At 29.9% G+C, this 144,179-nt stretch overlaps 9 protein-coding genes and 1 long non-coding RNA gene across 27 annotated transcripts in view; 3 read left to right on the top strand and 7 right to left on the bottom strand.

Moving 5' to 3' along the window:
* Nucleotides 1-27,478: 27,478 nt before the first annotated feature.
* Nucleotides 27,479-34,208, bottom strand: LOC127239348 (protein argonaute 5-like). Its single transcript, XM_051257447.1, has 22 exons — nucleotides 33,334-34,208; nucleotides 32,667-32,848; nucleotides 32,118-32,273; nucleotides 31,909-32,042; nucleotides 31,645-31,751; nucleotides 31,397-31,500; nucleotides 31,068-31,206; nucleotides 30,866-30,982; nucleotides 30,652-30,762; nucleotides 30,483-30,557; nucleotides 30,153-30,269; nucleotides 29,935-30,076; nucleotides 29,720-29,841; nucleotides 29,503-29,640; nucleotides 29,280-29,422; nucleotides 29,138-29,200; nucleotides 28,987-29,050; nucleotides 28,744-28,879; nucleotides 28,579-28,652; nucleotides 28,392-28,486; nucleotides 28,263-28,294; nucleotides 27,479-27,869 (listed from the first exon to the last, which is right to left on the bottom strand). The coding sequence occupies exons 1-22, from the start codon at nucleotides 34,153-34,155 to the stop codon at nucleotides 27,703-27,705; spliced, it is 3,240 nt and encodes a 1,079-aa protein (XP_051113404.1). The 5' UTR covers nucleotides 34,156-34,208; the 3' UTR covers nucleotides 27,479-27,702.
* A 4,768-nt stretch (nucleotides 34,209-38,976) lies between these two features.
* On the bottom strand, nucleotides 38,977-41,190 carry LOC127239349 (40S ribosomal protein S18). 2 transcript variants are annotated; one of them, XM_051257449.1, is made up of 5 exons: nucleotides 41,068-41,190; nucleotides 40,801-40,961; nucleotides 39,694-39,882; nucleotides 39,495-39,615; nucleotides 38,977-39,348 (listed from the first exon to the last, which is right to left on the bottom strand). In XM_051257449.1, the coding sequence occupies exons 1-4, from the start codon at nucleotides 41,068-41,070 to the stop codon at nucleotides 39,510-39,512; spliced, it is 459 nt and encodes a 152-aa protein (XP_051113406.1). In that variant the 5' UTR covers nucleotides 41,071-41,190; the 3' UTR covers nucleotides 38,977-39,348; nucleotides 39,495-39,509. The 2 variants fall into 2 exon arrangements, with proteins under 2 accessions (XP_051113406.1, XP_051113405.1); XM_051257448.1 differs by lacking the exon at nucleotides 38,977-39,348 and having other exon boundaries at nucleotides 39,350-39,615.
* Nucleotides 41,191-45,327: 4,137 nt separating this feature from the next.
* Nucleotides 45,328-52,230, bottom strand: LOC127239391 (nibrin homolog). 5 transcript variants are annotated; one of them, XM_051257505.1, is made up of 13 exons: nucleotides 52,014-52,230; nucleotides 50,986-51,039; nucleotides 50,554-50,818; nucleotides 50,365-50,441; nucleotides 49,522-49,652; nucleotides 48,812-48,858; nucleotides 48,612-48,720; nucleotides 48,345-48,434; nucleotides 47,339-47,486; nucleotides 46,284-46,783; nucleotides 45,942-46,003; nucleotides 45,715-45,860; nucleotides 45,328-45,633 (listed from the first exon to the last, which is right to left on the bottom strand). In XM_051257505.1, exons 1-13 carry the CDS (start codon nucleotides 52,048-52,050, stop codon nucleotides 45,518-45,520), a joined length of 1,782 nt encoding a protein of 593 aa, XP_051113462.1. In that variant the 5' UTR covers nucleotides 52,051-52,230; the 3' UTR covers nucleotides 45,328-45,517. The 5 variants fall into 5 exon arrangements, with proteins under 5 accessions (XP_051113462.1, XP_051113465.1, XP_051113463.1 ...); XM_051257508.1 differs by having other exon boundaries at nucleotides 45,758-45,860; XM_051257506.1 differs by having other exon boundaries at nucleotides 48,354-48,434.
* Nucleotides 52,231-53,424: 1,194 nt separating this feature from the next.
* Nucleotides 53,425-68,512, top strand: LOC127239236 (uncharacterized). 3 transcript variants are annotated; one of them, XM_051257300.1, is made up of 25 exons: nucleotides 53,425-53,782; nucleotides 54,576-54,713; nucleotides 55,716-55,790; nucleotides 56,044-56,122; nucleotides 56,902-56,966; nucleotides 57,844-57,933; nucleotides 59,089-59,178; nucleotides 59,329-59,415; nucleotides 59,775-59,858; nucleotides 60,378-60,497; nucleotides 61,157-61,188; nucleotides 61,300-61,432; nucleotides 61,830-62,384; nucleotides 63,064-63,599; nucleotides 63,683-63,746; nucleotides 63,875-63,977; nucleotides 64,089-64,264; nucleotides 65,360-65,485; nucleotides 65,825-65,895; nucleotides 66,363-66,425; nucleotides 67,244-67,316; nucleotides 67,617-67,736; nucleotides 67,814-67,891; nucleotides 67,989-68,039; nucleotides 68,131-68,512. In XM_051257300.1, the coding sequence occupies exons 1-25, from the start codon at nucleotides 53,525-53,527 to the stop codon at nucleotides 68,230-68,232; spliced, it is 3,369 nt and encodes a 1,122-aa protein (XP_051113257.1). In that variant the 5' UTR covers nucleotides 53,425-53,524; the 3' UTR covers nucleotides 68,233-68,512. The 3 variants fall into 3 exon arrangements, with proteins under 3 accessions (XP_051113257.1, XP_051113259.1, XP_051113258.1); XM_051257301.1 differs by lacking the exons at nucleotides 53,425-53,782; nucleotides 54,576-54,713 and having other exon boundaries at nucleotides 56,044-56,126; XM_051257302.1 differs by lacking the exons at nucleotides 65,825-65,895; nucleotides 66,363-66,425; nucleotides 67,244-67,316; ... (2 more) ...; nucleotides 67,989-68,039; nucleotides 68,131-68,512 and adding an exon at nucleotides 64,810-64,879.
* Nucleotides 68,513-75,917: 7,405 nt separating this feature from the next.
* Nucleotides 75,918-80,582, bottom strand: LOC127266694 (uncharacterized calcium-binding protein At1g02270-like). Of its 2 annotated transcripts, none has more exons than XM_051297046.1 (10): nucleotides 80,147-80,582; nucleotides 79,857-79,961; nucleotides 79,680-79,785; nucleotides 79,364-79,587; nucleotides 79,202-79,278; nucleotides 78,975-79,083; nucleotides 78,730-78,855; nucleotides 77,535-77,645; nucleotides 77,345-77,452; nucleotides 75,918-76,295 (listed from the first exon to the last, which is right to left on the bottom strand). In XM_051297046.1, exons 1-10 carry the CDS (start codon nucleotides 80,300-80,302, stop codon nucleotides 76,005-76,007), a joined length of 1,413 nt encoding a protein of 470 aa, XP_051153003.1. In that variant the 5' UTR covers nucleotides 80,303-80,582; the 3' UTR covers nucleotides 75,918-76,004. The 2 variants fall into 2 exon arrangements, with proteins under 2 accessions (XP_051153003.1, XP_051153002.1); XM_051297045.1 differs by having other exon boundaries at nucleotides 75,920-76,298; nucleotides 80,147-80,581.
* A 3,165-nt stretch (nucleotides 80,583-83,747) lies between these two features.
* On the bottom strand, nucleotides 83,748-107,272 carry LOC127239433 (polycomb group protein EMBRYONIC FLOWER 2-like). Of its 5 annotated transcripts, none has more exons than XM_051257582.1 (22): nucleotides 107,190-107,272; nucleotides 106,538-106,666; nucleotides 104,540-104,708; nucleotides 104,236-104,291; nucleotides 103,502-103,616; nucleotides 103,254-103,413; nucleotides 102,852-102,893; nucleotides 100,474-100,613; nucleotides 95,158-95,223; nucleotides 94,921-95,042; nucleotides 92,664-92,728; nucleotides 88,390-88,442; nucleotides 88,250-88,303; nucleotides 88,112-88,171; nucleotides 87,434-87,480; nucleotides 87,208-87,329; nucleotides 86,497-86,665; nucleotides 85,941-85,989; nucleotides 85,472-85,555; nucleotides 84,558-84,637; nucleotides 84,335-84,424; nucleotides 83,748-84,122 (listed from the first exon to the last, which is right to left on the bottom strand). In XM_051257582.1, the coding sequence occupies exons 2-22, from the start codon at nucleotides 106,570-106,572 to the stop codon at nucleotides 83,984-83,986; spliced, it is 1,917 nt and encodes a 638-aa protein (XP_051113539.1). In that variant the 5' UTR covers nucleotides 106,573-106,666; nucleotides 107,190-107,272; the 3' UTR covers nucleotides 83,748-83,983. The 5 variants fall into 5 exon arrangements, with proteins under 5 accessions (XP_051113539.1, XP_051113537.1, XP_051113536.1 ...); XM_051257580.1 differs by lacking the exon at nucleotides 107,190-107,272 and adding an exon at nucleotides 107,077-107,185; XM_051257579.1 differs by lacking the exon at nucleotides 107,190-107,272 and adding an exon at nucleotides 107,061-107,177.
* A 2,201-nt stretch (nucleotides 107,273-109,473) lies between these two features.
* LOC127239374 (uncharacterized) lies at nucleotides 109,474-117,988 on the bottom strand. The gene is made up of 13 exons (XM_051257486.1): nucleotides 117,463-117,988; nucleotides 117,274-117,342; nucleotides 117,033-117,140; nucleotides 116,318-116,386; nucleotides 116,039-116,197; nucleotides 115,257-115,292; nucleotides 114,555-114,661; nucleotides 114,390-114,461; nucleotides 113,358-113,409; nucleotides 112,200-112,807; nucleotides 110,617-110,820; nucleotides 110,422-110,542; nucleotides 109,474-109,665 (listed from the first exon to the last, which is right to left on the bottom strand). Exons 1-13 carry the CDS (start codon nucleotides 117,835-117,837, stop codon nucleotides 109,597-109,599), a joined length of 2,049 nt encoding a protein of 682 aa, XP_051113443.1. The 5' UTR covers nucleotides 117,838-117,988; the 3' UTR covers nucleotides 109,474-109,596.
* Nucleotides 117,989-127,023: 9,035 nt separating this feature from the next.
* On the top strand, nucleotides 127,024-128,350 carry LOC127266724 (uncharacterized). The gene is made up of 3 exons (XR_007842218.1): nucleotides 127,024-127,111; nucleotides 127,700-127,926; nucleotides 128,082-128,350. It is a non-coding gene; the product is annotated as an uncharacterized LOC127266724 (long non-coding RNA).
* Nucleotides 128,351-137,975: 9,625 nt separating this feature from the next.
* Nucleotides 137,976-142,781, top strand: LOC127239207 (DNA repair protein RAD51 homolog 4). 6 transcript variants are annotated; one of them, XM_051257246.1, is made up of 10 exons: nucleotides 137,984-138,133; nucleotides 139,180-139,253; nucleotides 139,414-139,528; nucleotides 139,604-139,685; nucleotides 139,846-139,983; nucleotides 140,708-140,818; nucleotides 140,904-140,985; nucleotides 141,407-141,477; nucleotides 142,076-142,225; nucleotides 142,547-142,781. In XM_051257246.1, the coding sequence occupies exons 2-10, from the start codon at nucleotides 139,214-139,216 to the stop codon at nucleotides 142,568-142,570; spliced, it is 813 nt and encodes a 270-aa protein (XP_051113203.1). In that variant the 5' UTR covers nucleotides 137,984-138,133; nucleotides 139,180-139,213; the 3' UTR covers nucleotides 142,571-142,781. The 6 variants fall into 6 exon arrangements, with proteins under 6 accessions (XP_051113205.1, XP_051113202.1, XP_051113203.1 ...); XM_051257247.1 differs by having other exon boundaries at nucleotides 137,989-138,133; nucleotides 140,708-140,728; nucleotides 142,542-142,781; XM_051257249.1 differs by having other exon boundaries at nucleotides 137,991-138,133; nucleotides 139,624-139,685; nucleotides 142,542-142,781.
* Nucleotides 142,782-143,326: 545 nt separating this feature from the next.
* LOC127239206 (ruBisCO large subunit-binding protein subunit alpha) overlaps nucleotides 143,327-144,179 on the bottom strand; it is a 4,342-nt gene continuing 3,489 nt past the window's right edge. Inside the window, exon 8 of the mRNA XM_051257243.1 lies at nucleotides 143,327-143,889. Coding sequence (XP_051113200.1) covers nucleotides 143,584-143,889 — 306 coding nt within the window. The 3' untranslated portion in view covers nucleotides 143,327-143,583. The remainder of the gene's footprint in view (nucleotides 143,890-144,179) is intronic.

Genomic DNA, 144,179 nt, shown 5'->3' with positions numbered 1-144,179 from the left:
TAAGGGCTTTGTCTACTCGGAGTCCAACAGAGGCTATGGACTTTCGAAGTCTCTATTTCGGTGACGAGACGGCTCCGGTGGAGGATCTGCTCTTGAAGATCCTTTGAACTTCATTTTTCGAAGACGGTCTATAATAGAGGACAGACGAACAAAGTCAAGGCCTTTCTCTTTCTCGTCGCCTTCATCAGCTTGAACTTCGGCCTCATCTTGATGCTTTGCATGAACAACATTCACAACCTCACGTTCATCAACACCATCACCAGTCTCATTTGGATCACCTTCCGCATCAATGGGTTGAGACTCTTCTGGGTCATCATTTCCAGTTGCACCACCAGCAACATTTTCAAAAATCTGTTCACCTCGTTCCGTAAGGGATGACCTGGTGGTGTAGGGGTTGGACGTGTGACCGTGATGTCATGGGTTCAAAGCCCGACGCTTCAGGTCACTTGCCACACATGGTTCGCCTAATGCCTGTTGCCTGTCAGGCCTAGTTTGCAGGGTATTAGGTTCGGCCGGGAGTTTACCCAGTGCGTATTTTTGGATAGCGACTGCGGGTTCCCACATAATAATTCAAAGGGTAAACTGTTTTTTTAGTACCGTAACTGGACCCCTTTATCATTTTAGTCCTGTAAATGGAGTCTGTCGCAAACTAGTCCCATAAGTGAAATTTTCGCCGTTTTAGTCCTCCGGCGCCGGAGACGCCCGCGTGGCTCGCCGGAGGTGACGTGTCCGCCAGGTGTCCCGCCAGGTCAGCAAAACTTGGCGGACACGTGGATTTATTTTATTTATTTTTATTTTTTTTATTTTTTTAATTTTTTTAATTGGACCAAATAAATAAAATAAAAAAATATAAATAAAATTTGAAATAAATTAAAAATAAGTTTTAAAAAAAATTAAAAAAATGAAAAAAAATCCACGTGTCCGCCAGGTCAGCGACACCTGGCGGACACGTCACCTCCGGCGAGCCACGCGAGTATCTCAGGCATCGGAGGACTAAAACAACGAAAAATTTTCACTTATGAGACTAGTTTGCGACAGACTCCACTTACGGAACAAAAATGATAAGAGGGTCCAGTTACGGCACTAAAAAAACAGTTTCCCTGATTCAAAAATACTGAATCCGTCGCGTTGTGGCACAGTTGTTAATAAATTACATGCAAGTATTGTTATTGGTTTTGGAATATTAAAAATTTAAATTGAAATAAAATTTAATGTAATGTAAATAGATTACAATGTAATGTTTTAAACAAAAATCTATTATTATTATTTTTTGAAGTAATTAAAATTAATGATAATTGCTTTTTATATAATTACATAATTAAAAATAATTTTAATATAACTATTCAAATTCAAATTTTATATTATTCAAAATTCAAACTCAAAATACAAATCCACAACGAAACACACTTAGAAACACCAATAATGATAATTACCTTATGTATCTCATATGACAACTAAGAAGACAATTTATAATTTTAAGTTTGATTTCTATAGAACATTTATATAGAAATAAAAATAATGATAATGACCTTATAGGCTTATATACCTCATATAAAAGCTTATAGTACAATTTTATCATTTTAAATTAGTTTTCTATAAAAGCATATTACTCATTCCGTCCCATAACTAAATAGTCATTTATTTTTTACATTTAGTTTTCCGTCCCATAACTAAATAGTCATTTGCTTTTTACATGTAGTTTTAGAAATATTAATATTATATTTAGATGTAATAGAAATAAAATAGAAATGACTAAATTAATCTTATTAATATATGTGATATAAAGGTAATGACATTTGTGTAATATATTGTAAGTTGTAAGGGTATTTGTAATGTTAGGTAGATTTACTTTGTTATGAGACAGAATAAAATGAAAAAATAGATACTTTATTATAGGACGGAAAGAGTATTATTTAAAAATATATTTCAATTACCGTATTGATTTGATTTAATCAACACATATTTAATGAAAATATAGCACATATTAAAAATTATTATGTGACACGTTGGTACCGGGTCATATATGACCACTTTAGTTAGGATACGATATTTTAGATAGTGTAATTTAATAAGTTAATTGTAGTAGTTATAATATTATTGGGTAAACTGTTTTTTTTAGTCCCGTAACTGGATCTCTTTATCATTTTAGTCTCGTACGTGGAGCATGTCGCAAACTAGTCCCATAAGTGAAAAATTTTCGTTGTTTTAGTCCTCCGGCGCTGGAGATGCCCGCATGGCTCGCCGGAGGTGACGTGTCCGCCGGGTGTCGCTGACCTGGCGAACACGTGGATTTTTTTTTTTCATTTTTTTAAAATTTTTTTAAAACTCATTTTAATTTATTTTTAATTTTATTTGTATTTTTTTAATTTTTTTATTTGGTCCAATTTAAAAAAAAATTAAAAATTAAAAATTAAAAAAATAAATATACGTGTCCGCCAGGTGTCGCTGACCTAGCGGGACACCTGGCGGACACGTCACCTCCGGCGAGCCACGCGGGCATCTCCGGCGACGAAGGACTAAAACAGCGAAAATTTTTCACTTACGAGACTAGTTTGCGACAAGCTCCACTTAAGGGACTAAAATGATAAAGGGGTCAGTTACGGGACTAAAAAACAGTTTACCCAATATTATTTTCACTACAAGAAAAAATCATTTTTGTAATAAAACTTTTTTGTCTCTAAATTTACTTTTTCCGTTACTAATGACATTAGAGACGGAATTATGAATGAAATTACGTTAGCTACGTGAACTTTAGGGACGGAATTCCGTTACAAATATATTATTTTTTTGTAGTGTTTATTATATTTTATATAAGTGGTGTTGTTATTATTTTTAAAATAAAAATTAATATATATGATTAAAAAAAATTATTACGTATATTTATGATTGTTAAATTTACCAAAAATATAAAGGGATAATCTCTGGTGGGACGGAAATAATATTTTAATAGCATATTATATAATTAAATACAACACAAATATATTCTGATTTCAGTAAAATAAAACATATAATATTGCATAAGATAATATATAATCCACACAATATATATTAATATAATATGCTCAATTAATGTTAATAATAATTCTCTAAACCTAATTAGGTATGGAGAATTATTATTAATATTAGGTATAAAGAATTATTATTAACATTAATTGAGTATACTTACTAAAACGGAGTAGTAATATGTACTTGCCAAAAATTTAAATCAATCAAGTTAATTATTCTATAATATTTCAATATAAATAACAACTAAGTTTCGTCATATTAATACTACATAAACAACATAAAACACACACATATATATATATATTTTCTAAATATTTATCATGAAGAAAGATCTTTCTTCTGCAATTATTTATACAATAGTTTTATCGATGTTTGTCGTCGATGTGACTGAAGCTAAAAGTCCTCTTTCGTGTCAGTTCATATGCGCTGCTAAGTGCATGTTTATATGGGGGCGTAAGAAAAGTAGCAATTGTTTCGTCAAGTGCTACGCGCATTGTAGAGGTAGAGCAAAGGTCCAAAAGTTACCCAAAACAATAAATATTCGGACTGGAGAAGGAGTTCAGAATTCCTTGTAAGTATGAATGAATACTGCTGTGAAGTTATATCTCCGATTGTTGAATTTTATTAAACAAATCTCATAAACATAATACGATTTAATTATAAGTAAATTTCAAATTTTTCAACAAATTTTGTTTTTTGTTTTCAATTTTCTGTAAATATCTTGTCTATGAGTTGTAACAAATTAAATTTAATGTGTTGGCAGGTAGAAGAATAAATGAAACAAATGCTGGTTCAAATATGGAGCTGAAGATATAAATTGTAGTAATTGATGTTGGATGAATACCAAATATGAGATTATGATTTTGTTCTTTATGTGTTTTTAAGTACAATTTTTTTCTATTTAATATTTTATTAGCTAAAGTTATTCTTATTTTCCTTATTTTTTATTAATTAAATTATACTTATTAGTTTTGAAAAAATAAAAATAATTCAATATTTTATTATTATCTTCTGTCGAACATTTGTTTATTTTAATTGTCATTGTACGTCTTTATTACATAATTTTTTTATTTAATTAAAAATTAAATTTTTAAAGATACACTCAACTATTTTTTTTTTTATTTATTTTTACTTTCAACAAAAAAAAGTTTTTTTTTTTTTTTTTAAATCCCCATGGATCAAATAGAGGGAGTATTTTATTTTTATATGAAATATTGTATTAAACAATTATTTTAACTAAAAAACAAAATAACTGTCAAAAAAAAAAAAAAAAGAAAAGAAACACTATATATGCACATTGAAGAAAAATGTTGTATTTACTATTTATATGGGCTCGTCTTATTAAATATATAAAAGTTTATATTAAATTCAAAATTAAATAAATATGATTATTTCTAGAAGAAAAAATATTATGCCAAACCGTGAAAGCTGATATTTAACAATAAAATAAAAAACAAAATATACAATCTTACTGTAAGAAGCAGATTATTTATATTAATATAATTTAAGAAGTAAAAACACAATAATCTACAAGTATAGAAAAGAATCTATATGGGTCTGTTTGGTACACACAAATGACGCTACATAAATGGAAATAATTTACTTTTTTTTATTTATTTGAATGACAGAAATGAAATTCGAGAAATAAGTCATTTTATTTTTTTTGTTTCATTTCTCTCATATATACAGAGAAATGGTATTTTTTTTAATCTTTTTTTTACTATTTAATTTGTATAATTTTTTTAAATTATATTATTTCAATTTTACAAAAATCAAATTTAATTTATTGTTAAAAATATTTAATTTTTACGTTTTTTTTAAAAATTGTACTAAAATATCATTTTAAAAAATATCGTATATAATTTATATTTTTTTAAAAAAAATAAGTCACCAAAAATATTTTTCATGAATTCTCATTCGTTAAAACTCTTTTTTTTTTTTATATGATTAATTATTTATTATTGTTTGATCCATTCATATATCTATATTTTTTTACATTTGTCAACTGAATTCTCTGTCTCACCAAATATGAGAATTACTATTTCTCTCCAATTCCATTATCTACTCTCGTTTCTTTGCAATTTCAGTCTCTACTCATTTCTTTGCAATTCTCTGCACCAAACAAGAGATATGTTTTCATATCTAGTTAGAGAAATTGAAGTTGAGAAATGAATGTTTCATATAATTATTATTATTTTTAATTTTTTTTACTATTTAATTTTTATAATTTTTTTAAAATTATATTATTTTAATTTTACAAAAATTAAATTTATTATTCAAGAATTTAATTTTTACTATTTTTGAAAAAAAATGTATTTATATATAATCTTACAAAACATCGTATATAATTTATAATCCTTTTTAAAAAATTATCAAAAATATTTTTTCATGAATTCTCACTCGTTAAAACTCTATATTATCCAATTAATCATTTACTCTTAATAGAAAACACAATCTCTTGCAAAAATATGAAAAATAATAATGAATTATATTGCAAATAAAATATAACAAATATGGAAAAATTTTAACATAAAAAATCTTTTAAGATATGATAAAAATCACAGGTCAACCAAATTAAAGAAAAAAATCTACTATGATCAAACTGTGTATAAGGATCATTTCAAGAATACGTGTAAACATACCCCAATCATCACTGTATTAATTGTAGAAAATCATAAACTTACGAAACATCACGATCAAAATTACGAACAAAAAACTATGTCACATTATGTACAATTTTGGTGAAACTAGAAATATCCAATCACCAATCTTACTGTTGGATTGAAAATCTACGAATCACTCCCCGAAAATTTCAGCTTGATCAGATGGTTAACAAAACATCGATATTTTTCTGTATCAAATAATCAAAGAAAATATATTAGTATAAATAAAATAAATACAATTTTTAAAAACAAAAGCAAAAATTTTAAAATCGAACAATTTATAGAATTAAAAGTAAGTACATATATGGATATACGAAACCCTAATTTTATCCATATTTCTGTTATTTATTATCTCAATAAATCTGAATTTTGTTAGATTATTTATTATTCTAATAAATTTTAATTAATTATCCAAACTTATATTTAAAAAATAAAATAAAACTTCAAAACTAGGCACGAATTAAAATGCCTTGTCAAATATATATGATCTATGATATAATATAAGATATGAGATATTCCAATATTTTCATTATAAAAAATTATAGATATGTTTAAGGGAAAATTTCAAAAAATGCATTGTATGTAGGTCCAATTATGATTTTCGAATATTCTTTTTTTTTTTTCACTTTCTCAATTTAGGACATTATGTTTAGTCCGGATATTATTTTTGTCCTCTGACGCCGGAAAAACACACGTGTACGTCATGTGCGCCTTCGTGGCATGGCCATACGTGGATGCCGCTGTTGCTGTGTTGTCGTCCGCGTACTCGTTGGACATGTGACGTGGAATTATATTTTTTTTTTATTTTCGCAATTTAGGATATTATGTGTAGTATTACTTTTGCCTTGTGGTTCCAAAAAAATAATTTGTTTAAGATCATCAGATATGTGACGTAGAATTATTATTATTTTTTTATAGAAAAATGTATATTTTTTTTAAAATTTTAATTTGGCCAAATTGGACCAAATTGCGGATAACATATATGCATCATATATTTGGTTTGTTATTTGGTCCAAACCGACCAAATTGAAAAAAAAAAAAAAAAAACCTAGAACAAATTGTTATTCCGGCGCTGAAGAACAAAAATAATACTCGGAGTACACATAATGTCCTAAATTGTGAAGATAAAAAAAATAGTTCAACGTCACTTGTCCGACGACCACGCGGATGACAACACAACAACGACGAAGTTCACGTATACGCCGGCCATGCCATGAAGGCGCACTTGACGGTCACGTGTGTTTTTCCGACGCCGGAGGGCAAATATAATGTCTGAAGTGCACATAATATTCTAAATTATGAAAGTTGAAAAGAAGTATTCGAAAATGATAATTGGACCTACATACGGAACATTTCTTGCCATTTTCCCTACGTTTAATTAAAATACAAAAGCACATTAATATCATACATGTATACTTGCATCTTTATTCATCATAAACTAAAAATTATTATTTCTCCTATATTTATAAATATAACATCATATATTAAATTAAATTATATTTATTTTATGTTGTTTTGTGGCAACATAATCCGTACTTGCTATTTTTATTTTGAAATGCAACAAAGTTATTCCTACTATTTTTTTATTGTATATATTAAAATAAATATTTTATATTTTTAGTTTAAATAAATATATTATTTTTATATACATAATCATAAAATTATTTATTTGAATATGAATTTTATATATTAAATAATAGATTAAATTAAAAAGACATTTTTTAGTAATTATATAAAAACAAATATATTTTAAACATATATTAAAATTTATTTTGAATTAATATACTTAAAAAATACAAAAATATTTAAACATAATAACAATAATAATAATAATAAAACATTATACTCCATCTGTCTCCGTAAAAAGAGTTACTTGTATTTTTTTTTTGTTTTAATCTTTAAATATTAATTATTTTATCAAAATATGATACAATTTAAGAAAAAAACTGACAAAAATACTTTATTAGTATTTTATAATACTAATATAATAATATTTATATATAAAAAATTATATATTACTTAATTAATATATGTATATTTAAGGAATTATTCCTAACAAATATATATATATCAAAAAATTATACAATATTTAATTTTAATAATTATTTTTATTGATGATTCGATGGAATGATTTAATTAATATATTTAAATATTTTAAAATTAATTTTATTATTGATTAAAATTCATTTTTATATATAATTCCAATTTTCAAGCTGTACTAATTTTTGCCGGCTCTACTTCAACCAATTACTTTTACTATTTTATAAAATCCATTCTAAAAGTAAAAATAATTTGAAAAGTAGTTTGACTATAGATAAATTGTTTTCATTAAATTCTTTTTTTTTTCCAAAATTTGTTTCCGTTGTACTCTCGTACCATTAAATTCTTATTTCCCAAAGTAAATTGAGAAAAAAAATAAAAATAAAAATAAAATAATTTTGAATGGATCCAAATATCATACTAATTTTTAATTATATTTTACTCTTTTCGTTTCAACTTAAAGTACATTTTTATTGTTTTGGTCGGTATATTTTTATGTGGAACGGAGGGAGTACTAACAAAACTAAGGCTATATCCAATCCATTACTCATTTTTGCAACAACTACAGTAAATATAATTTATCTCTAGTAATTCTAGTTAAATCATAAATTTCAATTTTTACTCTAAAAAGTATATTTCATATATATTTCATTTTTATATTATTTTATATAATTTTTCATTTTATAAATCACAACCCAATTTTAATTTATTTTTACATTATAACCCAGACATATATAATCTATAATTTAGTTAAAAAGTTACGTATATGAAAATTACCATTTATAATTAATAACTATTACAAATAAAATAATTTTTAATAAATATCACTTTTCGAAAAAAATAAATAAATTATTTTTTAAAAAATAAATTTATATATTAATTTTTTAAAAAAAGTTATATATCATTTTCCTAAAAAATAAAATTATTTATCACTTTTAAAAAATAAAATTATATATTATTTTTTTAAAAAATAAAATTATACAATATACTCTAAAAAATAACAAAAATACACAAAATACTAAAAAATCCACAAAAACTCTACTCCAAAAATAGAATATGAACTACTGTATTAGTCCATAAAATAAAACAAAGTAACACTGTAGATGATTGCAAAAACAAAGGAAATTTTTGTCCAATCCATAGAATTGTATAATCCCTAATACATACATTTCATATAAAGCCACGAATAAACAAATTAATATATATATATATATATATATATAAAAGAATAAAAAAATTAAATTAATTAAAAGGCAGGTAACTATGAATCGGTTAAAAATAATTCTACAGCAAAATAATAGAAGGAATGGTAAATGCATGCACGGTTGGCATAAGAAGTAATTAAGCAAATACTATTAATATTTTACTTTTTTTATCCAACAACTATTATTCTTTTTTTTTAAAAAAAAAAAATTATATTTTTACCCTCCATTCATTTAATACTTTTAATCTCTACCATACAATTAAGAACAAATTTATCAATTTATAACAAAAAGACAATCACCTCAAAAATTGTATAAATATATTTTAGGACAATAAAAATTAGACGAATGAAGTATTTATTATTATTATTATTATTGTGAATAAAAAGTAAGGAACATGCTTTCATATATATATATATATAATTCTGTGTATTCATTTGATTTAATTTAATAATACAGACAGATTGACTTTGAACTATTTAAAAAATTATTTTCTTTCGTATTTATATAATTTGTTTTTTCTTTTAATTTCACATATATTATTATTTTTTTAAAAAAAATAATTATATACTTTAATCATATTTTATATTTTTTTAAATTTTAATATATAATTATTTCTACTAATATATTTTCTAGTTACTTATTAATTATATTTTAGTTATCTATTTTAACGACAGAGAGAGTAATATATTAATATATATATATATATGTGTTCAGTCTCCTCTTTATTTTAAAAAATATATTACTTGTATTTGCAATAAATTAAATTAATATATATTAATTATATAAAATAAAAATGTAACCATAAATAATATATTTTTTTATAAAAATAAATATAAAATTAAGATATTATTAATATTTCGGTAGTTATATCATAATTTTAAATAATCATGAATAGTTAAAATAAATTATTCAATTATAATAGAAATAAAAAATATATATATTTAAAAATAATTTTATTATCTTGTTATTACTTTAAATAGCTACGAACGATAATAATAAAACAAAATTATGGTTGTTTTCGTTATTTATGTCGTGACATTTGTTTTTAAAAAGTCACAAAAGTTATACTATAACAATATTTGTAATAATTTAAAATATTGCAAGTATTTTGGTTATTTTTGCAGCAACTTAAAATAGTCGCGAAAAAATTTCGTGACAATTTTTGTGACAAAATACTCAAGACACGGAATGGAAATATTTTGAACTTTTTCGTTACATAAGCCGTTATTTTAACAGTCACGGAAAATTATTTCTAACTTTTTCTGCAAATATTACACACGAAACACTAAAGGCAACACGAAATTACCCTCCATAACTTTTAATTGTCGCGAATTAAAATTTGCGATAAATTTTTGCAATTATGCAACTTTTTTCTTGTAGTGAATATTTTAATATCTTGATATTATTATTATTATTATTATTATTATGGTATGACTACAATCCCCCAAATGCATGCTTACTATATAATTAATAACAATTTCTATATATATATATATAAATATAAATGGCTGCAACTTAAAAAGGAAAAAATATTGTTATGTTGTTGGAGTCGTTTTGAAAACGATCTAAAAATGTTTGTGAGAGTAAATGTTTTTTTTTAATAATTATAAATTATATTAATTATAATTATAATTGTATTTTATTTTTTTAATTAATAATATTTATATTATAAATTACTATCAATATTTATTTTAATATTATATATTATATTATAACTTAATTATATTTTTCAAAATAAAATTTATGCGAGTGTGTTTTTTTATCAAATTTTTACAATTTATTAATTATTTTTTTAAAAAAAATAATAATAAAATCAACCACTAATTTTTCCCACTTCTAATTTATATTATATTTTGATATAATAATTAATACTAAAAATCAACACATAAAAAATAAATATGACATTTAGAGTCAGACGAAAAAAGTATAATACAAATATTAATTTGTAAAAAATAAAATTTTATACCATACAAATAAATTAAAATTATATTTACTCATTTATTTTATCATATAGTAATTTTATAAAAATATCATAATGTTTTCATATAGTATTTATATTTAGTTTTATAAAATAATTTTATTATACTTAATTCGTTCCAAATAATCATACTGTTATACTACCTATCTAATAGAAGTATTAAAAATATTCTTATAACTAATAAAGGTATTTTTATTTTGATTTTTTATATAAAAATATAATGTTCTCTCATTGGGTAACAAGAGTAATATTTACTTGTTGCACACAAATTTTTTAATATTAAGTATTATATTGGTTTATAGTAAAAACTATAAAAATATTCTTATTAGTGTTGTATAATATAAAAATAGTTACATTTAAAATATTGTAAATTGTAAGAGTTTTTACTATGATAATATTCTTTCCGTCCCTTATCTATGTATTCATTTGTTTTTTTCACGGAATTTTAGGAATATTAGTATTATATTAGAAATATTATATAAATAAAGTAGAAAAAGACTAAAATAACCTTATTAGTATTGTATGATATAAAGGTAATGACATTTGTGTAATATATTGTAAATTGTAAGGATATTTTTAATGTTGGTAGAAAATACAGTTATCGGAAAAAAGAAAATTGATACTTTATTACGAGACAGATCAAAATAAAAAAAATAAATAAATTATTAAAGGACGTAGGGAGTATATTGTTAAAAAAAAATAATTCTAATCGAACTTCATCACATGTTTTTTTAATTTCTACAGAATTTTTTATTAATTAAGACATAGATATATTTTTATAGTAGTTAAATATCAAATCAAATGTTCTTTAAATAAAAAATTCAAATATTTTATTCTTGTCATTGAACACACGCTAGGAGCCCCAAATTATATATATATACTTTTATATACTTAATATATAAATATATTATTATTATTATTATTATTATTATTATTGTTAAATATTTTAAAGAATAAATAAAAATAATTTTTAAATAAAAAGTTTATTTCATATTATTTTTTAAATAAATTATATTTATTTTAATTTTTTTAATTATGTATTTATATATTTTAGTGTGTTTATTTAATTGTATAATTTTTATATATTTTTGTTGTAAATTATGTAAAATTATGAAGATATGATAGAGAATAATATTTTGTATGTTATATATTTATATTTTTATGATTATATATTTAAATTTGTATATTCTATTATATTTTTTGGTGATATTTTTTAAAAATTGTGTATTATATAATAAGTTTATTTTTTTACCAAAAATGTTTCAGTCATTTTTTCAAAAAAACTAATATATTACTTTAAAAGTTTTGATTTTGAATAGTAAAATTTGGAATTGATGTGATATAAATATGTATTGATGTAATCTGAATGTAAAATTAGATTTTAGAATAATAGAATAAATGAAAATTGAGTGTTTGATTTGATATTTTGGAAGAGAATATAAAGTTGGAATAGTAAAAGCAGAAATAAAATTTTAAAGTAAACATAGCCAATTATTTTTTTACTATTTATGTAATTTGTTATACATTATATCAAAAACATTTGTTCAAACCAAAAATAATACTTTTGTTTGAAAATTTCTTTTAAAGATTTTGACTATTTATAAAAAATTTCTTTAAAAAATATTAAATAATATATTTTTTTTGAATTTTTTATATTATACTAAAAACTGTCGTATTAATTTTATTTATATTTTGATTTTCAGTATATAAAAATTAATTTTATTTTAACATTTACATTAAAAATGTGTAAAATTATTTTTATTATTATACTAATATAAAAATATATATTTAGAGGCCCACTATTTCAATTTCGCTGTGGCCTCAACAAAGCCGGGAAGGGGCCTGCCTAATTGTATCTATAAATACCGATCTTAACTCAAGAAAAACCACCAATCGTTTTATCTCCACTCTTTCTTTGCTTAAATTCTCTTCAAAAGCATGGGATCATCTTCCTTCACAATCAGTGACGATGCATTCAACTTACAAAAAAAAACAGTACTTTTAATGGTCTTCGGCGTCATTTGTGCTTTTTTTATAATCGCCGTAGTCGTTAGCTTCTACAGGCGTTGCAGACGCCGTTCAAGGACCCAAAATCCGTCGGCACCTGCCGTCAATTTTCAGCCGGAGCCGCAAAGAGGACTCCAACTCATAGAGATTGAGGGCATTCCGACAATTTTGTACGGAAACCTCAATTCTGACGGGAGCCGACTTCGTGAAGCTGAATGCTGCATTTGTCTTGAAGAATTTTCAGCAACTGATAGAGTGAAAGTACTTCCGCATTGCGGACACTGCTTTCATTCGCAATGTATTGACATATGGCTGTCGACTAGGTCGATTTGTCCACTATGTCGTACAACGCTTCAAGTTGACAATACTAGCTGAACATATATTTTTTATTATTATTTATTTCAACAATACGACATGTATTTGTTTGTAATAGTAATTAACAATTGTAAATACAATTATAGTTGGTTTGCTTTTGATTTAATTTTTGTTTTAGTTTAGAAAATATTTTATGTAAAATTCTGGAAGAGAAAATATTGTAATTTTATTAACAAAGACTTGAGCTGATTCAAATTTAAAGATGCAAAATGCAAAGTGGAATTCAAAATCCTTATTACTTGGATCGATGGAATTATTAGAACAAAACCTCGTATGCAAAAATATGATTTAAAATTACCGGAAGCAAAATTTGAATAAAATCAAATTATTATAAACCGAAATAAAATTGAAATTTCACAATTAAACTAAGGCTAAAATCAATATTTCACCGGCGAAGATGCCAGCGGTTTTCAGCTTAGCCTATGATGAAATCACTCCTCAAGGTAGAGGCCAGAGACTACATTCTAAACCTCAACGACCCACTGGAATCGGCAAAAAGAAAAGAGCTTTGATTCTCACCGGAATCCTGGCCGGAATTCTCACCGGAACCCTCGCCGGAATTCTCACTGGAAAGCTCTCTCCCTTTCCCTTCTCTCAATTGGTTTCTCTCGTATGAAACTTATTGATTGCCCAACAACTTACCAATTTCTCTATCTTTGTACATTTCCAAAAAAAAAACTCTCTTACAAACTAAACTAATTGATTTTTATCTATATTTAAAACTACACATTTTTTATAAAATTGATTTATGTTAATTATAAATAAACAAAAATATTTTTTTATTTACTTGTATTATAAAAAATTTTAATATAGATATTGCATATATTTTTAAATATTTAAATATATATTTTAATTTTTTTAATTATATATATTAAATTTACTTTAAAACTATAAATATTATTAATTATACAAAAAATAATATCATAATATCATAATTAATTATTATTAATTAATTAAACACCCTTACCTTAAATACCCTGTCTCTAATCAAATGGTTCAATTCCGGTGGAATTGACGGAGTACACGTTAGGCTATTGAGTTTTAGCTTAGGAATAGGAATTTGGATTGGTATATAGTTTGGGCTTTTGGATAAAAGGGTTAGGGCCGATTCGGTGGGCCGGGCTATGGAGTGGACTAACTAATTATTTCGAGGGATTTGTTGAGTTAGCTTCGAATGCCCAAAATTCCCAACAAAGCCCTATGCAATTAACGTCACAATCACTGTCGTCTTAAACATAACATATAAATTTAAAATTAAAATACTATTCTCATTTTAAACATCATTCTTTTTATATATACAACTTGTGAATGCGCAGCCGTTATTTCAAAATGTATTGGGTAAATATTTCTTATTAAAAGTCAATGCATATGAGATAAATATATTTTTGCAAATAAAAGCTAAAAAAAAAAAAAAAAAAACTTCCATAAACTCATCCAAACAACGATTTAGGTGTGTTACTTTTGATTATTATTATTTTTAAAATTTTTATTTTTGTAACAAATACTTTACCACATTAGTTTTGCAAATTATTACACACTAATTATGGGTATTTTAGCCTAATAATAATTTACAATATTTGTAACGATTAATTATCCACTTTCTTAGAAATAAACAATAGTGCTTATGATGAATTCCAATAAACTTTCTTTTATTTATTTATTTTTTTTTGTGTAACATACTCGTACAAATTTGGTGGTGTCATATTCCTTATAAATATATATATATATGTATTTATCTATCTCCCGTATGATGAGTTATTTTGTAATGTGTGAAATAATAAATATACAAAAGGAAAGAAATTAATTTCTCCATTCTGTTTTCTTGCTGCAAGGTGGAAAAATATCGAAAAAAAAATATATCGCACATATTGTACCGAAAAAATATTAATATTTTTAGTATACATTAATTTTGGCACGATAACGATAGATAAATTGAAATTTTTTGGTATATACTGAAAATATTGTATATCATTTTTGATATTTTGATATTCGATATATTGGTAAATATGGAAAATTTTAGTATACTGAATTATCGATATGGTACGATATTTATATTTATCATATCGAATTTTTGGCATTATCTATATGGAAAACTACCATACAAATCAAGAGTTACTTTTAGTAACCAGAGTTATTTTTATTTTTTGCGTAGTAGTATTAAATATTATGTCAAAATGTAGAAAAAATCATGAAGAAAAAAAAAAAAGACAAATACTTCTATAAGTATTTTATACAAAATTTTGAATTAAAATAATTATTTGATGTAATATAAATATATTTAAATGCAGTATTTTGAATGTAAAATTAAATTTTAATATAATATAATAGATGAAAATTATGTGTTTGATGTAAAACTTATTCTAACCCCATCTATAAACACACCCATACTTTTTTCTTTTTTTATTTCGAGAAACTTTTTTATTTGTGAGAAATTTATTTATTTATTTTTTCCTCAAGTTTGTAATGATTTTATCTTTTTTTTTCCCAAGACTTAAATTATTTTTTCTTGGAAAAATAGTAAATTTATTTTTCTTGTCTCGTAAAGTTATTATTGATGCAAACTTGGGCTTTTTTCAAAATAATTTGATAAATTATGTTTTCTTGGCAAAATAGTAAATTTTATTTTCTTGTCTTGTGAACTTATTATTGATGCAAACTTTTGGGCTTTTTCAAATAATTTGGACGCCTAATCCATAAATAATTTGATTTCTTAATTATTCACAATAACATGTTTTTAAGTAATAGTTGATGTGTATAGTTGTGAGATTTTGGTTTTTTATTTTAATTTTAAATAGTAAAATTTTAAAATGAAATAGTTGTTTGATGTGTATAAATATCTATTGACGTGATGTTTTGAATATAAAATTTAATTTTAGTATAATATAATAAATAATAAATAAGTGTTTGATTTGATGTTTTTTGAGAGAAAAAAAATTGAAATAATAAAACGAAAAAACAAATCTACTAGTAATCACATTATCTCAAAATTAGTTTGGAGAATTATTTGAGTTCAAAGGTAGTTAATTATTTGGTCCAAATTGCAATAGCCCAATCGAAAGCGTGAACCATGATAGATGATATTCAGATATATTATTTTTGAATATAATAGATTATGAATAAATTAATATCTTAACTCATTTAAATTTACATTAGTGATACTTACTTTTTATATACCTAATATATAATTAAGAATACAATATTGCCGGGAGTAAACTTGTGATTGTGAGGTCAAGGGTTCAAATTCCGACGCCTCCAAGTCCACCTGTCAGACATGACTCGCCTAGGGTGGTTTGCCTTGTCGGGGGTTTACCTAGTCTGCACTGTAGCGGCCGTGGATTATCACATTATCGAAGAAAAAGAAAATAATATTGTGATAATGTAAATTCTTATAAAAATACATTGCTTATGTTGGAAGATTTCTCCTAAGATTTAAATGTTATAATAAAAATTAATTTTACATTTAAAACATCACTTCAACAATGGTTCATATCAAATTATATAACTATTCAAATTTAAAATTTATAATATTTAAAACTCAAACCCACGACCAAACATACTTAGAAACACCAATCATTACAATTACCTTATATATCTCATGTAACAACTAAAACACTACAAAAAAATAATATATTTGTAACGGAATTCCGTTCATAAAGTTCACGTATCTAACGTAATTCTATTCCTAATTCTGTCTCTAATGTCATTAGTAACGGAAAAAATAGATTTAGAGACAAAAAAATTTTGTTACAAAAATAATTTTTTCTTGTAGTGAAAGTACAATTTATAATTTTATGTTTGATTCCTATAGAACATTTATATAGAAATAAAAATAATTAGGTAGCGGCTGCGGATTTCTACGTCATAAAAAAAAAAAAAAAATAGTGATAATGACTTTGTATACCTCATATAACAACTAATAGTACATTTTTATTATTTTAAATTACCTTTCGATAAAAATATAATATATTCATTCAGTCCGCCTCTAAAGATCACATTTACTTTTTGTGTTATTCTATTTCACATTAAAAATATCCTTATATTTGTATAATTTTTCGTACAAATGTCTTTATTATAAGACATTAATTGAAGTATTTTTGCAAATTTTTCTTAATTTGTATTATGTTTTGATATAATAATTAATATTAAAATATCAACAAACAAAAAGTAAATGAAACTCTTAGAACCGGACCAAGGTAGTAGTTTTATTTAAAAATATATTTTGATTACCATATTGATTTGATTTGATTTAATCGGCACATATTTAATGAAAATATAACACATATTAATATAATATATGACACATACTACCCCGTACCGGGTCAAATGACCCCTGAAGTTAAAAATATAGTATTTTAGATAGTGTAATTTAATAAGTTAATTATAGTAGTTATAATATTGTTTATTATATTTGGTATAAGTGGTGTTGTTATTGTTTTAAAATAAAAGTTAATATTATGATTAAAAGAAATTTAAAATAATTATTTGAATATTTTAAACACTATATTTTTGTAAAAATATATATAATATGTATATCAGTATATCAGGTTTTTAGAATAAAATTTATATAATACAAATAAATAAAAATACGTTAATGGATGAAATACATTAATAGCATATTATATAATTACTTGCAACACAATATATTTCAATTTTAGTACAATAAGCACATTATACTACATAAGATGATATATAATCCACAAAATAAATATGGATATTAATATTAATATAATATACTTAATTAATGTTAATAATAATTTTTTATACCTAATTTATTATTAACATTAATTGAAAATTAATAATTTTTTATACCAACACATTTAAAATTTTAATATTAGGTATAGAAAATTATTACTTACAGTAATTGATTATAGTTACTAAAAATGAGTAGTAAGATGTACTTGCCAAAAACTTGCAAATCAATTCAACTAATTATATTCTAATATTTCAGTATAAATAACACCTAAATTTTGGCATATTAACACTATATAAACAACATAAAATACACACTCACATATATATATCTTTGCAAAATATCTATCATGAAGAAATTTCTTTCTTCTTCAATTATTTGTATGATAATTTTATCGATGTTCGTTGTTAATGTAACTGAAGCTAAAAGCATTACTGCATGTAGGTTCAAATGCGCTTACAAGTGCTTGTTTACATGGGGGTTTAGGAGAAGTCAAATATGTTTCATCAAGTGCTACGTGCATTGCAGAGATAAAGAAAAAATCCAAAATTTATCCAAAACAATAAATATTCGGACTGGAGAAGGAGTTTAGAATTCTTTGTAAGTATGGATGGATATTATTGTAAATTTATATCTCCGATCATTGGGCTTTATTGAACAATCTAATAAACATAAATACGATTTAATTATAACCGTCATTCTAATTTCCAACAAATACTATAGTTTTTTTTTTTTTTTTTTTTTTTTGGTTTTGTGTAAATATGTTCGTCTATGAGTTGTAACAAATTAAATTTAATGTGTTGACAGGTAGAAGAACGCATGAAGCAATTGTTGGTTCAAATATGGGGCTGAAGATATAAATTGTAATAATAAAAATTCGTTTCAATAAATACACAGACACAATTGATGTTGGATGAACCAAATATGAGATTATGAATTTGTTATTTATGTGTTTTCAAGTACCATTCATCAGCTAAATTTATTCTTATTTTTTATTTTTTAATTATATTTAACTTATTAGTTTTGGAAAAAAAAAAAGAAAAAAAAATCAAATTTTAGTTATTATCTTCTATTTAATATTTATTTATTATAATTGCTACCGTTTTTATTACATTATTATTTTTATTTAATTATAAATTAAATTTAAAAACATACACTCAACTTATTATTATTATTATTAATTTTTACTTTCCTTACTTTTTTTTTTTTTAATTTTTGAATTGGATCTAATAGAGTGAGTATTTTATTTTATTTTTATATAAAATATTGTATTAAAAAATTACTTTAGCTAAAAAAAAAGAAATAAATGTAAAAAAAAAAAAAAACACTATTATATGCAAATTGAAAAAAATGTTGTATTTACTGTTTATATAGGCTTGTCTTAATAAACAAAAGTTTATATTAAATTCAAAATAATAAATGGAGTATTATTTCAAAACCATGAAAGCTGGTATTTAATAATAAAATTAAAAAAAAAAAACAAACAAACAAAGAAACGATCTTATTATAAGAAGTACATTATTTATATTAATGTAATTTAAAAATTAAAAACCCAATAATCTACAAAGTGTAGAAAAGAATCTAGTAGAAATAGCTAAGAAAAAATGAAGACTTCTTTCCCAAACCCCTACCAGAAACGAAGGATAATTCTATGCGTCTGAAAGAGTTTTTTTTTTTTTTTTTTTTTTTTTTTCTTTTATGGTTACTTTTGTTTTTTTAGGATAAAATTGTAATTATCTTAGAGTAATTTTAGTCATGTAACTATAATTAACAGTGGAGATGGAAAAATACAAAAATTACTCAGAGGGATAATAGACTTTGGTGGAAAGCGATTTGGTTACTACGTTGATTGGGTGTTATTTGACTCAATCAACAAATATTTATAAATGAAGTAGAATATATTAACATAATGTATAATAAATATTTGGATAAACTATTTTTTAGTCATGTATTTGACCATATTTATGTCCTAAAATGGACTTTGTTTTAAAATAGTTTTGTTTAAGTATATATATATATATATATTTTTTTTTTCTAAAATGATCCTCTGCTGGACTTGTCACGCTGGCCCGCCATTGCTGACATGACACTGACGTGGCTAACATGTCATTGTTATGTAGATGTTACATGAGCGAGACGTGGAATTTTTTTAAATGGATTCTACCTTAAAATAGTTCTGCAAATAAATTTTTTTCGTTAAAATGGTCCTCTGATATGTCACTAACGTGGCGATGACATGTCAGCCACGTCAGCAACGGAGGACCAACGTGATGAATCCAACTGCTATCACATAACTGGCTGATACTGCTATCACCTAATTGGCTGCTCCAAGAGCGAGTTAGTAACTGACTACTGATAGTTAGTGAATTATATGACATTCTTGTGTGGCAATTGTGTGGCTTTTGTGTTGATACTTGGGCATTAGGACAACCGTATCTATTGCACATTTTGATGGTAAATTTGATTTTTCAATTTGACAACAAAAGATGAAAAATATTCTAGTAACAAAAAAAGTTTCCAAAACTATTGATGGTGATTTTAATCGTTTATTGACTGAAGATGGAAAATTTGAGTTAGATCAACATACATATTTGTTGATAATATTGAATTTATCTGACTATGCAATTAGAAAAGTAGGAAAGCATAATTCTGCAAAAGAACTTTGCGAAAATTGGAAGAAATCTATATGGAAAAGTCTTTTCTGTATAAATTATTTCTACTTGAAAAGTTCTTTAGATTTAAACTTGATTTAATTGTATCAATAGACAAGAATCTTTATATTTTTACTAAATTTGTTCAAGATATTAAACAAACATGAGATAAGAATATTGATTAATACACCCCTATTGTGCTTTTGAATGTCATTCATGGTTCTTTTTCTGATGTCAAATATGTTATTAAGTATGATAAAGATAGTATAAATCTTGAAACGGTTATGAATAAATTAAATAGTAAGGAATTAGACTTTCAGGTTAATGTGAAAGAAAAACAAGCAGTTGATCAGGTCTTTTTAACCAGAGATAAGTCACAAAATTCAGAAAGATTTGAAAATTAAAATAATAAGTGCAAGTGAAAAGGTATGAATATAAAATGCTATAATTGTGGGAATAAGAATCATTATAAAATCAATGTCCACATCCTAAAATTTTTTTAAAAACTACTTGACGAAGCAAATGTGACTATAAAATGAGGTCTTAGATAACATGTTTATGCGATACTCTTTCTACTATTGATCCAGATTGGGAAAATGAATGGTTACCAAATATTGTCATTGAGGAATTTATTTTCGATTTGTAGTACTATGTCGCATGCTTTTGTTGGTAAGTGTATGACATATACTCCCTCTGTCTCGGGTTAGATGACCCGTTTAGTTGTATTTTAGATAATGTAATTTAATATATTAATTATAATAGTTATAATATTGTTTTATTATATTTTATATAAGTGGTCTTGGTATTATTTTTAATAAAAATTAATATATATATATGTGATTTTTAATAAAATTGAAATGAGTATTTATATATTTTAAATATTATATCCTTGTAAGATATGTATAATATGTATATCATTTTTTTACAATAAAATTTTACATAATATAAATAAATAAAAATATATATAAAAAATAGAAAGTTTTAAATATAGATAAAAATATTTGTTTATTAAGAATAGAGATAGAAATAGAGGAGTTTTGAATAGAATTATATGTAAGAAGTTTAAATTTTAATTAAATTAATTTATATTTATTAAATATATTTAAAATTATTATATTTACCAAAATTTAATTAAAGGATCTCCTGTGGCGGAGGAAATATTTTAATAGCATATTACATAATTATATGCAATACAATATATTTCGATTTCAGTACAATAAATATATTATACTACACAAGATAATATATAATCTACACTACAGGATAAGTTTATTAATTATTTTTTTATTAATTTACTTTCGTAAACTTTAAGAAAAGAAAGAAAAAAACATTTTGGGGGATGAGGGCTATAGTCCCATATGATTCATATATGACATTCACTCAAGGAAGCTTCGGCTATGTTTTTCCTATAATTTTTTTTTCATATATTTTCAAAAAAAAATAATATATTATATATATTTATTATTTTTATATTCTCTATACAATTTCATATACCTCATATAATTTTTTTCTTTTTTTTTTCAACAGTTTCACAGAACATACACACCCGAAAAACATACAAAAATACTAAACCCGCCCGATTGTGACACGGTTGTTAATAAGTTACATGCAAGTATTATTATTTATAAATTTATATATCATTGTTTTGGATTTGTATTTGAAGTTTTGGAATATTAAAAATTTAAATTGAAATAATATTTAATGTAATGTAAATAGGTATATAGTTACGATGTTTTGAGCATAAAATTCATTTTTTCTTATGAAATCAATTAACATTTGTGATACTTACTTTTTATATACCTAATATAATAATTAAGAATAAAATATTGTGATTTTAATTTAAATACTTATAAAAATATAGTATTACTTTTGTTGGGAGATTTCTCCTAAGATTTAACTATTCATTCATTTTTTTTCTTTTAAGAATATCAAATATTTATTTTTTATATTATAATAAAAAAGTATATATTTAAAACATCACTTCAATATTTATTCATATAAAATTATATAACTATTCAAATTTAAATTTTATAGCAAACCCAAAATTCAAATCCATAATCAGATACACTTAGAAACACAAATAATGATAATTACCTTATATCTCATATAACAACAACTTAAGAGTACAATGTATAATTTTAAATTTGATTCCTATATAGCATTTATATAGAAATAAAAATAGTGATAATGTCCTTATCTATACAACAACTAATACTACAATTTAATCATTTTAATTAGCTTTCCACAAAATATAGTATTATTTAAAAATATATTTTGATTACCATATTGATTATAGCACATATTAATTTAATATAGGGTAAATTATTTTTTTTAGTTCCGTAACTGGACCCCCTTATCATTTTAATCCTATAAGTGGAGCCTGTCGCAAACTAATCCCATAAGTGAAAAATTTTCGTTGTTTTAGTCCTCCGGCGCCGGAGACGCCCGCGTGGCTCGCCGGAGGTGACGTGTCCGCCAGGTCAGCGACACATAGCGGACACGTGGATTTTTTATTTTTTTTGTTCATTTTTTTAATTTTTTAAAACTTATTTTTAATTTTATTTAGATATTTTTTTATTTTTTTATTTGGTCCAATTAAAAAAATTAAAAAAATTAAAAAACGAAAAAAAAAATAAATCCACGTGTCCGCCAGGTGTCGCTGACCTGGCGGGACACCCGGCGGACACGTTACCTCCGGCGAGCCACGCAGACGTCCCCGGCGCCGGAGGACTAAAACAACGAAAAATTTTCACTTATGAGACTAGTTTGCGATAGGCTCTACTTACGGGACTAAAATGATAAGGGGGTCCAGTTACGAAACTAAAAAAACAGTTTACCCTTTAATATATGACACATAAGCTCGCCACATATTTATAGAAAATATAGCATATATTACTAAAATATATGACACATACTCCATCCGTTTCGGGTCAGATGACCCCTTTAGTTAGAGATACAGTATTTTAGTTATTGTAATTTAATAGGTTAATTATAGTAGTTATGCTATTATAGTATTATTTTTTATACATGTGGTGTTTTTATTATTTTTTATATACGTGGTGTTTTTATTATTTTTAAAATAAAAATTAATATATATGATTAAAAAAAATTTAAAATAGGTATTTAAATATTTTAAACACTATATCTTTGTAATATATATATAATATGTATATCATTTTTTTATAAAAAAATTTTGGGTAAACTATTTTTTAGTCCTTTAATTGGACTTTTTTATCATTTTAGTCCCGTAACTGAAGGTTGTTTTAAAATTACCCTGTAAGTGAAATTTTTTTGCAATTTATATCTCAATATCTATGTGGCACCCGCATAACATGCTGACGGACACTTGTCGGCTAGGTCAGCACCATGTGACTGGCACGTGTCTGTCACATGGATTTATTTTTATTATTAGTCTTTTTAAATATAAAATTACAAATATAAAAAAATAAAATACAAAAGTATAAAAGTTAAAAAATAAAATTAAAATTAAAAAATTAAAAATAAATAAAATAAAAAATAAAAATTATTCATATGTCCATCAAGTCACCTCCACGTGAACTTTAATAATTTATATATAAGTATATTTTTTAAATTATATTTTTTATGTTTAATATAAAAACATATGAATTATCCACGTAGTGGCCACATGGCGTTAACCTGATGGACATATGGATATTTTTCAGGTGTTAGCTTTATTTTTAATTTTTAATTTTTTATATATTTTTTATTATATTTTTTATTTTTTATATTTTTAAATTTTATATTATATTTTTTTAAAAAAAAGAAACTTAAAAAAATAAAATTATCCGCATTGGACACATGTCATCCACGTGACGCTGATCTCGCCGACACGTGTCCAGCATGCCACACAAATGCCACATAGGCATTGAGGACTAAATTGAGAAAAAATTTCTCTTACGAGACTATTTTAAGACAACCTCTAGTTATAAGACTAAAATGATAAAGAGGTCAGTTACGGGACTAAAAAACAGTTTACCCTCAAATTTTATATAATACAAATAAATAAAAAATAATTTATTTATCTATAATAAACATAAACTAATTTTAAAAAAATAAAGACTATTAAATATAGATAAAAATATTTGTTTATTAAGGACAGTGATAGAAATAGAGAGATTTTGTATGAGTCTTATGTGTAAGATGTTTGGAATTTAATTAAATTGATTTATATTTGATAAATATGTTTCAAATATTATTAAATTTAATATAAATAGAAATGAATTATCTTATGTGATATGGACTAAAAAAGAAAAATGGATCATCCGTGGTGAGATGGAGAAAATATTTTAATACCACATTATATAATTACATGCAATACAATATATTATGATATCAGTAAATAAACGTATTATACTACACAAGATAATATATAATGCACACAATAAATATTAATATAATATAGTAATGTTAATAATAATTTTCTATATCTAGCACATTTAAGATTTTAATATTAGGAATATAAAATTATTATTATCATTAATTGAGTATACTTACTAAAAATGAGCAGTAATATGTACTTGCCAAAATTTGTTAATTAATCAAATTAATTATATTGTAATTTTTTAGTATAAATAACCCCTAAATTTTGGTTTATTAACACTACATAAACAACATAAAAAACACATATATATTTGCCAAATATCTATCATGAAAAAGTTTTTTTCTTTTGCAATTATTTATATGATTGTTTTATCGATGTTGGTCGTTGATGTGACTGAAGCTAAAAGTATCAATGCATGTGGGTTAATATGCGCTGCCAAGTGCATGTTTATATGGGGGCGTAGGAAAAGTCAACTATGTTTCATCAAGTGCTACGTGCATTGCAGAGATAAAGAAAAGGTCCAAAAGTTACCCAAAACAGTAAATATTCGGATTGGAGAAGGAATTTAGAATTCTTTGTAAGTATGGATGGATATTTGTGAATTTATATCTACGATCATTAGGCTTTATTGAATAAATCTCATAAATAAAAATACTATTTAATTCTGAGCGAAATTCAATTTTTCAATAGATACTGTAGTTTTTTTTTTTTATTTTCTTTTTGTATTAATATCTTCGTTCATGAGTTGTAACAAATTAAAGTTAATCTGTTGACAAGCAGAAGAATGCGTGGAGCAATTGCTGGTTCAAATATAAGGCTGAAGATATGAATTTAGTAATAGAAATTCGTTGCAATAAGTACACAAGCATAATTGATGTTAGATTAATACCAAATATGAGATTATGGATTTGTTCTTTATGTGTTTTCAAGTAGATTTTTTCGCTATTTAATATTTCATTCGCTAAATTTATTCTTTTTTTTTGTTAATTAAATTTAATTTATTATTAATTTTGGCAAAGTAAAAAAATTCAATGCTTAATTATTATTCTCTATTTAACATTTATTTATTATAATTGTAACTTTTTTATTACATTAATTTTTATTTAATTACACATCAAAATTTTAAAAGTACACTCAACAATTTTTTTATTTTCTTATATTTTCATTCATATTTTTTAATTTTCGCACTAGATGCAATAAGACTATTTTTTTTAACCGACAGAGATAGTATTTATTCTATTTTATTTATATATATATATTAAACATTTATTTTAACAAAAAGAAAATAACAAAATAAATATCAAGAAGAAAAAAGAAACACTATTATATGCAAATTGGAAAAAAAATTGTTATTTTTACTAAGGATATGTTTTATTAAGCAAAAGTTTATATTAAATTCAAAATAAATAAATGTAATGATTTTTAGAAAAAAAAAATTAAATAGAATTTTTATATATTAAGAATTAAAAACACTATAATTTACAAGTAAAAAAAAAAACCTAAATAGAAATAACTAAGAAGAAGATAGAGACTTCTTTCTCAAAAACTCTAGCGGAAACGAAAAATAATTTTATGTGTGTGTGTGTTATTTTTATTTTTTTTGGCTAGTTTGTATTTTAGGATAAAATTGTAATTATTTAGAGTAATTTTAGTCTTTCAACAATAATTGAGAGTGAGAGTGAAAATGAAAAAATAAATAAAAAATTAAAGATATAGATAATAGACTTTGATAAAAAGTTAGCGTGCTGATTATATGCATCATTATACAATATATAATGATGCTCAAATCAAAACACTAACCAAACAAACTCCATCTTGAAACAAAATTGCCGAGTCAATTTCAAATCACAATAAACCAAAATAAGTTTTGTTTTGTTTAATTGTAACTCAATAAAGGATTATTTTTGCCCTCTCTATAATCTGTATTACTTATGTCTCTCAACTTTTTTTATATATTTATTTATTTACTCATTATAATATTCTCTTTATCCCACCTTAACACACACGTACTTTTAGAAATTATAATTTAATATTTTATATATATATATATTTTTGCTTTATCATAACAAAAATGAAATTATCTTTACATTCCTTCTTCAAATATAAATTCTATTAAAATGTCTTAATTAGATTTAATCGCATGGCAACCATACCACATGAAAAAGCACAGATAGCAGAAAAAAAAAAAAAAATAAAAAAAAAATGCTCATTACGTCCGTCAATTTTACACTCGTTTTTTTTTTAAAAAAAATTACAAATAAAATGAGTATAAAATTGATAGACGAAAAACAGACATTCCATAAAATTATGTTATCATAAAAATATTACTCCATCCTAAATATAATATCACAATTCACAAGAATTTAGAAAAATTGTAATTAATTAATAATTTAAAATATATTAGTAAAAGTAATTATAATACTATAATATAAATAATTACAATATTCCTATAATCAAAACAACACATGTATATCTCCTGCATGAATTCATTCAACATTTTCAAATCAAAATAAGCATAGCATATCATTATTATCATATCATACCATGTAAAAGCCAGCACAGTTGATAAAAGAAAAAACAGCACATGTTGTTTCAAAAACAGCTCAAATCGCCATGGACAGCGTAAAAAAAGCGAACCACAGCCTCACACTCAAAATAAAAGAAAGAACCGACGCAGCAATCGATTCGAATCGCAAAATATAAAGTGGAATTTACGACTTATTACCTTGGTAGGGATCGAATCTGTTAACAGTAAAACATCACCTCCTTCACCCTGTCGTTAATCTTGGGCAATGCCACAACCTCCCTGTTTTGTTCCCCCTCTGTCCCGGATCCATTGTCCGAGACTACGTTGCCTTCGATGTAGTATCGCGCACGGAATGCAGCCAGGTGGGCATAGTATGCCGGAGGAACTGAAAAAAAATAATGTTAATGATAGAGCTGTAAACGAGCTGAACAAAATCAAGTTTTTCATATTTGAACTCGGCTCCTTAAGGACCCGAGCTCGGCTTGTGTTTGTTAAAAGATAGGAACTAAAAATTTTGTTTGAAATCGACTCGTTAGCAGAAATTTTATTTTATTTATTTAATTTTTTTAAAAAAATAAATTTAGTTAATAAGAATTATAATTTTTATTAATAAATTTAAATAAAAAATCAAATAAAATATAAATATTTTATAAGTCAAAATTTATGTTCATGTTCGGTTCGTTTAGCTTCACAAACGAGTTGAACCGAACCAAGCTCGCGAATTGTTTATTTGTTTTACTGTATAATGGTATGCGTGAGAGTATGTGATGAGACTAACCGATCGAGACGGAGCGAGTGCATCGAGCATACCTGAAAAGAAAGAAAAATGCTTCGTGAAAAAAAGAACCTATTTGATCTTAGTCAATGAACTAAGAGATGAATGGATAGGAAAGGATAGGATAGTTACGTGTAGCACAAGCTGTTGGTAAGACTTTGCAAGTTGTCTGCAGTGAAGCCATTTTCGTCATGCAGCACGTGGTAATGGGCCGGACGGCTTGTTCCCTAAAAGTAAAGGGATGTCGGAAAATATTATATACTTAAGAGAAGCTTGTATACGACTAATGAGTTAAGTGAACCGAGGATAACAAATGTACCTGGATGCCGGCATGGCTACAGAGATAGAAATCAAACTCAGTTCGGTGGCATATGTTACTATCTACCACAGTACCTGATCGGAAAATACAAAAACATCGATCATGAGTAACATTCTTAATGTATAAGCATTTGTAAACTACTTATATATATATATATATTCATACCTGGCAAAATATTGCCACTATTATCTGTTGTCTGGTGGTTCTTTTGTATAACAGGGAAGAAGCGAGTGTTATGTCGCTTCTGCACGATGATGAACGTAATTGTTGGCTTATATTCCACATCAAGGGAAGAACAGGCCTGAATAATGTAGGACACCAATTCAATCATGTAATGATTTTTGTAGACAGTAACAAACATCTTACTAATACTCGAAAATTAAATAAAAACGATATAAAAGCCAGGACCTTCGTAATTGCATCAACTTCGTAATGAAGAACCTGCTGGAATTGCCCCTCACTGACTCCATCCCTGACAGATTATATCGAAACTAGTTACTATTTAGGAGTATCGGCGAGCTTAGATAAGACAAAATTGCATATAGTTGAGATAACAAACCTGTAAAATATAATCCTTTTAGGTTTGAGCTTGGTCGAGTTATAGTAGGCCGTCAGCAGCTCCCTGCCCAGAAAATTTATAAATCGAAATGAGATGATGTCGAGAATTAATACATATATATATCAAGAGAAACAAGTGCTACCTGATCATTCCAGTGTCAGTCGGAACCATTTGAGGATCTTGCTTCAGATTGTAGAGATCCTGAATGATCTCTTGTCGGCGTGTCTGTGTAGAAACAAGTCCTTTGTACTTTGTCACCTCCGGCCAATCAATTGATGCAACAACCTGTACAAATGGGTCGAGTCGTCATTCTCCGAATTCTTTCCAGAGAAGGTGGGGAGCGTGCAAATGCAATTTTCGCTTACTGCAGCGATGGAGGGAGACGAATAATCTCCGGGTTGAGGATGTGTAACATCAGCTCCAAAGATTATGGTGGGGACCCCGGTAAAGAATGGCATTCCGCCATTCACCACATCCGCCAGAACAGTATTTCTTCCTCCAACCTAAGCAAGAATGTAGAAACGAAACATGAAACAAAGTTCGGCCAAGTAGGTAACAATGTAAATTAAATGTCAAAAGAACCTTCACGTTTATCTTCAGGGCAACATTTTCCATGTATTTTCTGTTGAATTTTTTTGCCTGGCTAGCCTGACAGCATTGAGATATCAATCCCAATTTTGTTTCACAAACTCGTTTGATTTCTCCTGTAAAATGTTAGGAAATATTATTAACCGTAGTATGCATTATCTTGATTCTTGAAACATTAAAATTGCAGACTTCAGTTGAGTGTAGCTAACCATACGAGCCACGGGCATCAGGCAAAATGACAAAGAGCAACTCAAGACTCTTCCCGGTGGCTCTATCGAACTCTGTTAACTCATCTTCGATTCGACGAGGGTCAGCTGAATGAAAAGGACGTATAGGTAGCGGATTAAACTCCTGCATACAAACAAATGATTAATTAGTCGAACGCTCTCCAGATGAATCAATAGCAGATAAATAAGCCATTACATACCATGCCTTTACTGCGGCATATCCAAATCAACTCACGTAAGAATCTGTTAACATCAAACTGTTCTCGGGAAAAGTTTATGCACGCCCAGGATTTCACTTTGCCGCCATCGACCATTTTCTGAAGGACAGGGATGGTTAGTTGTTACGTATCTAAATACGATTAACACAATTATTCTTTAACACATGAAAATGAAGATTTGCCACAGAGAGACATTCGTAATAACACAAAGCGCAAGAAACATCAAAGAGAAACAATTGAGAAATCACACCTATGTAAGTGTAACAATACCATTTTGTTTAGTTATTTTTGCTTCGAGAAAAGAAAGCTCACCTTATCAATCATGTTCCATTGTCCTACCCTCGGATCGACTGTGGTGACCACCCCTCGGGAATCATGATATATCAACTAGCCATTCACCGTAGAATGTAATTTAGAAGAACAAAAGGAAGCGAAGGAAATGCTGAAATTGTAAAATGAAGAAAGGCTGAATAGTTTATACCTTAGGTGGAGGCAACACGCGGGCCTCTACAACAGTAAGATCTGTCCCAACTGTCATACCAAACACGTTACTGACCAGTTCGTCACCATTGTAACCGTTTCTACGAACCCTCTGCGCAGATTAATCAATTTTCACAGTAAGGTACACTAGAAAATATTAGTTGCTATAGATTGATTGGGAACAAGATAATTGAAAGTTATTTATGCATTCATGCCTGGAAAACACCATTTTCTCGTTCAGAGGGACGCTGACAGTTAGCTTTCAACAAAGCTATAACTTGTCCTTCATTCAATTTCTTCGTATATCTTTGACCCTCTGCAATTGTGCATATCTGAAAGGAAAAGGAAGCTAATATTACAGGAAAAGCAACCAAAGATAAAAGCAGAAAGAAAACCATGAGACACGAAATTAGATACCTCCATCGGAAGATAAACAGGTCTTGCGTCGCTACCGGTTTGAACAGCTTGCAGAAATGGATAATCTATAGGTTCTTTATACTTCCGTCGAAAATACTCAGCAACAGAGATCGTTCCTCCATTTTCATCATAGTTAAACCTGGTTCATTGGAAGAGTGGAGTGAGCCAAACAGATATTTAATCTTTCGAAACTACTTCATTAAATTAGAGCCAAATACTAATTTCTGATCTGAGACATACAATAAACTAAAGAGCATCAAGAAATCTTCCATGAAGAAGACAAATAATATCTAAAACCCAAACACTCCAGAAGTATCAGGTTAACTTACATCAAATTCTCTATTGGGTCAGTCGAAAATCCAGTAATCCGGTTCTGTTTCAAGAAACCCCGATGATTGGTCTCAACCTTGACATTCCTTAATGCTTTTTTCAACTAATAAACAAACATACATAGTCCGATTATCCAACTAAACTTGAGATCTGAATTCTCAATCACTGATTAAACAGGAATGAAATCCAGGAAGGCAAGAACGAATAACTGTTAATTCAAAAAGTAAGCCCAAAATACCCTGGATACCTTAATTCGATCCTGATCAGACAAAGCCTCAGTCAGGTTTTTGTTCAGGAATTCAGCTGCAAAGTCAGTAACTTTAATAGCTTTGAAAAACCCACGGGCTGATATATCTGCAACATGGAAAGCAAGAAATTGAGGCAGCTTCAACACATAACAGAAGATACTCTTTCATGAATGAATACTGTATCAAAAATAAGCTCTAAGGCCAAGCTGCAAAGAAAACCTGCTGCACCGTAGAAACCAAAATATAAAATAGGCATTACATACTAATGTTCAGAGATAAGCCCATCTGTGTAGGACGTAGACTCTGATAAAAGCCTTTCCAATATTCAACGCCATTTCCAAGATCTCCTTTATCGTTCTGCAACCGAGAGAAAAATGATCTTCCAACTGCTTCATAGCTGCAATTAGAGGATGAAGTAAGAACGAAGGATGAAAGCACACAAACATAATCGACACTGAGTGAGAACACAAACAGGACGTCGTTGGAGAGCTTATCACGCAGAACCACATCAAGAAACTGCAATGTTTCTTGAGGAACATCAAGTTGCTGACCCAGTAAAAATTGGTTAAGGTGGTAAAGATTAGCTTTGGATGCAAATTTGATAGTGACCTTGAACTCCCTCCCAGACCTGCTTCACCATCACAAACACTCTGGTTCAGTGCAGAAAAGAGGATGCACTAAAAATCCCTCAATCACAATAATTTTTTCTCACATCATTCTCCACGCAGTCTCTTTTTCTATTTCCGCGCCAAATAAAGATTTCTCAAATGAACCAGTTTATGACATTGAAGTTAACTTCATCCATATAGGGTAAAACATCCACTAGGCATGGTGTATAATCACATACATAAATTGCATAATTATGTCATAACAAACTTTAGAGCTTTTAAAATAAAAATACAAGAAAAGTTTTAAATGTCGTGGTCTTATAATTATAAAATATATACATATATATATACAAAAGATTAATAAATGTAACAGTCTAAGAAATAAAAGAACACTTCCAGAAAGGACAATGCACCTTTCGAGCTTAACTACGAAGTCTTTAGATGTGAAGGGAAACTGTCGGGCGGTGTAGCAGCTTTTCCTTCCATCATAAGCTAACCTATCTATCCCAAGATCAGATTCGCCATATAACTTGACTAACTCCTTCATAACTTCCCTAGATACCTTCTTTGATGTTATCTCAGGTGTGATTGTAACCTAATGACACAAAACAGAGTCAACCAAGAGCCACAGTTACAATTAAAATTCATAAAAAAACATTTCACTGTATAACAACAAACAGAATGTGAAATAATGATCCTAAAAATCTTCGACAAAGGCTCAAGTGAAGAATGAAATTGCCAGGAATCAGATCCCTCTCTTTCGCACAGTTATAAAGAAACATAGAGCAAAAACCGTCGATGCTTGCAAGGAGAGACACCGTTCATCCTGAAATGCTCCAAAAATTGTTCGAAAACATCATAGAGCTATGTAAGATCCTCAGGGAATATCATGAACACGAATGCTAACGATTCCAAACATAAAATTCTTCATATGCTGTAAAAGAGAAGAGCACCGCTAGAAAAATACACAGAGATCAATCATCTTTACTCAAGGACTCCGCATACGCATTGGCATGAAAACAGTACAGAATAGACATAGACAACACAAAACACGTCCGAACGAGGCAAAGAAATCCTTACATCATACTGATTCAGCTCTCGATCGGCAACCGTGACGAGAAAGTGATTCGCCTTCACCTTCATTCCACTACCGAGAGTTCCGAACCCAGGCCTCGGCGCATGCCTCAACGCCTTAGACGAAGCCGACGGCAGGCTCGAAGACGAAGCCAGCGGCTGGCTCGAAGGCGAAGCCGGCTGCAGTCTCGAAGACGAAGCCAGCGGCTGGCTCGAAGGCGAAGCCGGCGGCTGGCTCGAAGACGAAACTAGCAGCTGGCTCCAAGACGAAGCCGCCGGCTGGCTCCAAGACGAAGCTTGAGCCGTTTGCTTCTGTTCCAAGTCACGGCCAAGGTTACCGGCCGACGACCACGCCACCGGAGATGGATCAGGAGGTGGAGCAGCAGCAGCTGGTGAAGTATTTCCCCCTCGACCATAGCCTGGACTGCCACCGGCCGGCGAATGTTGGCCGCGTCCGGTAGAAGCTCCTTGCTGGCCCGCAGCTGGTGAAGTATTTCCGCCTCGACCATAGCCTGGACTGCCACCGGCCGGCGAATGTTGGCCGCGTCCGGTAGAAGCTCCTTGCTGGCCCGCAGCTGGTGAAGTATTTCCGCCTCGACCATAGCCTGGACTGCCACCGGCCGGCGAATGTTGGCCGCGTCCGGTAGAAGCTCCTTGCTGGCCCGCAGCTGGTGAAGTATTTCCGCCTCGACCATAGCCTGGACTGCCACCGGCCGGCGAATGTTGGCCGCGTCCGGTAGAAGCTCCTTGCTGGCCCCACCCCCGCCCCCACGCTCCTCTTCCTCCGCTTGTTCCTCTTCCTCCTCTTGCCCTTCCTCTTCCTGACATTTCCACAGATTTCTCTACTGAGAGGTGTACCACCAATGGAATGTTTGTGTTGATTTTTGTGTGAACCCGCCTCAAAGGAAGCACTCAACTTCGCCTTTATAAGCTTCTACACGCGGAAAAGGTGAACGTCGAAGCTTCTAGGTGTGTTTGTTTAGGTGTGATTTTGATTTTCGAATTTAAATAGTAAAAAAATTGAACTGTAATTGTTAATATTATAAATATTTTTACAATTTTCAATATATTATACAAATATTATTATTTTTATATTATACAATAATAAATTTATTTTAGTCATTTCTATTTTATTCCAAATATAAAACTCCGTGCAAAAAGTAAATACATACATAGTTACGTGACGAAAGAAGTATAATAGTAAAAAATAAAAAATACTATCTCCGTCCGCATTAACAGTCACATCTACATTTTGCAAATATATTTTTATTAGTATTATAAGACACTAATGAAAATATTTTTGTAATTTTACGAAAAATAGATGGGAGGCTTAGATTTTGAGTTAGAAATTTAAATAGTAAAAATTTTGAATTATATATTATATGATATAAATAGCATGTTATATTTTAAATGTAAAATTAATTTTTATAATAATATAAAAAAATAAAAAATAGGTGTTATGACGTGATATTTTGGTGGGAAATTTTTTGAATGAATAGTAATTGTTTTTTGCAAAAATCTACAAACAAACGCACCCTTAAAATAGTGGAGAGGTGGGGCGGTGCAGTGCTATTCACTGCAGTTCGTGCAGTGACACGTAAAACCGCAATTGTGAAAGTTAAACGAGGCGAAAGAAAAAATTGGGTAATGGGAAGGAATTTGACGGAACTGGAGGGACAATTACCGGAGAGAATGTTTGGTCCGTACAGTGTGATATCTAATATATATATATTTACAGTGATTTTGTTTCACCACGTGGCGCTCCAACTTTTTTTCTCTCTTTTTTTTTTCTAATTTTTATTTTTAATTGTGGGACCACAAGTAATATTAATAATAATATAAATAATACTCCATAACCGTCTAACCGTTTGTTTAGATCATGCATTTTAATTGTATTTTTATATAGGCCCACTAATTTAAAAACATTATATAATATATATATAATAATAAATTGTTTTTATTATTTTATTTTATTTTATTGTATATTTTGGTATTTTATTATATTTTAAAAATATTTTAATTAAAATAAGGGTAAAAATATCAATATAATCAAAATTTATTAATTTTGGTCTCAATATAAAAAATTCATCGATTTTAGTCTCATTATAAACAATTTCAATCAATTTTGCTCATATTATAAACAAACAATCTATTTTGGTCCCACCGTTAAAAAAACTAACAGAAATTGCTAACGTGGACATAACGGAGGTGACGTAGCTACATGGTCATCTACAATTATAGACGGTCATGTTATTACACGGTCATGTATATTTCAATGTATAATTATATATGATCATATTGTTATATGGTCATATATAATTAATTCTATACATCCGTGTACCTTTCTATTTTGGTCTAAATATTTTTTTTCTATATATTTAAAAAATGTATTTTAAATATAGAATATTTGATATAGTTAAAATGGAAAAAAAAATTAATAATAATAATCATAATATAATTAAAATGTATCAATTTTAATTCAAATATAAATATTTATCGAGTATGTTCTTTTGAAATATTTTGTCTAAAATTCTACTATTTACCAAACAAATTTCTCTTAAAAAAATTCAATTGCACAACTATTTTTTATTTTTGTATATTATAGTATTAAATATTAATTTTACACTTCAATACAATTTCAACATAGACATATATAATTGTATTGAAATAATAAATTAATTTTTAATACTACTATAATATACAAAAATAAAAAATAGTTGTGTAATTGGACGTTCGTAAGAAGAATTTTTTTTTATGAATAATAGAATTTTAAACAAAACTTTTCAAAAAAATATATCTTATAAATTTTTATATTTGAATTAAAATTGATGCATTTTAATTATATTAGGTTTACTATTAATTTTTTCTATTATTTTAACTATATCAACTATTCCAAATTCAAAATATTTTTAAAAAAATATATATATAACAAAAAAAATTAAATTTTAGACCAAAATATAAAAGTACACTGTCGTATAAAATTATACATGACTGTGTAACAACATGACTATGTATAATTATATACTGAAATATACATGGTCGTGCATAATTTTACATGACCGGGTAGATTCCAGGTCCGCTACCACATCACATCCGTTACGTCCACGTTAGCAATTTCCGTTATTTTTTAACGGTGAGATTAAAATTGGTTGAAATTGTTTATTATTGGACCAAAATTGATTGAAATTGTTTATAATGAGATTAAAATTGATGAATTTTTTATATTTGAGCCAAAATTGATAAATTTTAATTATATTATGACCAAAATTAATTTTTTTCCCTTAAAATAATTATTAAATGTAATATAAATAAAAGTTAATATGATATTTAAATAAAAAATAATAAATAAAGTAAAATCTATTTACATCTGTATCAATTTTAGTTATTACATTACTAGTATAACATTTTTAATTCCTTTTATTTTTCTTTTGTGTAAATTTTAGTCTATTTATTTTTAAAATTTAATTTTAAATAACAACCAAAAAAATTTAAAAATAAATTATTAAAAATACAACTAAACAAACCATATAATTTTTAGTAACTTTTTAATTTATCAGATCAATTTATTACTTTTTTTTGATAATAAAGTAATTATATGATAACATAAATAAAAATTAATATGATGTTTAACTAAAAAAAATATAATTGAATGCAATATATCCCTTATAACAGTTGATATATAAAATTATTATTTTTAAATATATTTAATAAATATAAATTAATTTACTTAAATTTTTATCCTTTTACACGTATAATTCACTCAAAATTCTTTTGTTTTTACATTTTTTCTCAATAATAAATATTTTATCTATATTTAAAAATTTATTATTTTTTATAAAAATAGTTTATTGTAATCATAAATGAAGATTTTTATTTATTGTGTTATAAATGAATATATGGTGTTTGAACAAATGAAAATGGAATAAAAATATTGTTATCTTTCGAGGGAGTGAGTATGTTATTTTAGATTACTAATAAAAAATAATAATAATTTCTATATCTTCTAAGAAGTGTGTCATTTTTCATTTATATATGTCCCGAAACAAGCAAATGTGTCTGTTTTCTAATTTTGTCATTGTACTTCATATATAATATAATAAATACTTTTACGACTTATAATATATTATACAAATGTCATTGTTTTTATATTATTATTAATATATATTTTAAATTATATACTAATTATATTATTTTGAAAATCTTTTGTATATACTTTGTACATGATAAATAAATGAAATATATTTTTTATTATGTAATTTATACAATTATTAATATAATTTTTATTAAATAAAATATTATAACATTTTGGAATTTTAAAAATATTTAAATGCTTTAAAATAATATTTTATTTAATATTTTAAAATATTATTATAAATAAATGATACGAAAATAATTTTTGAATATAGGTAAACGTTTTATATGAAATATATTTAAAGAGAATATATGAAATTGCATATTGAAAGTAGTGTTTTTTTTTTTTATTTGTATTTAAATTTAAGTTTAAATAATTGAAGTAAATTATTTTTATTATAATCGATGCAAACAAGTCTTTTATAGTAAAAAAGTTGTTGAAAAGCATGACTATAATATTTTAAGTGTATATTGTATTACATTCTATAATATTATGTAAAATTTGAGTGTATTATATTACAATCTATAATATGATAAAAATGCATGTAAAATGCATGCATATATACCTATACCGATAGAGTTTATTTGATATTGAAAATCAAACATCTAGATAGTTTGAAAATAAAATAAAATAAAATAATAATAATAAAACAATTTATTTATCTATACAAATTTTTGTTATTTAATAAAACTTTTATATAATACTAGCTCTATTTTCTATTGTTATAAAACTTGTGTTTAAAAAATAAAATAATAGAATAGTTATTTGACGTCCAAATAAAAAAATAGAACATTAGTTAATCTATGGATATGGATGGAGTATTATATTTTAATTTCTAAATATTAATCTATATACAATTTAATAATTGAATATATTAGATACAAATCAAAATATATTAATTAAAAATAACATCACAATAATAATAATAATAATAAAATAAATATATTAACAATTCGACTTAAAAATTATTATTTTTATAAAATTTTGGATGAAGGTAATCATTCGGTGATAAATGTTGATAACCGTAATTCTTTTTTTTTTTTTTTTTTTTTACCCCAAACCCAGGTGTGAGCTTTTTTTTTTTTTTTACCCCAAACCCAGGTGTGAGCGAGGGAGGGATTTGTCAGCGCTTGATTAGAGGGTTTGACAATGAATTTTGTTACAATAAAAAGTAAAAATACAATGATAAAGATAACTAAGAAAAATGTGGACGTAAATATTTTCATATTAATTTTTAATATAAACACCACTTACCAAAATTTTATTTTTCTTGGCGCAGATTTGGAACACAAGCAAGCACTGTTTTGTGACACAACCCAAAAACAGTGAAAATTACGATAAATGCTCCAAAACGAAAGAAGCATAATGTGAATTCTAATAAGACTGATATCATTAAGGGGAGGGGGAGGGGGAGGGGGAGGGGGAGGGGCTAAAAATAATAGGAAAACCAAAATAACAAAAACTTGAATCCTGAGAAGATCACTTCTTCTTCCCAATCCCAGCCTTAATAATATAACAAGCTCATAACCATAACCATAACCAGTTACTAAGTAAGAAAGATTCTTGACTTTAATAGATGTTGTCAAATGCATGCATGCATACATGGGGATATAATCAATCATTTGTTTTGTTGTATATATATATATATATGGCTACTTCAACTCCCAATTCCTAGAGATCAATTTGAATTTGATCCAATTCTTTTGAACAATGCTGGAAGGGTTGCAAAGTTTTCAATGGATAGGAGAAAACTAGAGTGTTCTTGGCTGGCTGTGATATTGAGAAAAACTGCACTAGCTCTAGCCTTATGTTATTCCAGGCAGGCATTTAATTTACTGTAGTAGAAATTTTTAGACGGGGATAATCATAGCTGGAGGGAGCTATCAGAGCTGAAAAGGAAATCAATAAATTGGTCTATTATACAAATGGAGGAGGAGGAGGATGACAGTTGGAGACTTGATCATTTTAAAATGGAGTAAAAAACTTGCATATACAAAGTGATTCAATTCCCAAATAACAAACTTATAGCGCGCACCTCATTCTAAGATGCTCATCTTTTCTTGGAAACGCCGACAGTCTTTCCCCTACGGCCGGTAGTCTTAGTGTGCTGGCCACGGACGCGAAGACCCCAATAGTGACGGAGACCTCGGTGGTTTCTGTAAATATAAAATAATTATGTGATGAATGGATGAGAGGAGACAGTTAGGGATGGAATCATAAGTGTGAAATTGAACCTAATCTTCTTCAGACGCTCAAGATCGTCCCTCAGCTTCATATCCAAGGCATTAGATGTCACTTGCGAATACTTTCCATCCTTGTAATCCTTCTTCCTATTCAAAAACCAGTCAGGAATCTTGAATTGGCGAGGATTCGCTACAATGACCATCAAATTGTCGATCTCTGCAGCGGAAAGTTCGCCGGCCCTGCGCGGAGAGCACCCACCCAACAACTTTATATTTCATTCTCCAAAGCAACCAGCATTCTCCAACATATTCCGAGAATGAAATGAAAATAAATTTAAAGAATCCAACGGATACGAATCAGAAAGATACAAAATAACTGAATTTCCAAGAAACAATTGCAGTTTCTTCACAATGTTCGAGCACCCCGGAAAGAGTTCATTCTCCAAAAAATACCACAGCAAGATAAACAAACATGCCAAAATATTCTTATAATGAAATGAACTGAATTGAAAATAAATTTGAATAATCCAATGGCTATGAAAATCAAGAAAGATACAAAATAACTGAAATTCCAAGAAACAATTGCAATTTCTTCACAATGTTCAAACACTTGGCAACTGAACAGAAATGATTGCAAATGTATATCAAGAGAAAACGCTATCATGTACCAAAAAAAAAAACATTTAATGCTGTGGTAATACATACAACAGAAGTGTTCTTTATGAAATTCCAATGATTACACCATTAAAACAAATTGAATTCAAACAATCGCTACTGTGCCAATTTTTACCATAAATTTCAAATGATCCTCAGAAGCAATCAGAATGCTCTCAACCTATCAAAGTTTTGATTTTTTTATTATTTTTTTTAGCATCATTGTTTGGAAAAATAGCTCTGGCCTATTTATTGTAAATCCATTTCGAGAGTTAGATCGAGAATCCTTGTTTAGAAAATTCAAGTTTCGGCATTTTTGTAAATACAAGAAATACATATGAAAAAACCAACCACACCAAAAGCATCATGTTCGGGTCAAAAGTCCAGTGCATATATATATATATATATATGTATACATACAAAATCGATATCCTAATGGATCCGTAAGGCAATAAGTTAAACCAACAGAAAAAAATTAAACGAAAAGAAAAGGGAAAAAGAGACCTCTTGTTCATATCCACATCGGCTTTCTTACAGACAATGTTAGCGAATCGGCGGCCAATGCCCTTAATTGAGGTCAACGCGAACATGATCTTCTGCTTCCCATCTACGTTGGTGTTCTGCACACGCAGAATGTGCTGGAAATCCTCATTCGCTATCAACGACTGAGAAATTCACATTTTTCCGTTGATTATTATATAGAAAATCGTCATTGTGTATAAAGCGAAATAACGTAAACAATCAATTTCAATCAGAAGACGCATTCCTCACCATGGCTCAGGTTTCGAATCGGCGGGCAGAGTCACTGCGGGATCGGCGGCGGCTTCGCTCTCACCTTCTAATAGCTGGAAACCCTAACTGAGGTTTCTCTTTTAGGCTAATATATATGTATATATATATTTATATTGTGTATGTATGTATCATAGTATGGGCCTGATATGCAAATTGGGTCATGTTTAGAGTTATTATAAAATTTTAGCCCAAACAAATGAAATAGAAAGTTATGGATTTAATTTATCAATTTAATCCGCATCTGGGTTTGGGTCAAATATTTCAATCCGATTATGTATACGGGTTGACACGAACCCGACACGATAATAAACAAGTTGGGTTAGGATTGTGGTTCTCAACTCTAACCCGACACAACAACCCGATTATAATATATTAATATTGATTAATATATTTATTATATATATATATATATGTAAAATAATCATAATTTAATAATTTTTTTATAAATTAATTTAAATTAAGTTCAATATTAATTTCGCCTCAAACCAATAAAAACTAACGTAACATGACAACACAACAAAAGATTATTTAATTTGAATAAAAAAATTCCACTTAATTATGTACACGGGTCAACACGAGTCAACCCAAACCCGACACCATAATAAACGGGTCAATACGAACCCAACACGATAATAAACGGGTCGAATTATAGTTGAATAATTTAATCCGTTTAAAGTATTCAACCTGACACGAACTCGATACAAATCGACTCATTTCCGACTCTACTTACAACATATAGGTCCAAAAGTATCTACTTATACATATTGTAATTTAACCACTTCCTCTCTTTCATATTCTTGTTCATGTTTTTTTTTTGTACATCCTATATTAAACATATAATTTTTATAAATATTTATATTGTATTATTATTTCTAATAATATATTTTTTAATTATATACTTAATTATATAATTTTTAGAATATTGTATATACTTTGTAGTAATCTTATTGGATTATGTGAAACAAATAAAATAGTTTTTTATTATATAATTTATAAAAAATTTAATAAATATATTTTTCTAATATAATTTTTATTACATAATTATATTATAATATTTTGAAATTTTAAAAATAATAAAAATATTTAAAAATAGTATTTTATTTTATATTTTAAAATATTATTATAGATAAATGATACAAAAATAATTTTCAAATATATGTAAACGTTTTATATGGAATATATTTATAGAAAAGATAACTATTATTCATTTATTTTAATATTATTATTGTTGATCTATTTTTTTTTTTTCTTTCACATTTGAAATTAGTGTTTCCTTTATTTGTATTTTAAGAAAATTTAAATAATAAGATAATTATTTTTATTATAATCGATACAAACAAGTTTTTAATAGTAAAAAATTTGTTGGAAAGATTGTCGACAATATTTTGAGTGTATATTATATTAGTTTCTATAATTGTATGTAAAATTTATATGGAAAATGCATGTATTTACATAGGGAGTTTATTTGGTTTAACATACTTCATCCGTTCCATAAATACAGTTTTAATTAAGTTGGACACAGAAATATTAATATTATATTGGTAATGGGTAAAAAGTATGGATAAAAAAGTTTTTCGCGTGTATTAATATAAAAAATAATGACAATTGTATAATAAAATAAAAAAGTAGTGACAATTTTATAATGATTTAGTTATTTATAAAAATAAAACTATTCTTTTGTAACAGACCAAAATGTAAATAAGTTGGTGCTAAGGGAATATATATTTATTATTGAAAATCAAACATCCTAATAATTTTAATTTGAAACAAATAATAATAATAATAATAATAATAATAATAATAATAAATAAATATTTTATATTTAAACGAAAAACAAAAATGGTAAACAAGTTGGTGCTGAGGGAATATATATTTATTATTATTATTATTATTATTATTATTATTGTTATTGTTGTTGTATATATGATCAATAATATAATAATAATATAATTTAAAAAAATATTATTATCACAATAAATATGTATTACTGTCCTCTTTTTTTTTTCAATTATCGAATACACTATATTATTATTACGATAAAGGTAAAATAGATATTTAAATATATATTTTTTGTTGAACCATTAATTTATATTTATGTATTTATTTTAATATTTTATTTCAAAAATCGTAAATTATATTTTTTATTTAATTTATATCCGTATTTACTTTTTACGTAAAAGGGTTATATAAATAGATAATAATAATAATAATAACTAATAAAGAAATATAAAACCAATTTGATATATTGAATGATAATATAATACTAAAATTATAAAATTAAAATTAATAATCTATAAAATAGTAGTATTACAGATATTACAATACTTCTACATTATTAATATTTATATACTATTATTTATTAATATTAAATATTATTTTATTAATAATTATTTATTATATTTATAAAATTTGTTGTTTGATAAAAATTTATATAATTATTTTACAATCCTATAAAATTCATATAAATTCAATTCTACAAAATTCATATAAATATGTAAACATCCATTTAAATCAATTACTAAATTCCATCGACAAACCCAACATAGACTCAGTGAATTTTCTAAATCTATAGACTTTTTAAAATCCAAAAAAAATCCATTAAAATTTCAATTGAATACACCCCCTAATTTTACTATTCAAAATTAAAATTTCACAAATAAATACACCCTTTGTTGTGATGTTTTTTCAAAAATCATTCCACACTTTGTTTATTTTTTCCTTTCCCAAGGTCTAACTTAATTTCTCTTTTTATTTGTTACATTCCCCAAGGTCAAGCTTTTGAACAATCACATTATACATAAAGGATTCATAGTGATTGTTCTAATATTAATTTACAAAATTAACAAATGGACTAGTTTAAAAAATAATATATATATATATTATTCATTTACCCAAAAATAATAATAATAATAATAATTTAACAAAAAAATATATATTATTTTTTTATACTATCAATATAATTTTGCATATTATACATAAAAATAGCTAACATTAAACAAATACTACTATTCTATTGTATTCATATTATATATTTTCTCTATCCCAAACAATAAGAACATTTGGGATGAATACAAAAATTAAAGAATAATAGTACTATATTGACCGTGAGTGTAAAAGTACTTCTAAAAATCTAAAATGTTCGTTACAAAAATGAAAATGAGACTATTGTTTTAAAATTGATGAAAATGACAAAATTAAACTATTATTTGAGATAGGGGGAGTATATTTTATTATTAATAATATAAAGAAATATTTTGTATTAAATTATATTTTATAAAAAAAAAATATGTATTTGCTTTGAAGAATAGATTTTAGTTTGAAATTTAAATAGTTATATAATATAACATAAATAGTATTGTCGTGATATTTTAATTGTAAAATTAAATTTCAGTATAATATAAAAAATAAATATTTAATTTGATTTTTTTTAAAAAAAATTGATAAATAATAAAAAATTGATAGTATAAGAACATACTCTATTTATATTATATGAATATATGTATATATTGTATCTTTATTAATTTTCATTGAAATATTAACAAATTCATCAAAGAAAATTTATTATATTATCATATTATACTATTATTATTGTTATTTAAAAATTAAATAGAATCAAATCTATAAAATGTATTGTATTATACTCTCTCCGTTCCGATTAATTTGTCCCATTTAGATTAGGTGATGAATTTAATTTGTCCCATTTAGATTAGGTGATGAATTTTAAGTATTATGTAATTAATAAGTAATTAAAAAATGTATTAATAAAAATAATTATATATTAAAATTACAGGTTGGATTAGCTGTTGAATTTCATCTACAACATTGATTAATTAGATTACTTATTTAATTAAAATAATTAGATTTAAATTAAGGGTGAAAATATATTTCTGCTTATGCGAAATTTTATACTACATCAGCACTTGATCCGAAGGCATAAAATTAATATAACTAAATAATTTAATTAAAATAAAAATAATTATAAATTATGAATTTTAAAATGTGATTCAAATGAAATTTTAAAAAAAGAAAGAACAAATTAAATGGAACAAATCAAAATAGAAATAATGGATAAATTAAACAGAATGGAGTATATTATTACTATTATTTAAATTTATTTATTATTTATTTATTCAAAATCAATAAATCAATATATTTTCCTTTAACCAACCATCGATTACTACATTATTACAAACATCAACTTATAACCAAACATCAAATCAAACCAAAAAAATATTCAAATTCAAGCCAACTCAAATTCCAATTTTCAACAGCACCAGTAGAATTCTACTACTCATAAACTCCGCCAAAAACATAAGAGTGTTTTTGTTTGTGGATTTGGGATTTTGGGTTTGGATTTTTGAATAGTAAAGAATCTGAATAGTAATCTTTCGTAAACCCCAAAAAAACACAACCTAAGGCTATAACAATATCAACATACATACATACATACTGACCTTTGTACCAGTAAATTTACATGCGCACGACGCCGGACTAGCCACGAGCAAAAAGCCCGAGAAGGGAACCAGATTTGCCACGCTTTCTCCCCTGCATTGATGGTGTAATGGTATCAGACTATCGGCACAATAATAATAATAAATGAACCAACATATATTGTGTAGAAATTACTGTCAGGTGTAAGAACACATGGCATGGGGTGTATGTTTTCGACCTTCTCATTGTTAAACAAATCCTCGGCAATGGCCTCCATCTGTTTCCGCTTTTTCTCCTCTTTTACGGATTCAGCCACACTCTCATTTCCATAGTCAGACTCTCTATGAAAGAAGGGAGATGACCAGTCAGATATCCAATACATTGACTACAATAAATATTGAAGAATAAGAACAGGATCATACTCATAGGGATACTTTGAAAATGGAATTAGATTGCTGAAGCTGTTGCCGGATGGAAGATTCCGCTGACAAAAGATCAAATTGGAGTGATTATATGAGTGAATCAAGGACTTATGCTTTGGAAATGGAACTATATTGCTACAGATCCAAAGCTTGCTCCAAGAACTCAAGCAGAAAATTGAAAAAAAAAAAAGTATGTGCAGAAATGAAAAATAGTTTTCATGTGACAAAAACCAACAAAGTGCATCGAGGGAAAATACAATTGTTTATGTTCTATGTTATCCATGTTACAGCAACAGCTAACTATGAAGTCTTTACCTCAAATTTCAGATTAGTATACATTACCTTCCTGAAACATTTGAAGTTCACTGATGCAGCACTTGATGAAGAATGAACCGATTGTGGTAAGTAGGAAGCTCGAACAATTAATTCTTCGCTGTATATAATATCAAGATTTTCGCTTTCAGATAAATTCTCTCTGTCCTTTCTCAGCATAATTTCTTCATTTTGGCCCCTTGACCAGGTTTTACTGTCATTATCAGATGCCGCAGCAATTAGACTAGGATCATCAAGATTAGAGAGAACCCGATTGGGAGGTGATAATTTTGGGCGCTCCAGTGCAGTTGCTTTGAGTGCCTCACAATCAGATTCTACAATATGAACTTCGCTTTCTGCAACACTATCATTTTCAGAAGATTGTATCTTGTGAATCTCCATCTTTCTATGACATTCAGTGTCTGCATGTTCTATTACATTTGGTGCGGGTATTGATGTGGCAGTTTCCAATTCTACATCAGAATCTGCAACCACTGTTTCATCTGTGGAGCATGAAGACGTGACCAGCACTGCAAAAATCATATAGAGGTGCAAGCAAATGAACCTTCAGGACTATCAAACATATAGACATATAATTATGGAAATACAAAAATGAAATGATATCGTTTTAGATGGTAATAAAAGTAATACTGTCTGTAGTGCAATGTAGTATCTTTACTGATTTTGTATTAGTCAAGATATTGTTTTTCTTAAAAATATCACATGCAACAACTATTCACCTCAAAAATAGCAAAATAAAAAATACAAGACAAACATAAATAAAGCAACATAATAAAGATTTTTACTGAAATTATGGAATTCCAATAAAGTCTAATCCATTTGCATCCTCTGTATATTTGTATTAATCTTTACAATGAAGAGAGAGAACCTAAAGAAAAATATAAGATGTTGTAGTTTGCTAAAAACCAAAAACATATATAGTTATATTTGAATTAAAATTTTAATAAATAGATATTCATATTCATATAGCTATTAATCTACGCTTCCTTTCATGAGTTGATGCAAAACTTTGTTGCACCATAAGAAATAATTTGTGTTATGCTTGCAAATGAGGAAAGAACTACCAGGTGCTGATGCCACAATAGCAGGATCTAGATGCCCAGAAATTACTGCCGCAATCAATTCCATCTCTTTCACCTTGGGTAGATTATTGACATTATTTAAACCTTCCGATCCAGATGGCATCACATACACCAGATTATCCCCTGGATTCTACAGAAGATATATCAATCAAAATAATGACAACAGATACAAAACCACAATGGAAGTTCCAATAAAGTATATACAACCACTACGATATTGGAAATCACCAAACAAACAGCTCACATTTCCATGAATTAGTTACAACACAAACTTGCCCTTGGGTTGCAGTGAGAGTGGGGTGGCTGCATCACCTCTATCCCCACTAATAAAAAAGCATTTATTTCTATGACGTATGCAATGCCTAATTTATTTTCTATTATCGAAATATATATCTAAAGGAATAGAAAATATTTCAGTGGTCACACACTGCAGAACATAAATACAACATCTGCAAGCAACCAAATTTCTTCTCAGCCAGTCAATCAAGTTTAGTTATTAACTGCACATTTATCAAATAAAATATTCATATCTTACAGCTGTTGCACCCCCGGATTCCATGGAACTTCCTATACCAATGTACATCAAAGAGCATTTAGACATGCCCTAAATAGTAAATACAGATTACAGTTATAGAAAGAAGCCAACCCCAGAGGATGAAATATAACAAAATTCTTCAAGAATGAGACAATCCTCAAACTCCTTGACAAGATAATGTCATCTATCTGAGAGTTAGTTTGGTTTGTGTTTGAAATTGAAGTGTTGGTTTGAATTTTGATTTAAATAGTACTTTGATTTGATATTTTATGAGAGAAAATAGTGTATTTTTATTGGGACCGTATAGGCTGAATAGTGATGATTTGGGTTTGAAATGGTAACCAAACACACCCCTAGTTCATTATACTTCTCAATTGAACCATACCCCTCATGTGTTAAGTGTATTTAATCACTTAAAAGGTTTATCATCAAATACAAAGAGATGAGAGTTACATGACATGCCTGCCTACATTGATCTTGTGTTTCAACAACATTGGCGCCACACACTTTTAACAACTCCGGAAACTTTATGTTAAATTTGTACTGCAGGAAATAAATGGATCGAGAGTGTTAGATGAATGTAAAAGAGAATATTCTAACAAGGTTTCTGAAGAAATAAAATAAATAAGTTTCAAAAACAACTGCAACTTAAACATTGCGTCTTCAAATAATATACTTCCCCTGGCATATAATGTTCTTATAGAAAAATGCAGAAAATACCTTCTCGATGGGTTGCAGCAGAAAAGTGTATCCTTTCAAACATTGTTCACGTGACTGTGAATCTGTGACTTTGATAGTTACCCCATCGACTATTACAGCTGGTGAATGCCTAATATGGGGGAAAAAGTAAGTATACTCTATGCAACAAGAAAAAATAAACTTCTGGTAAAGAAAGCTTCCACCAAGCAGTGTATACTCACAACAGTAAAGAAGGCATCTCAGTGCAAATAGTTTTTTCTGCAATTAGCTAGAATCACATAAACAAATAATTAGTGGATGGGCAACATGAAATGTAAAATGAATGCTTAGGTATAAATTTGACCAATTAATGACAGTAGTTAATGAAACTTAATCAACAAAGAATACTGGAGCAGACCAAAAGACCTTTCCACATAAGCCTCTTATCTCTATTGAATGAAAGAGTTTGGTAAATTTTCCAAAACACATATACATCAGTATAGAAGATTTAATTGAGAAGACTTCTGATAAATCATCCAGCCAAGACCTCATGTGTTTATTCTGATCAATAACTAAGCAATATCATTTGTTGTGCAAAAATTAGTGAAAATTATAGTAATATCTTCGAGGAACAAATTATTAAGCCAATGCAATAATATATCGGGATCTTTTAACAAGAAAGTGTGGGGATAAGCATCCCCAATGAACCAATTCTATGGATATAACAAGTGTTATAGTGCACTTGAATCTTTAGACCAAAAGAAAAAGTACCAATGAAATAAGGTACATTATAAGAATTGTAATAAAAATAATAATAATAAATAAATAAATAAAATAAAATAAACCTAAAAAGAGCAACAGAAGAAAATCATCAATAGTCAATCTTTCAAGCTGTCTCCAACAAAGTGCACCAGAGCCTTTTTGTCACTAAGCAGTTACGAGTGAAAAATACCTCTATCCAGCTGTATCCAACAACAGGTTTTCTGGCCACTATAGCATCAATAACCTCATTATTGATCAAGACAGAGTCCTCAATAACCAAATGTGTACATTTTGAAGTCCAAGTTTGAGTGGCATGAGCACCTGCATGAATGATCCGCGAGCCATTATCTCAAAATAACACAATCTAAACTTATCAATTTAACATCCATGTCGCTAACTCCTCCCTAAACCTGTAAAATCAGAAAGTCCGTTGAAATGAAGATGCCTCTTTTATCTAAATTTTCATACCTCTCATCCCATGCTTTCAGATATGTATGGAGTGTTTATTCCATTTTCGCACTAACCAATATACGATGAAACCCGCACAAAAGAATCACATCAAAAACCTTTTTTTTGGGGGTTCAAAATTTTTCAATCCAAAAACATCTATAGCATACTTAATCAATGTCGGCAGATGTGCTTGTAGTTCTTCCATATAACTCTTACATATTTTCCAATCACTCACTAGTCACTAGTTTTATAGGACAACACTAATAAGATTAATTTTCCTAACCTAATAGCATACACATGTTCAAACACAATACTAAATATTATTGTTAGGTAACCCTAGCCAGCATAAGGTACAACGTGGATGTCCGAATAGTAATGAAAATAAAAGAAAACACAAAAGAAACACAAAAATTTCTTCAGTATAGGACTCAGAAGATGGACAAGGTGGTAGGCTCCATTACCTCCATTACCTTGCTAGGGCACCTCAAACAAGTAAAACAGTACTATATGCACTATATAAATACATAAAATTCACAATATGTTTTAGTTTAAAGATAAAAATTGAATCAAAAAGCTTGCTCACCAATCAATGAGAATTTCTGTTCTAGTTGATTCATTCCACATGAGGGTACACAGAATAGAAGGGGAACAAAAGAAAACCTGCCATAGACAAAGTGAGCAGTAAAGTGGAGAATTGTCTTATTTATGCTTAAGAGTTTTAAGAAATCAAGCAATGGTATACAAAAGAAATATGCCGCCAAGGAATACAAACCTATATATTGCATTCCCAGTTCCAAAGGAAACCAGATCACCACTCTTCAGCATTGTTTCTTTATCTGGAAATTCATGAACTTTCTCTTTAGAACCCGCATTCTGGTTAATAAAGGTTCCATACTTCGAACAATCTCTTATACGAACTTTAGAGAAATTATTTAGCTGTCTCTTCTGTAAATTATCCATGCAAATCATTTCATCAACAATAATTTCTGCATGGACCCTGGAGACACCTTTATCTTTGTTTACTATGATGTCACATCCTGAACATTTTTACATATGTTAGTAGATCATGAGAAAACAGATATATCATCGATGTAAATGCACTATTAACTAGACGAAAGAACTCGGTTTCTGGCATATCATTTATGAAGTCATTGGAAGGCATTGATATGGATCATGATGAAACAGAGAGTATAATTAATATTACCTTTTCGACCCACTTTGTATGTTCCTTTCTTAAAAATGTAATATTTATCTTCACCTGCAAAATTCAGAATAGTGGAAAGTTCAGAGGAGACCATTTCTTCAATCAAAAGAATTCTGAAATCAGGAAAACTGGAATTGCATTCCACCCCTTAAAATGTACAAACTAAAACTAAATTTTACAAATATTTTTCTTAGATATTTAATCCAGCCTCCAAGCTATCTCGTAATCAGTAAGTACTGCATAAAATCATTGTCTAAGATCGAGGGGAGAACAGTTCCTTCAGAGTATTATCTCAAACTCAAACTAAATATCTTATTCCTGCTTCAAGCATAATTTAGTGTGAATTGCAATTAATCTGTATAAAGAATGGTAACTCAGGTTGCTTCCTAGCTTTGAGTTTAAGCTATCGACATCCTCATTGGCTAAACAGCCAATTTAGCTTAAGACAGTCGTGAAGACATTTATGAAAATGTAAAAAAAAAAATGACTGGCTTCTGCAGTCATTTATTTATTAACCAAAACATCCTACAGTGTATGTATCAGACAAAAGAAAAACCTCTTGGTTCTTGCACTATTTTCAATCTTCTCACTGATGTCTCTCAAGAACAAATCCATCAAAAGTTCAACAAAGATTGAAGTTTGATGGCCTAAAATTTAAATTCAACGTGAAGGAGATAAAGTACAAATGGCCTATAATTATTAGGAATTAAATGCAAATAGCCCATCAACATACATCTAACATCCAGTGGCCCAAATGGATCATCTTGAGCGAGGTACAAAGTGTGATAACCCTATCATATAGTATCAAACAGGTAAATAAAGAAATCCTTAAATTGTGACTAAAAATTCTAAGTGAACTTATAATACACCGAAAAGATGCGTTCATATAGTCCAAATTCGTAAACTACGCAGTTTCTGAAACCAGCCCCTTGTCAACTAGACTCAACGAGGACAGGGCTTCTGGGCAGTACCAAATGCACGCCCGATAACTGAATACATGAATATGTAAGGCAGGGTAGGATTCATACCTGGAAATGGGTCGACCGGAAAGAGACCCCAAACCATCGCTGGGAGAGTGACAATGGTGGAGACTGGAGACTAGAGAAGAAGGGTTCGCACTTAGCAGGGTTCGAGAATTTGATAATTTCAAGCGACTGTCTTGAATTCGATCGATCGAAGCATCGAACCAAATAGAGTACTATTTTTAGAAATTGAAGTTTGGTTCGTCAACGAAAAGAAATTGAAGTTTGGTTTATCATTTCAAACATATTTCGATTTTATTAAATATAAATAATCCATATGGTAAGAAATACTCTCCCGTCCCATCTCCGGTCCCAAACAAGGTGTAATATTTAGTATTAATTAAGATAATTTAAAAATTAGGTGATGCAAATGAAGTGAAAAATATATAGTATTTTTTTTTATTTAGATGATGCGAGAGGATAAAATTGAACGTGTTTGGGACACAAAAAAAAATATTGAAAAGTGTTTGTGACGGAAGGAGTATTATTTTTAGATAGTGTATTTAAATATTTAATGGGTTAATTACAATAAATAATACTCTACTCCTTTTCACAAATTACTATCCTATTTTTCTATTTAAAATTTTTAAGGGTTTTCTTTTTATTTTTATCCACAAAATTTATTATTTTTTTTTACTTTATTATTCTTTCATTTTTTATAAACAAAATAAAGATCAAATTTGTTCGTATTTTATAACAAAAGTCCTTAATTACCTAAAAATACTTGTAAATATCAAATAATACAGAGAGAGTATTAGATTTTATATAAATAGTATTGTTATTATAGTGATTATATATATACATACATGTACTTTATATATAGCATATTTCGGATGTATATATCTAATTGATGATTATGCAAATAGCGCTAGAGTGGAATCTCACAGTATAAAAAAGTTTTTAACTTTATTTACATCATCACCCAAGGCTTTTAGTCCCGTAAGAAATGACCTGGTAGTGTACAGATTGGACTTGTGATTGTGAGATCACGGGTTCAAACCCCGACGTCTAAGGTCCACTTGCCACACAAAAAATTCTATACAATTTTTTATATTTTATATCAAAATCTTTTTCCTCCAAATTATTTCACAAACCAAAGACTTTATTATGCTGCTAGCAATAAAAAAATCACCTACCAAAAAATCTAATCATCAAGAAGTCCCATAGTTTAAACTCATTTACCTGCGGGTGAGGTAATCAATAAAATCTTAATAAGTTCATAACCATAACCCAACCAATGGTTAAAAAATATATATATAAAAAAAATCACCATTGGTTGTTCCAAATTAATAAATCAATTGATCAGTTAACAACACAACACCCTGTTGATATTCCTTCAATTTGTTAAGCAAGATCTATACAAAGAAAAAGTCTTCCCCAATAAATACAATTGAACTGCACTCACCCCCCACCCCCCACCCCCACCCCCAAAATTCCACCACACAGACGCGAGACTGCCCTTCTCCGATCTGATCTGGGTACAATGATGCCTGCTGATTCCGTATCCGGCGATTGAAATGCAGTCCCGCAACAACCCACTGACCCCGCCATTTCCCTTCAGTCCGTTACTGCTCTTGAATCCTGCTGCCGGTGGCGCTGAGGATTTCGGAGAGGGAGGAGGGTTCGACTTGTCGAGGTTCTTGTTCTTGGGCTCGCTGCTCTTTTTGCAGGAAGGAGGTGGGATGGACTTGTCCAAGGTCGGAGAGAAGATTTTAAGCTCCGTTCGCTCTGCTCGCTCCCTTGGCCTCATCTCTTCCCCCTCTGATCGTCCTGAGGTACACTTCTTGTCCACAGCCATTGTCAAATTCAATTTATATTCGGGTTTTTAATTTTACAAACAATCTCGCCATGAATTGAGGTGTCAATGCATTTATTTGATTGTGGCGATGGCGGAGTTACTGTTGTCAGAGTCCCTGAACTTGATGAACTGAGCTTAATGTAGATAGTTATGCGTGTTGCAGACATAGAACAATTATGCTTTATAATTATTATCAATAATCAGAAATGATTTGTGCATAACTATGCAAGATGTAAATATAGAAGAAAGTGTTTGTATTCTTGATGCCACAGCTCTAGTTATCTACGCACAAGGTGTACAGATGCCTATGCATTCAACTTAGATGTTTCGAGAGTCATAGCATGTGCCCTTTTCTTGATCAGGATTGGTTGATAGGTATTGTTCCAAAATTTGAAAGTTTTTAATGATAATTGGGCAAATTTTAGAGAAGATCATCTGAATGCTATCCAATATCCATAAAAAATTGTTTTTGTTTACTGTTGAAAAGGTTCCAATTAGCTAGAAAACAATTGCCTGCTTCATCTGTTCTGCAAGTTGAATTAAAAGAATACAAACTTGCGAAAACAAAAAGGGTTCATTAGTTATGATGACATCTTTGCTTCAAACTCCTGACAAGTATATTGCAATAGCACTATGTAAGGCAGGAGAGCTTGATTAATGTCAGTTTCTATCTGACAGTGTATGAGTGTACTAAATCCTAAAACTAATGATTCTTGTTCATGCCAATCTCCAAGTTATTGACAGTATACTTGCATTCAATCTGTACACAGGTTCCAGAACGGGTTGCAGCAGCTGCAGCTGCAGCTCGCGTTCTTGCTGAGCTACCAGAAAATCAGAGCCTTGACTTCTATGGCAATAAAACTAGTGGCCAAGCTGTGGATGAGCTTGAGAAGGAATTCTATGAGGAGGTTTATAATTTTCATCTAGTGGCATAAGCATTTCATATTCTCATTTGATCTGAATTTTTTTGACATGATAGCAAGAAAACTATCATCTGTTGAAGGAGTTGTTTGAATAAGAGATAAACACTCTATTCATATAGAAGAAATGAAAATTCTACTGGTGGTTTTATGTAATGAAATATATAGAAGAAATACATCTATTGGAAGAGATTTTGTTGTCTTTTTCCACATGGGAACATACAATGTGTATGGAATTGATGTGCTCTTAGTGAAATTTGAATCATTATCAGACCCTTGATAGACGATTTCTGATAGGCTATCTCTTGTTATCTATTGCAGTGCTCCTTGACTTGTTTTGAAAATTTTTGCTAGCCTGCCTGTATACTTGTTCAGACAGACATCTAAACTCTGCAACAACCTAAACTTTAGAAATCAGTATTAAGTATTTAATCATGTAAATCTCAGCCTATTGAGCATGGGTTATTGCTTAAAGATGATAATGGTATTTGCCCTGTATTTGAATGATAGTTATTCGATAAATGTTGCACAGTTCGGTATACACCTTTTTAAGTAAGTAAAATAATATCTGATGCACTTGTTTGGCTGTGGATTTCGGAGAGTAGTAGAAAGGAAACTGTTGAGGATGGCATTTTGATGACTGTCTACTAGGATAGTAGTAGAGAAGTAATAACCTTGAAATAAGTTTTGATGACTGTTTAAGGTCAACCTATATAAGATTTTATGCTTCTTTTTATTTATTTATTTATTTCTGTTATTTTCTTTATGTATTTCGAGGTGATGTTTTGAATAAAAATTTTGCTTTTTATTTTATGTGTAATATATTAATTAAGTAATAGATCTATGGTGTGATATTTTTGAAGGAGAAAAAAATAAATTATTGTATATGTGTAGTGAAAATGGGACAGGGAAACACAACCAGACAAACCCTTTTCTTTTGAGTGTTATTTGCATGCACCTAACGTGAACTTTTTGATTTTATATTTTTAGGTGTTTGATCCAGTTAGATTTATTTTGGAACAAATTCCCTCTGAAGAAAATGAACCAGCATATTTTGAGGAAATGGTATTGCTCTTTACCCTTTTTCTTTCTTACACCCCCTTTGTTCTTTTATTTGGACTCTGGTTCTTTTATTGTCATAGCTGCACGCCATTCAGGTTCTTGATGGTTTTTGTTTTGTTCTATCGAATTTCTTGTCTGTTCTTTTGAGTTTGTAAGGGGTAGTTTTGTTCTCTGAGTATAATAATATTTTGTAGTTTTAATAAATATCATACATATCCGCTATTTACAGATCAATCTGCATGCTATTCTTTTATAGGCTGCTCTTCGACTAGCTCAACTGGAGAAAATTTCCGAGCACTTGTCACACCATGTGATGGAACATCATGAAGAAATGGGTAGGTAACCATTTACGATTCCCTCAATTTTTCTGAATTGTAGCAAAGTTCTCCAAGCTGTCATATGATGATTCCATTTGTTTTATATGATTTATTTATTAGTCATTTTGACTGAATTAATTTCACTTTCATATTATTGATATGGTTTCTACTAACTCTTCTTTGAGTGAGTTAGAACTCCAATCATTTTGCGTTGTTTAGAACCCTTCAATACACCTTCAACTTAAAACTATAAATCTATAGCAATGATTTGTAAATTTGAAAATTGATCGATGATGTTCAGAACAATAATAAAAGGTTTCATATCCATCATTCACTGCTCAGTATCAGCTAAATGTGATATTTCAATTGTATTTTCCTCTATAGCTACTTATTCAATCATCCACAATTGTTTCTTTTCTTTCCAGAAAAAGTCAGTTATATCCGCTGTTTATTTAAAATTTGGTTTCAGCTGATACCGGTGTTCATGACTTCATGGGAAACATTTCCTTAAGGTCTTCTATTGAATTTCAATCATGTTAAACTTAGAGCATGAAGTGATATTTCATCATCTAGTTCATGACCTCGATAAATGATATTTGCTTCATTTCTGATGGCGTTTCTGGCATGTCTAGCATCTTATGGTATCCTTCTATTATAAATTTCAGTGCATTTCCTACATGTAATAGTTATAATTCTGTATGATTTCTACAATCTGATTTGAATGAATTTGGGTTCCTGCTATCTTGAAATGCTTCTTTTCTGGAGCTTCTTTAGTTTATAACTGTATTTTGTTTCAGTGAGGGGGATGAATCTAGTAAGAGAACTAGAGAAGGACTTGAAGATTGCTAGTGTTATTTGCATGGTAAGTAGGTGATTTTTGTCATTGTTGAATTTTGTTGTCCCATGTTGGAAAATTGTGAACTCTCCCTTGGATATAAGGCCGAAGGACTACTCCACTTAATGTCAATTAGTTTTAAGTTGGAAGCCCGGATCCTTTATCAGAGCCAAATTTTCTCCGGTTACATTCATGACCCGTTATATCCTGTATGTTTTTATTTTTTATTGATGTATATGTTTTTATTCACGGTCATGTTGTCATTTTTATGTCGTCTCCATTGCTGCGATCTCTATTGACAGTTCTGTTTTCGACTCTAATTTAAATGAGAATCCTTTTTTCGTCTATAACTTTATTGAGAGCGAGCGAGTTTTATTTTTGATTCTAGCCCATTGTGAGTGAACGAGTCTTATTTTCGACTCTAATTCCGTTGTGAGTGACCGAGTCCTGTTTCCAACTCTAACGGTGTTGAGAGTTTTCTTACGATTTAAGAGATTTGTAGGATTCTTGTCTTACGATTTATATATTAGTATAAATATGTATATATTCTTATGATTGAAATAGAGAATTTCAGTTTTATATTCACCACCAAAACAATCATGCCCTAGCAGTTTGGAATAAGTTTCAAACCACTATATTACAACATTCAACTCAAATCCTAGCCCAAAGCGGCTGTTCCTTTTTGATTTTTTTTTTGATCCATTTCAATTCATGCTAGTCTTTCATACAGCAATAGCTGTATCTAGCTAATCAGGCACGATTATTTCTTGAAGTAATGTAAACTGCTATGTAAAATACAAATGAGATGATCTTTGAAAACATTCAACAAGTATCAAATGATTTCCATTATTCAGTTGCTAAATTTTTTGCAAAGTGGACATCATTGATATTTTTTGATGTGCAGAATGGAAGAAGACACCTTACCTCATCAAGGACTGAGGTTTCCAGGGATCTTGTTGTTACAGAAAATTCTAAAAGGAAGCAAGCTCTTCTGGTAATTTTCTTCACCCAAATACAACTTGCATTCATTAATATTGCCTTTCTTTTCTTGTGTTTTCCCTCCCTTGTCAAACCCTCAAAGAAGGCATATTTGCAATTACTATGAGCATTTACAAATCATGATTTGCATTTTTTTTGTGGAATTAATCCGCTTTTAGTTGTTTGTTAAAGTTTTCTATTGGATCTTCAAAGGGCGCCGTTAAAAACATATGACAGCAGGGCTTGTTGATATTTTTTAATCATGATCTGTCTATTCAAACTAAAAGTGGACGTCACAGTTCCTATATACTTTTTCAATTGATTTTTTTATTTTTTATTTTTTATTGTTTTTTAAATTTATATTTCATCTTAAAAGATAGTTATCAAACATCTAATGAATGAGATCTAATCTAATAAATGAAGGAATCTGTTTCCTGTTTATAAATCCATTTTGCCTTCCTTAGAAACAAGGGCGTTTTATTTTTCTTAAAAAGTGTATCCTGTTCTTTTCTCTCCTTTTCATCTTCAAATTGCTAAAATTTTAGAGGTTACTATCCCAAAATGCACTTTTTCATGTACAATATGCCAAGTTCTGTTGGCTCATATGCGTTGATATTTCGAGCTTGCAGCCTGGTGCAGGTGCAAGCATGGTTAATTGCACCAATGCTTTGCATTTCTATTTGTGGTTATGAGAAGTTCAGTGGAGCAAGGACTACTCATATTTAGGATATATGCCCTTCTCCACTGTTTGATGGCCTTTCCATTTAACTCCGGATTATTTATTTATTTATTTTCTATTATTATTATTATTAAAATATAAAACTCCATCATCTCTTATTTAATTGACAATTTGTGTTATTATGTCTCAACTTTGATCTGATTCGTACATGCATAATGCCACAAATGTATACAAATCAAGATTATCAACATAGCATCCAAAATCATAGCAATTCGAGGGAAAAAACAGAGTCACCACTTATTCTTTGTTAATGTAGTGTGATAATAAAGGCTAATAGCAAAATGAATTAATGTAATCATTTTGTGTTAGCCATAACGCCACAGGCATAGTTTTATTTTCATTGAATCATACTAAACCAGTGATTAAACTATGCTGTATTGAATATTCATTGGTGTGATACTTTTATTTTAATTATTCCGTTGTAATTTACAGGACCTGCTCCCTATCCTTACTGAGCTTCGTCATGCCATGGAAATGCAAATGAATCTTGATGCTTGTGTAGAGGAAGGAAATTTTTCTAAGGTCTATTAAACCATATAAAGATTCTAGAGGAATATACATTATGGTTCTCTCCTACAGTCTATGCAAGCAAATTTTGTTTTGACCCTGTATATTATTTTTCTCATGCTTTGTTGAAAACTTCATGTAAATGGTTTAAATTTCTATCCCCAGGCTTTCCAAGTACTGTCCGAGTATTTGCAAATTCTGGAAAGTTTGTCTGGCCTCACTGTGGTGCAGCAGATGAGTCGTGGTGTGGAGGTAAATTGAGCAATTGATCATAGCTTGCTTTCATCTGGAAAATACATAGAAGGAACATTACCCCTCAGAATGTTTCATTACTCTGTTATGGATTGGATGTTATTTTCATTAAGTTTTATTATTGTTACATATTTTAATCCCATTAAACCATAGCCTATGTTATATGCCAAAATCTGAAAACCAATGGTGATTCTTTCTTAACTCTTGGTATAAGATCTCCCTTTATGTGTGTGTGTGTGCATACATAGAAACATATATTAGGCAGTCTCTTATCCTGACACTGAACTGTGCTCTCTTCCTTTTATCTCCATGGAGTTTGAATCATTGTTCACTCATTTCAATCTTTCAATTTCCTGCAGATTTGGTTGGGAAGAACTCTTCAAAAGCTGGATTCGCTTCTGTTTGAAGTGTTCCAGGACTTCACGAGGGATGGCTATCTCACTGTTAGTTCTCAACTCACCTTGCATATTTATGATGCCCTCTAATATATACAGTTCTACTTAATAGCTGAATACTCCTTATGTGACTGTTTGTCATGTTGTTAATGCCTAACAATGAAAGCAGGACAATTATGAAGGTGATGATATTTAATCAGGAAATTAAATATTAAATCTTATGAAATCATCATATTCGACAAAAGTGTGCATCTCTGGTTTGTTTTCCTAGAAATTAAGTTGTCCTAAATTCCTAGTACACCTGAGCGATCTAATCTAAGCATTGAAATGTGATGGAAATGAAATAATGTTTATGGTTTCCTTTGAGAATCAACCAACTTCCCACCCCCAACTTGCTTTGATTTTATAAAAAAAGGGGGTAGGTATCTTTTCTGTTTTAATATAAAATTATTGAGGCAAACCTATGAAGTTCCATTTTCAGTATATAGCTTTGTAACTTGATCCAACAAAAGTGCTCAGTGGTACAGTGAATCCAAAGTGAGGTGATTTGTCTACTCTTTTTGGCAGGTTGTTGACGCATATGCTTTAATTGGAGATGTGTGTGGTCTAGCTGAAAAAATACAAAGCTTCTTCATGCAAGAGGTTCTCTCTGTTAGTCACTCTGCGTTAAGGACCATATTGCAAGAGGTTTGTTTTCAATTAATTGAAATAGCATCTTGGCATATAATTGAACTAGGTCAACTTAGAGTATCGCATGTAATATTGAAATAATTATAAAATAATATGACATGTCAAGTTAAGCTCTCTAGTAAATTTTCATCATACCGTGTTAAGCTCTCTAGTAAATATAAGCTAAGGGGTAAATATTGTACATTTAGTACTTTGTCATGACTCATCCACTAGTCTCTTATGCACTGGAGGAAATAATCTCAAGTGTGCTTCTCTCATTTTCGCATGTATAGGTGTTACACCTATACTTTCCTTCTAATGCACTCAGTAGACATTACTTGCCTATATACTTGAGTTTTCCCACAGTTCCATTTTAATGATTATTTTTGAACTATCCTTGGTTTAATCTTGTTCACCTTTTGTCACATAGGTTTTATAACCCTTCATTTATTTTGTTTTTTCAATTTAAATGGACTTTCCAATGACCCAACATTAGATAACACATTTTTCTGTTTATTCCAAATTGTTTCAATCATGTGTAACATCTCCATTGCTTACCCATGTTTTTCAAGGATGAAAGATCTTCGAAGTAGAGTAATTTTTTTAGGTTCTGTATGTCATCCAAAAACATTATTTCTCTCTGTACCCTATAAATTTTGAACCTTGATTTTCTGCAGGATGTTGAGAACCCCAGCATCCAAATTAGTAGGTATGATCTATATTCCAGTACCTTAAACCTCTCTCCAATTTACTACTGAGATGGAGACGTTTTTTTTTCCCCATCGCGTAATCATGTCTTGTTTTCTATTCTTCTCTTCAGGCTTACCTACAGCGATTTGTGCGCTTTGATACCTGAATCCAAGTTCAGACAATGTTTACTAGCCACACTAGCCGTTCTCTTTAAGCTAATGTGTTCATATTATGCAATAATGAGCTTCAATCTAGAAGATAAGGTAAGCTACCTCTCCACTATGTTTCTTCTTTTCTTAATATTGAAGTTATTAATGCCACTAATTAGGCTGTGGGTAAAATTTCGAATTTCGTCTGTTGGCAATATTTTATTGTTACAATCTTTAATGCTAGTCAACCACAACCATTTTGACCTAGGGGCAGCAACATTTGTTTTTGCATCTGTCTTCACAGGCAAAACATTTGTTCAATGTTTTTAATTCATAAGAAAACACAGTTTGTAAAGTGCTATCCATTAAAAAAAAGAAATTCTTCAAGTCGAAAATTGGTTATGAATCTTTCAGATGGATAAATATACCCTTTATGTAGTTATGTTTGAAATGCCTTCGTCACTGCTGGATACTAGAACTGTTTCTCAAAGCACCATATTTTCTGTGACAGGCATCAACTCACCCTGCACCCCTTGGGAAGCATGGTGACTTATCTAATGTTGTGAAAGATTCTGCAAAGGAAGTTTCGTCTACCTCAAAAATTAAAGAAAGCTCAAACACGGAATCAACTGAGAGCGAAATCCAGTTACCTTCAGCTGAAGTAATGCAAAAAAGTTCTGAATCTGTATCTGGAGCTACTGGAACTCATGGTTCCAATCCCATGGATCATCCAACTAACGAGGGAAGAGATGATGGAAGTGCAGCATCAAGTAGTGGGACCTCATGGTTTTTACTACGAAAAGATGCAGTGACATATGTTTCACATACCTTGCTGAGAGGTCGTAGGAACCTTTGGCAACTTACAACAAGCCGTCTATCAGTCTTACTTTCTTCTTCAGCGGCTTCTTCAACTAGCATTCATCAATTTCTTAAGAACTATGAAGATTTGAGTATCTTCATTTTGGTTGGGGAAGCTTTTTGTGCTATACAAGCTACTGAGTTCCGCCAGAAACTTAAATCCACCTGTGAAGGTTATTTTGCTGCTTTCCATAAGCAAAACATTTATGTAAGTGCAAATCATTGAACTTGTGCTGCTTTCCTTGAATTATGTTTAACTTGTCATGCATTGTTATGTTTGCCTAGCTTAATGCACTGGTTGCATGTTTTTTTTTTTTTTAAAAAAAATTAGGTAGGGATCATGTATGACTAGTCACTGCCTTTAGGGATGGGCCCCTGATAGAATAGGTCAAAACAAGAAAACACTTTTCTAGTAATCCTTAGGGGACTCCTTAGTGGTTTGCCAATCAATGTAGCTGAGTTTTGATCTTTGGTTCATATCAATCAGCCTGTAGGTTTTTTCTGAGAATGAAGGGTGGTGTGTATGGATGAACCTTTTTTTTTTAATTGTTCAACTTTATTTTTCATTTAAATACTAGTAGAAACCACTACTAATTGATAGAGACATGAACATAATGCATTTTGACCTAGTCACTGCCTTTCCAGTTGTCTGTTTGCTCTTTTCATTCAATTATTAGCACAAAGCAGTTAACCGTCAATAAGAACTTGCTGATTTCTTGATTAATTTTTTTAATTTTTTTGCAAAGTTATTTATGCTATCTTTAATGTTATCAAACCTGCTATTTTCTTTTTACCAACAATTTTAATTTTGAGAACTTTCTTCTCCAAGTTCTTATTAAAGATTTTCATGACGAATCACCAGACGTTGGTCATTATATGCCTTCCAGGCCCTAAAGCTGGTGATGGAGAAGGAGAATTGGAAGATAATGCCACGAGACACTATTCAAGTAGTTAGTTTTTCAGGCCTGGTTGGTGATGGAGCGGCTCTGATAGTTTCATCTGATAGTTCTAATATGCGAATGATGAATGACAATAGATCAGTTGGTCCAGCTGTTAGTGGGTCAAGTCGAGGCGGATTTTCATATTGGATGGAAAATGGAAATCCATTTTTATTTAAATTGAGTGGCTCCTCTGAAGAATCTCCCAACTTCTCTCGCTCCAATGGTTCTTCATTACAAGGAACTAAAAATAATGATAATGCGCCGCATCACACTAAATCTTCAACGGAGACTGGTGATGTAAATCATGTTAATGGTGCTCTGCTTTCAGAAGAGGAAAATGAAGATCTCCTTGCAGATTTCATTGATGAAGATAGTCAGCTTCCTAGTCGTGTTTCCAAACCAGGTTGGTCTAGACATAATGCTTCATGTGGAAATGATGATGATGTGACGGCCCAAACAGGATCATCCCTTTGTCTCTTAAGGTTATTTAAACTTATTTCATCCTGAATCTGTAATTTCTATAAATTCAACATAAAATTGTGTTTATCTACTGCTTTTTGATCAGATTGATGGACAAGTATGCACGACTGATGCAGAAATTAGAGATTGTAAATGTTGAATTTTTTAAGGTAAACTTATGAATGCTTTCTTTCTCCATTGGTTCCATGAGTGTTTGCACTTATTCTGTTTGTGTTTATCGTATTAATTATTATTATTATTATTGTTTTATTTTCAATAATGAATTCATTGTATACAGGGAATCTGTCAACTATTTGAGATCTTTTTCCACTTTATATTTGAGTCATTCGGTGACCATAATTCTCAACCTAGTGGGAAAACCTTGAATGACTCTCTTCCTTGTAAGTACTGTTTTGCCTTGATATGTGTGATCTTTGTTCTCTTTGAGAAAGGGTAACTTGCAATTACAGTAGGTCGCTTCTCCTAAACTCCTTTTTGTATATACTCCTCAGACAAGCTCAAGACTGCATTATCAAGAGTTGCACAAGATTGTGACCAGTGGATAAAATCCCAATCCATATCCATTTCTTCTCCACCTTCAACATCTACAACTCAATCATTTTCACATATGGATGTCACCCCAACAAGTCCTCCCTCTCGCCTGAATCACACATCTTTTGGACTCAAGGTGTGTCAATGCTACACTTATATTTGCTGCATATATTAACATGTCATTGTTCAGTAACTGTAGCAGTTTAGGGTGGAAGCTTCTCAGTGCATTTCTCCTACTTCTTCTAAAAGTTGACATGAAAGCAATGCATTTTACTCTTTCAGATGTTCATGTTTGCCTCTTTTATACTTGTATACTTCCCACAACTTGTGGAGCATATTGCAGGCGGCTGTGCTGCACTCTAAAACATCTTACTTATATGTATATGTGTAGATTATGATGATTGCCTTTTCTTGCATTCTCTTCTGCCATGCAGAGGGTTTTCAGCATCAGAAATTATTCTATGACTAGTTTGAACAAAGAATCCTTTCCCCTCTTAATATTTGGTTAACTCATTTCCCTCTCTCTATATTCATAAATGGTCACAATACCTCCATTTTTTACATTTGTTCAATGCTGCATAAGAGGGTAGTATACAGTTATAATGTGATGTACACAATCCAAATGATAATTTCAACAGTTCATGGCAATGTGGGTGTGACCTGCTGTGTTTCCTAATGAAGGTGCCAACAATGCCAGGCGCTATCATTTGATAGTCCAGTGGTCCATCCTTGTGCTGGCATTGCGCACTTGGTAATGAAATAAAAATCTGTTACTGGAGGGTGTATTCATTTGATGTAGTTGTATGAGCTAAAAACTATCTCCATACAAACAACATTTCAATGGGATGTTCAGGTTTAAACATATTTTTGTTCTTGGCTCAAAAGTGTGTTTTCCGCAAAGTCATATAGTTTCTGAATTGATTTTACAGATGAAGTTATACATCCATGAAAGCTCAATATTACTATCTAGCTTGAAAGTTTTATTCTAAACTATCTGAAGTTAATTAGTGATTCATCTACTGTTTTCTATTTATTTATTTATTTTTTTGACGTTGCCTCGGGCATTCTGGAAAATAAGTTAACATGCATCAGATATTTATGCAACATTTATCTGAGTGATCTACGAATCATTAGAAATGTCTCATTTTTACTAGTAAATAGACAAAGACTTATTAATATTTCCCTCATTTCACTATTATGTAAAATAATGTGGATTAATATAACTCTGCAGGAGAGATGTGCTGGGGCTGACACTATATCTCTTGTTGCTCGATTATTACATAGATCTAAGGCCCACCTTCAATCGATGCTTCAGCAGAATAATGGTTCAATAATTGAGGACTTTTATGATCATTTGGTATGTTTTCGATTCTCTGAAAATGGAAGCTTTTGTAAATAAGTTTGTCTTAATAAACTGCATGATTACAGTGAGTGTTGAAGACACCTTCATTACTGAAGCTGGTTTGGAAAAATGCTGGTTTTTTTTTTTTTTGCCTTTCAGATTTCGTGATATATATGATCACTGCATAACCTGCAGCTTGAATTATCACTCATCGATGCTATTAATCTCTCCCAAATTTGTTCCTGTTATTAAATATTAAGTTGCATTTGTCATAAACTAATATCCGGTTCTATCATCATCACTGAAATACTATTTCAAGTTATTTCAGTTGTTTGACTGCCCAAATTTTGACAGGTGGATGCTGTTCCGGAACTTACACAGCACATTCACAGAACAACAGCAAAGCAGCTGCTCCATATTAATGGGTGAGACACAATAGCATATTGCTCCATGAATGATTGATAGATCAAATCTAGTGGAACAAATTGTTCTGCTGTGTTAGATTCCTTATAATAATTTTATACTGGTATTAGGTCTTTCTCCCTGTAGAGAGCTCGATCCTATTTCATTCCAATTGAGAAAAAAAAATTACAAGAATAAACCCTAAAATATAAACAACTATCTAAAATAACAAAAAAAAAAAGGTCCCTACACTATTCTAGATACAAGATTGACCTACACAATATATCTAACAGTCCCATTTAACATGCCATTAATCAAGGCAGTGTTTGCCTGTTTAGAAATTGTTGTTTGGATCTCACTTCTATTTGAGCATTAAGTAAAATAGAACGAACATGTTGCTAAAAGAAAATTATATTTTCTAGTATTTGCTTGAGTGCAATTGATACTTTCTTAGCTATTTGTAAAGCTATTGATTGGAAGAATTGATCAGGTATGTTGATCGTGTTGCTGCTGCTAAATGGGAGGTGAAAGAGCTTGGATTAGAGCACAATGGGTAATTTATCTGGGTCCTCAACTATATGCTACAATTACACTTTACGTCCAGTTTTTATCTAAGGAAATAGTGGATACAATGCATTTTTAGAACTAGTTCTTGTCCCCCCCTTATGTTGATTCATTCTTTTTTCTTTTTTATTGTATTTTTCTTTTTCTATTTGAAGTATTGGCAGCTGGTTTGAAATTCTAGGTACATTCGATGCCAAAAATAATCACTCAGAAAGAAAGTGCCTCAATGTGCCACAGCCTCTACTATTGATTTCCTTTATGTGATTATAAACTATGAACACAACAGAGTAAGATAGTCCAGAGAATCATCTAGGGTAGAAAAGTGAAGACCAGTTATAGGCTGTTTGATACTAGGTTCAATCAGGTGTCAACATCTGGAGGCCAGCAAGAGGCAGGCTGATTGCCAATGTCCAACTAGGCTAGAAAAAAAACCAAACCTTTTGGTCCAACTTACATTCCATGTATTCCTTACTCCTTTCAACTTGTTTACGCATTAAGTAAAGGAGGATGATGGCTTATGAAGAGAATCAAAATTTTTAATTGAGAAGACCTGCCTGGCAAGTAGAATGGTCTGCTGGTTGACTGATTGTACTATCTGAGTTTGATCTGTTTTCTGTCAGTTGCAAAACTTTTTGTGAATTTTTATGTGGATTTGGCTTCCTTGTCTCTATAAGTTTATTGTCGCTGTACTCGAACCATGAGTGAAAGTTCCCATACATTTGTCGTATTGGATTAGCCATACACTCTTATGTTGTTTGTACAGATTTATTTCAGAATATGTTTATGCCCTAGTTTGTGGTGATTTAGGTATGTTGATTTATTACTGGGAGAATTCAAGCACTACAAAACGAGACTTGCTCATGGGGGCCTTCAAAAAGAGGTAATAAGTGCTTTCCGGTATGCGCGATTCTTCAATCAAATTTATACATACAACAAAATGGTCAGCAAATTGCTGAACTGTTTCACACAGATGCATCAAGATAATCTTCTAACTGTTAATGTTAAAAGAACTTGTGATCCTAATTCTGAGATTAATAATGAGCTAGCAGAAGTTCCGGACTTTCGTGCATCTTGGCATGCTACTTTTTGTAGTTGTGGGATACGCACATTAAACATTGAAGTAAATGCATCTGGGTATTGTGACATCCATTTTCACTATTTAACACTGTTCTGTTACCAGGTTCAAGATCTCCTCTTGGAATATGGGTTGGAAATTGTTGCTGAAACATTGGTTGAGGGCCTCTCAAGGGTAAAGAAATGCACTGACGAAGGGCGAGCCCTGATGTCATTGGATCTTCAGGTCTGGATTTGCTTGCTTCTACAATGCCACGGACATAATTCTTCCTTTTAGATTTGATGGAGGTTTCTGTTTTTCAGGTTTTGATAAATGGCCTAAAGCACTTTGTCCCAATTGACGTAAGGCCAAAAATGCAGATAGTAGAATCTTTTATCAAGGTGAGAAAATTTGTTAGTATTCAACAATGATTAATAGATTAATGCTTTCCTACTTCCGAGTTTAAACTGTTAATTTCTGTTGTCATTTTATAAACAGGCGTACTACCTTCCAGAAACCGAATATGTCCACTGGGCACGTGTTCATCCGGTAAAAAAATCCCTAACCTAAATCCCCATACAATGCTGCTTGTAACTTTCAACACTTTTAAGCATATTAATTTCCCGTCTCGCTGTTTCAGGAATACAGTAAAAGCCAAATTGTTGGGCTCGTAAACCTCGTGGCAGCATCAAAAGGCTGGAAGAGGAAAACCAAGCTCGAAGTGTTGGAAAAGATAGAATAATCCTCATATGGATCTAGCTGCTACTATATTGTGAGTCTGTTTGGTGATTCCTCGATTCCATATTTTATACGGCACTTGTAAAATGGACGACCTGCTTCGATTTATGTATGATCTATCTTGATTTTTTTTTTTCTTGGTGTCTCCTTTGTAAAATATTATACATACGTATACACATACATATAAATAGATATCCTCTTGCTGTTGAAGTTAATTACTGCTGTTGTATTGAATCAAGAAAATTGAGGGAATAAGTGCTGATAATGAGTTCTTTATTTGTTTCTCTTGGCCTGGCTGGCTAACCGAAGTGAGATTCTATACTTATTTGATTCATTCTTGTTGAGCTGAAGTTAGTACTCCCTCTGGCACCCAAATATGTTCCTATTTCCTTTGTAAAATACAAAGAAAATGGGAACATGTTTGAACGACGGAGGTAGTATTAGATAAACCTGTTTTGAGTTGAAATTTGATATTTGTTGCTAAAATGCTTCTTCATAGTTCAATGGGATGTTATGTGAATATTACAAATGGGAGGAATTTGTCCCGTAAGGGATGTTATTCGGTTCGACTTGAGGTTTACTCAGAGTGCATCTTATTCTACAATTGTAGCTGATGGTTTCTTCTTGCAAACTTTTATTACCATTTGCTTACAAAGGCGAAAAAATATGCACAATTCTTTCTCAGTATTTAAATTTTGTATGAGATTTTTTATATTTTCAAATATTGCACAAAATTCTTTTAGGGGATTATGTATAGTGTTTTCGAAAATAGGGAGTTTTATATAAATTTTAGAAATTTGTGTGCAATATTATTAAAACACGAGGAAGTTTTATGTAATTTTTTAGCGAGAGACGGTATAAAATTTTCAAACTACAAGTAAATTATAAGAAATTATGCCTTTTTGTAAAAGAATTTTTTTGTCTAATACATCAAAATTAGAGTATTATAAAAAACTTATTAAAAATTGATAAAAATTAATGTATAGGTTGAAAAAGTAACGAAAAAATAATGATAATTTTTTAAAATGAAAAAAATAAAATTATAAGCAGATAGAATTGTAATTTTAAGTCCACGATGCCAAATTAGGTGGCTTATTTGTTAGATGAGTTAGTTTACTCATTGTTATACATTGAATGTGAGTAGATCATATCAGTATTCCTCTTCATTTGTGGTTCTGCATTTATATGTTTTAGGTACTTAACAATTTATTAATTATAAATACATATCTATACATATTATGATACGATATAAATTCACTTCGTGTTTGGTTTTGCATTTACATTTTTAGGTGCTAAGTAATTTATACAAGATACTCTTTTTTCTTTAGGCTAAATTAATATATAATTTGCAGGCTATTAGATTTGACCACGGGTTTACCAGAGTGCATTTGACGAGTAGTTTTATATTTTCACTGCGTAACAACTAAATTTGCTAAAGTGTTGCACGGTCGTGCGAAACTTCGCTTTTTTCCCAGTCTACACTGGTTGCATAGTCCGGGCCAAAGGAACACACCTTTTAGGGTCTTAAAATGAAATATTTGATCATTTCATAAAGACCTAAGCGTCGGGATTTGAATCTATAACTTCATGGTCACGAGTCTATTCCTACCTCACTAGGTCATTCCTTAGTGTACATTTCTTATATATATTTTAATTTAACATAAGGAGTTTCATACAATAAATAAAATATGAAGTATTTTGTACATTTTTACTGAAAAACAAAGAATTGTTATATAATTTACCTTTAATAAAATTACATTTGATCTTTGAACGACTAATTTTCTCTTATTCGTTTATCTCGGTTGGTACAAGCGGAATTAGATTGATAGTAATTTATAAATCATAACTATTTTATGGTACTACTCATTGAGTCTTTCTAAAGAGAAATTAAGTGTCATTTATTCACTACAGATGTTAGGAAAGATCATCAAGTGAATCAACAGCAACAACCAAGAAAGATAAATAAGGAAATCCAAAAAGATTGACAGAATAAATAAATAAAAATAAAATAAAATAATTGAAATGAAGTAATGATTGACATTGATATTAATAATTTTTACAAACCTAAGAAAAGTAAAATAGAACCTCAGACAATTGCATCAACCAAAATCTGTTATTTATTTATTTTATAATCGGAATCTGCAGCCGATACTCGACGAGTGCGCTCTGGGTAAATCTATGATCGAACTTAATAGCCTACAAACTAAATTTGACAAAACAAGTCATACTTAGGCGAACTATGTGTGGCATATAAGACCTGAAGGCGTCGGGTTTAAATCCACCACACATTACTCTACGATCCCTTGTGGACCAACCAAAAACTGTTTCTTATCTCAAGGAAAAGTCACATACAATGCATCATCAAAATTAGGTAAATTTATATCAAGAAATTTTATTATATTAAAAGCAAAAATAAATAAATTATCCAACACTATACTTACCACAATGACCGCAACATATATATATATCTCAATTTGAAAAAAATTGCAAAAGATATTTTGTACATATATTTAATTATCACTTTTGTCTTTTAATTGTCATCGTAGTAAAGTATATTATGCAAGTGTCATAATTTTACTATTTCAGTATATATCAATTAGGGGGAATTGTAAAAAAAATATATTGTATGTATATTTAGTTATTACTTTTGTTGTTTAATTGTTATCATAGTAAAATATATTATGCAGGCGTCACAATTTTACTATTTCAGTATATTGATTGTGCGTTTATCCTACTCGGCTAGTCTCACTTGCACTTTTTGAACACTAGCAAAATATTATGGATATGTGATATTTTCACTAAAAATATCTCATACATATTTTATATTATTCAATATTGTCTAATGTGTCACTCAACGGTAGCATCGCGTGGGTTTAGCAAACATGAAACTCACACAAAATTTATTTTATTAAGATGACAATTAAAAAAAATAAGATTGATAATTAAACATATGTACATGATTTTGCAATTTTTTCATATCAATTCAGTTTTTGTACTGATATATAATAAGACAACAACGCATATTTGACAACACGTAATAATACAATATACATCAAAAGATATAATTCTGTATAACACAATATATTATATTATATATATATATATGCTATGGTGTTGATTTGGCACCTTAATGGCCCCTCTCACTCTCTAGATATATACATACATACATATATATATATATATTCATAGTTCCAACAAATTCCAATAGGCATGCACAAGAGTAGCAAGTTGAGTACTTGAAAATGGAATTAAAGGACTTAACTCATTTACTCATGGAAATCATGATAGCTCACATTTAATTTTTTGCATTAAATTAGCTTTCGTCGATATATCATTGCAAACAAATTTAAGACATTAAATGGACAGAGCTACTAGAAACTACAAATTAATTAGCAGACAATTAAAGTGTGTTATACAGAAAAAATTATTTTTGTAACAAATTTTTTTGTCTCTAAATTTACTTTTTCCGTTACTAATGACATTAGAGACGGAATTAGGAATGAAATTACGTTAACTACGTGAACTTTAGGGACGGAATTCTGTTACAAATATATTATTTTTTTGTAGTGCGTTTCTTTTGAGTATGAATCCCGAAGGTTTGAATTTTTTATTTCAATAATTAATATTTTAAATATTTAATATAATCTTTCATAAGAATAAAATATATATTTTAAAATTTAAATGATAAAAAAATTGTGTAGATTTTGACAATAAAATAACACCCTAAGAAGTAAATTTCATAACATTCAATATGTATTCTCCAACTTTCACAACGACCCCCCCCCCCCCCCCCCCCCCCCAACCAATCCTTGAGGCCCCCTTCTTGCTATTAATTCTAGGAAAACAAAACCCATTAATTGTTGCAAAATGTACATATAGCCGTATATAATAAACATATATATATATATATTATTCACCATTAATATTGACTAATGCATAATACAAATATAATTTATGAATTAACAATAAATGACAATGGTTTATACAAAATATATTATCACTAATGCCATTATTTATCATATATTAACACTAACATAGACAGACAATATATAATTTATGATAATACAATATAACACAATATATGAATTGATCGTACTTAATAACAGCCTACATAATACATATCACAATTGATCTTAATATATAATTAACAATATATGCTAATAATACGTCATAATACTATGTCATATAGAAGCATGTGTTGTACTGTATGTAAAATTATACTTTTCCGTCAAGCTCTAAGTTCATATTTACTTTTTGCGTCATTGTATTTAACATTAAAAATATTATATATATATATATGTATTTGTACAAATGTCTTTCTATTAGTGTTACAAGAAACTAATGAAAGTATTTTTGCAATTTTCTTTTTAATTTGTACTACATTTTAATATAATAATTAATATTCAAGATCAATACGCAAAAAGTAAATGAGACTTTTACAGCTGGACGAAAATAGTATTATATATATGTATTGATTTAATCCGATCAACAACTTTCCCAATTTGATATCTATATACCCTCCTTTGTGACCCTCCCCCTTCCTTACAACTAATTTCCAAAACACACACATACAAATTAATTGCAATAATAAATACACTTGTTACCATTCGACACAAATTAGCCATAAATACATACAACACCATAGCTCTATAAGTAGACCACGAGTGACTGAATTATATATATCCCTAACTGTAATAACAAACCTCAATATACCATATTCTATACACTATCAAAATTCAAACATGTTTGTCTCCTTCATCACAACAACATTATGCCAGAAATTGATCCATTTTGTTGTCTTTTTTATTCTCCTCTCCCCCGAGGCGGCGACGGGACGGCATTACCCGATCCTTCCGAGCGCCCCCTCGACGACTTTGGCAGCCACGGCTTTCCCGATAAACCGTCACCACAATCAAGTAGTCGTCGTCGATGAATGCAAGCCAAAAGGGCCGCCGAGCCCGTCTGCGCCTAGTCGATACGCCAACTTTCACGACCTCGGCTCGTCTAGGTGCTTCTCAGGGCGACACTAATTAACTAATTAATTAATTGTGTGAAGGGATCGTAGCTCAAGTGGCTGAACTATTATTTTTTTTTATATATATATTTTAGAGGATTGAGATTCAATTTTCGTTCATTTGAAAAAACAAAATTAAAAAAATTAATTAATTAGGACAATGAGTTTTTTTTATATATATATATAATGTGGAAATACTGTATCTATCTGCTATTCGAAAGTACGCACTGGCTAAACCTCAACAGAACCTAATAGCCAGCCAACTAGGTCGACGTGAATTTAATAATATGTAATGTTGTCTAAATTATTAATTAATGCTTCAATGTTTTGTTAATTAGATTGTTTTTAGGGTAGCTAGGCAGTTTTGGCAAATTAGGGCTTTCGTTTGTTTGTTTGTTTTTTTTTTTTTTTTTGTCAATTAATGTATGTAAGAAGGAATCAAGGGTGTATGATCACTTTATTTTAATGTAATATTTTGTATGAAATCGAAAGCAAAATATAATCAAGAAAAAATTGTCGTTTGTTCACTTGTGTTTTAAGTTATAACTTTTGTTATGTTACATTTATTTATTTTATTTTTTTTTTCACTAAAAGATTAAAATATAAATATAAAATAAAATTGAACAGTATATTTTTATAAAAAATTGTAAAGATTAGGCTAAGAAAAAAATTAAAATAGTTGTAAAGTAAAAAAGATCGAACAATCTTACATAGTAAATAAATAACAAATTGAATGAACACACTATTATAAATATATAGGTAAATATAATTAATCAGTGCTATCAGTACCTGAATCAAAAACTTCAGCACAAATAATTGTGTCATATACAATTATATCACATATCATTAATTTTATTATTAGTATAAAATTGGCTATAAGAAATTAGAAAATTTGTTATTTAATTTGAAGTATTTTACGAATTCCATTATAATTAAATTAATGAATATGTAACATATTTTTAAATGACTCACGTGCATTGGACATGTAGTATTTAATAACATTAATATTAGAAGGAATATAAAAATAAGGCGAGTGACGTATGTTCCACAACCATACAAATACAACTAATAATAAAGTCCCGTAATGGATGGTTGGTGGTGTAGAGGTTGGATTTGTAATAGTGAGGTTATGGGTTCAAATCTCCGACGCTTCAGTTCCACCTGCCACCTGATTTGCAGAGTATTAAGTTCGGCCAGTAGCCTAATAATAATACAGCTGTAACTGTTAACTACTTCCCAAAAATAAAATTATTACTAAAAAAAATACTATTGTAATTATGTCATTTTTATACCGGTCAATTTTGTTTTGACATTAGTTGTCATATTTTTTTTTTTGTAAAAATTGCATCTAATACATAATTTTTATTTAAACAACTATATTAAAAACTCATTAAATTCAAAATTTTTACTATTCAAATTTCAACTCAAAATCCAAATCCCAAACAAAGACACAATTTTTTGGCTTGAGAATTGTTTATTATTATTATTAGATAAAAAAATTAAAAGTTGAAGAAAAAAGCCCTTTAATATTATTATTGTATATATGTTCCCGCCAATAAATAGGCAGTGGTTGCAGTAGAGAATAATGAATAATGGATGAAATGAGATGCAACAATATAGATTAAATTCAAAACACGTGTTCGGTGCTCTTTGCATTTGAATTTTAAAATTTTGATGCATTCATTCAACCCTACCCGTTTTTAATTTCATACATTTAACCCTACTACACTACGCTCATCTCTCTTCTTTAATATATAATACTCCCTCCATCTTGCAAATTTGTAGTAAAAGTGAATAATAATTATTACTTTTTATTTTATAGTAAAAATAAATATAAAAATATAATTATTTTTTTCGATGATAATCCAAAAAAAAAAGTAAACATAAATTTGAATGACAGAGGTGTATATATATATATATATATGACCATCCCGTTTAGTCAACATTTTGCTATTTTGACAAGATCAACATATACTATATGCTATAAAAATAATCGATATATATTTATACATATTTCATTTATGTTATAACAACATATGTTAATATATATATATATATATATAAACATACGCTGGTCACCCATATTACATATGCTGGCCTGATCAAAATAGCACTATGTTGACTTGACCGGATCAGCACAACAGCTCTATATATATATATATATATATATATATAAAGAATTGTTGATTGAGAAATAAATAAGCACATGCTGAAATTAATATGAAATATTTTAAACAAATAAATGATTTAATTAACTAATAATGCTGATAAAATTCATGAGTGCTGAATCAAAAATTTCTTGTAGGTAATCCACTTTTTATTCATAATATTGGACACAGTGTATTGTAGATAAATAGTAGTAATAAATATCTTTTGTCAATTATAAAAAAAATATAAACAAAAATAAAATAAAATAAAATTTATTGACATATTTTTAGGACAAATGAATCATTTAACTATTTTCAGGTTTTTGCTTCATACTTATTCTATATTTTTAGATTTGTTTTGTTGACTTCAAATTCTCTATACCAATAACACTCTAGTTTCTATATTCTCACCAATGAAATAATAATATATGTAAAAAAAAAAAAGTAAGAGTACATTTTAATTAAAATTTAAGTATTCTCTTATGAAGACTATATCTCTATAATTTTAATCAATTATTTTTTTAGAAAAATAAAAATTATATCCAAAATCTTTAGATTTTATATTCACACATAGCCTTGTTTGTATTTACTTACAGTGTAAAACTCGAAGAAAGATCAGGAAGAAGAAGAAGAAAAAGAAGGCATTTTGAGTGGCGAAAAGACAACAGTGAGCCGAGCATGATCGGAGAGGACGTAATCCTCCGGCCACTTTCCTTTCTCGACTTCGGCCGGGAAAAGAACCGCTGCCTTTACGCTGAATCCAATGCTTTGCTCCGCTGTGCCATTGTTGCTGCTGTTGTGCCATTGCCGCCGTACCTCATTACTATTACTATTATGAGTATGATTATTGTTATTATTCACTTTATGATCTCCTTGCACCACCTCTGACTTTGAATTCCAAATTCTCTGCTGTAAATAATAGGCTCCGTTTAGATGGAACTTTTCAGAGTTTTGAAATATTTTTATAATAAAATTACGGAAAATATTAGGGGTGTATTTAGTTACGATTTTTTTTTTTTTTTAAACACAAGCACACACTCAATTCCTAGCGGAAATTTCACCCAAGACATGCACACACGCACCCACCTAGGATCGAATCTGAGACCCAACCCTCATTGGTACTACACTCACTATTTTTTTTGGGTTTTTTTTTTCAATAAATAAATAGTTTTATAAAATTAAGCTATATAAATCATAAATAAATATTTTTATTTATTTATTTTTCTTATATAATAATATTTATATTTGCATATGTTTTATTTTTAATTTTAATTTTTTAATAAATAATTGTATTTATATACATTGAAAACTATATTTATATCTATTTATTTATATTATAGAAAATAATATACATTTTTATATATTTTTTAGTGAAATTTTATTTTTTAAATATTTAAATTTACTTTAATCATATATATATTATATTATTAAGTAAATAAGAATTAATTAGATCATTTTCACTTCAACTAAAAACAACATATAACTAAACACACTCTAAATATTTGATATGATATTTTATAAAATAAAAAATATTTAATAGTTATTCATGAATCAAAATATCTATTACTTTTTGCATTCACTCTACTATAATTTTTCAGGGATTTCATTTTATATATCAAACACAATACTTAATCAATTAATGTATGAATAAAATCTTTACACAATTAAATATTATGAATTACTACTTCCAAAAACAAATGTATATCTACACAGGAGTACATAATTTTAGCAATATGAACATTTTTTAATGTAGTTAAATTATGTTGATAATATTGTTGTAAAATAAACGTTTTTTTTTTTTTTTTCTAATGTTTTCCTTTTTTGTATTTGTGAAAATTACAGTTACTAAATTAATTAAAAGGATAAAATATAATGTTTTAATTTTTAATATATGTCGAAACTATAATAACTAAAAAAAATATATTAAAATGATAAAATAGAGAGGAGAAAAGTACCTTGAATATTTTGTAGTCAATAAAGCCTTTTCCATCCATATCTGCCTGTATCCACAATTCCCTCATCTCATCAACCCGCAATCCATGATAGGGACCGATCAAGTTCAGCTGATCATCATCATTGTCACACAAATTAAATTAAATTAAATTAAACCAAATATAATTAGAAATTACAAGATTGATTAATTACCCGTCTGAGTGCTTCGCAGAATCCCAAGTAGTTGATGCAATCCCCATTGCTCCCTGCCTTTAATAACGCAAATGCATCGTCCTCACTTAACGATACTCTCCTCAGTTGATACTGCATCCATTGCATGCGCCAAACCAAATCATATATATATATATATATTTAGATTTCTTGTAAGATATTTTACTTTTCGAAAATCCACGATCATTACAAGTCAGGTCATACTAGATGAACTATGTATGACAGACAAGACCCGATGCATCAGAAATTTAAATCCATAACCTCATGGTCACAAATTCTTACACCACTAGGTCATCCCATTTATTGTCCTTTTTCTTATATAATATGCTGTTTTTTTTTTTTGCTATATATTGTGCTGTGAGCAATGTATCCCGCACAATAATTCTTAATAATATCTCTATATTGTAAAAATATACTCATTTTATTATTTAATTGTACATAAAAAATAATATGCTTATACTATATATATTTAGTAAAAAAAATACTCCATTCGTCTCTTGACAAACTATCCAATTTTCAATTTTGGTACGCCTGATAACAAAGTATCCATTTTTTTAGTAATACTATCCTACTTAACATTACAACTTACCATATATTACATAAATGTCATTATTTTTATATCACACAATATGATTATTTTAGTTATTTCTACTTTATTCCTACGGCATCTAAATATAATATTAATATACCTTAAACTTCGTGCAAAAAAACAAACAAATAATTACTTATGGGACGAAAAGAGTATAATTCGTTCTTAAATCTATATATACTATTCCATCTAATTACACAAATGACAATAATGAATCCTCGTATTATTTCTTACATTCTTTCTACTATAATCCAAATTTTACATCACCAAACCCTATAAACATTCTAATTCTATCTTTAAATAAAGACAAGAATCCCATGTTGAAAGTATAAATTCAGCATTGCTGAATCTAACTACAACATTTGATTAAATATTATTAATTCAATTAAAATTATTAGATGTATAATCAATGGTTAAAATAAATTCGATATAAGCTCACTGAATATAAACACCAGCCTATGATCTATTCTCTATAAAAAATATATATATAAAAATAATATTGAGATACCGTTTTTTTTAATTTTCATACCAAATAGATTTTGAGCACACTTTGGTAAGACAAAGAGAGTATTATTACTTGTTAGTTACCTTGAGCATTCCAAATAGAGCTTCACTCCAAGGTGTTTTGAGCAATCTTCTGTATCTATTAGGATTGAGCAGAAGTATAAAATCTACACCACAATTGTCCCCACGATGATTTCGATGGCTCACCCACTGCACATAATTCATAATTTAATAATTTCATAACTCAAACCAACAAATATATAATATCAATTACAAAATTAAGAATCCAAAGAAAGCCTTATTATTATATATATATATATATATAAAACCTTTTGAGCATCTGTGTCAGCATACAGATGTGCTGTATCATAAGATGATATGAATCCCTGAGACCTGAGGAACTTGTAAACATGACCTTTCTTGCTCCCATTCAAATCACTGTTCATTCAATTTAAATGAATCAATTAAAGATCACCTCAAGTAGCTTCCATGGAGATGGAAATGGAAATGGAAATGGAAATGGAAATGGAAAGCTGAAACAGGACTACATACATACCCACAGAGCAAAACAGGTAAGGGATTGAGCTTGTTTTCTTTCTGATACGACTCTAGATAATGCAGGATTTTGTAGACCTAGCTACCAAACAAAACATTATCAACACAATCATCGAACGAACGATCGATTAAACGGATGTAGTTTTGATTAAATTTTGAATACCTGACGCAGTCTCTCCAAGCTGTAACTCGAATCGTGTGGAAATAACAAATGGATGTTGACTATGAGAATTTGCTGGCCGACATTGATGTTGTTGTTGTTTTCTCGGAAGGGAGCAATTAGCTCGACGTGAACTAGCTGAGCAACACGATCCGCAAAATCATTGAACAGCAAACCTTTGTGGCTGATGATTCTAAAGTAGTCCTTGTGCACAGCAGTGAAGAGACCTGTTTAATTTCGAAAGTGATCCAATTGAAATTGATTGATTGATGAATAGTAGAACACATTAGATTGGAAACAATCATATATGCATACATACCATCGCCTCGATTGTTTGTTCTAGCGAGCTTGAAAGTGTAATAGCCAGCAGTTCCAAGCCTCTTATCGTAAATGCTTACCAGCTCTGCATTCCCAAGCCAGAATTCCTGCAACAGAGACACATCACATGGTCGATTGATATCGATGTAGAGGAGACTAGAAGCACCTAAAGCTAAACCTGGAGGCAGATAATTGCAGATCTTTCACTCAAAAGCCAATCCAAAATCCGTTTGTTCCTTTTCATCCAAACTTCTTTGATATCACTTTCTCTGTGTTGGGGATCCTGCAACAGATTATTGGAATATCAATCTATTTTCCTTTTCGTTCCAGAAATCGATATATATATATATACATATACATATATGAATGTCGTCCATGGCAGAAGAAGAGGAGCATCCGATGGAAAATTAATCGAGGAGAATTGGAAAAAAGCGGAACATCAATGAATGAATGGATGAATTTACCTACCTGTTGATTGATTCGTTTGTAGATAGGAGCGAGAATGTTGAAAGTTGTGCAGGAGACGCAGGTAGGGTCTCTAGCGGAAGAAGCAATAGCGTAGCTGCCAAGTCTGGGAAGCCTCCTGTCGACGTAGTCTTCTAGTCTTTTGTTTTTCCTCCCCATTTATACGACGACGACGACGACGTACGTACGGTCTTATCTTATTCGATTGGAACAATAACGCACAGATGAATGAATGAATGAATTTGGATCCAACATAAAAATGACGACAGATGATTGTGACGACGACGAAGACAATCAAGGAAGTGAAGCAATGCAATAGAGAAATAACGCAGATGATCGATCGATCGATGATAATGAGTCAGAACATCTGAAGAAGAAGAAGGAGGAGGAAGAGGAAGAAGACGAAAAGGGAGGGGAGGGGAGGAACAATCCAATCAACGCCTTCTCTTCCTATTTCTATTATTTGTATTTGCTTGGCTGGGCATTTAGGGGAAAACATACAAAAAATTTTAAAAAATATTTCTATATTATATTTCATTATCACTTTTGTCTTTATTTAGGGTAAAATATATTCTAAGTCGATATATTTTGCCAACAATATAATATAAAACAAGAATGATAATGAGGTATACATGGACAATAATTTTTGCAATTTTTTCAAAAAACAAACAAACAAACAAACAAATAAATAAATAAATAATAATAATAATAATAATAATATAATAATAAGTAATTTCTCTATGTATATATTTAGATGTAGGTACTAGCAAGATGATAAGCGAGCAATATTCCATGCTCAAGCACACGTAAATTCCTTTAGGCTCAATCAATCGCCAAGCTGCAAGAATGCTTGGGATTTCTTTGAAATTAAGATTTTCATTTGAATTAAATAATATTTTAATGTAAATTTCTTTTAAAAAGGTAACATTTTTTTTTTTATAAAAAATAGTATAGACTAAATAGTGTTACTTGTGTTTAAAATTGAAAACAAACCCTTTTCTCCAATTAATCCATGCACTTCATCGAACAAATGCCAATGCCACATTGAGGAGCTTTCATCTCTATTTTAGAATAGCAGATGTGAGCCAGTGAGGTGCTACGGACAACACGTGCGGACTGTATCCACGTAAAATAATTTGGGTGGTGCTCCCTTGGTGCTTGGTAGTTTATCTCTACCACACGACCTTTATTTTCGAAATCATTGTAAATGAGGCTTAAAAAAAAGTTTTTATTTATCCAACTACAACATTTAAAGTTTTTAAATTTTTATATCCATTTTCTTTTCAACCAACTCTTTAATAAAACTATCGAAAAATTATTCTGACAATGTGTAAGTTCGAGTTTATTTCAATTGGATTTTTAGTCCAATTGAATCTACCGTAAATAAGACACACGCCTAATTATGCAACCATTAGACACCTTGGCCCTGACCCACGACCCACACGCTTTGACCCGCACTCGCACCCGCCTGCCTGAACCGTTCCTACTTACCTGTGTTCGCGACCTGCGACCCATGACCCGAACCCGGTTTAGATCTGCGTTCTTTTACTAGACGTGATCTGGGCCACCCGATCTAGGTCTTTAATATTGGCCATCCATCCTATATATAAAGAGGAGAGAGGCGCGTCTCTTATTATCAAGTCACCCTCTTTCTCTCTACACTTGCCTTATCTAGCCTATCTCTCTCGACCTCTCTGTCCACATCCGCAACCTTTTCCAGCGGTTTTTAGCGGCATCTTTTTTTCTCTCTACACTTGCCATCTCTAGCCTTTTCTCTCTCGATCTCTCTGTCCACATTCTTCGGTAATTTTTCCCGGTGGTTCTTTGCGGCATCTTTCTTTATCTCTACACTTGCCCTCTCTAGCCTTTCTCTCTCGACCTTTATGTCCACATTTTCCGGTGATCTTTCCCAACGGTTCTTGGCGGCATCTTTCTTTATCTCTACACTTGCCCTCTCTAGCCTTTCTCTCTCGACCTTTATGTCCACATTTTCCGGTGATCTTTCCCAGCGGTTCTTGGCGGCATCTTTTATCCTGCAACATTATGGAGTTCTGTGTTGCAATTTTTCCTTTGTTTGCTGTTTGTTTCCACTGTTTCCCTTGTATTTTCTGTGGAGTTCATTTCCGTTGTGTGTTGTGCATTTTGGGCAGGTTCTTTTGTATAGTCGCTAGTTATGTGTGATTTTTGTGTCAAATTATATTTCGAGTTGATTAGGGCTGAGCTTAACCAAATCTGGTTCAAATTTTTGTCGATTTCGTTAATAAAATCTCGATCTAAAAAAACTATATAATATTATTATAGTTTATATAAATTAATATTTTAAAATTAAAGTATACTATTGTATAATAAATATTATCTATATATTATTAGATAATAAAAATATATAACAATAAATAATTATTACCAATTTTGTAAAATTGTAAAATAATAAGTAAATGTAATGATGCTATAACGGGTGTTGAAAGAATAATTTGAAAATTAATGTGAATAAAAGAGATAAAAAGTAATGCAATAGAAACACTATTGTAACATATACTCTAATCAAACACACTCTAAAAAAACTCAAACATAACCTACAATATATCATTTCCAATAAAATCTTATATCCAAAACCTATATAGTTTCATTCAAAGAATTTTAAATCCAAACATCTAAAACACAAAGGCTTACTTGGTGATTATTTTCAATTATGTAATTTACACGATTCCTAATAAAATACAAAAAAAAAAAAAAAAAAAAAAACATTCTTCCAATCTACCATTTAAACTAAGGCTCCCGAGTACTCGGGTGTTTATTTTATTTTTTCATAAAATATTATCTAATCTACTATTTAAACCATAATAATAATAATAATGAAAGGAAATTAGACTTATTTTTTTAGTTTTGTAACTGAAATCCTTTTATCATTTTGATAACTAAAATATTTTAGCAAACTAGTTCAGTAAGTGAATTTTTTTTTTTAATTTTAGTTCTACGGCGCCGGGATGTCTATATGGCACTCATGTAGCTCGCCGGAGGACAAGTATCCGCTAAGTTAGCGACACTTGGTGAACAAGTGGATTTTTATTTTTTTTTAAATTTAAATTTGTATTTTCTTTTGAAAATATTTAGGGTGTGTTTACCTGTGAGGTTTTAGTTTTGAATAATAAAAATTTGTATTGAAATAGTTGTTTGATGTGATATAAATGTGTTGATGTGATATTTTGAATGTAAAATTAAATTTTAGTATAATAAAATAAATAAAAATTGGGTGTTTGATTTGATGTTTTTGGAGGGAAAAAAATTGAAATAGTAAAATTATGTGTAAAACCTGACAAATAAACATACCCTTAATTTTTTTACAAAAAAGACAATAAATAAATAATTTTTTTTTTAAAAAAAATCCACGTTTCCGCAGGGTGCGTCATTAATTTGGCAGACACCTGTCATTCGGCAAGCCACGCAGACATCTCTAGCGCCAGAAGACTAAAAAGTGCAAAAATTTTCCACTAGGGACTAGTTTAAATTAGAATGGACTAAAATGATAAAAATATATAGTTACGAAGAACTAAAAAATAATTTAACCTAATAATAATAAGAATAAATCACCATGCAAACAACCCTCTTAAAAGAACCAAAGCCAAGAATTTTCAGTACCAATAAGATGTCAAAAGAAATACCAAGTCATAGTTTTTTTTTTTTTTTCGCATGGCCAACAAGTAACAGTTCCAAGTTAAATTCTAGATAGAATGTGCATGAATTCGCCCAAAGTTGTGAACATAATAGTCTAAAATTAAAGGAAATAGTACCCTTCATTTCTTCGATCGAAACAGAATTATAGCAACATAATTGGCTCTGAAACTACTGGCCGGATGGCGGCTGGTGGTTGTCGGATGTGCCTTGTCCTTCACATTTCTCCAGAATTATATTGCAGTTGTTCATTGTGCGAGCATCGAGCAGACCATGGTTCCACAACTTGATCATAAATAGTCTCCAGCAGCTGCGCCCGCAAGAATTTAATTACATTATTGAAATTCAACCAAAAGGAGAACAATGATTTGTGCAACAAATAACATCAACAAACAGAGAGAATAATAGGCTACAAGATAGATTCGGGTGGACTCTAGAACATTGACAATATGTAGTTGAAACTATAAAAGAATGAACATTTAGGCGCATATTGGCTTAGAAAAAGCATATAAAATGCCACACCAGAGTAATCCTGGAGCTTTGACAAAATCCTTTCCATGCAATTTAGAAAAAGCCTCACAGGTCCAAGGAATATGAGCATCCGCCAGTACCCTGTCACCAAAACAGAAAATACCGCATAAATGGACAGGGTTTGATATAAATCTATGAAGAATAGTATCTGTGAGTCTAATGATTCCATGCTCAAGAAAATTTAAAAGAGTGGCATATAAAAATAATTGCTGACCTTTGTCGCCTGACGAAAGAATTCCACAGATACATCAACTGCTTCTCATCTTTTGAGACATCCACAAAGTCATCAAGCATCTGCTTTACATCAATGAAATAACACAGCAAAAATAATTAGAGTGTGTTTGTTTGGTATTTTGGTTTGAAGAAAAAATATTTTGAGGTGAAGTATAGAGAATTGTGTACGTAATATAAAAATAATGAATGTGTGTTCTATATTAATTTTTTGGAAAAATGTGTTAGAAATTTTTATAGGGTGTGTTTGTTTGGAGGTTTGGATTTTGAATTGGGATTTGAATAGTAAAAATTTTGAATTTGAATAGTTGTATGATGTGATATAAATAGGTGATGATGTGATGTTTTGAATGTAAAATGATTTTTAGTATAATATAAAAAATGAAAAATAGGTGTTTGATTTGATGTTTTTGGGGGAAAAATTTTGGATGAATAGTGGAATTTTATCCAAATTCATCAAACGAACACACCCATAGAAGAAACAAACCCTTTAGCCTCACACTGTCCATGAGATGATTACTTTGAAAAATTACTGCCAAATCGACAATATAAGCATAATATTATTAGCTAAAATTAAGCCACAATTCATTACCAAGCTCCTATCATAGCAAAAAAAGAAAAAAAATTATGAAGAAATCATTAACGGACCACTTCTCTAGACCCCTGATAGCAGGAACTCATACAATCAAGAACGTATTCATGACTTCAATCATAAAAAGAATATCAAATTGAAGTGTCGATTGAAAATGAGAGCAATTTAGGTTATATTTGGTTTTAGAAAATAATTCTTGAGTGACTATCAAAGTGAACCTCAAGAGTCAAGTAGAATCATCTAATATGCACATTATAAAGAAATGGAAGAAATAGAGACATAGATGGGTTTGAAAGAGGCCACACCGTTCGATCTTCTATATCTGCAACATCATTATCAACTTCATCCTCACTATCATGGTCAGATAAGACTTGCTCCATGGCCATAGGCTGCATTGATCACAATCCTCATTTCACAAATATTGACATGTAATTTTCTCAAGTGTTTTTTCTATTAGTATGCACCTCAAAAAATGCTGCACAAGCATATTTCAGGAAATATAATTATATTGAGATGCAATGTAAGCTGTAAAAGTGAACTCAAAGAACTCAAGTAAGTGTTGTAAAAAAAGCAATAGAAGAGTCAGTATTTCAGCAAAGAATCCTTTCGTTAACCATGCATTAAAAGACATAATTCTAAAACATTAAATCGCCAGTATAAAAAGATTTTCCAATAACTGAACTTTATAAATATTACAGAAAGAAACTGCCAATATTGTTTGTTAATATATCATGCAGCTGTATATATTCGGTCATGTATGAATAGAATACTCACCTGTGCTCTTTTCGAATGAAAGAACTCCCGCTTGTGCAACAGTGAATGACTGAAATGACAAACAGAAAATTCAATGAATCCATATACAACATTGAATTGAAATGAAGATCTAGTAGCTTAAATGCAGTATATGGAGAGGAAACATCATCATAATTGGTAAGTCCTCGCTACTTATGATGCAACAAATCATCAATGAAACTATCATTCAATTCATAACAGGGTTTTCATACTTTAGTGCCTGGCTATGGGACTACTACATGATCCAAGATTCAGTAAGGACTGTATTCAAGATTACTGGCAGAATAAATAACACAAGACAAATGTCGTAAAATATGGCTTAAAATTTTCTATTTGAATAGATATTTGCAGGAAGTTTGTCAAATATATGTATAAGAGTACTATCACTATGTAAGTCATACTTGCAACTATAGACAAACTGGTTAGCATACAATAATGAGAGATGGAAGTACAATAATGAATTGAAGATACTTAAGATCAGAAAGATCTGATAATATGTTCCATATGAAAAACACAAACCCCTCAACGATGAACTTACTTTCTGGAGTCAGACCGCTCAACTGGTAACTTCTTTTTCCTTGCAAACCGCAGCAATGCCGGAGCTTTGAGGTTGCTACCAGTTAATGACTGCACACATTCGGGATCAGCATATGAATGTGTTGTAGCTGATGAAACTTTGGGGCTGGATATGTCACGGTCCCCACTCTCTGCCACACATAATTTCAAGTTAGACGCACCTTCCATAACCATCTAATGCATCTACCCACTTCTTAACTATATAGGCATACATTAAATATGACGTCAGAAAATTCTAGCTAATACAACTTTGAACACAACAATTTTCACACAGGCGAAAATGGAGGACAGAACATCATTTATTTCTTTATTTTATGCCACACATGCTTGGTAGATTTAAACAAAGCAAATATGAATACAGACTCTTTGTCAAAGAGAAATAACCTAGCAAATGGGTGCATTCTCTTCAAGAACCCATACTAGATAAATGCATTAGGTTTTAAACAAGTGTTTTTTATGAATATGCTGTCGGGCACTGGTAATAAACTACTAAAAAACTGAAGATATCTCATTGGTTCGCTCACGTAAGTTGGATTGAAGCAGTTCATAGTAGGTTTCCAGAAAGATGAAGCTCAAATACACAAAAGAACTCTCAAGGCTAAGCTAGTTGGTAAACAATAATTAATAAATATCATAAATGCAGCTACCAACAGGCACAATTTATATAGCTTACCATCCGTCTTTTTACGAAGTTCATTGAGAGGTTCCGGAATTTCAGAATCAAATACAAGGGCATGCGCATGCTTTGTACTTTTAACTAGGCTCTTGGGTCTTCTGCGCTTTCCTGCTTTAGAACTGTAACAGACCGATTATTACGGAAAACAAAGTAAGATAAAAGAGCTCAAATCTGCAATAAATCATACATCCATATAAAACAATAGATTAAGGCAAAAACATACCAAAAGAAAAACGTTTGTTGCTTAGGATCAACACCTGCTGCAACATTCTGCACCAATCAATCGGGAAAGTTGATCAGTTTTGTGCAATTAAGAAATTACGAAACTACGCACAAAATCTTAAGAGCATCAATATCTAACCATTTTGAATGTAGATTCTATGAATCACTCTGATAGAAACCAAATAAATCGATAGGAACAATCAAACGACGTCAATCGTTTGTCCAAAGAACAATCAAACAAAATCAAAGGTTTGCCCAAAAGCCTCAAGGTTCCGAGATTGAGAATGAAAATAGCAAACCCTACTACTCATTAAATACTACTGCTAAACCCTACTTACTAAAAGTACAATAAATCTATCCAATAAACAATAGACAACCCCAACACAAAAAATAAAAGTCCATAAGTAAAAGCCCAAATAACGAAATAATAAAAGACTGATAAAAGAAAATTCTAATCCTGCAAAAGCAAGCCTAAGCCCGTCCCCGCCTTCGGCACTCCCGTCCCTGCTCCCTATCACACTTGGTGCAAAACCAAAGTTGTTTCAGTTTTTAAGTGCATGTAAATAATTGTTTCAGCAATGAAATAAGAGATTCTCATGGGTAGTTAAGGTACTTAATACAAAGCTTTTGTTGCTGTTTATTCCCATATTACTCCATGCTGTATAACAGCTACACTGACCTCAGATCTCCATGTATCAGTCTTGATAGAAACATTCACAGCTTGAAGTTCTTCAGTAACCTATACAATAGCATTAGAATTAAATTAATAACTCAATTACTTTAATTGGAAAATCGTTCAGAATAAATATTTACTGACCCAAAATTCAAAGTTGAAGAGGTCATGAAAAGAAGGCAAATGATATCTCAGACCCTGTTAAAGTCATTAAATGCATGTATCAAGTCATAGTCGAAAGACATTTCAACAAAATGGTATAAAAACAGAAAAGTGGGCAATACCTTGAAGCTTCCACACTTAAACAAACAGAAAGGGCACGAGAAATCCTCTGTCACTGCATATACAGATATAAAGTCACACTTCTAGAACTTTTGCAGCGGCAAGAAAGGATGAAGTGCAAAGCTACACACAGGGACAATTCAAATAAGAGAATTCTCATTTCTCATACAACTGAAAAATTACAAAATGGCATAAAATGATAATTGCATTACTATGTTAATTAATTATCTGAAAACTTATGATGACCCAAATTTCACAATCAGTGTGGCAAAAAACATCCAGCACAAACTTATAATTCAAGATAGAAAGCACCAGCTTAAGAGCTCCAGGACTATTTAAAGATATTGTTAAATTACTAAGTTCAGTACTATTCGCAAACATAACATGCAAAAAGTATGCTTTTTACTAGGACACCTGAAAATTCAACATACATTAGATACATAAGTACAACAGAATGAGAAGGTACAGCTATATGTCAACCCATGCCACTGTTTCCCACCCCGATAAGATCTCAAGGATTGAGATATAATGAAAGAAAATAGCTTCACATGGTTCCTTCAATCTGATGATACCCTATTTGATTGTGTTCTATTCCAGCTGATCAATAACTAAATGAAGAAAGATAGAAATTTAAAAAAATTTGAAATTAACTGGAATTAGATTTTGGAGTATAACATGTGAAACCACCTTCATATAAACAATCGATCTCTCAACCTCCATGCATATTGTAATACCACCGGAGTTGCTAGGCCAACTTCTATGGATGAGTTGGTGCCAGGCCATCCGAGGTTGAATTTAAGCTAAATGGATTGAATAGACTACTGAAAGAACTCTAGAGTTAAGCGTGTTTGCTCTAGAGTTATTTGAGGACATAAGCACGTTGGAAAGACTCGTGTTGACCTGTGGGGCCAGTTTACAATTCCGACATGTCCAGTTCTGCGTAGCTTGCAGGCCGGGTGTCACATTTGGTATCTGGAAAGACTCGTGTTGACGTGTGGGGCCAGTCTGCAATCCCGATATGCCCGGCTTTGCGTAGCTTGTAGGACGGGGTGTCACACTTGGTATCTGGAAGGACTCATATTGACTTGTAGGCCAATTTACAATCTCGACACGCCCAGCTTTGCGTAGCTTGCAGGCCAGGGTGTCACACTTGGTATCAGAGCAGACCTGCGACAGCCCTCAGTCGTTGACCGGATTAGGGACGGGCCTAGCAGTTGATAATCCTTGGGGTGCAACGTGGACGTTGCATTCTTAAGTAGGGGATGATGTAATACTCCTGGAGTTCGGCCGGTGCTAGGCCAACTCCCGTGGGTAAGCCGGTATCAGGCCATTCGATGTTAAATATAGGTTAAATGGATTGAATAGACTACTCATGTCAACAATGTGCACATTTCTTTTCAGGAGCCCTACTGAAAGAACTCTAGAGTTAAGCGTGTTTGCTCTAAAGTAATTTGAGAATGGGCGACCCATTGGGAAGTCTCTCATGGTGTGCGTGAGTGAGGACATAAACGCGCTGGAAGGACTCGTGTTGACTGGTGGGGCCAGTCTACGATCCCGATATGCTCGATTTTACGTGGCTTGCAACAGCTCTCAGTCGTTGACCGAACTGGTGACGAGCCTAGCAGTTGATAATCCTATGGGTGCAACATGGACATTGCATTCTTAAGTGGGGGATGTAATACCCCAAAAATTGGGCCGGTGCTAGGTCAACTCCCGTGGATGAGTCGGTGCCAAGCCATCCGAGGTTGAATATAGGTTAAATGGATTGAATAGACTACTTATGTAAACAATGTCCACATTTCTTTTCGAAAGCCCTACTGAAAGGACTCTAGAGTTAAGCAAACGTGCTTGCTTTAAAGTAATTTTAGAATTGGTGACCCCCTGGGCAGTCAGGGTGCGCGTGAGTGAGGAGAGAAGCGCGCTGGAAGAACTCGTGTTGACATGTGGGACCAGTCTACAATCCCGAGACGCTCGACTTTGTGAAGCTTGCAGGCCGGGGCGTCACATATACAACCTTCATTTAGATATATGATCCTAGTCTTCATCTGACTAACACTTCCCAGTTCAGAAAGTAAGGAGAAGTCACACGACTAAGCCATGCAGCACGCTGCAGATTTCCTGACGATTGTGGCACAAGGTTGATTAGTCAAGTGTAGCTTCTATTTTACTTTATTTTATTTTTGAATAACTAAGCCTTTTATTTAATGTGTCTTGAGTCCATGTAAATGGGCCCATATATATATGGGGTACATCTATGTCAAATATAACTAAGGGGTTCATCTATATTAGTGGGATTGTTAGGTTTTTGGTTTAAGATGGCTTCAGCTTGGTGGTAGGGAGAATTGGTTATCCTCTGCAGGTTTATTCTCCGCATCAGGAATAAAGTATATTGATTTTGTTTTACCCTATGTTCTATCAAATGAAAGGATGAACAATAAATCATGACGATTGTTATTATTTAATCCTATCTACTAGATTAAGTTATTATTTGACTTTATCATTTTGTATAAGGTTTATAAATAGACTTTAATTGTACTATTATCAATAAATATCTTATAAATTTCCCAGAGAATGTAACATGGTATCAAAGCCATGTTTTCTCCCGGTACATCCCCATATCTGAAATGTACTCGAAGGATTGCCTTTCGAATTTGAGATTTACTACCACTTCCAAAATATATATCGCATTCTAATTCCAACTATTTGTCAGTTTACCATTGTATCTGACCTGCCATTCTTATTCAGACATGAGATTTATGCCTAAGAATGGCCAAAACTTTATACAATATACCAAGGGTGTGTTTGTTTGAGGGATTGGATTTTTTTTCTACTATTCATCCAATTTTTTCCCCTAAAAAACATCAAATCAAATACCTATTTTTCATTTTTTGTATTATACTAAAAATCAATTTTACATTCAAAACATCACATCAACACCTATTTATATCACATCATATAACTATTCAAATTCAAAATTTTTACTATTCAAATTCCAACTCAAAATCCAAACCTCCAAACAAACACACCCCAAATATCATCTTCAGAACAACGCCATTTATGCGTAAGAATGGCCAAGACTTTATACAATATACCAAATATCAGCGTCTGACAAGGCCTGTGAGTTCAGAACAACGCCATTTATGCGTAAGAATGGCCAAGACTTTATACAATATACCAAATATCATTGTCAGAACAATGCCTGTGAGTCCAGACACAACGCCTGTGAGTTGACCGATGTGGTCAACATCAGTCAACATTTGATCAACACTGATCAACACTGGTAAACACTAGTAAACCATTTTGCTGCCGCCGACTTCAGCCACGTGTGAAGATAGACTGATGCCCGATTGCGAGAATTTTTTTGGCTTGCGGCAACAATATACCGGAGTATTTTCAATTTCTCTATCAAGTTTTTAGTTTTGATTAAGGTTTTTTCATTTGGCATTCAATTATCTGGAAAGGGTTTTTAACTATTAGAATTTAATTTCTTAGGGTTTAGCGTCGCCGGAGCGACGGATGATCGCTGATGCTGCCGCAACAAAGAATCGCCGTTATCAGAAATCCTATTTTGATGCCGCCGCAGCAACAGAGGATTGTGGCCATTGAAAAGATTTTAATTTGGCCAAAATTTCAATTTACTAGAGTTACCGCGGTTGTGAGAGAGGATCACCGGTGCACTCCCATGCCAGATGATTGATGCTACTAGAAAACTTAATTTGGCCAAAATCCTAATTTCTTAGGGTTTAGGACCCCACCTAATCGATTTGAATACTAATGTCCAGTTATGAAGTCCTTCCATATTCAAAATCCACCTCTATTTCTTTTTGTCAAATTCGAATTGACTTCTACATCACCAACTTGAGTTTTAAACGAAATATTATTGAAGTATATTTTAAATAAATATTTTTTATTGATATTATTTTTTTAAGATATGTTAATTATTATTTAATCATGTCTAGTAGATTATGTTGTTATTATTTGACTTTATCTTTTTGTATAAGGTTATAAATAGACCTTAATTTCATTATCAATTAACATCTCAGAAATTTTCTTCAAAATGTAGCAAAATTATGCACCATACAGTTGATTTAGATTCTCTTTCACAGATCAAAAAATTTTGAAGATGAGCCACGGGTGTTTTTACCCTTCAGATTCAGAGTGCGCATTATGCAACAAACCATAGGAAAATAAGATAACAAATAACATACACTAAACATGGAATTGAAAGGATAAGCTACCAACCACATAGAAGCACCGAAGGAGTGTAACCAATTACCTTCAGTGCTCTGCAACCTATTATTATAGTACTTGTAGTTGAAAACAACATTTCCAGCCCTCAACCTAGACAACACCAACCAAGAAAAGCGTGAAACACCATGTCTATGGAAAAGTGGAGCTTTGAGAAATGAAAGAACACAAATTTTTCGGGAGCAAAAGTTGAGAGTACTAAGGAATAATTAGAAGTAAATGGCAAATAATTCTCCTGTAGCAAATTAAAATCAAATATTTCTAAACTCTAAAGTACAAAATGATTAACCAGTGACATCAAAATCCAGAAATGGGGAGGATTCTCCCTTTTAATTTCAACTCACATAATATATGATAAAAGGTGAGAATAATCTTACTATCACATATGCAGGACTCGTTCTATTATACACTTGAAATCAGGAAACAAAATATCTTAATCAAAATAAGAAAGTTATAGGAAGTAGCTCAATGAAAAAACTCATGACTTTTTGAACAGTAACAAACATTTTCCTAAGAAACATTGAGGCCATTTTTGGTTACCTGCCTGGGCCAAATTGGCCAAAAAAATTCATTCTAGAACTATATAACAAAACTAACACATTCAATATAGGCAGAGCCATATTTTTCATACTATTTTGTTGGTTGACTCTCGTTTGTAGATAAATAAATAAATGATGCGTATCCCTAACAACTTAAGCTTTTAGGTGAGTCCCACCATTCCCTGTTTGTCATTGTCCACGAGCAAGTTTAGTTTGGTGGTGTGTTTATCCCCTTGCCCATGAGGGGCGTGATGGTTGACTCCCGTTTGTAGATAAATAAATAAATGATGCATATCCTTAATAGCTTAAGTTTTTAGGTGAATCGATCATTTACATCATCTAATACATTTAAAAGGTGGCATTGCAATGATCTTGAAATAATAGAACAACATGAAATGCATCAAAGGGGTGCAGAAAGAGGCATGTATAAAGGGGCCCTAACAAAGTAACTTCATAAACATAACAAAGCAAACATATTGCAGTAGTCACTCACAGATTCACATTCACATTAGCATCAATTCAATTTGTAGCAAGGAACCAAATTAAGAGTAGTATCAATCAAATTCACATTCATACACATGACAAAGCATGCATACAGTTGCAGTAGGCACTCATGGATTTACATTCACATTCAATCAAATTTTATGTTAGGAACCAAATTAATCATAAGATTGTGTTTGTTTGTGGGGTTTGGGTTTTGAATAATAAAATTTTGAATTGAAGTAGTTGTTTGATGTGATATAAATATGTATTGATGTGATGTTTTAAATATAAAATTAGATTTTAATGTAATATAATAAATAAAATATGAATATATGCCCCCTCACGTGCAAAGGGAATATATGCCCCTATATGGGCATACAAATTTTGAACCAAAACAACAATGAATTAGGGCGATGGGACTCGAACATGAGACTTCTGGGCTTTAATAACATATGAGATGATATACATGATCGTCTCATTTAAAAATTTAAACTAGTAGAAATACACATCATTTATTTAATTATATTTCTACGGGAGTCAACCAACAATTGCAAACAACAATGAAGTTAAGTTAGTTTTTTCATTTCAAATAGGGGTGAGCAAAATATCTGAAAATTCGATCCGAACCAAACCGAAATTTAAATTTTGGTTTTGATTTTTCGAATTTTCAGATTGGTTCGGATCGGTATACAAACCCGAACCAATCAGAAATATAATATCTTTAATATATTTTTTTATTATATAGTTAATATTTTAATAAAAATAAAAACTTACAAATTATTAATTATATTTTAATATACTTGTTTTTATTTATTATATATATTTAATAGTATAAAATAATTATAAAAATATAAAAGTTAGAAAAATAATAAAAATTTTAGAATTTCGGATTATTTTGGATTTTTTGATTTGGTTCGAATTTTTTAATTCGAATTTCGTATTTTGATTATTTCGATTCAGTTTGGATTGGTTATTTCGAAAGATCCGGATTTTCTGATCAGTTCCCAAAAATTCAAATGTTAACCCCTAGTTTCCAAAAAAAAAAGAATAATAAAATGTTTGCCTGAAGCATTAAGGCCCATGATAAGCATGGTTTAATGTCATTGAATTGATTCAGATAACCGGTTATTATTAATGATCGACAAATGATTCAGCATTGCTAATTTTGTTTTGATCAAATACATCAATTATTTCTATAAGCAATATGGGTAGTGCTACTAATACGAGATAGAGGAAATGTAGAATAAAGTGTCCAAGAGTCACCTTATAATCTGAGGCGAAACTGAAGAATGAATGCCTCTATATGATAATGAATCATATGGAGATCTGTCCTTGGCACCAATCTCTTCTGCTGCAATGCAGACTTGCAGTTGTAGACTCATAGCCTTGCAAAAGACAGCAAAAGGGAAAGAGATAAGTAAACAAATGAGGAGAGACCTTAAATAACATATTTGAAGCCCCTCTGAAAATTAAGATAAGATTGTTACTAAAATTGTGTACCATAGCACCAGCATGAGGGCGGGGACTACAAAATGAAAAACATTTGTCTTCTCCAAAACAGCTCGTCTGCATAAAAGAAACGAACTAAGAAAAGGATTGGTTCAATGCAATATAGGGAAAAAAGCTGAGGTAGACAAGGATAGCAAGAAGATTGTTGGCGTAGGAAGCTTATATAGCCTGTACGAGAGGACAATTTAGTGCACAATAATTAAAGTAGCAAATACGAACACATAAAAATAACCAAAAGAATGCATGAATCAACAAACTTTTTGTTTGGAATTGCCAAAAATCTTTCTGCAATTCATAAACAATGATGCACACATCATCTAAATTGTCTTGATACAGCATTTGGAAGAATTTAGGAAATACATTACATTATTATCTGAGAGAGTATTTCTGCTATAAAAATAGCATCAGGAAATGGGTTGAAATTAATGACAGGTAGTACATCACACCGCAAAAGTTCCTAGAGCCATATTGCATGCCTCATTGAAGTGGGGCACCATTGTGTAAACATGTATTTTGGAAGAAACAGTATCCTCTAATAAATAATAATTTGGTTATAAGTCCATTTCCAATAATAATTGAGCATTTAATTCCATAATCCATACATTACGCTTTCATTAAAGAAACTTATAAGAATAAAGCAACCAAAATCATAGATAACTTCTCACTATTATCACCAATGACCAATGAATTATTAAACAGGAAATAAGAAAACAGTCGAGGCAAAAAGGCAAGAGGGTAAAAAACAAGTGGGAAAAGAAAAGGAAGCAAAGCAAGGTAGTGTCAGGATAAAAAACATGGAAAGAAGAATAAAGGAAGGAATACATATGCAGAAACCAAAGGTGAAAAATGGATGACCAATAATACAATAATATAAAAAAAGAAGAAGGAAGGAACAGAGGACGTCAGAAACTGTTGAAGCTGGAGAGAATGAGAAGAAACCAGAAGGAAAGTAAAAACAAAACATAAAACAAACAGTTCATGCTCCTTAACACTCAACAGAACAAACCAAGACGGAGCTCACATGCTAGAGTAAGGCAGGCACAATAGTTCAACACCTTGATCAAAAGCCACCGAGATTCAAGCTTACAAGGAAAGGACATGTGTGATGTGGCACAAATAATAACTACAAAGCCAATGTACGACCCAAAAAATGGTCTAACTATGATGAAAAGTTTATTCTAAAAATAGAAAAAATAATAGCCAAAAAGGAGATACGGAAAAATTCAAGAACCAGTAACTCCATATGTGTTCCTCTGTGTCAAAGAATAGCTGAGTTATAATGTTGTTGAGATATTTTAGATATTCAGTTTTAGATTTAGTAGATTTATATATATATTTGATCTTATTCAAAGATTAGATTACTTAGATTTGAATCTATCGAGTATATTTTGTATTGCCTATATATAGGCTCCTTATTTTGATGATCAATATACAATTTTATAATTTTCCCCCAAAATTTCTAACATGGTATCAGAGCTCTAGGAATTTTTCTAGGGTTTTGTAGTCTTCTTCAAGCAGCCTTCATCGCTGTATTTTATTCTAGCCTTAATTGCTGTGAATTATTCTTCTTCACTAAGTCATGTCTAAAACCATCTCCAGCAAAGGCCTCACGCGCATATGGCAGAGCAGCCCAATATTGAGGAAAATCCAGCAATAGGGGGGTTCAATAGTGAAGAAATTGAGAGATTGAGAAGTTTGTTGGGGTCTCTTGAGAAGCCTTCTGGAACATGTTCAATGACTCTCTCAGGTAAACCTGTGTGCATGAATGTCTTAGACAAATTATGTACCAACTCTTGGATCATAGACTCCGGTGCTACAGACCATATGACCCCCACATCTCAACTCTTCCACACCTATACCCCATTTCCAAGTAATAGAAAAATTGTTATGGCCAATGGTTCCTTAGCCACTGTTGCAGGGATTGGAGATATACATATCACATAGCCTTATCCTTAAATATGTTCTCCATGTGCCCAAACTGTCAACAATCCTTTTTTCCATTCAAGAAGAGGATTGGACTTGCTAAGGAAATGAACGGTCTTTACCACCTGGAACCATCTAAAAAACCTAAGAGTAACTTGCCTTCTTCTTTCCTTAGTTCCTCGAATAAAGATGTCATTTGGCTATATCACCTACGTCTTGGTCATCCTTCTTTTAGGATTTTAAAAATAATGTTTCCTCATTTGTTCCAAGGATTAAATATTTCTGAATTTCATTGTGACATCTGTGAATTGGCAAAACATATCCGTGCATATTTTCCTATTAGCAATAAAAGAAGTTCTCATCCTTTTCAGTTGATTCATAGTGACATATGGGGTCCTTCCACTATACCTAATGTTTCTGGGGCTTGTTGGTTTGTGTCCTTAATTGATGATTGCACTCGGGTCACATGGCTCTTTCTTCTTAAACAAAAATCTGATGTTAGCACTATTATACCTAATTTTCATTCAATGGTTCAAAATCAATTTGGGGTCAAAATAAAAAGCTTAAGGACAAACAATGCTAGAGATTATTTCAATCAGATTCTGTCACCTTACTTTCAATCACATGGGATTATCCATGATTCATCATGTGTGGAGACACCCCACCAAAATGGGGTAGCTGAAAGAAATAATAGGCATTTACTCAACACCACCCGAGCCTTACTTTTTCAAAGGAATGTTCCTAAGTCCTATTGGGGAGAAGCCGTTCTTACTGCCACATATATGATAAATAGACTTCCCTCCCATGTGTTAGAAAACAAAAGCCCCATAGAGGCCCTTCATAGCTTTTACCCTCACTTCAGAACCTCAAATGGCCTCACTCCTAGGGTATTTGGGTGTACCGCATTTGTTCATGTCCACAAACAACATAGAGGGAAGCTAGACCCTAGAGCCATCAAATATGTTTTCCTCGGTTACTCATCCACTCTAAAGGGATACAAATGTTACAACCTCTTGACCAAAAAATTTTACATCTCTGCAGATGTCACTTTCACATAAAATAGACATTTTTTCAAGTCCTCTCTTCAGGGGGAGATTTCAATGATGGAAGATAGTACTTGTGAGTCTTTTGACCACTTAAAACCCTTGACCTTCCGCATGTACCACCCCGCAGTCACTCAGAACAAAACCCTCCTCATGTTCCGGTTGAACCTGAGTCCTCTGAACCAGCCACATCACTGAACCCATATCATCTCTTTCTCCAACCAGCATCACTCACAATTTTCCAAAGTTTCCTCAGGTGTATTCAAAGAGAAAGACCGTTCCTGAACTGACACAAGTCCAATAATCCAATCCAAATTCTAAGAAAGAAATCAGATCCACCTTTACACACACAATCTGTTGAACAGTCCACTGATTCAACTACTGTTCTGGATCTTCCCATTGCTGTTAGAAAAGAAACCAGAGAATGCACTAAACGACCACTCTATCCTCTATCTCACTATGTCTCTTTTAAGCGCCTATTGTCAGCCCAAAAGGGATTCATTGTGAGTTTGAACACCATTGTCATCCCTCTCAATGTGTTCTGAGGCATTGTCAAAAAGGGAATGGAGGGATGCTATGAGAGAAGAGATGAATGCATTAGAGAAGAATAAAACATGAGAGATCGTTGATAAACCAAAGGGAAAAAACATTGTTGATTGCAAATGGATTTTTACATTGAAGTACAAGGCTGATGGATCCCTTGAAAGATATAAAGCAAGGTTAGTAGCCAAAGGATACACTCAAATTTATGGGGTGGATTATCAAGAAACATTTGCTCCAGTTGCAAAAATGAACACAGTAAGAATTTTGTTATCATTGGCTGCTCACTTTAATTGGCAACTGCTACAATATGATGTTAAGAACGCATTCTTCCGTGGTGACTTAAATGAGGACATCTACATAAACATTCCACCAGGATTTGAAGGGGACACTGGTAACAAGGTGTGCAAACTAAAAAAAGCCCTTTATGGGTTAAAACAATCTCCTAGAGCATGGGTTGGCAGATATGCAAAATTCATGAAGGAATTTGGGTACAAACAAAGCCAAGGTGACCACACGCTTTTCATTAAGCATTCAGCTGTAGGGGGAGTGACTGCTCTTTTAGTCTATGTGGACGACATCATAATGACCGGAAATGATGAGAAAGAGAAGCATGAATTAAAGCTGAGACTAATGAAAGAATTTGAAATAAAAGAACTAGGGAAATTGAAGTATTTCCTCGGTATTGAGGTGGCATATTCTAGACAAGGGATCTTCATATCTTAACAAAAGTAAGTGCTTGATTTATTGGCAAAAACAGGGAAGATTGGGTGTAAGCCGTTCTCTACTCCAATAGATCCAAACTATAAATTGGGAGAAGCTAAAGAAGAACCAGCTGTGGATAAAAGAATGTACCAGAGGTTGGTTGGCAGAGTTATATACCTTGCTTACACTCGACCAGACATAGCATATTCTGTAAGTTTGATCAGCCAATTCATGCATGATCCAAGAGAACCTCATCTTCAAGCTGCTTACAGGATACTGAACTACTTGAAAGGCAATCCAGGGAAAGGAATCTTGTTCAAAAGGAATGACACTCTGTACTTTGGAAGCCTACACCGATGCTGACTATGTTGGCTCCCTAGTGGATAGAAGATCAACTGCAGGGTATTGTACTTTTCTTGGAGGTGACCTAGTGACATGGAAGAGCAAGAAGCAGAATATAGTGGCAAGGTCATCAGCAGAATCAGAATTTAGGGCAATTGCTCAAGGATTATGCGAATTACTTTGGCTGATGATCATTTTGGATGATTTGAGAGTCAAATGGGAGGCTCCTATAAAGCTTTACTGTGACAATAAGTCAACTATTAATATAGCTCATAATCCTATACAACATGATAGAACAAAGCATATTGAAATTGATAAACATTTCATTAAAGAAAAACTGGATGAAGGGTTAGTTTGTATGTCCTATGTTCCATCAGAGAGACAATTAGCCGATGTTCTAACAAAGGGGCTGAACAGTTCGAGTTTCCATGATCTTGTATCCAAGCTGGGAATGGAAGACATCTATTCCTCAGCTTGAGGGGGAGTGTCAAAGAATAGCTGAGATATTTTAGATATTCAGTTATAGATTAGTAGATTTATATCTAGATTTGATCTTATTCATAGATTAGATTACTTAGATTTGAGTCTATCGAGTATATTTTGTATTGCCTATATATAGACTCCTTATGTTGATGATCAATATACAATTTTATAATTTTCCCTCTGCAATTTGAACACTGTACATAAATTGTGGGTTAACAACTAACAAGAAAATTAACGTATACGTAAACATAATTTATCTTTGTTCCAATACCTTCAGGTAGCAAGAATGCAGATCAACAGTTGACAGCATCTCAGCTCTCTCACCACTACTCAAGTTCAGAGACTTCTCCCAGGATATTTGAAGTAACTCCATTGGAATTTTACCCAGGTAGCAGTGACCTCCAACATTAGCTATCATCAGAAGGGAATCACGTTAGGCTCAAGATGAAGATGTCAACTGAAAACAAAATTTTATCAGCAAATCTAAATCCCTTTCCAACATAAATATTTGTTAGATGCGATATGCTAACTACTTACTATTCGGAACCATGGGACTTATTGACGACAATCTTATATTAGGAAAATCTTATTGGTGACCGTCCAATTTTTGGCTATCCCTATTTTGTAGGCCAGTTCAATTCAACAGTTACTAGGAGGTAAGATAAAATAATAAACATACGCCTAAACATGACTAACTCCTCAACCAGTGCGAAAACAACAGTAGGGTTTAACACAGAGAAGAAGACAACTACTTGAACGCTTCCATTAGATTCATTATGCACAGAAACAATTAATCTATAAATGACAACTTGATCATTTGATTAGTTTTATCAGCAAAAAGTAACTTCAGATAACAATTACGTCCAAATCTGAAATTCCAAGTTTGATATATGACAATCATAAAAAGTGACAACATGATTAATACAAGAGTAAGGCAATGCAACAAACAAGAATCATGAGATATCTAAGCAAAACACAGTTTGAAAAGTGCAAATAACCTATGGAAGCTAAGCACATAACCTCTCCACTTTGTTTTTCTTTATTTCATTTTTCCAACTTTTGGATAATATATGAAGGAATATAGTAATAAAAATAGGTTACAATTCATACCAAAAAAAAAATGCAAATGGAAATTGAAAATAAAAAGATAATTGTTGCTACAAGCTCTAATACCATAATGATTTATGACATAAGCAGAAAAATGATAGATAAGTTGAATAGCCAAAATGGGAAGATCGGAAAAAGGACTCAACAGAATAGATACATGAACCCAAACCACACCACAAGTACACAACCCTACAACTCACAACATAGAGCAAAAATTTAATGAATGAGCTATAGCCTACGAGCACTTGGAAGCATTCCAAAGACCCAATTTACAGTGTTAGTCTCTAGATTGTGGTGATTCAATTTATGTTCAACATATTCCTGCAGGATTGTGTGCCAACTTGGGTTAAAGATCAATTCCGTCTCAACTTAGTTCACCTTATCTTTTATGTTTCCACGTGTCAGATTAAAGCACAATATAAGGACACTTGATATGAATGCTTCATTGGCTAAGAAATCTCACAAACCACATAGTAATTAATAAAGGAGATGTCCCCATGCTGCATCACAGTTTTTGTTGACTTATCACATGTTCCCTATTCAAATTGGATAGGCCAAGGAAATAGTTGTGCAGCAGTGGCAGGGCTTTCTAAATATAAACTTAGTCATTCAACAAAAAAAAACCCACAGGTAAACTGCAGCAAGAGACAATTTCTGTTAAAAAGGATGTGAAATTTGTAGCTTCTTCATTATTAGAACTAACATGTATCCACATTTGCAACACCTTATATTATTTTGAAAAGGATAAATTATAAAAAAGGAAAAAGAAAGAATAGAAATCAAAAATAAATATGGATCAGCAAAAATTGATCACTTGAGCTAATGGATTAACTTCAATTCATGAAAGAGTGTTTTTGTTTCTGAATTCATAGTTGTGTTTGCACCTGGCAATTTATTGTTAAATGTTTGTTTTCCTCTAGAAAACACATCCAACACCTCCTTTTCACTTGAAACATCATATCCACCATCTATTTTCTGTCTAATCATAACATCCAAAACCTATTTTCCATTCAGTAAATTTCAAACTAAAAATGCAAAAAAAAAAAAAAAACGCCCTAAGTAGTTGATTTAAGGGAAGCTTCTTCAACTCAAGTGTTCTATAACTTATCATTATAATAATAATTTGTTTGCAGTTCATTCATAACAAAATTAATCATGATGATGATCAGTACATCTGCAATCTAAAAGCATCTGGAAAATAGTGCTAAGTTACTTAAAAATATTTCAAGAACAATTTTCCTTACGATTTGCACAAGAGATAGATTTACTTTTTTTTCTTGTTTTTTTATTTTTTTATTTTTTTATCTCCCTCACAAGAAGAAGAAGACTTGTACTATTATGTTTATGCTATAATAACCCCTAGACAGGACTACATACATGCTGGGACACCTGGGCTCATCAACAGAATTGTGCCTCAAAAATTGGATCACCACATTTAATTTTTATGATAGGAACATATGTACCAAACTAGATTGCTTTCATTTCACATGCAAATAAATGATACAAGTTAGGGGAAAAAAGTACAGCTAATTAATAACTCACCTTGAAAGAGTGACCCGTCCTCATTGTCCTTAAACAATTCAGCTGCAGAGAAGCATAGCACAACAATATGATGGAAAAATCTTTATTGATGTTAGATGGTGCAAATAACCGTTTTGCCTAATAACTTAAGCTTAAAGAGATACACACTATATATTTATTTATCTCTATATAGGAGTCAACCAACACGCCACCTCACGTGCAAGGGGAATATACGCCACCATACAAAACTTGCACGTGGATGACGACGAATGGAGACAGGTGGGACTCAAACACGAGACTTATGGCTCTAATACCATATTAGATGATGTAAATGACCGTCTCACCTAAAAGCTTCATTTACATCATCTAACAATTGATAGAGGAGAAATAATGAAGAACAAAAAAAAAAAACAAACTCCATACCACAGCTGACAAACAATATAGAAAGGAAACCAGATTTGACTTCAGCTGATAGTTTGTTAATCTCAGGAAGAATGAAATTTGCTACATCCTGATTCACTCTATCGCTTCCAGTACACTTTGTCAATAGGCATTCTCTACTGAAATGATAAATTGAGGAATCCTGCAACAACATTAAACCATTGGAAAGTTACATGCAAATATATGGAACAAGGGCATAACCAATAAGATGAACAGAAGTATTTTACTACCTCTACAACTGATGGACTAGAAACTTGTCTTGCCACTAATATACACAAAGGGAATAGATTTTGAATTTGAGATTCATCATTTACAGTTGATGGTAGAGAAATTGCCATCTGAATCCTGGGGATAAGCAAAGACAAAGAGAACTACATCAGTTATGTCTACACTAATGAAAGGCTGTGCTGCAAACTCAAAATACTGAACACACAGCACTTGCAGGGGTTGATGAGAAGAACCAAAAATGCCCCGCATAAAATGATGGATACGAAAGTGGCAACTATGGGTAGAGGATGGATAGAAGACAGATAAAACAGTACATATTCAGAGTAATCTAACATGATGCATGGTTTTCGTACTTTTTGATACATAATTTTAAGGAACTAGGCAACATGAAAATAAATAATGGCAGAAACTCTCAAAAAACTACAAATAAGAGAAGGAACAAAAAATATCAGCTGGTAGAGGATAGAATACCAATATCCAAGAAAAACTATTAAAAGGAATGTTTTCTATCAAAAAATAAGCATTGGAATATACATAATTCCAATAACACTACCAAAGTGCCAATGACAAGCATGCTTACTTAGTGTGTTTATTAGCAAAAATCATATGGTCATTAATAATCCGAAACATGTTGAGGATTCTCAATGATGTGTCATGGATTCTAAGAACTCAGCAATTCCCAGGTGACAAACACGCAGACAATAATTTTGAAAACAAATTTGTTAAATAGTCATACCTTTTCTTGTGTTTTGCTTCTACTTTGTATTGCAAACATCTTTGAAGGAAAGATGGCTGCAAGAGAGAGCCTGTCTTAGTCCGCTATGCTCTATATAAACCAACTGATAATTACATGAATAAATGGTATTTAATTCACTGCTGTCTTCCTGGTACATCAAACTTAGTGGGCACAAAACAACAGGAGAAAATTATCATTTCTGTGATAATCACCCAAATAACTTGCAAATGCATAAAAAGGATGGAATTTAAGAGAGAAGTGATTGTTAAGGAGACAAAGGCAGAATGCTTAGGAAAGAACTAACGCTTTTAACAGCACGGCGCTGAAGAATATTGTACAGTTCAACTGGCTTGCAGTAATGTGAAAAGCTCTCATCAGCTGCAAGTTTCTCTTCTGCAGACAAATTTGACTGGGGATCATGGCTACACACATGATCTGCATCTTGTGAGTATCCACAATTGCAAACACAATTCCTGTTCCAAGAATCAACTGACTATGGTGATCATAAATGACTTCTAACAATCAAATCACGAATGCAGTCAGCTTCCTAAATATAGCAAACATATGAGTATGCCCCATGAATCTCGAATTTTACAAAGCATTAAAAGAAAATTGGAAATGCCAATTCAAGTATTAACCACACAAACCTATGCACCCCACACTGGATTCATAGATTTCATAATATTCTTACATCCTTAGTATTTTTTTCAAGAGCCAGGAGAGGACAAAATAATTTGAGGACTCGTTAGCCAGTATCATATTTCAATAAGTGAATGAACAATAAGGATCGAGTTGTGAAGCAATCTAGAAACTTCCAAACCTCCATTACAAGGTAAATTTTACACTAGAAATAATCTTTCAAGGCACGGTGCATGGAGCACAGTGCCAAGGGTGCTTCATCGAAGCACTGCCTAAAAATATAGTAGTAATCCTCAGAAAAACAATAGTAAACAAATTCGACATAATAAATAAGAAGTGAAAAGAATGGCTAATATATAATATACAAAGTGAACCCAGATATAATCCAATTCATCTTAAAACTAGTGGCTAACTGCCAACGCTTACCATTTTCAAGAATCAATAAAAATCTAGTGTAGTATGAACTTGAATTCCTACAACTCGCGAAATTTAAGGCATATAATGTACTTGGTTTTGACGATGTAAACGATACGATGCAGAGTTTTTTTAATGCAGTAATATATCAAGATTAATTATTCTTATTTAAACAACTTAGAAGTTCATCTCGAATTGAATAAAATGAATCCAATATATAATGTCATTACAACCTTCCAAATCAAGCAAATCATCGCACATACCTCAAGAAAAATTCTATCACGAACAAAACAGAAATAGAAAACCTAACTGTGCCAGAACAATATTCACTTTCATAACATGAAGGTAACCTCGAAAAATGAAGAAAGATCCAAAATAATTTGAAAAAAACAAAGGAAATAAGGAGGAAAAAGAAGACAATACAGAAGACAGATCAAGAAAGACTGAATTAATATACTATTACATGGAGCTCCGTAGGGAGACGCAGACCGAATGGAAGAAAAGATGAAGCAAATTGATGCCAAATGTGCCGCAATTCAAGATGTTAGAAATTTAGGGCTCCTCCAGTTCCTTTATCTTTGAAATGTACAAAGCGTGTATATAGAAGAAAGTAAAGGTTTACCTTCAAAAGTCGTGTCTTTGTCCACGACCAAATGGCACCAGCCACGTGGCCATGAGACACCATCTCAAAACAAGGTGCCATTGGTCTTGCATCATCATCACCACGTGCCATGGTGTGACGATTAAAAAAAGAGGGGGGGGCTACAACGTTTACGGGAAATCCATAAAGTACATTTAGTATTTAATTGCATTCCACACTAAGGGATCATGAGAAAACATATTACATTTTAAGTTCACATAACCATATACAAATTCTATACTTATTTATATTCCAGCTTTGTCGGATCATTGTTCTAAACAGTAAATAATATCAAACGAATGAATGAAAAATTGAATTCCAATAGTGGAATCGCTTAACGAAGATCCATGTGCACAGGTAGGCAATCAAATGGAGACTTCAAGCAGCAATCTCCATAGTTAAACAAATTCTATCTTTTCACCTATCCATGTTCCTGATCAAACAGGATGAGATCACCTGATGAATAAAAATCTTAATTCAAATCAAGAAACCAGTAAGTCTCCATGTGTTATCATTCAGTCAAATGAAAGCACAAAACTTAAGCAGAAGAATGAATCAGTTTGGTTCCATTTGCGAAACCCATAAATCACGACGTCTAGTCAGACTTACGCAGATTCACGAGCTGAGAGAGGAATGCCTGGCATCCTTGCTAGACATTACACATATCTTTGATCTTCTCTTCGCATGTTTTTTGAACAAGAATCCTAAAATCTGAGGGCAGCCATTGCCACTGAAAACCTAGGTTCGTAAAGAAAAGAAACATAAGATATGAGCATTCCTTTACAACAAATACAACTTGATTGAACGAAACTCTAAACATTATTAGAAGACACAACTATCAAGATCCATCATCAAATAACACACAAATTAACATACAAAGGCATATCAACATTGTCTAAAATCTCAAATTTTAAACACAGAGCATATTTAATTTCAATTGAATATGAACATTCACAGTACAAGCCACTCATAACAACATTGTCTTAAAATTCAAATTCAAAGCAACAGATTCAAAGTTTATACACAGAACATATTCCATTTCAATTGAACATATTAACCCTAAAAATCAGAAAGAGGAAAATAATAATAATAATAATAATCAGAATCCACAATCCATAACTCAAACGCATACAAAAATAGACATATACGCGATTTTCTGATTCCATTCCCGCATAGGCTTGCCGTATCCAAAATCAAGTAGAAACAGTAGAGAGAATGGAAATGGAATTTAGTAAAAAGTTAAATAGAAAAAAAAATTAACTGTTATATATCCGTTTGGAGTCCCCAACAATGACAATGAATAACAAATAAACAAATACTCCTTCAGCACTGCCTCTGTCCAACATAATTGATCGATTGATTTTGTTAATGTCACCGTATTTATATTAACAATGTTTAATTAATTATAATAATAATAATAATAATAATAATAATAAGTTATAATATTATTTTATTAAATAAATTTAATATTTATATGATTAAAAAAATTAAAATATATATTTTTAAATATTTTAAAAATTATATCGTAATAAAAATTTATTTATTTATTTATTTATTTATTTATAATTAATATAAACTAATTTTATAAAAGAATAAATCTTTGTTAATCCAATATTTTTTTAGTACGAAAAATTGAAATATTTAATTTTTATAATTTTTTAATAAATATTTAAAAAACAAATTTAGACTTTTTTATAAAGTATTTTATATTTTTTAATATTATTTTTGAAAATCACAATTTACAAGAGAACAAAGCATATGTAAAATAGAATATTTGTTTTTCTTAAGAAAAAAATAAAAGTAAAAAAATTTTTGAGTAGATCTCGATTATATGTCATGTAGTTGAATAAATTATTTATATTTATTAAGTATATTTTTTAATTTAGTAAATCTATAAAAATGAAAAATATGTATATTAAGAGGAACGAAAAGGGTATATATTTAAATTTTTTTAAATGAATTAAAGAATAATAATAATATTTTAAAATGCTAGATGATTTTGATATTTCTACAAAAATAATAAATATTTTTGTAAGTGAGCATTGATAAAAATAAAAATAAAAATGTGATAAATAAAATAAACAATAAAAAAATAGTTACAACGAAAATGATAGATAAAATTATCTCAGATTTTTCTACTCAAAACATGATCTAATCTTGCAACGAAAATTCCTCAAAATTAAAAAGTACACTTCCTCTCAACAAGAAATATGATTTAAGATTTTAATCTATTACACAATAAGATTTTGGACATTTCTCTCTTGAAAAAAAATATGAGAGGAATACAATCATATTCTTAACCTACTCTCTTATAAACCCACAAAAATTTCCAAGTTTTTCTCTCTCCAAGAGGATAATAAAAAATCCACTTTCAACATCCCTAGAGCACATTTATATAAATTATACATGTCTTCTTTTAGCCGATAAAAAATTGACATCATGAAGTTCTAAAAAATTAAACATATTTGGACATATCCAATGACTTGTACCTTGGCATATGAGACGACTTTTGTCATGTTTAACTTCATATAAATAAACTAGGAATAAGATAATAAAATATTATTATATCTTATCAATTACGGTAAAGGATGTTAGGAATTTTTTTTTTCTTTTTTTGACATTTCATTTGCATGCAAACTTGAGAGACAAGGTCATTTTACCTTTAGTTCCCGTCAACAATGAGATATACATTTTGTCTCATTTTAGAACTTTTCAAAATCCAATATATCAAACCTCAAACCAAGAATTATAGACAGAGATGCAGTCTTGTAGGCAACTGGTTGGCTGTCCGATCTGTCTGTGAATTTTTGATACATACAACCAAAATTTTCATACTAACATGTGAATAATAAAATTACAGGTGAATAAAATTATTTTTTATAAATAAATCGCGTATAAGTTTAACGGACAAAAAAAATACAAACGTGTCATTTATAGCGTTCGGAGGGAATAACTTAAAAAATTTCTAATTCAAACAACAGAGACGAAAAAAGCATTTTTTTTCCACTTATACAGAGAAAATATAAGAGAAAAAAAATGATTGAAAGCAAGCCTTAATTATTAATTTAGCTCAACAATTAAATTTGATTGAATTTATGAAAACCAAGCTAGAGACATAATTTAAATTACTGATTGAATTATACATAAATTTATAGTATATTGTATCCAAAACACAAATAAAACTAATACTACTACAATAAATTAACCTAAATAGCCTAAAAATTCCATTAAAATACAAATAATTATATAAATATATATAATAAAATAATATCATGAAGTTTATATCGATTGAATTTCAACAATGATAAACAACAAGCTCTGTACAATTAATTCAAGGTGAAAATACCAAAATTAAAACACCAACACCCCTAGCTCTTGAACAAGTTTAGCCAAGTTTCTTTGTACCCATTTTCTCTTTTTGCCACATTTTGATTATTTTTAAATATATATATATATATATAATATTTTTAAATTTATTTTCAGGCTAAATTTAACCTGACCTATTTATTGTAGCCAATGTACTGGATACTGACTGCATCATCATCTGCCTACTTTCATAGAAAGAGTCTCTGAATAATATTTAAAATCTTCATATTTCAACTAGTAACAAACAACAATGACATTAAAATTTTTGAGAGCTTTCAATTGATAAAGTAATGTATCAAAGCTTAGGGTTTCCTTTCACCACTATTCAGAATCCAAAGTCCTCCTTGCGATGAACATAGCTCCCCTAAAACCTGCAAAACAAACATGTAATGAGGGATAAGAAATCAGTTTCAAAGAGAAGCTCTCATTCATGAATTTTGGCAATTCACCGTCAAGGCTTCAGTCAAAGAAAAGGGGCAAGTGATTATCAAATTCTTTGAAAAAGTTTAAAACTTTACTAAGATCGGAATGGAAAAGAATGGACCTAACAATTTGCAGGTTACAGTGGAGAATTAAAAAAAAAAAAAAATGTAAAGAAGACAATATCACAAGCTTCGTAATTTATAAATGCAGTGAAAACAAAATAACACTTACCTTTTCCTACATGGGAAAGTTAAATTAAAATTGAAAGAAAAACTTCATATCACAATGAAGACAATAAAAAGCAAGAAAAGAAAAGAAAGCATGAGCATCTAATATGGTTGCAAAACGATCAATAAGATTATGAAAAATAAATAAAATAAGACTATGATTAAACAAGGGCTGCATATAATCCGGCCAAGTCAGCATGATGCTGATTTAATGTTTATACATATCTCAGCATATGTTGCATATGCCGAGTTATAAAATAATATATGTTGTATTATAAATATGCTAAAAGATGTATAAATATATACTGATTTGACCGGATCAGCAGCTGACCTATACCCTTAAACGAGACATAAACCAGGGAAAAACAACAGTGCAAATAAATTAAACGCCTAATACAAGAAACTACTTTCTCTATAATAAAAATAGACGGGGACAAGAAAATGTCTCAAAACTGTGTCAATCAGAATTCAGACTACCTTCTGATATTCATTGTTGGTAACCTCCCTTTTGAGCTCCATTTTAGCTGCCTCAACTATGGTAGCCTTTTTAAGCTTTCCATTTGGTCCTTGAGCAAGAAAAAGACCAATAACAACTTTCCTGCAGAGTACCATGTATGAGCAACATACCAAATCGTTCAGATATTTTCATTCAACAAAACCTAGAAGTTCAACCTGAATGGATCATATTCTGGATGTTCTGGAGACGATCTAGGGACACAGATGCCATGAACATTTACTGCCACTTGATTGATAATTGCCTTGAATTCATCTGGATATGTGTCGATGCTATTTGCAGCAGCCACAGCCTGTTTGGCTAATCCAGTGTTACGCTCAGAAACTGCCATGTCCCTCAACAGCTGGCCAATTTGTTGAAACCTACAATAGCATGGAGCGAAAAAATCAAACTATTACCTCCTGCTCTAGAAACTCGACTTTCCAGAATGATCACTTGCGAAAAATACTAAGTATGTTGTTCATCTTAAATTGTCGTAACATACTAAAATCACACAAAAGTTCCAAAAATAACCTAATAATTGGCTTTGAATTCAACACATTAGATAAACTAAGCTTTTGCACACCAAAAATTTATGGATTTATATTATAAAAAGTAACTTACCCTAAATCTGCTATAGCGTCTTCAAAATTTTAGAAAAAAAGCAATCCAATTAGATAATCTCATTTGTCACTTTTACAACATTCATCAATATCGCAACTACAAACTAAAATGTGAATGCATAGCATATCTTACATCAAACTTGGAAAGTAGTTTTTCAAATTTAAACTTTTATCATCAGACTTCACTTATTCCATAGACAGACACAACATAAATCCATTTTCTTAGAACCAAAATGATATGGAAACTACATATATGGATACATCAATACGAAAACCCATATAATGTATAGACATAAATAGGTTTAAGAAAACCAACAGCTTAGTAAAGTAAGTTGTGAAGAAGGATGAAAGGAAAGAGTACAAGAAATATGATGTGAATTTCATGTTTGAGGTGAAAAAGAGATGGTAACAGATATGGAGCAGCAGCTACATCCACAGCTGGCACCCTTGCCAGCAGCCTGTATCTGGGCTTCGTAGCGGCAAATCCTTAGTTTACAATATTTAGACTCTTACTTTTGATGGTTTTCAATCTCATATTGACTCTAGAGATTCTAGAATGGCAGCTTCGGATTGAGGCAAGAAATTTTCTTTTTCCCTGAGCAGCAACACAATATCCACTTTTTGCTGGTCCAAAATTCCCAAACTCGGATATATTTTCCCCCAGATTTCAGAGCACCAAAACTCAATTTCTTTCTGGGTATATTCAATGAAGCAAAACAATGTCTATTGAATAAGCCAATTGTTGAAAAAGCCAAAAAGGACTCTCGCACTATCCTAAGTGACACAAAACTATACATTACCAACAACTAGTGGTTCTCATGACTTTAGGATTTAGTGCTCAATGGTTTAGTATAACAGCTATGTCTGACCATCTAGAGTTTGATTCTACACACCAAATACGCCCACTTTGCTACTAATTAAGGATGCAAAAGCAGAGGTTTCAATTACACCCCAGTAATAATGAAATTTTCTACAAGTTTCTTGGTAAAAAACAAAAACAAAACAAAACACAATTAGTGTAATACCTAGATGCAAATATGCATCCATCAAATGACGAATAATCACGTACTCTTATAATCTGAATATAAATAAATAAGAGAAAAAGAGGGAAAACAAAGTGTCCGCAACAGATTTCTCACCTGCAAACCTTAAAACTTTTAAAAAGTTTTTGAAGAGCCTTTGTTACTGCCTCTCGGGCTTCTTCAGACATAGCAGTTACCGAGACTGCTCCAGCTTGAGTCCTCACACCTACTTTACTAGAACTTTTTGATGCCACAAGGTTGTTGGTGGAATTAGTCTTTGAAGAGGTCTTCGTGTTGGGCACATTTCTTCCTCCATAAAGATCATTGATTTTCTTTTCCACGTTTCTCCACTCTTCATGTTGTTTTGATACAACAGCGGGATATTTTCTCACAAAGTCGTAATCTGGGGGCTCTTTAAGTTTCCAGTCCTTTAAGGTCTCTCTTTCTAAAGCCAATACTTTTAGGACTTCTTTCATTGCTTTAGATAATTGGGGCCTTTGTGGTAACTGAGAGTTGTTGATTATCACACCCTTGCTGAACAAAAGAAGAACATAATCCCTGGCCAAAACTTCAATTCCCTGATCTGTTCCATATACCAATGGACTTTTTGGAAGCCAAAGACCTTGAACCAACCTAGCATATTCCTGCAAGACCACTAATATCTCTTCGTCTGATTCATCAGGAGCAAGGTACTTCAGAGCATCAAATTTATGAATTGGAGGGCCCTGTTCATGCAATATTATAAATATCAAAGATTTAATATTTCTTAGATTAATGACATACAACACTCAAAATAACATACATAGGACCGACAACACTAGATGGGGTGGGGGGTGACCAGAGCATCTTGCCTAAGTCCATACTGGAGGTAAAAAATTGTGAGATCAACAGTTGTCTATGAATGCTCCCTGAAGGAGAACCCTCATACAATATATCCTATGCGTCCATGCATGAATCAATGGTCATGTGAGGGCAAACAAATAAGAAAAAAAATCTTATAAATTTGAACATGTTGGCAAAACAAGATCAGTCTGCTTTGAGAAATTATTTGGCCATAAAACAATTATATCTATGGTAAAAATTATAATACCCATCCTTATGGAGTATCACCATGCATGTAGATGGCATTCACAAGATTGCAATTATTGTAAATTTATAAGATATCCAACTAAATATTAAAAAATTTAGAATTCAAATTCATGATGGGGAAAATTAATATAACAAAAAATTACAAAATCCATTGCTTTTGCTGTACAGTGTACTGTAGCCACATACCTCGAGGAGCCAAGTTTTAAACCGTTCTCTTAGTGATAATCCCTGCAGACGCCTGAAACAACAAGCACAATACCATATCACAGCAGCACTTTGTAAAAAAAAATAAAATCAAGGAAATCATGCAAGGAATTATATTATGGCATATCAAATATAGCACTAGAATAATGCAAGTTGATAGGTTGGTTTTAGTTTCTTTCAAACCGCTATCCAGACCAAAACCTAAAAACCAAAACACAAAAGCAAACCCCAAGTAAACAAACCCTTACATTCAATTCTACTCAAGAGTTTCTTTTTGAAAAAAAAGAAAAAAAAAAAAAAAACTATGAAATGACATTATTTTCTATTAAAATATAGTCAGTTTCCATACAAAAACATCACATCTAGCAACTACTTCACCCAAAAACACAAAACACAAAACCAAAGCTAAAAACAAAGTGAACACACCCTAAGTTCTCATCTCAGTCAAGGCAACAACATCATGCGCTCATTTTAAAAAAAAAAAAAAAAAAAAACAACAACAACAACAATAACAACAACATTATCTGCTCATTCCTTAGGATCCCACTACAATGCTAAGTAGCAATACATAGCCCCAATAGCCTGAGAGGCAAGAATCTCTTGTTGGGTGGAAAGTTCACAGATTTAGGGTAAAACTTTAACTTCATGCATCTAGTTCAGAAAGTTCACCAATATAAAGATTTGTAGCTCATACGCTGGTTTACAAAGCAATCATTACCATCACATCCTAAAATTGTTGTAGATGAAATGGAAACTAGACATAGAATGTGAAGCACAATAATAAACCCTCAAGCACAATAATAAATCCTCAAGCAAGACAATCAATTACTAACAAAACATAACTGCACTGAAATAAAAAACAGAAAAGATATAACAACTATCACAGATTGTAAAACTGTTATGATCAGCACGATTCAATATATCTCCGGAACAGCTTGATTTTCCTATTGCTAAATCAATAGGGGAAAACAACATCATCAGTAAGTTAAAAGAGAATGTGCTGCATTTGATTACCTGCTTGCAGCACCAATTGAGTTGGAACTGTCTCTAGTGGTGCGAGGACATAAGCTATCCAGGTATTCAGACCTTCAAAGTTCACAAAGAAACGCAGCAGCAATTTAAGACTTATGCCTGAATCCAATGCGCAAGAAAATGAATGCTGGCAATGTAAGTGCATACGGGTGCATGGTAAAATTGATCTGTGAGCTTTCTGCTGATGTTAATTTATGTAGGTATCCTTGTGCCATTTCGGTTCTAGTAGCATGATACGTGAGAGTAACCCAGTCCTGAAAATGGAATGAAAATGATGATGATTAAAGTTGAAATAACAATAACAGATGAAATGGTATTGACGCCATTGCATCAAATCTTCCTCAAACAATTTCATTCAAATATCCTCATAAAAATTAGAACAAACATCAATAATGCATAAAGTTATCATTAAAGTAAGCAGAACAATCAAAACCTCATAGGTCAGTAGAAAATATAGGTCAAGAACAATGGGAAAAGGTAAAGGAGAAAACCTTTTACAGAAAAATATTAGTCATTAAAGTACCCTTAGTAAATAATGTAAGCAATCAAATTTTGGAGCAAGGTAATAATATATTGTTCCAAATAACTGGATTGCTAGTTCTCATGTGCAGTGATATTAGAATTGAACAGCATACCTAGATACAAACAACTATAATGACTAAGCTCAAAAAATTCTACCTTCCACATAATAGTAATAATAATAATAATCCCCAACTTATTGATCATTGATGTCATAGCTATTGTTCTTCATAATTAGCTACACCTTTAAACATCGGTTTAAGCTGATTTATTGAGGCCATAATCAAGTGATGTTTTCACACAGAAAGCAGAGAGCCAACAAATGCATACCCCTCCTTCATCCTTTGCTTGTTCTGTAGCGTTACTCTGCAAAGTATCAAGGGTTTCAGTTGAATAAGTTAGATGTAAAGACATCAAAGGCATAACTCTTTGATAATAATTGCGTAAAAACACTCTAATAACTGTAGCAACTGTAGAAATAAGCTAGGCTGATTTTCACATGTTTCAACAGCACAGATCCAAAATATGGAACAAAGACATCCTCACTTTTAAGATGAAGCATCACTTTTATCAATTTCTTATAAAACTAAACAAAACACATTAAAATAAAGCAATTTCAACAATGAGGTATCACGTTACAAACTAGAAAACCCACCACCTTCTTTCATATATTGAGAAAGATGTTTCTTAATATATTATTTCAAACAACTGGATCAGTAAATTTTATGTGCAATGATATTGGAATAAGCAAACCACATAACTTGATAAAACTATAATCTAAAAACAACGATGATTTCAGTTAAGAGGTACAATGTCAAGATAGCCAGAAATTGAATCGTTCGATATAATCAGGTAGGAAAATTGAAATAACACTGATAACTCTGAAGACAAGTTAAGCCAGCTACCATGTGTCTCAACAGCACAAAAAATATTCACCCTCCATTCACATTCAAATAAATAAATAAATAAATAAAAATAACTGAGGTATTATTATGCTAATAAAATAAAAAATTCAGCAAGCATCACTTTGATCAATTTTTCATAAAACTAAACAGAAAGGATGAAATGAAAGAAACTGAGGTATCATGTTACTAACTAGAAAAAGAACTCACCGGTTTCTTTGATGCCCTCGAAGGTTTTCCATCCTGGGGCTCTTCTGACTTCACAACACCTTCCTCAGCGACATTAGACTTCCATTTAGAATCCTTAGAATCAAGATGCTGCATTGATGGTCGTAGTTGTACAACTGCATGTATAGGATTTATGTATAACTGCATGGCAGATAGAAGGGTTTACATGACAATACTCATCCAAAATCCTATTAAACCAAAGCATTCAAATATGGCATGAAAATGTTAGTAAATTGGAACTTTGGAATATGAAACACATACCTTATTTTCCTTAAGAACACCAACAGCATACCCACTTGTGTGATGTGGCTTCCATTTAGTAGTGAGAATCTAGGGAAAAAAACATCACATTAATATTCCATTATTCAAATATTGGATCTTTATAAAAACAACATATAAATATATACTCCCTCCGTCCTCCAAAATTACGTCACTATTCTTTTTTTGGTTGTCTGTTAAACTTATGCACAATTTATTTATGTAAAAAACTTTATCCATCCACAATTTTATTACCTACTTTAACAAATAATAATCAATTTGTCACTATTTTTTCTACTTGTCCCATTGTTTTTTATCAATCTTCTAATAAATTTCCGATAATACTTAACTTTACTTTTTACCTACTCCACTTTAACATTAAAATATCATTATTTTTTAATTTTCGTGTCCAACCAAAACTATTTTACCGGACGGAGGGAGTATAAGATATTTTTTTAAGATCGCCAATGATCCCAATCAATGCATAAATATAATAAAAATTATAAAGACCAATAGGGAGATTACAGCTTTGCTTCTTTTAAAAAAAAATGCACTGTAAACAACACAAGTAATTTAATGTTCATACATAAATCTATCTATATATACATCTAAAGAGAGAAAAACTTATTTCCAATAGATGCTGGAAAAGATAAGTTGCTTGTAATAAAAACAAGAACCACTATAATTCTTAATAACTGAACATATTAGAAACAGAAACCTGCTTTTCCATCTTCACTCTGGGATCAGCACTGGAATCATAATTCTTAGAGTCGACATCAATACTCAAATGAATCTCCATTTCTGAAGTAGTTGGATTCATCCTCACCTATAATTATAAACATAAATTCTCATCAAATTGCCAAACTCTTAATTCAGACCAAAGTAGGTTCTTTAACAATAAATTTAAACAAATATTAAGTATCTTCAGCTCAAGTTTCACATGAAATACAAATTTTCACCTCATCGCATCTCTCCTCCAATTCATATGGCCTCCAAGATGGCCGAAGTGGATATTGCAATATATACAACTGACAAAAATAAGAAAAATCAAATTAGTTCCACCATCACCATTGTATCATACATTAACAACCAAAATTTAATCCAAAATGGCAGCATCTCGATCGAACCCAAGAAACTATGTAGCTCACCTTAGTTTTAGGATCCACAGAGGGAACAAAATAAACATCGATTTCACGCACAACTTCATCCTCAGTCTCCATGGAAGTTCCCGCAGCTTCCGTTTCCATCAATTTATCTTTCTCAGCTTTTATCCTTGGGCTCCTGTCGACATCCATAGCTACTGCACCTTTCCCTGGTTCTGGCTTCAAATCGATTTTGCTACCAAACTCTTCTTTCTTAGGTTTGCTTAACAATTCTGCAGAATCGGATGCCGATGGCTGTGACTGAGGTATTTCAGGTTTGGGTTTAAATTTAGCGCCTTTGGGGGCAAACCGAGCAGGCCGGCTGGGAACTTGGCTCGGACTCGGACCATCGAACAGTTCAGCCATTTCTGTGTCATCCATACCGCCCCTGCAAACCAGAAGTTATGATAAATGACGCAGGAGTTGAAACACTGCGAAAGATTGTTCGAATAACAAAATTAAGTTGAAGTTCTCTGCCCCACGGACGTCTAAAAATGTGTTGTGATATTGTTCAATCTTTTAACGAAGACCCAGACGACGACGAGAAAGGGATTAGGGTTTTAGGTTTTTTTTTTCTTTTTCTTAAAAAATTGGAAAATGATAAAAATGGGAAGAAAGCAAAACTTCTGGCATAAAATACCCCTTCACTCCATTTACTTTTGGTATAATTTTTTTTTCATTTAACAAATTATTTATTTTTTTATTTTGGTCCTTCGCATTTGCACTTAGGATGTGTTTGTTTAAGAGTTTAATTTTGAATTGCAATTTAAATAGTAAAAATTTTAAATTTGAATAACCCCGAAAGGAATTTCACCCAACACATGCACACACACGAACTTGAAATCCAACCTTCAAGCGAGGATGTCTCACCGCTTGATATATGAGGGCTTGACTGTAAATAGAGTAGTTTAAGGTGCAAGGGATGTTAGAGAGTGTTGCCGACTGGCATATGCATGTACAATGTTACGGGCAAGGTAACTAAATTACTAAATTGGTAGAGGTAATATTTTGTTTTGTATTGTCTAAAAAGCTTCGTGCTACTACATTTTTTTTATGAGATAACAAACTTATCCTAAAGTGTGTATAAATGTATTTGATAGTCATAATTTATTATTAGATAAACTGTTTTTTTAGTCCGTAACTGACCCCCTTATCATTTTAGTTCCGTAAGTGGAGCTTGTAGGAGACGCCCGTGTGACTCGCCGGAGGTGACGTGTCCGCCAGATGTCCCGCTAGGTCAGCGACACCTGGCGGACACGTGGATTTTTATTTTTTTTTGTAAATTTTTTTAATTTTTTTTAATTAGATCAAATAAAAAAATAAAAAAATACAAATAAAACTAAAAATAAATTTAAAATAAGTTTTAAAATAAATAAAATAAAAAATCCACGTGTCCGCCAGGTGTTGCTAACTTGGCGGGACACTTGGCGGACATATCACCTCCGGCGAGCCACGCGGGCGTCTTCGGCGCCGAATGACTAAAACAGCGAAAAAATTTCACTTATGGAACTAGTTTGCGGCAGATTCCTCTTACAGAATTAAAATGATAAGGGATCAGGACTTAAAAAAATAATTTACCTTTTATTATTTTAATTGATTTATTTTTGACACATCAAATTTAATTTTGAAAAAATAAAATATCTATATTTAGTATTTTATCTTTAAGAAATAAATATTTTCGCTTCTTGAATTTGCTCAAAACGAGAATTCTCGTACTTATATTAAATGCAATTGTGGCCTTGTTGTTAAACTACATGAGCATTAAACTATGTTATAATTCTCTTCAAAAAGTGTTATGTGGACTATATAGAATGTCTTTATTATTATTATTACTCCCTCCAGATACCATGTCCTCCATTTGAGATACCATGTCTACGTTGTCGTTTTTGTCCGTCCCACATACTATGTCACTTTCATTTTTTGATAAATAATTACACACTTTAATTTCTAAATTTTTTAATTTTAATTAAACTAATTAGTTATCTTAATCTTAATTTATAATTATTTATATTATAGGATAATTATTTTCACTAATACATTCTTAATTATCTACTCATTATACCCCTCCTAAAATACCGTGTCTACGGTGTAGCATACATGGTATTTGGGTATTTGGGACGGAGGGAGTATTATTTTGATGACGAAAAAAGACATGACTTTGATGTATATATTAATTTATTTTTTTTGAATGAAGTGTGGACATCGAGTGATTTCACTTGTTATTACTCATATTTTGAAAAAAAAAACTAGTAGCTAACTAAGGTGCAAACATGCAACAAGATAGGTGAGTGAACCTACTAAATAATGAGATGGGAGCAATTGTTGGGAGGAAAAAATGGGATGAATAGTGGATTTAAAATTCAATAATATCAAATTAAACATCTATTTTTTATTTTTTTTATATTATACTAAAAATCAATTTTACATTCAAAACATCACATCAACACCTATTTATACCACATGATACAACTATTCAAATTCAAAATTTTTACTATTCAAATCCCCAACTCAAAATCCGAACCCCCAAACAAACACACTATAAGTAAACTCTATCAAAAAAACTATTTAAGTAAACTTTGCCAAATGATCTCTGCGAAGCGAGAGTTGCATTAGCCAAAAGAGATAAAGTAACAAGTTTTATCAGTCTAGCGATGAGAAGGCCAGAGTGTGTAAAATCTTAGACTTTAGTTTAGATTTGATTTTAGTATCACAAAACAAATAGAACATCCTTGTTCTGCGAAAAACAATATGCAATTGAGGTGCCATTAAGCATTAATTATTAATCAAGCACCTTATATTAGTATAGGAAAATTGCAAAAAATATATCACACGTATATCCTATTATCATTTTTGTCTTATATTTATTTCGCTAACAAAATATATTATATATGTTTGCAAAAGCCACTATTTCTATCATTTGGCGCCGCGTGATCGCATGGAAAAAAATGACAGAAATAGAGATTTTTGCAAACATGTACGATATATTTTGTCAACGAGATAAATACGTGACAAAAGTAATAATGGAGTATACATGTCAGATATTTTTTGCAATTTACTCTACTCACTTGTATGACATCATATCCATTGGAAGCTTTGCTAGTAATTTAGATTGCTATCGGCCAACATTGTTATTCTATATTGATGCAAACTTTTCAAGTATAACAATCTGAATTGAAATCAATAAAAAATTGGGTGAAAGATTTGAATAGAATAAAATTAATGAAAGAATAGATACAAAGATGATAATACCCTGAAATCTTTTGGATTGAGAGAAAGTCGAGAATGAAACATTAAAGATCAAACTCATGTATCACAATTCTCTAAAAAAGTTGACAATACGAGGTAAACTATGAATAATTCCAATACTATTCACGATGTGGACTTGTTCCAAAACACTACGGGTGTGTTTGTTTGTGGGTTTGAATTTTTTAATAGTAAAAAGTTGAATTTGAATAGTTGTTTAATGTGGTATAAATAAAGGTTGATGTGATATTTTGAATATAAAATAAATTTGTAGTATAATATAAATAAAAGAAAAATAATTGTTTGATGTGATATTTTTGAAAGGAAAAAAGAATCTGAATAATAAAAATATGTGGTAAAACCCACAAAAGAACATAACCTATAAAATTACTCTTATAAAATACACAATGATTGATTTAAAAAAAAAGGAAAATTCATAAATATATTCATTTAATGACTTACAAATGATATTCATGGGACATTTTATAGATAATTTATGAATAATTAAAAAGGCAATACAAATAGAAAAGAAAAACTAAACTTTATGATTGTAATTATCCTTACTTATTAAAAAATTATCAATGATGATAAAAATCCCTAGTTCGTGGACTTCTATCAATTATAGAATAATGATTGAGATGGACCAATGAGATATGAAGTGATCATGATCTTGTAGTCATTGTGATATGTAGGCTATCAAATTATTATTATTACTGGGTAAATTATTTTTTTAATTCTGTAACTGGACCTCGTTATCATTTTAGTCCCTTAAGTGAAGCATGTCGCAAATTAGTCCCATAAGTGAAGAATTTTCGTTGTTTTATTCCCCCGGCGCCGGAGACGCCCGCGTGGCTCGCCGGAGGTGACGTGTCCGCCAGGTGTCCTGCCAGATCAGCGACACCGGGCGGATACATGGATTTTTTTTTTATTTTTTATTTCATGTTTTTAGTTTTTTTTTTAAAACTTATTTTTAATTTTATTTGCATTTTTTTTATTTGGTCTAATTAAAAAAATTTAAAAAATTTAAAAAATAAATAAATAAATAAATAAATCCACGTGTCCGGCAGGTGTCGCTGATCTGGCGGGACACCTGGCGGACACGTCACCTCCGGCGAGCCACGCGGGCGTCTCCGGCGCCGGAGGACTAAAACAATGAACATTTTTCACTTATGGGACTAATTTGCGACATGCTCCACCTACGTGACTAAAAATGATAAGAGGATCTAGTTACAGGACTAAAAAAAACAGTTTACCCTTATTACTTTGATGATGTGTGGACTATCAAATTCTTACTTAAGCGGGACATGGCTTTCATTCAAGCAAAATGCATAGATGGTTTTTATCTTTGGTGTCAATATTGACAATGAAATTCCTTTTTCATTTGGCTCGTTTTGTAATTTCTTATTGAAATTTATGAGTTTGACTCCTTGTGATTGGTTCAAGAGATAGCATGATTGAATTTGATTTTTTTTATGATCATCACATTATATCTGTCACATCTCTTGAGAATACTGTTTCATCAACTTCTCGTCACTTATATCAAAAGGAGAAATATCATAAACATTAAATGTAGAATATACACAATACTCAACGGGGAGATCTACTTTGTAGGCATTGTCATTAATATATTCCACGGCGTGAAAAGGACCATCACTAGGTAAGGATAATTTAGACTTGCATTGTACAAAAAATATCTCTTTTCATAAGTGAAATTACATCCCAATCATTGAGTTGGAAGATCTTTTTTTTTTTTTGATCGAATGGAAAATCAAAATAAAAATAAAAATAATTAGAAATTGTTGTGATGATTTGTGATTTTGCATTTCATAAATATATATATATATATATATATATTGGCATGAATAAGGGGTGTTACAAGTTTGGTTTCCGAAAGGATAGTTCTTTTTCAATTATTATGCATTAATAAACATGTATTAGTTTGATACATGAATGTTCTTTCCTTGATCAATTTTAGATGTAATTGTAGGGCTCTTCCATTTCACTAAGATTGTCTCAACTAGAGATGAAATAAATAAACATTATTCGAAAATTTAATTTGAATTCAACACAAAAAAAAAAAAAAAAAAGTTTTTTGACCTAAAAAAATAGACTCGAAAATTTTTGAATTGTTCCCGTCCGTCACAATTGATGGTCTGTACTGAGCTCAACCCAACCCCAGTTTATCAAAATTAAATAATTTTATAGATATATCAGCAAATGAGTTTATGTTAGAAATGAAAGTGTAACTTAGTGGGTAACTACTTAAAATTATTTTGTCTATGTTAATTGTTGTTAATGACTTGTTATATATTGAGGATTTAATATCTTATATTTCCTTATCCGCCTTTAATGATTACATTTATCTCTTGCTTTATTGTATTTAATATTAAAAATATTCTTATATTTGTATAATTTTTTATACAAATATCATTATATTAGTATTATAAGACACTGATAAAAATATTTTTGTTATTTTTTTTATTTGTATTATATTTTGATATAATAATTAATATTTAAATATAAATATGCAGAAAGTAAATGTAACTCTTAGAGCTCGTATATCTTAATAGATTTAAATATCAATTTTTTTTTCTTTTTTTTATCCTCTTTTATTTGAGAAATTGAATTGTATGTATTCTAATTCTTACCTTGTCATTATCGTATAAAAACTAATAGAAAAAATTGATGCTTCGATGGACACCTTAATAATAATAATAATAATAATAATAATAATAATAATAATAATAATAATAATAATAATAATAATAATATACATGCATAGTGTCACAAATTAATTATAATAAGAAACAATCAAGAGTTATCACAAAAGAATCCAACATCCCCTCCCAAAAATTCATACTATAAGTATAAAATACATCAAGGAAACATAAAATCCTAGAGAAAAATTTTAAATTATAGCTAAAAAGTTATAAACTAACATGTATATATTAGAACTGGACTAACTCAACACCATTATAATAATATCTGCTTTGACCGAATTCACATGGATTTAATTTTAAATTTCTTGAAAACACCTCATTCTAGTTTTAAATTTCTAACACAATATCACATAATATGTGTTGAAGGGCTATGGGTGACAGCGAGCCCCAAATTACCCCCAAATTTTTATAATTTTTTTAGTGTTAAAAATATTAATTTTTATATATTTATATACAATTTGTCTCATCTCCAAATTATCTAAGTTTATATATAACTTTGCCATTATTTTTTATTTAAATTTATTAGTTCAATATTAAATAAATTGTAACATTTTGCCCTGCGAAATTTAGATGCAAGTTTTGTCAATGATGAAGTGTGACAAGCGACGACAGACTTCAATGATGATGAGTGAGGAATGGCGATGACCTCAACGACAATGTACAATGAACAATGACTATAGCTCCAATAATGGCGATAGTGATAAACATTGGCGAGCTCTAATAACATGGGCGGTATGGCGACTTTAAGAAACAAACGTCGATGGTATAATTGAAGATAAAAATGGTGGGAAAATGAGGAAAAATGATTTTATTATTATTATTATTTTCTATGACAATGAGAATTTACTATTGCTACTCTTCAAGTATCCTCTGAGTAAATCTCGGCCGAATCTAATAGCCTGCAAATTAGGCTTGACAAAGCAAATCACACTAAAACCATGCGTGATAGACAAGATTTGAAGGTGTTAGATATTGAATCTATGACCTCACGGTCACAAATCTACTCTATATCACTAGATCATTCTTTACGAGACCATTTTTTTTTTTTATAAACAACTGGTGTTGTGTGAGATTAAGATTAGATGTACATCTATTAAATTAGTAATCAATAGTAAAATGATTAAATTATCTTAGACAATGGCCATTAAATCTATAGAAAGAAAGATTGAGATTAATTCACATATGTTCAATTAGTTTATAGACCAGTACATGATTCATAGCTTATGTAATTAATATAAAATTTATTATACAATTATTTACACTTGTATAAGAATGAATTAAGGAAAAAAAAAAAAAAACTAGGAATGGGGAATCTATCTTATTAAGATCTAGTATAAATTACATCTACAAAATTATGAATAACAAGTTAAACTATATGAAATTAAGTTACTTAATAAAATTTATAAATAATACTTTATACATTTGTGTGAAAAAATGAATTACATCTAGATACAAAATTATAAATAACAGTTTAGTCTATATGAAATTAAGTTATTTAATAAAATTGGTACATAATATTTTGCATATTTATGTGAAAAATATAAATTACATCTAGCTACAAAATTATAAATAACAGTTTAGTCTATATAAAATTAACTTATTTAATTAAATTTGTAGATAATACTTTACACATTTGTGTGGGAAAATAAACCAATAAATGAATAAATGATTGAGATCAAGAAATAAAGGTGATCACAGACCCATTGGAAGAAAGAATATTCTCCAAACAATAGAAGAAAAATTAATAAATAAAATATAATTAATGTTAATATGTCGTGAATCTAATTTGCCACTTGCTTAATTTTTATGAGGTCTCAGCAAGTCGGGGCGAAGTCCCCCCTTGCTTGGGGTTCGGGGGCGCGGAGTGGCCTTCGGCCGACAGTATGCAGTATTAGGTTGAACTCGTCTGATCTATTCTCTTAATTTATTTAAATATACTTAGGAATACAAAATCTGTAAGGGTGTGTTTGTTTAGGGGTTGGATTTTGAGTTGAGATTTGAATAGTAAAATTTTTGAATTTGAATAGTTGTATGATGTGATATAAATAGGTATTGATATGACGTTTTAAATGTAAAATTAATTTTTAGTATAATATAAAAATGAAAAATAGGTGTTTGATTTGATGTTTTTTTGGGACAAAAAAAATAGGATGAATAGTGTAATAAAAATCCAATCCTCAAACAAACACACCCTTATGTAATCAAGCCGTCCTCAATAAAATCTGTTATCAGTTTATGCCCATGTGTAGCCAACACGTTGTTGGTAAACCACATAAATTTGTGTTTTCTTTATATTTTTAATTTGTTATTTGATAATTAATCTTAATCCGTCACAACAATTAGGAAGACATGACATATAAAGGGTAGGAGATACGAAGGGAGCGTTTTCTTTTTTTGTTTTTTCAGTCTACAGTATTGAAAAGTCTGAATTTTAATTTAATAAATACATATAAAACTATTTTATACTTTGTGAAAAAAATTAATTCAAATAATAAAAAATTAAATAAAAACTCAAAAGAAATCCACTCATAAGAATCACAAGAATTTAGGGTTCGTCGCCCCCAAATCATAAATTCTTTATATATATATATATATATATTATTTTAAATTTTATCGTTATTCTATAGGGTCTCCAAATTTATTTATTTATTTTTTTATTTTATTTTTTTATCTCAAAACCCTAATTTTACAGAGCTATTGGAAATAGAAGAAGACAATATCTTAGTAGACTTAAATAAAGACCTCTAATCCGACGACGTTTTGGCTAAGCCAATGGCATGTCATGTAGTCCACACCTTACTTAGCATTAAGTGTATGTTTTATTAATGTCGATCCTTTTGTGTGGCTCCGAGTGCAAACAATTATTTATTTTCGTTTGGTCCCCACACTTGCATGATATTACACATTATATTGTGTGTCTGACTGTGTCTGAGTTTTTGTACTAGGGTGAGCCCTACCATCATTCATTTCATTTTTAGGGTTTCAAAATAAATAAAGAATTCAATTTATTTTTTTTTTTAAGGCTAAATACCACAAAATTCATTTGTGATTTTGTTAAAATTTTTATATTTTTAAAATTATCTTAAACTTCTTTGTGATTTTATAAATTAATTTTTTCAGCCATCTTTATTTAATGATATTTTACCTAAATGCCCCAAATTGTAAATAAATTTTAAAATTTTAATTTCTAAATTCCTAAAATTACAAATATATTTATTTTTTTATATTTAGCTTTAAAAAAATAGTAAAAATAAACGCTTAAAATAACTATTTTTGAATATATTTACTATTTTTTTTTAGGTTAAATATAAAAATAATGAATATATTTGTAATTTTAAGGGTTTAGAAATTAAGATTTTAAAATTTATTTACAGAGTTAGACTCACAATTTATGAAATCAGTTTTAGAAATATGAAAAATTTAGCCGACAAATTTTGTGCATTTTAATTTTTTTTTTAAATAAAAAATAAAAAATACACCACTAGAAAATCAGCATCACTTAAAAAAGAGATTTCTTTCTTTCTTTTCTTTATTTAATTAAAAAAAAAAAAAAAGATATATAGTGTCAAGTGGAGTAGATTAATTATATACTCATTACAGGCATCTTAACCTTATAAATCACAAAGCCATAGGGATTCATTTTCTTCTTCTTCTTCGTCTTCAGCCATTGATAATATTCGATTCTTACATCTGTGAGTTTTATCTAACCACAAAAGATCCAATTATATTACATCCTCGTAAAATCAAGCCCTTTTGCTTGATCTTCTTCTTGTTCTTAATTAATCTTTTGTGCAGTTTTGAGAAAGTTCAGATCTTGGCTTAAAAAACCCCAGTCCGTACGGGTTTCTTGTTTTTGTGTTTCTTGTCTTCTGTTTAATCTGCTTTTTTTTTTTTTTTTTTTTTTTTTAATTTGGATCTGAATTCATATTTTTCTTGGATTTAGTGTCGGGACAGATCGATATATATCTTCAGGACATACATACTGTGTGTTGTTTCAATCTTTTTTTTTTTTTTTTTTTTTTTCTGGTCGAATTTTGTGATCTGATCCAGCTGTGTTTTTTTTTTTTTTTTTTTGTTTAATTTAATGAATTTCTTGAGAACAATTATAGGGTTGATGTTGTTGTTCTGGAAAAATTAATCTTTTGAATATTTGCAGTAATTATTTCTTCCTCAATTTTCGATTATGTGAGGATATGAGAGATACAGCAAGTATACGTATACGGATACGTATATGTATACGTATATACGTATATATATATATATGAAGTCGTTGTTTTCAGGTGTAGCATCATCAAGATTCACAAGCAGATTGAAGGCGTGATGAATATATAGATACAGATAGATACAGACAATGACGATGGCTTTACGTCATCATGCACCAAAAGCCTAGCCTGAGAATCTTGATGATGCTGCATCGGCAATCAACGGCTACAAACTCACGGTAGAATTCAATCGACGGTCAGATTTCCATCTCAGGATATACAGATCAGATCGTCATCTATCCATGGTTTTATTTTTTTCCATTTCTTCTTTTTAATTCTTTGTCTGTTTCCAACTTCGATTCATTCTCCCCAGTAATTATATAATTATAATTATTTTTTGTTATTTTTAATTTTAATTTTTTAAAAATTATTATTTGTTGGTTTTGTGTTTGATCTGTAGATGTCGTCAGGCCGACAGTACCACTGAGGGAACTTAACTCTGCAAATGAATTTCATTGGTAAGAGAATTTTCTTTCTGTGATTATTCTCCTACACAATGAAGAAACCCCTTTTTTTTTCTATTTATGTTTTTTTAATTTGTGAATGAGAATATTCACAAAGTGGTTTAGATTATTTTAGGCAAAATTGTTTATAATTTATTTGTGATTTGGATAATTAATTTGTAATTTTTGATATGATTTAAAAATTGTATGAGATTTTTTTTGTATTTTAAAAAATATTGCATAAAATTCTTTAAAATTTATGCTAGACTTCTCTAGTAAAAAAAAATGGCATAGAAACTCTTAAAAAAAGATTATATGTAATATTTCTATAATATGAATAATTTTATAAAAAATGGCATAGAAATCCCTAAAAAAATTATATGCAATATTTCTATAATATGAATAATTTTATAAAAAAATGGTATAGAAACTCCTAAAAAAATTATATGGAGTACAATATTTCTATAATATGAATAATTTTATGCCATTTTTAAATTATGATAAAAAAATTGTACTATCTTCGTCCACCGACAATCTATTCATTTGCATTTGGCGTCATTATTTTTAATATTAAAAGTATTCTTATATTTGTATAAAATTTTGTACAAATGTCATTACATAGTATTATAAGACACTGATAGAAGTATTTTTGTCGTTTTTCTTTTATTTGTACTACGTTTTAATATAATAATTAATATTCAAAAATTAACATGCAGAAAATAAATGGATAAATTAACAGTGGAACATTGTAATACAAAATTTTTAAACCACATACAAGGGTTGTCATTATTTTATGAAAAAATTCTCAATTACTTTCTTTGAAAAAAAATGAAAAATCCAAAGAATCAAACATGTCACAAAATAATTCTTACTTCATATAATTATTGTGATTTGATGTTGTAATAAAAAGGCCTCAAACATCTCTACGGTTCATATATAGTATGGTTATTATGCACATGTAAAAGAAGTAAATAGTAGGTATTTTTATTTAATACAATATATATTTTCGGTTCATATTTATATATATATCGTTGTATGAATATATTTTTTATATTGAAATTAATGATAGAATATATTATGTGGAACTATATATCGTGTATTTTAAATTTATTTACGATCTCATAAATTATATTTATATTATATTAATATAAATTATATATTAGTTTGCTCGTGTATATATAGTACGTTGTCAACACTTTCTTTGAGATCAGGTTACAATTTACGATTTTTTTAAAAATATATATAATTATTTTAATGGGAAAAAAAATTTTAGATCTTTCAAATTAATTATAAATATTATCATTTGTATCAATCCAATATATATATATATATATATATTTGAATTTCCAAAGTTGAAAAAAAGCACAAGAATTGTACTTGTTTGAGTACTGTTCTATCTTTTACAATAATTTATATGCTTTTGTAGTTCCATGTTTAAAGTGTATTTATATCCAAAAATAATGTCACCTGTTATATTATGGAATTGTTGATAATGTCCAAAATTTTTAGGATTTAGATAAAATTATTTATAACTTTATTCTTTCGTAATTTAGAAACTACGTGAAGTTTTATATTTATTGTAGTTTAGAAAATATTATACATTTTTTAAAAAAATTTACCCAATCCCTTTATCTAAGATTTTTTTTTTTCCGAAAATATTATATAAAAATTAAAAAATACGAGAGAACCTTATGTAATTTTTAAATCACGATAAAAAAAAAATGATTTAAAATTTGCAAACCACACATGTTGGTCATATGTAAACAATTTTTGCCTAATTTTATGGAAGTATTATTTTGAGCATAATAAAATTTTAAATGAAAAAATAGTTATTGAATGTGTGAGGTTGTTGTGTATAAAAATAATAAGTCTACTTTTCTTATTTTTTTGTTTTATATATATATATATATAAAATAGACATATTCATTTTTATAGTAAAAAAAATATATATTACTTTTAATTATTTTTTTCTACTTTTTTTACCTTAAAATTCAAGAATACACATCATATTAAAATTTATGTTTAAAATTAATGAATCTATTTTTATAAGATGGAAGTGTATATTTATTTTTTTCTACAAAAAATAAATATTATTTAAATAAAAACACAAAAATCTCTAAACTCAATCCTGACTGAAAAGAATAATATAATAATTTAACTAAAATAATTATTGGATGCAAATATTTTATTAGAGTTTTTTAAAAAGAAATAATACGAAAATAAAGTTACAAACATAAATAATTAATAGGAGTGTTTTGGTATGTTCTTTTTTGAGTTTAATTTTAATTTTTTAAAATCTGAATAAGGGTTTTAATGTGATGTTTTACAAGAGAAAAAATAAGAGTAATTATAAAAAATATAAAAAATATTTTATATTTTATTTATTCCGTGAAATCTCTTTTGTTAAATTAAAGTATGCGCAAAGTACACCATTTGTCCAAAACTGATATTTAGTTGTTAATACAAATCTAAATTATGTAAATTTGATACACATAATAGACATAAAATATTAGTATAAATAATCTTTTGAATAAAATAAATAAATAATTTATCAATCATCTATGTTTATAATTTTTGTAAAAATCAAATAACAATTTATGTCAAAAAAATCTAAAATGAATGATTAATTAATTATTTATTTTTTATTTTATTAAAAAAAGACTATTTAAAACATTTTACTTTCTTATTTTATAAAACTTGCATAATTAAGTTTGTAAGTAAACTCAAACATCAGCTTTGGACAAGAAGATATTTTGTATAAAATTTAATTCAACATAAGATAGTTTTACGCAATAAATAAAATATAAAATATTTTGTTATTTTTACTTGTAATGTTATATAATTTACCCTTATAATAAATAGATTAACGTTCATATCATTGTCGATGTATAAAAAAAATATTTCAGGATACATGGTCATTCCTATTCCTACTGTGTTTCGATTGAGAAAACACTATTCTCCAAATCTAATTAGGTCTTACAATTCCCTTTCTATTATCATAAAATATTTTGGTATTTCGAACTCTTTTGAAAATTATAAAAGTTTGAATAAAAAAGTTTTAAGTGTGTTTACTTGTCAGGTTTTACATCTGATTTTACTATTTTAATTTTTTTTTTCCTCAAAAAATATCAAATCAAACACCCAATTTTTATTTATTTTATTACACTAAAATCTAATTTTACATTCAAAACATCAAATCAATATATATTTATATCACATCAAACAACTATTTCAATTCAAAATTTTACTATTCAAAATCAAAATCCAAAACTAAAATCTCACGAGTATACACATGTTTTGTAAGATTTAATGTTTTAAGTAGATAATAACATAGATAATAATTTTTTTTTTTTTTGCGTAATATTTGTAAATAATTATTGTATTAAAATAGATCAATTGTAATATGCGTTGCGCAGTTTATGTGTTATCGATTCATGTGATATATTTATATTATATTAATATATATTGTATTGTGTGGTCTATGTATTATTGGTTTATATGATGTACGTATTTATATTATATTAATATATATTTTGTGTTATCGTTATATAATTCATATATTAGTGATATATATTATGTGTTGTCGACTTTGTATTGACTAATTATAATTAGTACAGTAACAACCATTAAAAAAAAATGATTCAAGGCATACAAGATGTTGAGTAATATTAATATTTCATACACAATATTTTCTTATTGAGTTGTCATTCATATATATATATATATATTGCTTTTTATCACAATACAATATGTTTTATTCAAATATATATATATATATATAATTATGTTGTTGTTTTTAAAAAAAATTTTATACTTATAGTATTAATTTATTTAATTTATGTGCTAAGTAAAAATGTATAATCATGTTTATTTGTAAAATTGTAGAAAGAGGGCTTGGTCTATGTCTTGTGTGCTTTCAATTTGCTTTACCTTCTTCATATATAGAAATTCAACTATTTATGCATGTGTATTGAATTGTACAATTCAAATGATCAATGCATAAAATTATTAATTCACTATCCACATACACATATATAGACATTGTTGTGATATTTTAGTTATTAAGTTTTATATTAGATTTAGTTGTTTTAGATTTTATTTTATTTATTAGATTAGATTGTTATAATTTGAGTTTATCGAGCCTGTATATTAAGTCTATTTATAGTCTCTATCATTGTTATGAATAATAATGCAATTTTTAATTGTTTAATATTATTTTTCACATAGTATTAGAATCTACTTTTCTTCCGAATTTTGAGAACTTTTTCTACTTCTGTTTTGATTTTATTTTAAGTACTGATATATGTCTACGTTTGAAGTCATGTCTACGATCTGTCTGTCATGTTTCTTTAGATGTATATTTTCGACTGTGGTGAGAGTCATGTTATTTCCGACACTAGTAAGAGTCCTATTGTTTCCAACTTTAGTGAAAGAGTCCCATCGTTTCCGACTCCGGTGAGAGTCCTGTTATTTCCAACACTAATTCAATTGAGAACATTGCTTCTAATTCTGACATGGTAGACGATTATAGCTAAGTTTAATTCGATCTCTATTTGCAAACTCAAGTTGTTTCTGCGACGCCATTTGAATTTGAGGGGATGTTGAGATATTTTACCTATTGAATTTTATATTAGATTTAGTTATTTTAGATTTTGGTTTTATCTATTATATTATATTGTCATAATTTGAATATATCGAATCTGTATATCAAACTTATTTATAGGTTTCAATCATTATGATGAATAATAATGCAAATTTTGAGTTTTCGTTAAATATGTTTACATACATAAACATTGATAATTGATAAAAGCCAAAAAGTTACCATACAACTTATATAAGCTAAACTCACTAGATTCCATCATAATTTCGAAATTAAACGGCTTTGGACAAAAGTAATACTAGAATAAGTGACCTCTTAAAAAATTTTCGTATTGAAAAAAAAAAAAAAAAAAGAACACTACAATTATGTGTAAAGTTGGTCAAATATAGTACAAAGTTGTGTTATAATGTTCCATCAATTTACACTTTGTTATATTATCACTTATACATATGTACATGTATATAAATATTTGCTTGTATGTCATTAATTTCAAATTTGTTTATTATTATCATTATTTAATAACATAAAAATTCACAACCACTACTCTATGAGTATATTTTGTGTAAACTTCCGATCGAATATAACAGTATGTAAACTAGGTCCGACAAAGCAAGTCACACTAGGTCACGAGTCCATATTTGTTGTTGTTCGTTAATCTCTTTTATTTTTTTAAGAAAAAAAAAAAAAAAAAAACACATCTAATATTCAATATTTATATAACCACCGTATCTAACAATTAGTTCATTTTAAAAATATCATACCAAAAAACACAAAAAATTAGGTTTTGGGTGTGTTTGTTTTGTGTTTTGAATTTAATGTATTTTTTTATGTTAGATATGAGAAAATGTATCTATAATAATATTAAATTATTAATTCTTTTGAATAAATATAATATATATTATATTTTTTATAATATTAATAAAAAATCTCTCTCTCTCTCTCTCTCTTTTTTTTTTTTTTTTTGTTTATATGCATTTTTTTCGATTTATTTACGATACAATTCCCATGCTCCAAAATATATATATATATATATATGTATAGACACACTAATTAATCTTATAAAATATTATATCAAGTCACTACATAGACACAAAATACAAACACAAGCCAAATACATTTTTAATGTTTGTTTACATTGTGTTCGTGTATTTATTCTTGTGTAAAATGATTATTAGGATGTTATGTTCGATAATATTGAACATAATATAATTTTTTTAGAGAAGTATGAATATATATATATATAAAATAAAAAAATTATAAAAAATAAATCAAAGTGATATGTTCAAACTATATGTCACTTTAATTTCTAGACAAGTAATTGCAACAATTAATAGAGTATAGTTGAAAGCTTGGAAAAAGTAGCTATTTAGTTATATTAATTGATTTCTTTTATATTGAAAATTCATGGATGATATAGACAACACTTTGTTGACGAATCCACACACACATATATATATATATATATTGGTAATTGAATATGTAATTAAGTGTTTTAAGATCATATGATTTGATACTTAAAATGTGATATGATCCCAATGTACAATATATAGCAAATAATTAGATTGTTAGTTAGAACTAATCATATTTGCAATAATATAGCATATGTACTGGGCCGAACCTAATACCCTGCAAATCAGATCCGACGGAAAAGTCACACCTAGGCGAACCATGTGTGGCAGATGACCTGAGGCGTCGGGGGTTTGAACTCATAACCTCACGGTCACAAGTCCAACCCATACACCACCATGCAATCCCTTACGGGACTCTATGTGTACCTGTTTTTAACATACCATTTTATTGATCACTTATAGTATACGTTATATAGACTATTGTTATATATTGATTCAGTTCATATATTGTAATTGTACAATATTGACATACATATTGTGCTATTAGTTTGTAACTTATACGGTACCAATTTATATTTCATATTCAGTCTGTTCATATATATATATATATTTTTTATTTATAGCAAATAATTCTTACATACTTTTTAATTTATACCTTTTAATATTCTACTTATTTACATATATGCCACCAATCTCTACATATTTAATCTATCCAAAAAATTTTCATCTCATTAACTCACTCATATACTTCACAAAATATCTTTATTTTATATCACAATCAACTAATATATATATACATTAAAATTCGTATTCAGCTTATATGAATATATATTTTTTTATAGATGAATGGAGTATTTTATTATAGTATTTATTAATCTCAATCAACATAATAACTATATTTATATATATATATATATATATATTAGAGATAAGGCATTTTTTGGGACGAAAAATCCCACTCTAATAAAACATAAAGGGAAGGAAATTAGACTTGAAAAAGCGATATATTAACAAATTTATGGTAAAGTTGATGCATAATAATGTAAAGGAAACCGGTAAAGAAAAAGCAAGTAAAAATAATGGAATAAAATCTTCAAAGTTGTTCTCTTGTCCACCATGAGTAACACTATAGCTAGCTAGCATCTATAGATCAATCCATATTGATAATGTCCACCATTTTCGCTCGACCTCAACCATCGACTATTTAATTATTTTGAAGATTATCAAGTGATTATCCTTCATTCACAATCTTCTTGCATATTATATTGTTCATCGATAATACTTAAGAACTTGCGTGTATAGAGTTGAGTATGTCTTCGGTATATATGTTGGCAACATTAAACCAAAATTATTCCAAAGTGTATAGTGGGATATATAAATATATAGATAAAATTATTCATAACTCCCTTGTAGTTTTGAAACTCAGCGTAAATCTTCCTTGTATTTTAAAAACTGTATAGCGCTCTTTTATATTTTCAAAAATATTGCATGAAACTCATTTTTAGATTTTTTTTGTGGTGAAAAAATGATTTTCCATTTATATTTTTTGCATGAGGGGTTTTCATATAACGTTTTTTAAAGTATAAGGGATCATCATACAATTTTTCAAATATAAAAGAAAATTTATGCTGAATTTCGAGATCATTGAGGAGTTACAGACAATTTTGATAAATAAATAAATATATATGTGAAAAATGAAATGTATTTGCATGTATTATGGGTGTGTAAACGTTGTATTAAAGCTCTTTTTTAGTTGCATCGTTATATAATGACATATATAGCGTACATAGCTTATTACTGTTATTATCTTTTACATTAGATTCACAAGAAAAAAAATTTGTTTAGTATGAAAATTCAATTATTGGCGAGGATAAAGAAAAAAATTTATAATGTATAAATTAAATATAGTCGAAAAAATAATTTGGATCAAGAAAGTTTTGATAATACTAAAAAAATTGAATAAAAAATAAGTGGTTTATAAAATATAAATAAAGGCTCATGACTATAATGACTTAAGAGAATGCATTTTAATGTAAATTTTTAAATGACAAATAAGAGTTCAATATTGTACTTAATTTATTATTATTTTTTTTAAAAAAAATGATTAGTATTTTTATGAACAATACAAAAGTAAAATTAAAATCAAAAGTAATCTACAATAACTGAAAGAACGAGGATCATATAGTCTGATAAGGGATGACCTGGTGGTATAGGGGTTGACGTGTGACCGTGAGGTGATAAATTTAAACCACGGCGTCTCAAATCACCTGCCATAATTTGCAGGGTATTAGGTTCGGTCGGAGGTTTACCCAGTGTGCATTTTTTGGTGACAATTGGAGGTTCCCGCATCATAAAAATAAAATAAAAAAATGAGGGCATATGTATATATGTCTATGGCCTTGAAAAGGTCAAGTTGGTACGTGGTCCATAATATATATAACCATAAGTTGGTATGTAATGTTGCATCAGTAGTACTTGCTGGACCATTTTTAGTCATTGTCAAAAGATTTTTTGGTATCAATTAAGATCAAGTTCATGTACACATATAGCAAAATAAATAAATAATATTGCCAACTACCTGTTATTGGCCATTCCCAGGCCTTACACATTCACCTATCCTTTTCTATACTATACTTACCATTATTTAATCCAATTTTCATTTAGGAGTTACTATCAAAATCCATCATGTCACATAAAAGGGAAAAAAAATTAGAAAAATATTCCGTAAGGAATGGCCCGGATATTTGAAAATGGATTCGTGACAGTGAGGACAATGATTATTTTATTTTGTTTAATCGAATTTGAGGTCATGTGTGAAAATTTGAATTTAATTTAGTATTAAAATGATGTTTAATAAAATATTTTGTCAGAAAAAATATATAATTTTTTGAACATATATAATTAAAATAAGAAATTTTGAGAGATTTGTATTAAAGATAATATTTTTCTTAGATTGTGTTTATTTTGTAAAATAATTTTAATGGATATTTTTTACTTAAAATAGAGAGGATTGTGTAAAAATATATAATTAATATATTTAATATATTAATTTTTTTGAAAATATGGATAAAATTATTTTACAAAAAGAACATACCCTTATTAAAGCATTTCCAACCCACTATATTAATACAGTAGTTTGGGATGATTTTGGGGGTTGGACTCCAACCCAACTTCATTTTTAACTTCATAAATGGAGTTTGTAATGTACCTATATTTTATTTGTTAAGTTAAATTTTTGTATATTTTTATTATTTTTTAAAGTTTATTGTGTAATTTTATATTTTTTAAAAAAAGTACATAATTTTATATTTTGAAAAGTGACATGTAATTTTATTTTTTTAAAAATCATATATAATTTTATTTTTAAAAAAATAATGTATAATTTTTTTATTTTAAAAAATATTTATTTTATATATTTTTCATAAAAATTGAATAATAAGATAAAAAAAAAATTGAATATAATTTATAAATAAGAAAAATTAAATAAAGGAATAGTATAAAAAAATATAAATATAAAAATATATTTTTTTTTAGAATAAAAATTGAAATTTATGATTAAAATAAAATTATTATAATTAATTAAATTTGAAAAAATAAAGTAATGGATTTCCTAAGGCGGATTTGAATTTTGAATTGAAATTTAAATAATAATAATTTTGAATTTGAATAATTATATAATGTGATATAAATATGTATTGATATTTTAAATGTAAAAATGATATTACTATAATATAAAAAATAAAAAAATAAATATTTAATTTAATATTTTCAAAAATAAAATGAATTGATAAATAATAAAAATTTTGGAGAATCATCCAAACGAAGGCACAACGTTGACGCTGTCATCCGCACAGAAACTGAAACTGCCACGTCACCGTCATTTTTGTAAATTTTAGTATTTTCCCTTTTCCATTTTCTAATAAATTATTATTTTTTAAATAAAATTTACCGCCCTCACCCTCACCGTCTACTTCCGATACCGCCGCCGTCAACGCCATCGTGTTCACCCGCCGCCGGTGCTGCTTCCCTACTTCCGTCCAATCGCCTCTTCCTATTTCAGGTACGGTTTGCCTTGCAATTGCGATTTAATTTTTCGAGCATCGGTTTTGTTTGGGGTGTCTGGGGGAGTTGGTTGTCTGCCCTTGTTTGTTTACGATATTTATGGCTTCTGCGTTCTATTTTTGGTCTATTTCCACACAACAGTGGTAGATCTCCATCATCACCGCTTCAATCTTTTCTGAAAATCCGTTTGCATTTGTCCATTGCAGTTTAATTGTATAGCGATCTATTTCTTACTATGCAAAATTTATACAGTTAAAAATTACACACTCATGATTTTAGCGCTTCTTAGTGGCTTTTGCAGTTAAAAAGGCTTTTAGCTATTATGTTAATACTTGTGGTAAATTTTGAGTTAAAAATTTTAAGTGACTATTAGGATTGATGTGTAACTTTTGTCCATGGAAGTTAGGGTGTATTTGGTACAGATAATTGTAGAGAAATGATAAGTAGATAGTAGAATAAGATATACTATAAAATAGAGAAGGAGAATTGATTTTTCTGAACAGTGGATTCAATTGAGAAATATGATATAGAAGTGCAGCAACACAGATGATTTGATTTGGTGGAAATTATATATTGTGTTCTAGTGGGGTGAAAAGAGAAAAAGAAAAGAAAAAGAGAGAGAGAGAGAGAGAATTGATCGATTAGAGTAGATCATGTATTGAGTAAAAGATGGTTTTAATGTAGTAGAAATCCATGGAGAAAAATATTTGTTTAGTCGGTGATTTTTTGTTTTGGTTTTAGTTTTGATTTAAATAGTAATTTAGATGTGATGTTTTGTGACGTAAAATACTCTATATATAAATATAAAGAATTATGGACGTTGAATAGTATCAAAAAAAATATATATCAAATAAACACATTATGCATATTTAAATAATATTTTCGTCCAGCTGCAAGGTTGTTATTTGATTTTTGCGTAATTGTACTTGACATTAAAAATATTCTTATATTTGAATAATTTACTCTACTCTACAAATGTCATTGTATTTTTATTATAAGAGATTAATAAACATATTTTTGTTTTTTTCTCTTGATTTGTACTAGGTATTGATATAATAATTAATATTAAAAGATCAATATGCAAAAGTCAATGACAACCTTCTTGCGGTATGGAAGGAGTATGTATTTCTCCCCATTTCTAAGTGCATATAATAAAAACGAAAACAAAAAAAATAATATTTATTTCTTAATTTTGATTTCTCTTGCTCAAAGAAATAAGAGAAGCCAAAATATTTACATTTTGTTGTCTGCGTTTCTCTGTATCAAATGCACCATTAGGGAAATACCAGCTGTTCTTTATGAAGGAGAGACAACACCGGCCACTATTAAATGGTATTGAATTGCTAAAGGATGCTCGACAAAACAAGTGCAAAGTATCAACTGGATGTGAAAGGTTCAATTTGCACAACATTTTTAATATCATAGCATGTGTATAGCTAGAATTATGATGATTTCTATCCTTGGCTAGAATCGATGCTCTTCTGGAAGGCGGCCTCTGTGAGGGTCATGTAACTGAGCTAGTTGGACCATCATCTTCGGGTAAAACTCAGGTACGAGTCCCTTGCAGTTTTTAATTAAGCTCAATTTAGAGGTTGATGCAATTTCTGCTCTTCTCCCATTTAAATGCTTGGAATTTATGAATTGTTAAACTAAAGTTGGATGTTTTAGCTACATGTTTGTTGCTGTTCTAACGAGATTTTTATGGAATAGGTTTGTCTCAAGTCTGCATCACATGTGGCAAGAAACTATTCAGGCACCGTGATGTATTTTGACTCAGGAAACTCCTTTTCTGCAAAACGAATTTCACATTTTCTGAAGCAGCAGCCGTTAGATCCTTCTAATGCTGAGGTAAAAAATCAGTCATTTATTGGTTCGTTTTTGTTAAAAAGAAGTTACGCTTGGTAAGATGCATTTGGATTTGAAAATGGAGTTACATCTCATTTGAACTACATCAAAATTTTAATCCATTGTTGAGTCTTGTTAAATTCATATAAAGAAATATTTTGAATAAAACTCATTATTTAGGTATAATAGAGATTTTTTTTTAAGGTAATAATAATTAGTTTGATGTCATTATAATCATATATAATCAATTTTGCTCTCATTATCATTTTCTAATCCAGATTTGTTCCACTAATAAAAATTTATCAAAGTTAAATGTACGTTGTTACTAATATAACTAGGTTTTGGAATGAATTTAAATATGCCTTGGTGTATGAATGTATTCTAAGTATTAAAAAGTGTGCTCCAAATCCATTTTAAAGTGAATAAAAGTTATAAATGTTTCCAAAATCCAAACAAGAAAAGTATTTGGACTACGGATTTACATTCCATTGAATTCCATCCAACCAAACAGGTCGTGAAAGTGCTTCCTGTTGACTCCCGGGAAACCTAAGTTCAATCCCGCACAAATTCTTGTGCAATTTACCATTCCATCCTGTTTGACATATACTTATGCATGGACTTATATGAGTTTATAATACTGTGGTTACTGTTGGTAAAAATAACAGTGTTTACTAATTCTTTTTCTTCCTAAAATCCCTCTTGTGATGTATTTTGGTGTTCTCTACAGGGAGATAAAGTCCTTCAACAGGTAATGAATCGTATAGTATGCCATTCTGTATACAACATCTTTACTCTCCTGGATATGCTCAGTAAGTTGATAATCGATTTGAAATCTCAGGTTGGCCTTCGCATTTGTTTATATACCTCCCATTTCCTTGCACCTGCTTCTCCTTTTTTGATAATATTGATTTTTCCGATTGCAGATTCAGCGCCAGGTGAGAATGCTTATCATCGACTCTCTTTCATCACTTATAGCCCCAGTTCTTGGCGGCGGCGGTCCTCATGGTATATGCTATGCAAAGATCGACATTTCTATCACCGAATTTGATATTTTTGAGAAGCCAAGTGATGTGATATATCGGCATTTACTTGTATATCATTATTTTTAATTTGAGCTAGCTTGTGTTGCTTTTGTGTTGCTTTCCTGCTTTTTTTATTTTCGAACATGAATTTACTGGATACACTATTCAAGTAGGTGATCAAGTTCATCAACATGTCACAGTCTTTTATATGCCGAGGGATTAGATTTCATCAATTTAGATGGTTTGCTTACAATTTAGATTGTATGTGCTGTTTATTGAGAAATTCTAATTAGTGTGATCAACATAAGAAATGATCAAACTAAAGAGATTCTAAGAAATATCGTTTTCTGCCATTATATCCACTAAACTAGCGTCTGAAAGGTTTATCTTTTACAAATATACAGGACATGCCTTGATGGTTACTACAGGATTCTTGTTGAAGGAGATTGCACACGAGCATAACATTTCCATCCTGGTATTGTTCCCTTCAGGCTTCAATTTTTGTTTTTTGCCATGATATTATTAGGCTCTTTTCTTTGCTGGTGACGGGGTATTTTGAAATTATGTCTATTTCTCTCTGAAGTTTCGCTTTTGTAAATGTACTTAATCTTGCCCCTTCTGCATCTTCTACGCACAGTAGTATCCCTGTCTATTTTTCATATTTTATCCTGTATATCCTGTGTATCTATAACCAATGTATTTTTATTTTTTTTAATCTATCGTTAAAAGTAACTTTTTTATTCAACCTCTCAGAGGTGTTTTGTAGTTAAGTTTTTTCTGGACCCAGATATTTAATTAATTTGTGATCTAACAGTTTTCGCAAGTAGCCATGCTAAAGAGATTATTGACTCTATTTAGACAAAGAGTTTCGGAGTTTTGAAAAAATTTGAGAATAGTAAAAAGTTTGTATTTGATGTGATATTTTTAATACGTTTTAAAAAGCTATCGTGGATAAATAGTACCAAAAGGTTAAAAAATGTCTATTTAAGAGCCATAGATTTTCCATATCCGGGATTTCTTGGATGAACTTTTGTACATTGTCAGTTCAACTAATACAAAGCCTAACACGTCAGGTGACAAACCATACGGTTGCTGGAGAAGGCGGCAGTTCAAAACCTGCATTGGGAGAGAGCTGGAAAAGCATTCCACACGTTAGGCTTCTGCTATCCCCACACGATGCAACAAGCAATAGCTGTGTCTCAATACTTAAACATCCATTTCTGGTATGTACTTGTTAGAATATGAAATTGAAATTCTCTTTTTTAATAATAAGAATACGTACATACTTATAGTGATATATAAATCGTCTTAGTAAGGCAAGAATCCTACGGATCTCTTAAATAAGATAGCTATCATAAATATAATATATTGTTTCTAAAGATATTTTAACGGTCTTCTTGTCGGCTTCGGATGTTACCTAAATGCAGTCTTGCATATCAGCAATTTGTGCATACATTTGAATCACTCGGCTGTCGTTCTTGTTGCTTATGCTTCATTGTGATCTTATGTGTTTTATACATACGAAAATGTTTGTATTAGGCCAGCACAAGTTGCCACAGCCAATGTAGGGATCGACAAGCATTGTATGAGGCTTCTTCATGCTCGGAATCTCACCCAACCTATTGAATTTTGTGTCTGTAAGTTGAAGGTTAATTTGCTTTAATTCCGTCTTCTTTCCCCTATTTTAGACTTTGCTTCCATTGAAATCGCATGAAATTGGGTATTTGTGAAAAAAAAAAGTTGGGTATTCAGTGAAATTGTTACTTTGTAATTGAATAACCGAAAATAGAAATATGTATATTTTCTGCTTGACGAAATAGAGCATAATATTTTATGAAAAATTACATTCAATCTATTCACTCAACATTTTTACTTATTTTCATGTGAATTGAATTGATAATATAAAAAATAATATTTTTTTATTGAATGATTGATTTTTTATGAATATATAATGTATATTTTATATTAATATTTGTGTATATTTATATTTTTAAATAATATTTGTGGATAGTCTCTTTTAGATGCTAAGAATCGAGTAGAGAATTTTTTCAAATGGCTCCATTTGAGAATGTGACTGAATAGACTGAACATATATTTCATATACTCTCTCCGTCCTTTTAGCAATCTATCCATTTTTTTATTTTGGTCCGTCTCATACAAAATATTCATTTTTTTTCTTTAGTAATTGTGTCATCTACCTAACATTACAAATATTCTTCCAATTTACAATATATTACACAAATATAATAATAAAATTAATTTAATTTTTTTATTTTTATTTTTACTTTATCTTAATATAATACTAATATTTTTAAAACTCTCAATAAAAAGTAAATTGATATATAAATATTGGACGCAAGGAAAGTACATACTCTTACGCGGGATAAGTGGCACCTTGTCCTAGGCATGTTTGTGCAATTCAACAAGATCTTTATCCACCCTACAATTTGAACAATTTTCATAACTAAAGTTCTTCATATAACAATTTTAATTATCCCCCTGCTTCCCTCAAAACCTCAAGTCTTGCATACTACAAAAACACTAACACAACAACACAAATTTCTTCTTCATCTCTATCACATCACACTGAGTAGGATCCGATCGGCGGCTCGCCGGAGGCGGCTGCCGCAGCGGCTGTCTTTGGCTTGGGTTTCTCCACCACAATGGCTTGCGTCGTGAGCACCATTCCGGCAACTGAAGCTGCATTCTGCAACGCGCATCGTGTCACCTTGGCAGGGTCGATAATTCCGGCCTCTACAAGATTCTCGTACGTATCTGTCATCGCATTGTACCCGAACTCCCATTCGCTCGCCTTCACTTTCTCCACAACTACCTCGCCCTCCACTCCCGCGTTTTGGGCTATCAGAGCTGTCGGCGCTACTAGTGCCTACCAACAAGGAAAAAAAAAAACAAAGAAAAACATAACTTGCATTTTTTTTAATTTATAACAAACCAATGTTCGAAACACTAACATGTGTTGTCAAGCATGAATAAAACAGATGATTGCCGTGCTGACCGGAGCAAATTAACGATTAGTACATGTACAACAAAAGGATAGTACATGTTTTTATTTAACCCAATGTATGGTAAATAAAAACATATGTTGTTAATTCATACTCGTAACTATGTTGTATGAATATATATATGTATATTATGTTAAATAAATTATTGTTCGCA

This window comes from Andrographis paniculata, unplaced genomic scaffold (genome assembly GCF_009805555.1).
Source record: "Andrographis paniculata isolate CXL003 unplaced genomic scaffold, ASM980555v1 Contig77END, whole genome shotgun sequence".
In the NCBI taxonomy this organism is placed as follows: Eukaryota; Viridiplantae; Streptophyta; class Magnoliopsida; order Lamiales; family Acanthaceae; genus Andrographis; species Andrographis paniculata.
The sequence above is the reverse complement of the archived record's forward strand: the minus strand, read 5'-3'. Positions and strand labels throughout refer to the sequence as shown.

Coding starts and splice junctions, on each gene's coding strand:
- LOC127266694 (XM_051297045.1), bottom strand. CDS start 80,302: ATGGGGAGGAAAAACAAAAGACTAGAAGACTACGTCGACAGGAGGCTT. Junction 79,962..80,146: donor ACAAACGAATCAATCAACAG/GTAGGTAAATTC, acceptor AATCTGTTGCAG/GATCCCCAACACAGAGAAAG. Junction 79,279..79,363: donor GCTTGGAGAGACTGCGTCAG/GTATTCAAAATT, acceptor TTTGGTAGCTAG/GTCTACAAAATCCTGCATTA.
- LOC127239374 (XM_051257486.1), bottom strand. CDS start 117,837: ATGGATGACACAGAAATGGCTGAACTGTTCGATGGTCCGAGTCCGAGC. Junction 117,343..117,462: donor CTGTGGATCCTAAAACTAAG/GTGAGCTACATA, acceptor TATTTTTGTCAG/TTGTATATATTGCAATATCC. Junction 113,410..114,389: donor TCAATTGGTGCTGCAAGCAG/GTAATCAAATGC, acceptor TTGTTGTTTCAG/GCGTCTGCAGGGATTATCAC.
- LOC127239236 (XM_051257300.1), top strand. CDS start 53,525: ATGCAGTCCCGCAACAACCCACTGACCCCGCCATTTCCCTTCAGTCCG. Junction 59,179..59,328: donor AGGAAGGAAATTTTTCTAAG/GTCTATTAAACC, acceptor TTCTATCCCCAG/GCTTTCCAAGTACTGTCCGA. Junction 66,426..67,243: donor CTTGGATTAGAGCACAATGG/GTAATTTATCTG, acceptor GTGGTGATTTAG/GTATGTTGATTTATTACTGG.
- LOC127239207 (XM_051257244.1), top strand. CDS start 139,214: ATGCAAAAGTCAATGACAACCTTCTTGCGGTATGGAAGGA. Junction 141,478..142,075: donor AGCATAACATTTCCATCCTG/GTATTGTTCCCT, acceptor CTAACACGTCAG/GTGACAAACCATACGGTTGC. Junction 142,226..142,541: donor TACTTAAACATCCATTTCTG/GTATGTACTTGT, acceptor TGTTTGTATTAG/GCCAGCACAAGTTGCCACAG.
- LOC127239433 (XM_051257582.1), bottom strand. CDS start 106,572: ATGCCAGGCATTCCTCTCTCAGCTCGTGAATCTGC. Junction 104,709..106,537: donor CTCTCAGCTCGTGAATCTGC/GTAAGTCTGACT, acceptor TTCTTGGAACAG/GAATTGTGTTTGCAATTGTG. Junction 88,172..88,249: donor TCTTCAACTTTGAATTTTGG/GTCAGTAAATAT, acceptor GCTATTGTATAG/GTTACTGAAGAACTTCAAGC.
- LOC127239348 (XM_051257447.1), bottom strand. CDS start 34,155: ATGTCAGGAAGAGGAAGGGCAAGAGGAGGAAGAGGAACAAGCGGAGGA. Junction 30,270..30,482: donor AATGGAACATGATTGATAAG/GTGAGCTTTCTT, acceptor CCTGTCCTTCAG/AAAATGGTCGATGGCGGCAA. Junction 29,423..29,502: donor CGTCTCCCTCCATCGCTGCA/GTAAGCGAAAAT, acceptor CCATTTGTACAG/GTTGTTGCATCAATTGATTG.
- LOC127239349 (XM_051257449.1), bottom strand. Junction 39,883..40,800: donor GATGTGGATATGAACAAGAG/GTCTCTTTTTCC, acceptor CTCTCCGCGCAG/GGCCGGCGAACTTTCCGCTG. Junction 39,616..39,693: donor GAGCGTCTGAAGAAGATTAG/GTTCAATTTCAC, acceptor TTATATTTACAG/AAACCACCGAGGTCTCCGTC.
- LOC127239391 (XM_051257505.1), bottom strand. CDS start 52,050: ATGGTTTGGGGTCTCTTTCCGGTCGACCCATTTCCAG. Junction 51,040..52,013: donor TCCGGTCGACCCATTTCCAG/GTATGAATCCTA, acceptor TGAATTTTGCAG/GTGAAGATAAATATTACATT. Junction 48,859..49,521: donor TTGGATACAGCTGGATAGAG/GTATTTTTCACT, acceptor ATGTGATTCTAG/CTAATTGCAGAAAAAACTAT.